Source organism: Eleutherodactylus coqui, chromosome 6 (assembly GCF_035609145.1).
Source record: "Eleutherodactylus coqui strain aEleCoq1 chromosome 6, aEleCoq1.hap1, whole genome shotgun sequence".
Lineage (NCBI taxonomy): Eukaryota > Metazoa > Chordata > Amphibia > Anura > Eleutherodactylidae > Eleutherodactylus > Eleutherodactylus coqui.
The window spans coordinates 66,006,301-66,150,479 of NC_089842.1; the positions used below are offsets into that span (position 1 = coordinate 66,006,301).

A 144,179-nucleotide genomic window follows, 5' to 3' on the forward strand; every position below is an offset into this window, starting at 1 on the left:
GAGGGATGCCTGGGGGATGGGTGGGGTGTCCTTTTATCATGAATCAAACTGCAAATTCAAGAGTGGATCCCTTTTTATGATTTGCAAATACTTATGCAAAATACTGACCAAAACATTGCCAAGTGAAAGAAAAGACTTAAAGGGGACCGATTACCAGGTTTCACCCCTCTAAACCATTCCCAGCATGCTTGCAGTCATGGAAAACCCTTTCAAACTTGTATTTATTATTACCCATTAGCCGTACACACCTTAGTCATAGTAGTTTTTCAAATTCTTGTGTCAATGAAGTCTTAACAGTCCAGTCCCCCGGACTGTGTCACCTGCCCAAAGAATTCTTCGTAACCTAGCCCCTTCTGCCTTTCAGTGATGTGGATGATGTTCCCTACATCATCTGTACCCTCAGCAGCCTCCTCTGTACATGTGCAGGTCCCAGGAATATATATCATTATAATCACACCGACCATCATAAAAAAAAGTTATCATGTCATTTACACCACATGGTGAATGCCGTAAAAAAGTCAATGGCAGAATTGATGTGGGTTTTTTCACCCTGTCCTAATTGTGCATTATACGTACCCAAAAATGGTAGAAATAAATGACAGAATGACAGAACGATGATCACTCAAAAGTCGCTAGAGCGACATCTTTTGAGCGATTATCGTTGTGTCTAAATGGGCCTTTAGTCATAGTGATAAGTCAAAGGTTTTGATCAGTTGGATCCAGGTGCTGAGACCCCCACCAATCACTAAAATCATAGACCTCCTATTGAGTTCATACACTGCTTCTAATAGTAATGATGAGCGAACTTTTCCCCACCGATTCCAGCAGTGCAATTCTAGTCCCCAATAGTTTGATCCCCGAAATGACTGCAGTTGTTACATGCCATGGATCGCTCAACTAATGTCTGGCCTCAACAATCAATATTCATGCACAGATAGTCTTTGAGGCCAGTGATTGATTGAGTGACATGTGAGCAAAGAACAGCATGGGACTGATGCAGTTGCTCACAGAATTTGACTAGCGGGATCGGAGTGGTGGAGCTGGACTGGGGGTGGATTGGAAAGGTGAGTGTGGCTCACTTATTTATTTTACGACTTCTCTGACCCTTGTAATTTTTTTTCAAATCTTCAATACCCCCGTAGCTTCAACTCTGCAATGCAAGGTGATATTTACCTTAAAGGTAAAAGAATCATATACTATACATTTGTACATATATACAGCACAGCTAGTGGTGGCACTGAAAAAAAACTATGACCAATAAGTAAAAGGCAAAGGCTTGTCTATGAATTTCCTAACAGACGTTTTGGTTTAGAAATTGTATACATGTAGCAAATGTTAACTAGACAGTGAACACTTCATGATAAATTCTAGTCAAATCAATAGTTCATCGCTGGTGACCCACTGCTTTAGGAGCATAACTGTAGGGGGTGCAGAGGATGCACCCGGGCCCAGGAGACTTAGGAGGCCCATAAGGCCTCTCTTCTCCATATAGGGAGCCCAGGACTATGAATAAAGCATTATAGGTGGAGGCCCTGTTACAGATTTGGCATTGGGGCCCAGAAGCTTCAAGTTCTGCCTTTGCTTGAGATCCCAGGCAATCTTCTGATCATCCAGCCCGCTGTCAGTGTAGAGGGGCCAGATGTCGTCTGGAAGTATCACAGATGGCTTCACTCCCATTGAAATAAATGGAAGTGTTGCCTCTTGTTACACTTCCACATCCGACCCTGGTGTCAGCGCTAGAAGCGTAATAGGAGGCTTCAGCTCTAATTAATTTCAATAGGAGTGAAGTCCTCCATGACGCTTTTGCCTCCAACCCCAATGATGATAATTGACCCCACTCCACTTACAGAAGGCAGGACAATCAGCTGATCGCACAGGATCTCGGGTGGTGAGTCTCTGGCAATCAATTACTGAAGACCTATCCAGAAAATAGGTCATCAGTAGTATTTGACCAGAAAATCCCTTTAACTACGATGTACTCTATTGCTGGACATCAAGTTATCACGATGCACTAGTCATGTTAACAAATACTACATCTGTACAATAATTGTATCTGCTCCAGTATAAGAAAATACATATAGAATATAACAAGAAAAACAGCTGCAAATATAAACCTTCTACCACTGAAAATGAAAGAGGGAGAGAAGTCGTTAGTAGCAACTATAGCAATAGTAAAAGCCTTAACCAAGTCACCACCAAGAGGAAGAGCATATTCAAATCAGACCCTTAAGAAACTGAAGGATCTGCCATGCCTCCGTATTAATGTGTCATTCCCTATTAACTATTGAAGTGTACTGTGTTAATGGTGCATATACTGTTGATTTAAAAGAGTTTTAGGGGCTGTCCACATCATGGTTTAGCTATTCATTAAATGTATATATTTTCATACATATTACAAGATATTGCTTGACATACCCATAGACTATAATTGATCAGACAAACTTTCGACTACGTTTGACCTCCCTGATGTTTGTGTATGTTTTTGTCGGATGGAAAACCATAGCGTGCCACGCTTTTCTGTCCCACAAAAAAAAAAATGCTTGGTGTAGCAGTCAATAGGGAAAGTATGGAAACGTAAAGCTGTACATTTCCATACACGTAACCTATATGTTCTTGCTTTAACACCTTAAAAAAAGTATTTAACTGAAAAGCTATATTGAAAAGGAAGACTTCACAGTGAAAAACGTATACTTTTAGTGGAAAAATGGACAGAAATATATGAAAAAGTAATACTATATGTTTAAAGCATATGCTAAGAAAAATTCACGTATGCTTATAATTGCATACATTTGTATGTTTTCTTAATATATATGATGTGAACGGCTCTCAAGAATAAAAATCTAAATGTAACTTCTAGGTTCAGTTACAAGAGATCTGCCAACCTTTGCATACGAAATCACATTGTGACTTCAGCTGCCACAATTCTGTAGATAAAAAATACACTAAAATGAAAAAAAGACTATTGCTGACAATGTGGTTTTCATTGAATGTAATATTATATAACATAAAATGTATCATAAATATAATATATAAACAAAACATGGTATGTACAGACGTAGCAAGGTTTGACATAAATATGATAACTTGTTGCAACAACATATCTGAACACAACAAATGCCATTGAAAAGCTATAGAAAGGGCAAACTACCTATGCACAGAACTTTTAGGTTACACTTTGCTGCATCTGCGATAACATCTTAATAGAGAATACAAATGATATACAATAAAAAACAATGTATCATAAATACATTCAAACTAACACTGGCATAAAAGTAAGTCTGACCCGGACTATCTGTCTAATTCTGGATGGGGGTGACGCTGTTACTTTATTGTGTGTGACACTTACGTGTGTTTAGGTGCTGGGTTCTTGGCACAGTTTTTAGAGAAAAGTAAATGCCCCCTTTAAAACCTGTTCTCGTCATGACTTCCATGAACTGAAATCAAGCAGGTGCTTGCTGTCAGTAGAGGAACTTTATATTCTGTTCTGCATCTATTTTTTGACAGACATACGACAAGACTTGATGAACTCGGGAATGAAACAGGTTACAGATTCCTACCTCATTCTGGTGTCTCTGAGGGTCTTAAATTCACAATCCCCTATGAAAAGTGCCCGTTACAGTGGCAGCAGGAAGGATCATTTAGAAGCAGTGAGGGTCCCGGACCCCATACATGGCTGATGGACGTGCTGCTGGGTAAATGTGTAGCCTTGTCACTGAAGCTCCAATCCCCTTCGGAAGGAGGTCACTCAGTAATCTGTCTCAATGTCAGGCAGAATTACCGCCAGATGATTTAATCAGTGGACAAGCAACCAGAAGCCTTTGGGTACTGGAGGGTTAATCTCACTTTTGGCTTTGTGTTCAGCCATCAATTTTAATATGATGCCAGGGAATGGGTAAAAGTAGCTAATTCTCCTCTGCTGTATAGTACAATGTACCCATCATTCTCCGTACCTCTGATAATATGTAGTACGACTATCCCGCAAAAGCTTATAAAGGCATATTGTTATATAAATGGTGAAATAACTGATTTGTGTCCAAAGATTTGGGGAGTTTTTGGCTATGTTTGAGTATTGCATCAGATGAAAAAGTTCTATTCTGGCCAATATACGATGGTTATCAGGGACATTTACAAATCTTTGAACCCCTGTTTTTACACCAGAAACTGGCATAAATAATACTATAAATGTATGCCAAGCCGGACCTGATGTACATGTCTGTCTAGATCCATAGAGGGACTGAGATATGCCTAAATACATGAATGGGCGTGCACCCCTTCGTGCATTAAACACATTGTGCGTCGGCAGAAATTATATTATGACCAGCTTTTAAAATGTTGGTCTTAATATATTTCCGCATATATTCATCTAAGGGCCACCTCCGGGATTATATGGGGTCTTGGGGAACTATGTCACAGAAGGCCCCTTTATTATGGCTCTTCACAAAGCATTTTCTCTGTGGTCCCCTCCACAATATACTTATGCCTTCCCCACAAAATAACTGTGGCTCCCTCTACAAAATAATTGTGGTTCCCCCGTGACTCCCTTCCAAATTAAGGCCTCCCTGCAAAGTAACTGGGCTGCCTTTCTATCCACTCATAGTGTAATTGCAGCTCTTCTGTTGGCCCCCAGTGTGCAAATCTTAAGCCTGGGTTCACACAGGGCGGATTTGCCGCGGTTTTGCCGCAGCAGATCCGCCCGCGGCAAAACCGCCCGTGGCCGCTAATCTCGGGATTAGCCAGCCATGTGGATGAGATTTCTCAGAAATCTCGTCCACACAGGACGACTAATCCGTGACGGTAAATCCAGTTGAAACCGGGGCTGCGGCCGCCACAGCTGCGGTTTCAAAAGAAGCAGCATGTCTGTTTACTTTCGTTTTTTTGTTTATTTATGTTACGGCCACGCTTTCCTCTATGGGAGCGCCAGCTGCAACGGAAAAGCATGCAGCCGGGCCGCTTCAAAGCCGCCGCGGCTTAAACCGCGGCGGTTCTCCCGGCGGAAATCTCGAGGTTTTTGCTGCGGCCAAACCGCGAGATTTCCGACGGGAATATGCTCCGTGTGAACCCAGCCTAAGACATCTCCTTTAAGGCCAATTTACATGCACCGATTGTTTTTTGAATGAGCAAATTAACGTTTTGCTTTCAAATGCTGAATGTTTACACATACAGATAATCGTTTGACATCCTTTCCATTAGCTATGTAAATGCTGTATACATTGTTTGCTCAGGCGGGCATGTGTTTATGCGAGGAATCTCTGGCTGGGAGGTTTTTAATTAGTGTGAAGAAAAGCCATTGTGTCAGGGATCGTACCTGGGACCTCCTGTGCTCCACTACTGAACTATCTAGCCTGTGGACAGTTCCCTTGCATGACTCTCAGCCGTGTTTCCTGATCCCAGTTACCTAGTTCCTGCCTCCTGGTCCTGACCCGCCTCTATCTTGTTTGCACTTCCTATAAAACCCGGCCCTGCCACTCCCTCAGTGCATGTTTATTCTGCTCCACAGCGCCATTTGATCATGCACCGCTTGCCTGCTCCTCCGCTATTCCTACGAGACCTCCTGAAATTCTGGGTTTCTTTACGATGACTATTTTAATGCCGCCTGAAACTTAGTGATAAACGTCAAGTGAATGAATAGTGCATGATAGCTGCGTGTTTACACGTAACAATTATCGCTCACTTTCGCTCGTTCTGAGCGATAATTATTGCATGTAAATGGGCCTTTATAAGCAGACCTGCAGTAGGGGGAACAGGTTTATTGCCAACAGTGTTTGTTTAATGGGCAGTAGTAGGTGTATAATGCTGATGATGTGAGGCCGCAGTAATTCCACCTAACGTACTGAGAGAAAATGGGACTTAGTTGAAGATAGACCTGTGATAAAGTAGTGTTGTGGTCTTAGACGTCTACAACATCGCCATGTTTCGGCAGGAGGGTTATAACTCCTACAGGGAGAAAAGATCTAAGCTACATGTGACTGAGTTGATTACGACCATTCGCTATTGAAGCTAGCAGGCGAATTGCTGCGAGCCGGGTCGAATCGGGGCTAATTTTTCAAACAGATTTAATTTTGTTAAGTTGGGTATATCATGAGATAGCACCAATATAATGCTCTAAGGAAACTGCTGATACCATTCTCCTGATCAGCAACATTTAAGTATCATATACACTCCAATAGAGTGAAAAACCCCACTTCCATTATTGTAAAGTTCGTTTTGCAAAAATGTCTACCGCCTCTGCCTTCGTCTGTCACCGCCATGTCAAATCCCCATCAACCACCCTGCATGTTACACTTACATTAAACAGTGATACACTGTACCCCACTTACGTATTTATGACATACAATATTCTGTGGATACGTTATAAATAATGGGTATGGGAAGAGCCATGTACAGAATTATTTTCATACCATATGAGGACTCTTCTAATACATATATACGTGCTGTAGAATACAGTAGATCATTGTGTGGATTGATACTTCTTCCTAATTACAATTCCAGTAGTTCTACATGTAATGGCCTTTAGGTTGTGTGAATTAGAGACCCATTTTAGATTAGTGCAACCCCTTCTTTTGAGAAAAAAAAAATCAATAACCAGTAAATAACTAAGTGAACTTGCAGATGGGAATACAATAAAGTGCTAGTCTCCGGGATAATACCTGCGCTCTCTATATGGTATATGATTGGCACTGCCCCTTCAACGTTATCTCCAAAAACTACCGTCTCCACTTCCTTCCATACATGAGGTGTGCGGCGCAGAATACTAATAGATTTATAACTGGAAATGTTTCCTGCATGTTTAATATCCCCCTGGCTAACAATGAGGATGGATGAGTGGAGGCTTACAGCTTTAATCCCCTATAAAGATGAATTTCCGAGAGCTCCTATTTATGCCGCCTTTGTGTTTCTGAGCAGACAGATGGGAAATCTGCCACACAAAGCGTTCGAGCACAAGCAGCGGCGAGATCCTTCTCATCATACAAAGGGACAAGTCACAATTTAAAGTGAAAGGATTAAGAATAGAGATGAGCGAACACCAAAATGTTCGGGTGTTCGTTATTCGTAACGAACTTCCCGTGATGCTCGAGGGTTCGTTTCGAACAACGAACCCCATTGAAGTCAATGGGCGACCAGAACATTTTTGTATTTCGCCGATGCTCGCTAAGGTTTTCATGTGTGAAAATCTGGGCAATTCAGGAAAGTGATGGGAATGACACAGTGACGGATAGGGCAGGCGAGGGGCTACATGTTGGGCTGCATCTCAAGTTCCCAGGTCCCACTATTAAGCCACAATACCGGCAAGAGTGGCCCCCCCCCCTCCCAACAACTTTTACTTCTGAAAAGCGCTCATTAGCATGGCATACCTTTGCTAAGCACCACACTACCTCCAACAAAGCACAATCACTGCCTGCATGACACTCCACTGACACTTCTCCTGGGTTACATGCTGCCCAACCGCCCCCCCTCCCCCCCACAGCGCACACCAAAGTGTCCCTGCGCAGCCTTCAGCTGCCCTCATGCCACACCACGCTCATGTCTATTTAGAATTGCGTCTGCCATGACGAGGGACCGCAGGCACACACTGCAGAGGTTGGCACGGCTAGGCAGCGACCCTCTTTAAAAGTGGCGGAGCGATAGCCCACAATGCTGTACAGAAGCAATGAGAAATAGAATCCTGTGCCACCGCCATCAGGAGCTGCACACGTGGGCATAGCAATGGGGAACCTATGTGCCACACACTATTCATTCTGTCAAGGTGTCTGCATGCCCCAGTCAGACCGGGCTTTTTAATTCATAGACACAGGCAGGTACAACTCCCTATTGTGAAGTCCCTGTCGACCCACAGCATGGGTGGCTCCCTGGAACCCACTGGCGGTACACAGAAATATCCCATTGCATTGCCCAACACAGCTGAGGTAGTAATGTCGTGCTTAATGCAGGTGGGCTTCGGCCCACACTGCATGCCCCAGTCTGACTGGGGTTCTTTATAAGTGTACAGATGTAGTAAAAACTCCGTGTGCACCTACAGCATGGGTGGGTGCCAGGAAGCCACCGGCGGTACATAGAAATATCCCATTGCATTGCCCAACACAGCTGAGGTAGTAATGTTGTGCTTAACCCTTTCCAATCCAATTTGTATATGGTTTTCCTAGGGGGCTTACTCTTTTTCTGCTGTTATACAACGGCGCTATATGCTGGCTAAAGCCAGTACTGCATGAGCTGACACGTAGGATAGGCTCCGACAGCAGAGAGGCTGGCAATATACAGTAAGAGAACCCCGACGGACGTCTACCAACAACGGAGCTGTACAGCCTTAAACCCTAATGTCTTCACAGGTCACACAGTGGACTGGAAAGGGTTAATGCAGGTGGGCTTCGGCCCACACTGCATGCCCCAGTCAGACTGGGGTTCTTTACAAGTGGACACATGTAGGTTTAACTCCCTGTGGACCCACTGCCTGGGTGGGTGCCAGGAAGCCACCGGCGGTACATAGAAATATCCCATTGCATTGCCCAACACAGCTGAGGTAGTAATGTCGTGCGTAATACAGGTGGGCTTCGGCCCACACTGCATGCCCCAGTCAGACGGGTTCTTTAGAAGTGTACAGAAGTATTAAAAACTCAGTGTGCACCTACAGCATGGGTGGCTCCCTGGAACCCACCGGCGGTACACAAAAATATCCCATTGCATTGCCCAACACAGCTGAGGTAGTAATGTCGTGCGTAATGCAGGTGGGCTTCGGCCCACACTGCATGCCCCAGTCAGACTGGGGTTCTTTACAAGTGGACACATGTAGGTTTAACTCCCTGTGGACCCACTGCCTGGGTGGGTGCCAGGAAGCCACCGGCGGTACATAGAAATATCCCATTGCATTGCCCAACACAGCTGAGGTAGTAATGTCGTGCGTAATACAGGTGGGCTTCGGCCCACACTGCATGCCCCAGTCAGACGGGTTCTTTAGAAGTGTACAGAAGTATTAAAAACTCAGTGTGCACCTACAGCATGGGTGGCTCCCTGGAACCCACCGGCGGTACACAAAAATATCCCATTGCATTGCCCAACACAGCTGAGGTAACGTCAGCTGTAATGCAGGTGGGCTAAAAATTAATTTGATTACACTGTAGGCGAGGGCCCACAAAAATTGCTGTATCAACAGTACTAATGTACATCCCAAAAATTGGCCATGGCCAGCCAAGAGGGCAGGTGAAACCCATTAATCGCTTTGGTTAATGTGGCTTAAGTGGTAACTAGGCCTGGAGGCAGCCCAGTGTAACGAAAAATTGGTTCAAGTTAAAGTTCCAACGCTTTTAATCGCATTGAAACTTATAAAAATTGTTCTGAAAAATTATTTGAGTGAGCCTTGTGGCCCTAAGAAAAATTGCCCGTTCAGCGTGATTACGTGAGGTTTCAGGAGGAGGAGCAGGAGGAGGAGGAGGAGGAATATTAGACACAGATTGATGAAGCAGAAATGTCCCCGTTTTGGATGGTGAGAGAGAACGTAGCTTCCATCCGCGGGTGCAGCCTACGTATTGCTTACGTATCGCTGCTGTCCGCTGGTGGAGAACAGAAGTCTGGCGAAATCCAGCCTTTGTTCATCTTGATGAGTGTTAGCCTGTCGGCACTGTCGGTTGACAAGCGGCTACGCTTATCTGTGATGATTCCCCCAGCCGCACTAAACACCCTCTCCGACAACACGCTAGCCGCAGGACAAGCAAGCACCTCAAGGGCATACAGGGCTAGTTCAGGCCACGTGTCCAGCTTCGACACCCAGTAGTTGTAGGGGGCAGAGGCGTCACCAAGGATGGTCGTGCGATCCGCTACGTACTCCCTCACCATCCTTTTGCAGTGCTCCCGCCGACTCAGCCGTGACTGGGGAGCGGTGACACAGTCTTGGTGGGGAGCCATAAAGCTGGCCAGGCCCTTAAAGACTGTTGCACTGCCTGGGATGTACATGCTGCTCGATCTACGCACATCCCCTGCAACATGGCCCTCGGAACTGCGCCTTCTGCCACTAGCGCTGTCGGCTGGGAATTTTACCATCAGCTTGTCCGCAAGGGTCCTGTGGTATAGCAACACTCTCGAACCCCTTTCCTCTTCGGGAATCAGAGTGGGCAGGTTCTCCTTATACCGTGGATCGAGCAGTGTGTACACCCAGTAATCCGTAGTGGCCAGAATGCGTGCAACGCGAGGGTCACGAGAAAGGCATCCTAACATGAAGTCAGCCATGTGTGCCAGGGTACCTGTACGCAACACATGGCTGTCTTCACTAGGAAGATCACTTTCAGGATCCTCCTCCTCCTCCTCCTCCTCAGGCCATACACGCTGAAAGGATGACAGGCAATCAGCCGGTGTACCGTCAGCAGCGGGCCAAGCTGTCTCTTCCCCCTCCTCCTCATCCTCCTCATGCTCCTCCTCCTCCTCCTGTACGCGCTGAGAAATAGACAGGAGGGTGCCCTGACTATCCAGCGGCATACTGTCTTCCCCCGCCCCCGTTTCCGAGCGCAAAGCAGCTGCCTTTATGGTTTGCAGGGAATTTCTCAAGATGCATAGCAGAGGAATGGTGACGCTAATGATTGTAGCATCGCCGCTCACCACCTGGGTAGACTCCTCAAAATTACCAAGGACATGGCAGATGTCTGCCAACCAGGCCCACTCTTCTGAAAGGAATTGAGGAGGCTGACTCCCACTGCGCCGCCCATGTTGGAGTTGGTATTCGACTATAGCTCTACGCTGTTCATAGAGCCTGGCCAACATGTGGAGCGTAGAGTTCCACCGTGTGGGCACGTCGCACAGCAGTCGGTGCACTGGCAGCTTAAAGTGATGTTGCAGGGTGCGCAGGGTGGCAGCGTCCGTGTGGGACTTGCGGAAATGTGCGCAGAGCCGGCGCGCCTTTACGAGCAGGTCTGACAAGCGTGGGTAGCTTTTCAGAAAGCGCTGAACCACCAAATTAAAGACGTGGGCCAGGCATGGCACGTGCGTGAGGCTGCCGAGCTGCAGAGCCGCCACCAGGTTACGGCCGTTGTCACACACGACCATGCCCGGTTGGAGGCTCAGCGGCGCAAGCCAGCGGTCGGTCTGCTGTGTCAGACCCTGCAGCAGTTCGTGGGCCGTGTGCCTCTTATCGCCTAAGCTGAGTAGTTTCAGCACGGCCTGCTGACGCTTGCCCACCGCTGTGCTGCCACACCGCGCGACACCGACTGCTGGCGACATGCTGCTGCTAACACATCTTGATTGTGAGACAGAGGAGGAGGAGGAGGAGGAGGGTGCTTTAGTGGAGGAAGCATACACCTCCGCAGATACCAGCACCGAGCTGGGGCCCGCAATTCTGGGGGTGGGTAGGACGTGAGCGGTCCCAGGCTCTGACTCTGTCCCAGCCTCCACTAAATTCACCCAATGTGCCGTCAGGGAGATGTAGTGGCCCTGCCCGCCTGTGCTTGTCCACGTGTCCGTAGTTAAGTGGACCGTGGCAGTAACCGCGTTGGTGAGGGCGCGCACAATGTTGCGGGAGACGTGGTCGTGCAGGGCTGGGACGGCACATCGGGAAAAATAGTGGCGACTGGGAACTGAGTAGCGCGGGGCCGCCGCCTCCATGATACTTTTGAAGGACTCCGTTTCCACAACCCTATACGGCAGCATCTCAAGGCTGATGAATTTTGCGATGCGGACGGTTAACGTTTGAGCGTGCGGGTGCGTGGCGGCGTACTTGCGCTTGCGCTCGAACACTTGCGCAAGCGACGGCTGAACGGTGCGCTGAACTACACTGCTGGATGGGGCCGAGGACAGCGGAGATGAGGGTGTGGGTGCAGGCCATGAGGCGGTAGTGCCTGTGTCCTGAGAGGGGGGTTGCATCTCAGTGGCAGGTTGGGGCACAGGGGGAGAGGCAGGGGTGCAAACCGGAGGCGGTGAACGGCCTTTGTCCCACCTTGCGGGGTGCTTGGCCATCATATGTCTGCGCATGGTGGTGGTGGTGAGGCTGTTGGTGTTGGCTCCCCGGCTGAGCTTTGCGCGACAAAGGTTGCACACCACTGTTCGTCGGTCGTCAGGCGTCTCTGTGAAAAACTGCCAGACCTTAGAGCACCTCGGCCTCCGCAGGGTGGCATGGCGCGAGGGGGCGCTTTGGGAAACACTTGGTGGATTATTCGGTCTGGCCCTGCCTCTACCCCTGGCCACTGCACTGCCTCTTGCAACCTGCCCTGCTGATGCCCTTGACTCCCCCTCTGAAGACCTGTCCTCCTGAGTAAGCGTTGCACACCAGGTGGGGTCAGTCACCTCATCGTCCTGCTGCTCTTCCTCCGAATCCTCTGTGCGCTGCTCCCTGGGACTTACTGCCCTTACTACTACCTCACTGCAAGACAACTGTGTCTGATCGTCATCGTCCTCCTCACCCACAGAAAGTTGTTGAGACAGTTGGCGGAAGTCCCCAGCCTCTTCCCCCGGACCCCGGGAACTTTCGAATGGTTGGGCATCAGTGACGATAAACTCCTCTGGTGGGAGAGGAACCGCTGCTGCCCAATCTAAGCAGGGGCCCGAGAACAGTTCCTGGGAGTGTTCCCGCTCCTGAGCAGGTGTCATTGTAGTGGAGTGAGGAGGCTGGGAGGAAGGAGGAGCAGCAGACAGAGGATTCGGATTGGCAGCAGTGGACGGCGCAGAACTGCGGGTAGACGATAGGTTGCTCGAAGCACTTTCTGCCATCCAGGACAGGACCTGCTCACACTGCTCATTTTCTAATAACCGTCTCCCGCGTGGACCCATTAATTGGGCGATGAATGTGGGGACGCCAGAAACGTGCCTCTCTCCTAATCGCGCAGCAGTCGGCTGCGACACACCTGGATCAGGAGCTTGGCCTGTGCCCACACCCTGACTTGGCCCTCCGCGTCCTCGGCCGCGTCCACGTCCTCTAGGCCTACCCCTACCCCTCAGCATGCTGTATTACCAGTGATTTGATTTCACAGGCAGGAAATAAATTGGCGCAAGACTGCAGGCCAAATATAATTTTTGCCCTTTTTGGAAAACGAAAGGCCCCACTGCCTCTAGTGAATGAATTATCTAAGTTTAATAACTGTGCTGTGTCCCTGCTTATGTGTCACAGAACGTGAGGGTAGCAGAGTTATTATAACTCTTGGAGAGCAGGTATTTTTTTTCCCAATTAAGGAAAGCAAATGGCGAACCCAGCAGTAAAGCGTAGCTGGGTGCGTATGATTTAGCAATGTTTTTCACGCAGCTCACACGTCTCCACAGGCGTAAGGACGGACAGAGGCTGGACAAATAGATTTGTTTTCAGTTTTTTCCCACCAACAGGCAGCACTGCGTATATTCAATGAACCTGAGAAGTTTAATAACTGTGCTGTGTCCCTGCTTATGTGTCACAGAACGTGAGGGTAGCAGAGTTATTAACTGTGGCAGAGCAGGTATTTTTTTTCCCAATTAAGGAAAGCAAATGGCGAACCCAGCAGTAAAGCGTAGCTGGCTGCGTATGATTTAGCAATGTTTTTCACGCAGCTCACACGTGTCCACCGCCCGTAAGGACGGACAGAGGCTGGACAAATAGATTTGTTTTCAGTTTTTTCCCACCAACAGGCAGCACTGCGTATATTCTATGAATAATAACTGTGTTGTGGCCCTGCCTATACAATTCTTTCCCTGCAGTATCAATGGAGGGTGCAATGCTCTGCAGAGGCGATTTTGAGAAGCCCAAAAAAAATGCAGCACAGCTAACAGCAGCCTGGACAGTACTGCACACGGATAAATATGGCCCTAGAAAGGACCGTTGAGGTTCTTGAAGGCTACACTCACTCCTAACACTCTCCCTGCCTATGCAGCACTTCTGTCCCTAATGCCAGGTGCAACGCTCTGCAGAGCCGATTTTGAGAAGAAAAAAAAATCCCACTGCTAACAGCAGCCAACACACAGCTATCAGTGGCCCTAATAAGGACCTTTGGGGGTCTTGAAGCCTACACTAACTACCAATTCTTTCCCTACAGCAGCTCCGGTACAAACAGCACTGTCCCTCATCTAACTCACACCGCATCTGAGGCGAGCCGCGGGAGGGGCCGACTTTTATATTAGGCGAACACCTGATCTCGCCAGCCACTCACAGCAGGGGGGTGGTATAGGGCTTAAACGTTGCAGGGGGAAGTTGTAATGCCTTCCCTGTCTTTCAATTGGCCAGAAAAGCGCGCTAACGTCTCAGGGAAGGAAGTGAAAGTAACCAGAACACCGCATGGTGTTCGTCACGAATAACGAACATCCCGAACACCCTAATATTCGCACGAATATCAAGCTCGGACGAACGCGTTCGCTCATCTCTAATTAAGAAGTGCGAGTAACTTTTGGCAGTTCGGGAACTACATTTCCCATGATGCCAGGCTGAACAGTCGTAATACTATGCTGTTTTTTGTAATATAATGTTTCTTTATTTTGAAAGGGATTTTGTAGTTTCACTGTACACTCATTGTCAAAAAAGAAATAAATAAAATCAAGCACTTAGATAAAGTTGTTTAAAACTAGTGAAACTTTCTCCGTGTGATTGTAACATTGATAAAAGTAAGTGATTACAGTATCAGAGCAAAAGGATAACTTATTGCGGAAAAATTAACACTTGAAGGGAGGATCTAGTACCCTGTTGTACCGCCTCTTGCTTGGATACAAGATGCAATAAAGTTGGGCATGGAGGTTCTAGTACCTTGTTGTACTGCCTCTTGCTTGGATACAAGATGTGATACAGTTAGGCATGGAGGCTCTAGTACCCTGTTGTACCGCTTATAGCCTGGATACAAGATGTGATACAGTTAGGCACGGAGGTTCTGGTACCCTATTGTACCTCCTTTAGCTTGGATACAAGATGTGATACAGGTGGGCATGGAGGCTGTAGTACCCTGTTGTACTGCCTCTAGCTTGGATACAAGATGTGATATGTGTGGATATGGAGGCATACAGGTTTCATATAGTATCCTGCTGCATATCAGTCTACATTTCCTGTAACTGAACCTCTAGATGCAAACTTGTAGGCTGCCGAAGTTGGCATCCCAGATGGTCCCATATATGTTCTATTGGCGCCCGGGCAGGCCACGGAAGTGTGACAATTTTGTGGAGACATTCCTGTGATCTCCTTGTGTGTGCGGCAGATCATTATCCCGCTGGAAAATGCCACTTGGAAGCCACCATGAGAGGAGCACATGTGGCTGCAGGATGTCCTGAACATATCGCTGAGCTGTCATTGTCCCTCATAGCACTACTAGGGGTGACCGATTGTCATATGTGATGGCCCCCAGAACATCACACCAGCGGTGGGGGCAGTATACTGCTGCGTAACAAAGGCAGGACTGAAGCACTCACCCCTAGGTCTCCAGAAATGAACACGGCCATTGTCAGAGCTCAAACATAACCTGGATTCATCGCTGAAGACAGGCCAGTTCCACTCCATAGCAGTGCAGTTTCGTTATTCATGACAATACTGCAAACAGAGGAGATGGTAGGTGTCAAAGGCAGTACACGTAATGGGCGCCATGAGACCAAATGTTCTTCATCAAAGCACCTGGGAATGGTTTCAACAGACACTGGAGCATATAGATGGTGCCGCTAGGCGCTGGATGGTGGACGATGGAAAACTTAAAGCTGCTCGTGCTTGTAAGATGATCCTGTATACTGGTGGTCTGTTTAGATCATTCTGAGCCCACTTGCCTTGTGTGTGTGCACTAACGCATCTATTGGTCCCAACACCTCCTGGTCAGAACGGCCCAGGTGGCAGGCAATTCGTAGATATCAGTTTATCGCATGCCAATAATGTGCCTCCTGTCAAACTCTGTTAACTGGGCAAAACGTCTTTAAGTTCATCGTAGAGACATGTCTAGTGGTCAACAAGTTCTACACAACTGAAAAAAGAGGTCCATTACACAAATGTAGCCTCTGACCTATTTGTAGGCCAAGGGTAAAACCACTTTTAGAACCTAAGATGGCAAGACCGTTCATGTAATCACACTACAACTCTCTTTATTTGTATATCTGCCTGAGATGTAACTGCAGGCCGAGATTTGCAGTAAAACAACAACTGCTTCTGAGGGTGTAGTGGCTCAGAGTTGGTAGGGCCCCTCAATAATGTTATATGTCTGTCTCGTGTCAATGTCTTGTCAGTGTCTTGTTTGTAGTATGCATCAGATTTATGTGTATTGCATGGCTGAAGGCTTGAAAGTGTTAATGTCTGGTATGTGCTGTCCTGTCTGAGAAATGTATCGTTTTGTGTGTGTCAATTGTAGTCTCATGATGTTGTTTGATATAGGTCTTAGCTAAAAGCAAGTGAGGAGAGACAAGTAGAGAAGGTCAGCAGAAGAGAGCCTGAGAGGAGGAAATCAGTGAGTTGGTCTGTGTGTGGGACATGGAGGAGGCTGAGTGACTTCCCCATGCTCAGCCTGGGCCTGTTCGACCCAGTAGGCCTCGGAGCTTCTGCTGAATGCTGAAAGAAAGACCAACCGCTAGACTGCAAGAAGAGAGAGTGAGTGTTTGCCGGTAGAGAGACAGAGTGTTTGTTGGGAAAGGAAGTTCGCAGATAACTTAGACTGTAAATGATCAGAATATGCTGAGAATCCTCCCTGCTACCCCACTATAATTTATTGCGGTGAAAAAGACTGTTTAATTGGTTCCGAGTTCAGAAGTGTTCAGTAAACGAACAGAATCGACCGTTCCCGGTTCTTGTTCAGAAAGTTACCCTGTGTGTGGACTACTTTATTACATCTGGAGATCCGCCGCAGAGGATGGAACGGTGGGGTCACGAGTGACAATTGAATTCAAGGTAATCCCCAGTTACAACCCCCTTCATCTCCCACAGCTGTAACGTGGTCAGGTCCTCTAGGTGAACAAGGACTCATATGTAGTCCGAAACGCATTCTCCAAGTTCATGCACTGATTGTATGGCATGTGTTTTGTAATAAAGCAGCACACAATATCCCTTGATTTCCGCAAATGGATTTATTTTCCTTTTGAATGTGTTGGGATTTTTTTGACAGAATGTTTTCGAAACAAAAAAAGAAGCAAAACTACAAATAGTCAAAAAAAGTCCTACTATTTTGTGTATACGGCTTAGACCAAGGGCCGTCCTTTGGGTCTAAAACCCATATGCATCCTGTTTAATGTTTCTGCTATATGTGGAATAAAGTTTATAGGTTTATGAAGAGGAGATAAGTGCTGGACATAACTGCAGTTCGCAGGCTGCACAGTTCCTAAGCACCATGTCTCCACGGTTACAGACTACAAACAAATCTTGTGTAGTCTGATCCTTCAGTCATATGTTACTCAACTCCATCAGCCCCTTGTCTCTACAGACAGTAGATTAGAAAAGAAGGGGCATCTGCTCCGCTATACATGAGTATTGGAAGAATTATGTTAGATGATGAGCAGAATCTATAGATCATCACTGAACTGATTCAGTGTTTCACAGTTTGTCAATGATTCAAGAATTGTCTGTTTATTCTTCAGTGCTTTCAAAAGTTAAATTAATGATAGATACATAGCCAAAAGTATAACAAAGACTCAGAAACTTCTGAGTACATAAGTGTAATAAAGGTGGTTTCACATATCTGGATTGGCATGGTCTCAGTAGTGATATCCCCATCAATCACCAAGTTTTCCTTTATCCTGTGGGTAGGGAATAACTTGTGATCTTGATACAACCCCTTTAATTATCCCTTTACTTGGACATCGTCAGGTGTATGATGTCTATGCTACTGTATATCATCATGTGCAGTCTTCCTGTACTGTGACATCACTGCATACATTATCCCTGTACTGTGACATCACTGCATACATTATCCCTGTACTGTGACATCACCGTGTGTATTTTTCCCTCTACTGTGACATCACTGCACATGATTCCTGAGCTGTTACCTTATTAATAATACCTTTCCAGTGAGAATTGTATCTCTGCTGGGATAACATTCAGGTCCCACCCCAAATGCCTCCTCACTGTCCTCGGCCTCCTTAGGTTTAGGGTTCATTCACACTTGTGCTTGCTTCTGTTTTTGTTTCTACGGGACAAAGTAACGCGGTCTGCAACACTATTCATTCAATTAAAAACCCGACAATTTGTTTTCATTTTAATTCTGTTCCTCTGCTCCAAAAACAGGATAGAGAGAGAAGGAACGATGACGATAAGACATGACACAGTTATGAACCCATCCTTAAGCCTGTGTCATACGAGCATACCCATGCAACATGCAGTGAATAGAACCCATTTCAATGGGTTCAATCACATAAGCGTATTTTGCGTGCACATTTCGTTCGCGCAAAAAATACACAGCATGCTCCATTTTCCTGCGCATTTGCACATGAAAATAGCACACATTGAATTAAGTTAATTGTCTATCTCAATGAATGGGAGCATGGTTGGTTTTTTCGCATGCAATTGTGCATAGTCTGTGTCTGCTAAAACTACAGTAAAACACACACCTGCGCACAAATACACAACGCCAATCATGCAAATATGCGGTGCAAATGCACGCATTACGCCCACGTGACACTTGCCTTACTAAGGCTTTACCTCATGCTTTAGGGCACCTTCATATAATCTCTGCAGCATTTACGGCACAAGCCATATGGAGGGGATTTCAAAAACCTCCTTTACCCAAAGTGGAAATTTTCCACAAGAAGTCTCCAGCATTTTTGAAAAATGCTACAAATTTTAAATCTGCAACGTCTATTTATGCTGCGGTTTTATGTTGTGGATTTTAACCCTGGAAACACAAGGGGTTAAATCATGTAGCAGATCCGCAAATAAAACCACAGCCAAACCCGCACCATTTGGTTGTGGATCTGGTCACTTTGGTTTACGGTATAATTGCTGTTGTCCTACTGCTGCACCAAACCACCAGCTCTTCTGCCTTTCAATCTGAATTGTTGCATAAAGTTAGAGAACTTCTTTCTTCAGATCAGGACTGTAGGATTATTTCAGAATGACTTTAATGTGAGCTGCAGTTACAAGCGCCGGCCACTACACAGAGGTCAGAGCAGCAGCTTCAACTGTGTGTAGCAGCGCTGACAGCGGGTGCCCAATCAGCTCATTGGCTGATTCCTTAGCGGCAGGCCTCAACCAATCAACTATTCATGACCTACCCTAAGGAGTCCTTCCCTAGAAAACCCATTAAAATCTCTACCTACTATGAGCAGCCATAGATTTGAAACAAAATTTGTACTCTTTCCTGCCTTTAGTATTAATAAGGGCGGCTTCACACGGATATATTTGCATCCACAATAGGCAGAGAATAGAACCCATTAAAGTCAATGGGGTTGTTCACATTTCTGTGTTTTGTTGCACATAATATATTCGCACAAAAAAAAACAGAACATGTTCTATTTTTCTGTGCATTTGTTAACCAAAGGTCCCCATAGAAGTCAATGAGGGATGCGCCAAAAAGCCTCGTTCAGTGCATAAAAAAGGTGCACTGAGGGCGCACAAAAATACAAACATATTCAATCTGTCAACAAAGTAGCAAACCCACCCACTTTTGCCAACAACTTCAAGAAGAATTATAATTTGTGACTCCTTTAACTCCTTAAGGAGCAGATTGTTTTGGACCTAAAGGGCCAGACACTTTTTAGGGATTTTACCCATGTGGTGGTTTTACTGTCCTATCGTTTTCGAGTGCTATGTACCTGGGAAAGGAGAATACAGAAGCCATTAAAAACCACATTCTTTTCTCCTCTGGGTTCTCAGCTGTAACTAACAGCTGAGAACCCAACCTGCTTCTGCTTGATTGCAGGAGCAGAGGCTTTAATCCCGCGCTGCATTTTTTCTAGCGGCCAGGATTAAAACCCAGGACCAAGCATCGTAAATTTACCACGCTTGGTCCTTAAGCGGTTAAAAACGTGTGCAAACCTATTGATAAATTCTTGCTATTACCCCTAAGGGACTAGCGTAAGTATTCTGCCAGGACGCACTGCAAGACACGGAGCTATGGAGTGCTGCACCTAAATCCACAGACTTTGATGTGGAATTGCTGGCAGATTTAAGCCAATTTTTAGTTCTGCAGCAAAATCCACAGGAAGCCTGACGATTGCGGTGCGAAATTTACTGCAGCTTGCGGTGCGTCTTGTGGGCTAATTCTGTCCATGTGAAAGGTCCCTATGGGTGAATAAATTTGCACTTAGAGGCACCATATGGCAGTATATAAAGAACCTATGGGTCCAAATACAGATCTGTGGGGATGCCATATACCAAGTAAAGAGTTCATACACACTTCTCTGTTGTGTTTATGAGCCGCTAGTTTAAAGGGAACCTGTCAGCAGGTTGATGCTGCCTGAACTACGGGCAGCATGAACCCAGAACAGATCTGCAGAGTGACCTCACATAAGGGTTATTCTGAAATATACAAATACACACCAAGATAGGCTGTCATGTATTTTTTCACACGATTGCACATCACGTGAGAATATAGGCTCATGTGAATGTACCCACTGGAAACAATGGGCTCTATTAATTGCGAATTAGGTACGCAAAGTTTGTCCGTGTAATGCACTGCAGAAATATGCTTGTGTGAACGAGCCCTAAGGGTATGTACACACATAGCGTAAGTTTCTGCATTTACAGTCGTAGCCAAAAGCTTTGAGGCTAGCACAAATTTTGACAGAAAAACACCTTGCATTGGCCAGAAAACGCACGTTGGCAAGCGCAATATCTCACTCACCTGTATGCAGGTAGCCTTAGGCCGGCTGCACACGGGTGTGATGGGCGAAGCCCGTCACAGCCCCCCCCCCCAGAGACCCCATACTTACCAGCGGATCCGGCGTCCTGGGGCCCGCATGACACTTCAGCGTGACGCGCCGCAGCGTCATGTGACACGCCGGCCATGTCACAAGACACGCCCACAGCATCACATAATGCGGCCAGCCGTGTCATATGACGCGCCGGCCGCGTCATATGACGCGGCGGCGGTAGGCGGAGAGGCGATTTTACGCTATCTTCCGCTGTGCTACAGCGGAAGATAGCGTGAACGGACGGCTTCCATTGACTGCAATGGAAGCTGGCCGCGCATACACCCGCGGCAAATAGAGCATGCCGCGGGTGAGGACGGAAGATTTCACGGTGCGGAATTCCGCAATGGAATTCTGCACCGTGAGCATTGAGCTATTAGGTTCAATAGAACCTAATAGCTGTGGGCAATGCAGCGGATTTTATTACGCGGCGGAAATCCGTCCGTGGGAAGGAAGCCTTACAGTCAGATGTTTCTATAGCTTTTAAACGTTTATTGACAAATACATCAAGTTTAGGCAAGAACTCAATATTTACAGTGTTGACCCTTAGGCCTCAAGTCCACGGCATAAATCAATTTACAAAATCTGCGCGGGTCTCCCACGCATGCGATCCGCACCCATAGGGAATAATTGGGCACCCACACTGCGTCCATGCCGCGGACCACGGGAAAGCAGGAGATTTGTTGGCACGCAGTAGGGCGGCTGGAGGAGATTTCTCTCCTTGCTCTCCCCCGCCCCTCTCCATTCACTTAACACAGCAGCCATTCAGTACTGAAGGGCTGCTGTTTATACTAAACGATCATCATTCAGGATTTTATGCAGCTTAAACAATGAAAGAAGATCGTTAGTTGTAAACAGCAGTCGTTCAGTACTGAACGGCCGCTATGTTAAGTGAATGGAGAGGGACAGGGGAGGGTGAGGAGTGAAATCTCAACCAGCCGCCCGGCGCACTGCTGGCTATGTGCAGGGATGAGTGTCGGGCATCGTTTGCCCGATATTCATCCCGTGTAAATGGGGCTTAAGATCACTGAAATGATGTTAGCAGGTCATTTTGTGGCAGGGCTGGAATTCAGTGGAAATTGGGTTTTTTGTGATTAAGTTAATATTTATGGCAAGGAATGACTGCAATTTCTTATAATTCAAGTGCTCACTCTTCATGACAATCTAAAGTTACTGCAAATTGCTGCTATAAAAACGGTAGCAGAAAACTTTGTGAAAACCAAAATTTCTGTCAGTCTCCTAACTTTTGGCCATGACTATAAATCTGCCCAACTCCATTGTGAATTTTAGTGAGGATTTTCACTGTTAATTTCACTCAATGTATTCCAATAAATGAAATATGTGGTGAAATTGCGCCACTTTTCTGCAACAGGTAGAGCACGCTATAGATCCGAGAATGTGCAACATGACTAGATTCTGCTGGGAATTTCTCCTGATGGGAGTGAATACGGTCCGTTAAACCCAACTTACCGTATATACTAGAGTATTAGCCGACCCGAGTATAAGCCGAGTCAATAAGTTTTACCACAAAAAACTGGGAAAACTTATTGACTCGAGTATAAGCCGAGCTATACTCCAGTATATACTAGGTAAAAAAAAAACCTCCATACTCACCTCCCAGCCGGCATCTGTGTCCCCGGCGGTGCGGCAAGCTGCTTGAGACTTCTCCCCGCTGTCATCTCTCTGCTCGGCTTTGAATTCACCCGCCGTCAGTGCTGTGTAAGTAAGCGCTTTAATTGGATCGAGCGCCAGCCAATCACAGCAATTCAATGATGTCATTCACTGAAAGGCTGTGAATAATTGAGCACCAGCTGTGATTGGCTGGCGCTCGATCCAATCACAGCGCTTACTTACACAGCGCTGACGGCAGGGGAATTCAAAGGCGAGCAGGGAAATGGCAGCGGGGAGAAGTCTCAAGCAGCTTGCCGCACTGCCTGGGAGACCATCGCGCCGGGGACACAGACGCTGGCTGGGAGGTGAGTATTGTGGGGTGTTTTCTTATTTTTTTTGGGGGGGGGGTTACCTCACTCGAGTATACGCTGAGGGGACTGAAAAACTCGGCTTATACTCAAGTATATACGGTACATTGTTCTGTACCATCTTAAGCAGAATTTTGGTGAATATTCGCCAACAATTCTGCAGTGTGTGATCACACCCTTACATGCTTTACACTGCAGCTCTGCTTATCATAAATTCTGTATAACAGACTCTGTTTGCCATAAATACTGCTGATCTCTGAAGATTATAATCAATATTATTACTTTATCTCACCAGGCCGCCTGCACATGAGCGTTCCGGATTCCGCTAGCGGATTTTCACGCGCGTATGGTATCTAAATGTGCTTGCGGATAGGTGCGGATGCGTGAAAAATCACGCGCGGATATACGCAGATGTGTTGCGGAAAAAAACGCGCAGAAAAACCAGCAGCCGCCCCTTATTGTAAACCCAACCCCTAGAGAACTGCTCATTCCTTGGAAAACAGCTTAAAAACCAACACCCAGACTCCGTTTTGTCCCTCTTGCTTGTGCGAGCACCGTTAAATTATTCTGGCAACATGTTTTCACCCGGTGAGCAGATGTCTTTGTGGGCATGGTTGATCCATGTAATTTTTTTCGGGCGCTTCTCCAGCGTGACTTTATTTCAGTCACTGCAAAAAAATTCACAAGAGGAATTCATTACTACAGATTTTGCGTTCTTACATCCTGCATTGGCAAGAAATACTACCTATCTCCCTCTACACATTGCGGGTGTCTGCTGAACAAGGCTATTAACCCAATAATAGCACCAGTGGAAAATACAACTGTTCCCGCAAAAAACAAACAGGGAGGGCTTAGTAACTTGGGCGCATCCTGGCGGCTGATGCACCCGTCTTCCTGCACAAGACGGCCGCAATGCAGGATGGACGTCTTTCCACAGAGCTGGAGGAAAGAACACAAGTCCGGCAATGGAGCCGGTCATATGCTCTTTTCTGCCAGCGTTGCGGAGAGTCGTCCGTCCTGCAGTGTGACCGTTTTGGTATCGCTGCATCCGTAAAAGTCTGATCTATCAAAGTAATGTATGATTTACCCTGCACGGTGAATGTGGTAAAAAAAAATAAAGAATATACGCCCGAAATGCACTTTTTCGGTCACCCTATTTCCGAGAAAAAATGTAATAAAAGGCGATCAAAAAGTCAACTGTATGCGAAAATGGTACCAACAGAAACGTCAGGACATACCGCACAAAATGAGCCCTCACACAACTATGTCGCCAAAGAAATAAAAAAGTTATTGCACGCAGAAAATGGACACAGAAAATAATTTTAAAAAATTAAATATCTTAAGAAAAAAAATACAAGTACTACAGCAAAAAAAAATCCTATATAAGTTTGGTAACGTAGTAATCGTACTGACCCATAGAATAAAAATATCAGGTCGTTTTTGTTGCACTTTGCGCGCTGCAGAAACAGGACGCACCGAAAGATGGTGGAAATTCTTTTTTTTCCTCTCCGATTACAATTTTTAAAAGGTTTTTCAGTAAATTATATGGTACAATATATAGTGACATTGCAAAATACAACTCGTCCCGCAAAAAAAACAAGCCCTTATACAGCGACGTCGATGGATAAATAAAGGAACTACGATTTTTTTTAGCGAGTAGGGGGAAAAAAAGGGAAAAAGCAAAAAAGCTCCGTCACTAAGGGGTTAAAAGTGGGGATGGAAAAAGCACAAAAAAACAAAAGTAAAACTGCTTGGCCACTAAGGGGTTAAAATGAAAAAAAAAAGGGACATTTGACGCAATAGCGAATAATACTCACGCAAGTTCTTCTTTTCCGCTTCTATTGCGTTCGTCCAGGCATCCCCATAAACCTGAGCAGAGAGTTGAAGCCAGGATTGTTCCTTTTGATTCTTGTCTAGGTACTCTGGGGAGTTACTGTCCCATATGCTAGGGAAGTCCTGCATCATTGCGACAAGTTTGCCCATGTCGATCATTATTCGTTACGCCTGGTGGCTTGTGGCTGCAGGCTGGTGGCTGATGACTGGTGGCTGCAGGCTTGTGGCTTGTGGCTGCAGGCTGGTGGCTTGTGGCAGGCTGGTGGCTTGTGGCTGCAGGCTGGTGGCTGCTGGTTGCTGTCTGGTGGGTGAGGTGACTGGAAGGGCAGTGCTGCTGCTGAAATTTGCCTGTGAAGCTCTGTGCTGTGTGTTGGGACGCCTCCTACCATGCCTACTTCCTGTGGTCATAGCAACCAGTGACTCCATCCGCAGCTGCACTGCGGATGTACTGCGTGAAAAAACGCACCCATTCACTTGTAGGCCGCCTGCAGACGAGCGGGTCGGATCCGGCAGCGAGAATTCTCGCCACGGAACCCGACCCGAGAGCCTGCAGGGACGAGCGCGTACTCACCCGCGCCTGGCGGCCCCGGCTCTTTCATGTGCCGGCTGCCGCGCAGCCAGCGCATGCGCAGACCGGAGCCGGCGGCCGGGTGAGTGCGTGCCCCGCACAAAAATAGGACATGCCGCGGTTTGTTTGCTGTGCAAGATTTCGCACGGCCAAACCGCGGCCGTCTGCATAGGAGTGCGTATTGTAATGCACTCCTATGCAAACTTTCAGTGGCGGAAATCCCGCGGGAAATCCCACCGCGGGATTTCCGCCCATGTGCAGGCGGCCGTATTGGAAGCTTCACGCGCAGAATCCGACCCAAATTAGAACAGGTCGCAGATTTTTTCAAGCGCATGAAAAAACGCGATACAAATCCGTCCGTCTGGGGACAACTGCGGATCCTCATAGGAGTATATTGGCTGCGGTCTGGGGCGGACAATGTGCCTAAAATAACGCGCTAGAAATTCCGTTCGTGTGCAGGCACCCTTAGGCCGCCTGCAGACGAGCGGGTCGGATCTGGCAGCGAGAATTCTCGCCGCGGGACCTGACCCGAGAGCCTGCAGGGACGAGCGCGTACTCACCCGCGCCTGGCGGCCCCGGCTCTTTCATGTGCCGGCTGCTGCGCAGCCGGCGCATGCGCGGACCGGAGCCGGCGGCCGGGTGAGTGCGTGCCCCGCACAAAAATAGGACATGCTGCGGTTTGTTTGCCGCGCAAGCTTTCGCGCGGCCAAACCGCGGCCGTCTGCATAGGAGTGCGTATTGTAATGCACTCCTATGCAAACTTTCAGTGGCGGAAATCCCGCGGGAAATCCTGCCGCGGGATTTCCGCCCGTGTGCAGGCGGCCTTAGAGACATAAAGAATTGTCTTACTTATTACTAAAATAAATAAATACATGAATAAATAAAACAAATTGTACTTCAAAAATAGTAATGTCCAATACCAGAGCCAGGCTTTTCACACTTTGGCCACTTGGTGGCAGTATTCTATCAGTTTCTATACATCATCAAGCAAAAATTCATGGAGACCAATCTACTGAAAACATTCTTTATGATAGAATATCAAACAGTTCTTGGTAAATCAGTCATTCAGAGAACAATTTTCAGTTTTCTGTCTCAGGTAGTCGGTTCTTTGAAGCAGAATTCCCCCTCATCCGGATTTTTGCATCAATGCGTACAGTATACAAAAAAATGTTAAGTGTCTATTTACATGATATATTTTTGTTAGATATGTAGAAGACTTACACTGTAAAAATGAAGCTCAATAAGAACCAACAGCCAGTTAGTAGTGTTTAAAAGTTTGTGAACCTTTCAGAATTTTCCATATTTCTGCTTATATTTAACCTATATTTACATCAGATTTAAAAAACTGATAAAAAGAACCAAATCAAACAAATGAGTCAAAAATATTAGACTTGGTCATTTACTTATTGAGGAAAATGATCTAATATCATATTTCTGGGAGTGGCAAAAGTAAGTGAACCTCTGCTATCAGTGTCCAACTTGTGCAGCAATAACTGCATGTAAACATTCCCAATCATTGTTAATTAGTCCTGCACATTGGCTTGGATGAATTTTAGCCCATTCCTCCATCCAAAACAGCTTCATCTCTGTTATGTTGGTGGGTTGCCTCCCATGATCTGCTGGCTTCAGGTCCTTCCACAGCATTTCTATAGGATTAGGGTCAGGACATTGACTTTCATATTCCAAAACTTTAACTTCATCCTTCTTTAACCATTTGTTTGCAGAAGAACTTGTGTGCTTTGGGTTGTTGCCTTGATGTATTTTGAGATTTAGCTCACAGGCAGATGTTTTGACATTTCCTTTAGAATTTGCTGTTAAAATTCAGAATTCATTGTTCCATCAATGATGGCAAGTTGTCCTAGATGGCCGAGATGCAGCAAAACTGCCACAAACCAAGATACTACCACCACTGTGTTCACACGGTATTAGGTTTTTATGCTTTGTTTATATCTCCAAACATAACACTTCTCATTTAAGCCAAAAAGCTCTCTTTTAGTCTCATCCATCCACAAAACATGGTTCCAATAGCCTTCTGGCTTGTCCAGGTGATCTCTACCAAACTGCAGATGGGCAGCAATGTTCTTTTTGGAGAGCAGTGGCTTTCTTCTTGCAGTCTGGCCATGCGCACCATTGTTGTTCGGAGTCCTCCTGATGGTGAACTCATGAAAATTAACATTGGCTAATGTGAAAAACGCCTTGCTTAGAGGTTACCTTGGGTTCATTTGTGACCTCACAGGCTATTATATACCTTGCTCTTGGCATGATCTTAATTGTTTGACCATTCCTGGGGAGCGTAATAATGGTCTTAAATTTCTGTCATTTTATACAATCTGGTGGAGTCCAAACTCTTTAGAGATGGTTTTGTAACCTTTCCCAGTCTGATAAGCATCTACAAATTTTGATTTTCTTCAATAAATAAATGATCAAGTATAACATTTTGGACTTGTTTCATTTGGGTCTCTTTATCTACTTTTAGAAACTGTATGAAAATCCGATGTTATTTTAGGTCAAATATAAGCTAAAATATAGTAAATTCAGAAGGGTTCCCAAACTTTCAAGCACCACTGTAATGATAGTGAAATCCAGACATGCCAACTCTCCTAGAATGTCTGGGATGCTCCTGAAAAAAGAAGCGACCTCCTGGATTCCTGTCCGAATTATTGAGTTTACTGCACAATGTGTCCTGCTAAAGTACTCACGCCTCATTGTTCTTGCAGTCCTCTTGACTATAAGCTGCCACCGACCACTCCTGGATAGAAGGATATTGTTTTCAGGAACCGCCAAGAATGAAGAGGATTAGTTCTGGGTTTGATGAAGTGTGTCATGTGCCCTACCTATGGTTCAAGTGCCTTAACTTGGTGGCGCGCCCTTTATAAATGAGGGGGCATAGGTTAAAAAAATGTTAATATACCGCTTTATTAATTCTCTCGAATGTCACTTCTGAAACACTGGCAAGTATAGGAAGATAACAAAGTAATATTTAAGAATCTTTCTTGGCTCAGAATCAATATAATTAAAGATGGATGGTTGAACAATCATTCACAGGATGTGACTGCTATGCTAATTATGGATTTACAACTATATTTACAGATTTTCATTGTATTTATCTGGAAGAGTAATTGTCATCCAGAAACATGGAGACGCCTAATTGGTTATTAAAGGGATTTCCACCTAAATACACTGATCAAAAAAATGAAGGGAATACTTAGGCTGCTAATACACGAGTGCCATTAAAGCTCATGTAATAGCGCTAATTGCTGGGGTGCACCTGCAAATGCCAGGGAAACACAAGCGCCAGATAGGCGCTACTGCTCATGGAATACAACCTAAAGCATCAAAATATAACCCCAAGTTAACCTAATCTGTTCGATTAGAAATAAAGCGATTGTGAATCAGTTTTATGAGGTTTTTTTTGGAGTAAATGTATCTGACAACAAGGAAACAGCAAGACACCCCCAAAAAGGGAATGGTTTGGCAGGTGCTGACTGCAGATGGTTACTCACCTCCCGAGTCTTCTCTAGTTTGGCATTTTGCTAGTGTCCTTATCACTAGCGATACCTGCAACCCAATCACAGGTAGTCCTACCCCTCCAGGGTGGTACATCCATATGTGCCATCGCAGGAAAGTTTGCTGTGTCTTCAAGCATAATCTCAAGAGCATGGAGCCCATAGCAGGCCATTGGCCGTTACACACCCTGTCCACCTCTCCTCGTGTAAGGGTTAATGACCTACTATCTGGCATCATCCCAGAATCAGGACCGCTACCTGCCCCATAGTGCGAGGAGGAACTGGAGGAGCAGTGCCAGAACCCTACTGAATGACCTCCAGTGGGCAACTGGTTTGCGGGTTTCTGACCAAACTGTTAGAAACAGATTCCATGAGGGTTGCATGATGCCCAACAGCCCACAGTGGGACTGGTGATGCCAGCCCAGCATTGTGTGGCTCAATTAGCATTCTCCAGAATTGGCAGGTCCACAATTGGATTACAAATACTGACGAGGATACTACCTGGTGAAAGCAATGACATCTATGGGGGGACATGCTGGGATTTTCTTCTATTGGATTCCTCATAAATTAGGTCCTGTTCATAGTTTTGTTCCGTTTACTTGTAGTGTATGCTCCACATCTGTAGGGAGAACGCAGGCTACAATGGCATTGATTAAATGTATAAGTCATTCGTTTTTCAAGACAAATCCGTTAAACAGATCCCATTATAGCCCATAGGTGATGTATACCACTGGTAAGCACCGCTCACCAATAGGTTATACTGGGATGCATTTAGCAGATACGTCATGAAAAGCTTATAATGTACAGTACTGTGTAAAAGGTTTAGGCAGCTGTGGAAAAAACGCTGCAAAATAAGAATTCTTTGCAAAAACAGAAGCCATCTGACTCCAAATCTATTCTGCAGCCGGACAACGACTCAAACACACAGCCAATGTCATTAACAACTATCTCCACTGTAAAGAAGAACAAGGGGTCCTGGAAGTGATGATATGCCCCCCACAGAGCCCTGATCTTAACATTATTGAGTGTCTGGGATTACATGGAGAGATAGAAGGATTTGAGCAAGTCAACATCCACAGAAGATCTGTGGTTAGCTGCCCAAGAAGTTTGGAACAACCTCTCTACTGGGCTCCTTCGAAAACTGTGTGCAAGAAGAATTGATGTTGTTTTGAAGACAAAGGGCAGTCATACCAAATACTGATTTGATTCCCATCCCTCTTTTGTTCATTCACTTTGCATTTTGTTAAGTGACAAAAAAAACCAAACAACAAAACACTTCTATTTTTGAAAGCATGCTTGCTTTGCGGCATTTGTTCTACAGCTGCCTAAAACGTTTGTACAGTACTGTATATGGGTAACGGGTGCCAGTGACGAATTATATACAGCGGCATCTGTCACTCATAGGCTTGTGTCAAAAAATGTATTACTGCTCGGTCTACGATTTTTTCCATCACTTCACAGGATGGAATAGCATTTTTTTTTTTTTGCGATATACTGATATACACTCTTCTAGCCTCCTTCTACTAGACCCCTATAGACATGTTTAGCTCATTTATAGGATGCTTTCATGACGTACTGTACATACGACAAGGAACTATTATCATTTGGATTCCTGCAATCCAGCGAGAATCTGAATGATATAGTTCAGTGTAAATGCATGCATCAAAGTCATTGATTTCTCGTTCATCGTTCAGCTTCTGCATACAGGGATCGGCCACTGTAAACAGGCAGTTGTTCACTTATGGATGACTGCCTGTTTACTGTAATCAGAAGCAGGTGCTCCAGAACGATCCCGACCCGCCACCTCCATTCAGTCAATGATGCTCGTTCTTGCTACATTCACATGGGCAAGCCTGATATTGGGCTGAGAAACCCGACTCAATATCACGCTTGTCAACATGTGTTTTACCCACTGATGGGAAGCGGTTTTCATTTAAAAAAAAGTCTCACATTACTTAAGTGAAATTGCAATCCTCCAGGGCTTGTTCCACGCACGTCAGAGGATCGCAAGTGTTTCCCATTGATTTCAATGGGAAACATTACATCACACTCTCGTGCACATCCCACGGTCTGCAAGGTGTTTGACTGTCCCATTGAAAACAATGCATTCTGAGGAAACATGAAAAAATAGGACATGCAGCAATTATTTTTTTTTACTTCACAGCATAGGATGTAGCTCGTGTGAATATAGCTGAAGGCAGTGTTTTTCAACAGATTCTGCCAGGTTTTAGCAGCACGCATTATGCCAGCGTGACTGATAAGGAAAAAAGAATCATACTCTCCTAGCTAGTGAAGTCGCTGTCCCCGATGCCGCTGTTGGGACCATGTGAAACCGGCTGATTGCTCTGAATGGCTAGGCACCGCTGAGTGACAGCCAGCTGAGCCAATCAGAGCCAGCATTTGATGCATTCAATCACAACCATTCAATGAATGAATGGCTGTGATTGGGCGCATCCAGCGCTGGCTGTGATTGGCTGAGCGGACTGTCACTCAGCGGTGCTCAGCCAATCAGAGCAATCTCTCAGTTCCCCTGCTGGCTGACAAGGCCAGAGAGCGCCGCCGACGAGGATGTTGCATTTTCAGCCTTGTGTGAGCAGGCCCATTGAAATGAATGGGAGCGCTGTACAGTGTTTAGTGCTGTGCTGAAAAAGCAGCGCTAAACACTGTACAAAAATGCCTGTGTGAGGGAGGCCTAAGACAATGTTCATGCAATCGATTTCTCATGAGATAAACTCCAGTGTGCATTTTCCTTAGGATGTGCAGCAGAAACCCGAGGCGGACCCGTGGATCTGTAGTTTAACATGCCACTGACCCACATGTGGATTTGCCCTACTCAGTGCAGTTTTAATCTGGAATCCACCTCATTAAATGATAGGGTACTTTTTTCCCTACAGCACAGATTTTTATTGAAATCAATCGAGGTAAAGTATAGCGTGGATTCTGCATGAGATATAATTCATGTGAACATAGACTGGTTACGTTGGAAGGTACCTCCAGGATCATCGGGTCCAACCCCCTGCTCAGTGCAGGATTCACTAAATCATCCCAGATAGATATTTGTCCAGCCTCTGTTTGAAGACTTCCATTGAAGGAGAAATCACCACCTTCCATGGCAACCTGTTCCACTCATTAATCACCCTCACTGTCTACTATGTAATCTGTCTCCTCCCTTTCAATTTTATCCTAAGCATAAACAAAAAAAAGTGACCATAAATTGACATGTTGCATAAATAAAATCTGCCCATTTACACAATGAAGGGATAAGATTTAAATCTCATCTCCTCTGGCTAATATACGCAAAAAAGGCTGAATGCATACGGGTGGAAATTCTGCAGTGAGATTTCACGTGGAATTTCTGCCATTGCACATTGCCATAGGATTGCTTTGGTTTATGCAATCCTATGCAGACAGCCGCGATTTTGATCGCAGATAACAAAATCTCGGCGTGACCAAGTTCAGTGTGAGCCTCCCACTGCCGCATCATCGCTGATGCGCCGGCTCTGCACTGCGCATATGCGGCTGTGTGAAGACGCTGGACAGGTAAGCCGGGGTCACAGCAGGAGCACAAGGTTGTATCCCGCTGTGAGAATCTCGCAGTCGGAATTGGACCCGGACGTCTGCATTCACCCTAAGGAAGATGGAACAATACCTCTACAGCGCCACCTCTTGGATGGCAGCATTCCTGCAAATCAATATCTGACCCTTTATATAGGTCTAGGCAAAAAAATGATTGGGAATTGAAAACCAAGCCAGATTCCATACACGGACAGCTGTTTCGGGGTGTTTGCCCCTCATCAGCGTTCAGTAGGATTCTGGTTTGGCTAGCGAGAGGCCTGTGATGCGGGTCGGGAGGGGTAGTCATACACAGGCCGCTGTAGAATAGGACCGCTGCCCCATCTTCCCACTATTTGTAGGATATCCGTTGAATTGTATCAAGGCAAAGAATTCCATTTAAAAAAAAATTGAAACTGTATTAGCGGCAACTTGTTTAGTAAACTGGGAACGTGATGCGAGCAGACATCGCCTCCTCACACATACACACAATTTCATTTCAAATAACAGCAAAATAAATCTCCGAGCATTGTTTCAATTTGCATACGTTAACAGGCTGGGCTTTAATAGCGCATTTTGCTTTTTTTATAGCTGAATTTGGCTTTCTTTTATTCCCTCGGGGTTCTTTACTCATAAGGTGCTTGATAACTAAAAAGCTATTATTATTTTTATAATATACTGCTGTCACGAGTGATTTAACTCTGCAGAGAGACATAAACATTCCCATTAAACATGTTGTTTTCTGACTGGCAGGATTGGTTAATTCCTTCTGGCGGTGACTTGTTAGAAGTAGAGAATGCTGGGACTCGGAGCCACTACTTGTATGACTAGATATTAAAAGGCACTTTATGACTGCAGTCTTTGTAGGCAATGGCTTGTAAAAGGGAGACAACTGCCTGACATCACACCGCACTGGTGTGCTAAATCCGTTAGTGTCACCGAGGACGGAATCAAACTAATTTATCATAAATGATGCAAAAACAGAGGAATCAGTCGTATGAAAGTTGTCTAAAAGGAAATCTGGATTTATTGCCCACCTTGTATTATACTGTCATATATATATCTCCATCATCAGGATCAGTTGGTGTCGGCTATGCGGGATACCCGCCGATCAGCTGATTGAAGTGACAGCGGTCAATCAGCACAGCCCTTTCAGGAGGCGGGGATTTTTAAATCCCTTCCTGCTAAAAAGTGCTGGACAGCAGTGCAGGGGAGCCAGCCAGGGGATGCGCTTGAGCGGCAGAGAGGGATGATTTTTCAGGGAAGGGCTTCTATTTCAAGCCCCTCCCTGAAAATAATGCTGCGGGGGATTGCCACAAACCTACTGCTTTCAATGGGGCCAGCAGCAGCGCCGACCCCATTGAAAGCAATATGTGATAGCATCCTGGACTTCTGCCACAGCTGTGGCAGAGGATTCCTTCATCCCCCACGGTCCCCGCAGGGATGAAGGAAACTCTTACCACAGCTGTCATGGCTGTGGCAGAAGTCGGCAATATACTCCTATGTTTTCAATGGGGCTAGCGCTGCTGCTGCTGGCCCCATTGAAAACACTGGTGATACTGCAGCGTTTTTATTGCGCTCTGAGACGAGTGTTTTCACTCGCTCTCGCAGTGCAGGAAAAAGAAACTGCCAGTGGGTGTGAGCCCTAAAGTGATTTAGAAAAAGCCTTCTTATGGTGGGAGCATATTGGGCTGTGTTAAAGACATATTTATTTTCTTTAAAGTGGTTGCGCTCTGAAAAATACATATTTCAAATTACATCCAGCTCAAAATTTTAACAATTTTTTATATTTGCAGATATTCTAGGACTGAGGTTAGATTAGCACCACCTGCTGTTTCTATTCTATGTCCACCTCAGCACTTTGTTCCTTCTGCTGCGTCTTGTTCATCTCCCTGCTCCATGGCATAGAAGCAAGCCTGAGCAGATGTGGTGAGCATCTTGGAACATTTACTTAGGGAGACCGGACAGATGCAGAAATTCTCTTCCACATAATCAGCAGGTGGCGCTGTATGCATTATAAGGATTAGGCCTTAGGCTGTGTTCACATCTCCGCCGGTAGTCCCATGCACAGAGCCTTCGCTGCGGATCCACCTCTCCGGCGGTAGCCCCATGCACAGAGCCTTTGCTACAGATCCACCTCTCTGCCGGTAGCCCCGTGCACAGAGCCTTCGCTGCGGATCCACCTCTCCGCCGGTAGCCCCATGCACAGAGCCTTTGCTACAGATCCACCTCTCTGCCGGTAGCCCCATGCACAGGGCCTTCGCTGCAGATCCACCTCTCCGCTGGTAGCCCTGTGCACAGAGCCTTCGCTGCAGATCCACCTCTCTGCCGGTAGCCCCATGCACAGGGCGTCCGCTGCAGATCCAGCATACAATTGTTTTGTCCTAGCATTGCTTAGCAGTGGATCAATGAAGAACAGCATGCAAACAGATATTCTCCATGTGCGCTTTTTCTTTTGCGCATGCATGGACTTGTATAGGTGTCTGTCATCCAAGCAGCGGGACCAGAATACAACATGCAAGTTATTTTTAGAATCAGTTAAAAAAAAAAAAAATTTCATCTGTATAGCCTCATAGCCCATAATGGGCCAATGTGCTGTCCGTGCAGTCAGGCGCACATGTATGTCGTCAGCCCATGTGAATAAGCCCTAAGGTCAGTAAGAGTCATGGGCTCCATCTAGACTGCTAGAGAAACCACGGCACGGTTTATTTCAGGTAAACCGATGGACACCATGACAGAAAGCAGACGGAACCCCATTATAGTCTACAATCTGTTTTCAATAGGACCGCTCACACCGGCACAGACATCCGCTCTATCGCAGCGTTTTTTGAACGGTGCATATTCTATTTTTGGCCATTTCAGGGTTTTTTAACGCTGCACGTCGCCCATTGAAATCAATGGGCAGTTTTCAGCACTGCTGAAAACGCGGCAGAACTTGGTGCCGCGTTTTTGACAACACTAAATACCCTAGCTGTAATACCTGGAGAAAAAAAAGTAATACTGCCCTCGCGGACGTCATCCGGGTCCCTGCTGCTGCTTTCCGCCATTCCTGCAGGCTTGCTTGCAGTTGTCAGCGCTGACGGAGTATCTCCTGCTAGTAACAGGGATTGAAAACCCAGTCTTCAGCAAGAGATTGCTGATTTGGATGAGCCAGCACTTAATGCACCAATCACAGGCATTCCATGAATGCTGAAACCGCAGTAAACGCAGCGTTAAAAAATGCTGCATTTTTGTAAACGCCTGTGAGAGGGAGGCCCTAGTCTGCTGCCATAGTCATGACCTGATTATAACAGTCTAGTAGTAAAGGAGTATTCTGGCGAACCACAGTGGAAGTTATATTCTTCAGGATGATACTATGTACATTTACATTATGTTAAAACCTATTTTACAAGGCTGCAGCGATATTGCTTTATCTGCAGTCTCTCCCGCTTAGTTCTCCATTGGTATCCAACGGTTATGTCCTGTATGCTCCGCTGTTTACTGGTCGAGCATGCTCAGTGCCGACACATTCTGTATAGTCAGGAATGTACACTCAGTAATTGTGAGTGGGGCATTGTGGGAGATGTAGTTTTTACACTCTCCAGTAGCCATTTTTAAACAGCAAGGTGGTAATGTGAAGGAGCCTGGAAAGCAGCGGAGACGCCGGTCAGCAAAAAAAAAAGTTACTGGAGTTCAGTTGGCAGATTTAGTTGGATATTTTGAAAAATGGCAATTAGTGGGAACATTAGGGAAAGTTTTAAAATGTTGCCCAGTCTCCAGCATTCCCCTTTAAGCCCACAACTGGAAACAATGGGAGAGACTAATGAACCTGTTTAAAAGGAAAACTGTCTGTTGCCCACAGCAACCAATCTTGGCGCACCTTTGAAAATGAAAGCTGTGATGGGTTGCTTTGGGCAACAGTTTTTCATATAGCCAGTTTTTACATTTGTACAGGGAGATTCTCTCACTAGAAAACCCAAACATTCCTCCATGACTTTGTAATTTGGCCGAATCCCTGTGAAAATTGACGGACAAATGAAGATTATGGAGCAGATTTATGAAAACTGTAAAAGAAAATGGTCTTTGTTACCCACAGCAACCAATCACAGAGCAGCTTCCATTGTTCAAAACCACTATGATGAATAAAAGCTGTGCTGTGATTGGTTGCCATAAGCAACAGTTTACCTTTTAGATATTTTCATAAACCTCCCCCTATGGCTATCGACACCCCTTAATGCAGTGGACGTACCGGTGATGGCGAGATGCTTGTTGGTGGCTTTGTACCGCACTTGTCTCGTATTTTTATATCTTGTGCGTTTGGCGAAAAGAAAACTGCAGCATTGCTCTAGATTTGGGATCGTAGTAGATCTATATCTACATATTTTTTTTTTTTTTTTTTTAGAGAATTCCATGGAAAATTGCTTGGGGGAAAAAAAAACAAAAACACACCAAAATATAGAGCATAGTAAGATTTGCAAAAAAACATCAAAAACACAAAACATATCAGAAGTATGTAGGGATGCAAAAATTAGACACAATTTGTACTCCATTTCGTAATTTCCTATTGACCTCCATCTAAGCATCTGAACGTAGCTTTTTTTTTTGATGCAAAAAGCCAGCAAAAAAAAAAAAAAAAGGCTTTTTTTCCCCCAGATGGACTATTTATTAACCCTTTTCCCCTTTGAGCCAAAGTCAGAACTAGCTTCAAGAGTTCTGAGAAGTATAAAGACCGACCTTACACTTCTCCTTCCCGCAGGATCCACTTCTGGCTTCAGCTTCAAAAAACTGCAGTGGATTTTTCCCCCAAAAAAATGCTATGTGTAAAACCAGCAGGATTATGAAAAAAACCAAAAACATTGCTCATCCCCAGCTCAGCTCCATTTGTCACCACTAGGTGGTATTAGAAGATCACTCACAATACCTGGGATTTCAATGGGAGAGTAAAATATGTGGTTTATAGCAATTACCAGAACATTCTGTTTGATTTAAAGTGCCGCCTGTCATCGGTGTACATAACGCGGCGCGAGGAGGAACCCGCGTAATAAAGAAAAAAAAAAGGACTGCTAATTTTTAGTATGTCAGTTTATTACTCTTGGAGTTAAAAGCCAACTCTACCCTAATGCATCATTTTACTATTAGTTAGCGGTGTAACACGGACTTACCCGCCGATCATAAGATCCATTCCACTTCTCCCGGCACGGGAGTGTATTAAGTAATTACCGCCTTGATCCTATTAGTAGCAGGATTCTAATTAAAGCGCACATTCTGTTTTACGACTCTTCGAACGGAGAACGACATACTGTACACCATATTATCCTCCTCATCTCCACGGACCCGGAGAATGACTGACTGCATAGAGATTGCTGCAAACCTACAGAGCAGCAAATACATCCGTCAGCGGTCGTCCGCACAGAAGCATTGCGTCTACTTCTGGATGCACCTGTCGGTAATGAAGGCAGCAGATGAGGAAACTACGGAGCACCTTAAGGGCTTCTTCGCCTGGCCAACATATGCTGCCCCCCTGATGCATTGGCTTACAATGCATCAGTGCACAGGGGTGTATTTCCGTGGCATAAAAGCGCCCAACCGGGCGCTTTCACGCCGGTGGCGGCAGCTGCATAGATTCCTATGGGAGCCTACGCTAGCTGCCGAAGAAGGGAGGTGGAAGGGAGCTTAGCAGTGTGACTGCTAAACTTCCTTCTCTTCTCCGCGCCTTGCTGCTGCTTGCAACGGAGAGGGCAGGGGCTTAGGTCCACCCCTGTCCCGCCTCCTCCTAGTGTTAACGGCTGGAGGTGAGGAGAGAGGAGGTGAGCCGGCGAGGGGGGGGGGGGAGGAAAAGGGGAATGTCTCCCCAGGCCACGCAGCATTGTTTGCTGTTCAGTTTTTACGGCACCAACGGGCGCACATAAAATGCCTACAGCTGTGTAAATGGGCCCTCAGGGTGTATTTACATAGGTGATTTTCACGTGCGATTTCTGTATGCTGCGAGATGCACAGAAATAGCGCGTGAAGAGAACCCATTATTGTAAATGGGTGTATTTGTGTATATGGGTGAAATTGCAGCCCGTCCTATGATTGTATGATTCTACTCAGGAATAGTTGATTATTTCCTATGGAAGGCAAAAGAAAAAAAAAATGCATTGCATTCCCATGTAAATGTGATTTTCATGTAAGTAGGAGTTTCTATTTTTACTATTGAAACAACATGGCATTTCTACAGGTGTGGGGGAAAAAAAAACAACGCACGTGCAGCGATACTATGTGTTGTTCTCGCAAAAAGCAGCACACTCACAAGAAAAAACTGCATGTTTAAGAGTGCGTTATCAGTCCGAGCTTCTTGGGGCGATATCGCACTCGCCTGTGTAACTAGTCTTAAAAGGAGCATTCACACCACAATATTTTTATGCCCAGTATTGAAGGCAGAGCGAGACGGCGGCCGTCCAGCCGGGGCGCAAGAGGCAGAGCGAGACGGCGGCCGTCCAGCCGGGGCGCAAGAGGCAGAGCGAGACGGCGGCCGTCCAGCCGGGGCGCAAGAGGCAGAGCGAGACGGCGGCCGTCCAGCCGGGGCGCAAGAGGCAGAGCGAGACGGCGGCCGTCCAGCCGGGGCGCAAAAGGCCGAGCGAGACGACGGCGGTCCAGCCGGGGCGCAAGAGGCAGAGCGAGACGGCGGCCGTCCAGCCGGGGCGCAAAAGGCCGAGCGAGACGGCGGCGGTCCAGCCGGGGCGCAAAAGGCCGAGCGAGACGGCGGCGGTCCAGCCGGGGCGCAAAAGGCCGAGCGAGACGGCGGCGGTCCAGCCGGGGCGCAAAAGGCCGAGCGAGACGGCGGCCGTCAGTTGGGGCGCAACAGGCAGAGCGAGACCGAGGCAGTCAGCCGCTGCAAAAAAGAGAGATATGTCTACAGCTAGTGCAACAGAGGGAGCGAGACAGAGAGGCTGACAGCTAATGCAAGAGAGAGACAGAGAGGCTGACCACAGGTAGTGCAAGAGACAGAGAAGCCAACAGCCAGACACAGAGGCCCACAATGAAAAAAAAAAAACACTAAAATAAAAAGATAAATATTTTATTGCACATAAAAAACACAATTAATGAACGGCACTTCTTGTCAGTGGTAAAAATGTCACACAAAAGTCAAGAGAAAACGTCCCCCGTATGCAGAGCAGCAGAGGAAGAGTTGTATGCCGCTCACACGTGCGCTCGACAATGGGTTTTGGCACAGCTGGTGTCAACATTGGCAATAATACATGTGCTTTCTTTTTTTTAGGCACATCAATACTGGTTTACATATTTCATGGAAAAGGAACCCGCGTCTCTAAAAACAGAAATGGAAGGAGCAATTAAAAGCAAAGAAAAAAGTCCCGGTTTTATTTTTTGCCCCCGGTAATGGGTGAACATTGTTCAGATGCCAGGTTGAAATTTCCCTGATATTCTCTTGTTCTTCAGCTTCCAGAATAAGAGAGCCAAGAGCCCGTAGTTGCCAGATCCCAATGGGGTTTGGCTTCTTACACTAGTCTTTCCTTCCACCCGCTGAAATGGAATTGTGCAGCTGCTTGTGTGATTGTTGAGAAAAACCCACACCCACAGGCTAAAAATTCTCTATTACCCAGTCAGCTTCTGTCAGCTACTTGGCAAGAGATATGGAAGTTGGATGTATTTAAAGCAAAGCAATCTGAAAGGTGCACTCGCCTGTGTGCTCTTCTTTATCTGCGAGACGCCAGGACTCCTCCGCTTTGCCCTCCAGTGTTGCTATGCCTTGGCTACATCAAGTCATGTCCATATATCAAGTCCACGGGACACAAAAAGTGAGCACACTTGATAGTAGAAACCGGGGGCTCTTTACATCTCCATACATATACGAGACCACCTACACAGGCACATAGCATAAATAACATCCCCCCCCCCCCCCCCCCCCAACCCTGAGTTTATGGACATGCCTTGATGGACAATATAGGATGGCAAATGCAAAAAGGGACGATTGCAGAAAAAGAAATACAAGAAAGTGCAGAATGGCGTCCAATTTCTGGTGCCGTACGTACGCCCAGCAGACTATGTGAACACTAACCCCTACAAGTCCAGTGTGGCACTAAGCCGGTTTATTTCGGCATACACTCGCTTCTTCCAGGCAGCTGTGATCATACATACAAGTCTCTAGTCCAGTGTTAGATCACAGCTCTTCCTCTGCCGCCGCCGATGAGTAACCTGCATAAGGCATCAGTGGCTTCTCCCCATGGCGGCTCTGGGTTTGACACGTTTGTGACCTTGTGCGGCTGTTTGTAGTGGTTTTCGGTCTGATTATTTTATCGTTCCTAAGTCACCTTAACCGTGGACGATCCGTGTAAGGACTCCATGATGGCAGTAAAGCGATTGCACAGGTCATACGGGGAGTGAGGGCGTATCTTAGGTGGCTCCTTTAGGACGATGGCGTCGCTGGAACAGTCCAGAAGCCGCGGGAGAAACTGTCCAAGTTTCTGCTGTAGATTATCTGCCACAACAAGAAAGTAACCAGTCATGTAGTTATAGACATCCTTTAATAAGGCTTATTTTATGGCACATATGTGCTTTTAATATGGCGCATCAATCACTGGAAGGAGCCAACATGTGATCCCTTCTCAGTGCATACCATTGGCCAACAGGGCTAAAGTGCCCAAAGATAACAGGAATTTTCAGCTCAGCACTCAGAGGCCCAAGTAGTGGGTGCAGCTGTATCCACGAAATCATCTTTGTGTGGCTATTTCATAGAGACCCTGTCTAGTCCAGTGACAAATATACTAGGATGTGGAGACGCAGTTGAGTAAGGGTGGTTTCACTTCTGCGTAGGGGGTTCCGCTTTCCAGCTCCATTCGGGGAGCAGGAAAGGGGAATCCTCGTGGCTGAACAGCTCTGTCTTTGGACGAAACCGAACAGTGCTGGGCGGATTCCATTAACTATAATGGGGTTCATTCAGTTCCCGCCCAGCTGCCCGGTTCTTGGACAGAAGAAATATAGTGCTGCATGTAGCGCTTTTTTCCCAGCAATTGAGCCGGGATCCTCCGACCCGACGTTCCAACACAGATGTGAAACCAGCCTTCGTGCACATCCAGTAAATTAAAAAACAAAAAAACAAAAAAACCAACTACATACATTATATATATTACACACACACACACACACACACACACACACACACACACACACACACACACACACACACACAACGGTGCTCTTAGATCCTCATGTACAGAACCTTTGTGAAGTCTTTCCCTTCAAAGCTCATCCCACTTCTGCTGCAGAACTCTCCTCCTTCCCAACTCACTAACTAAAAATTGATACAATTATCTATGTTCCAAATACTACATAATGGAGCTGAAGTCTGATACCAGTCACTAAAATCGTGCTCCCAGAGAGAGCCTGCCTTAGTGAATCAGCGCCGATGCTGCTGTGATCACAGGAATTGGTTTGTAGAAAGAACTTTTATACTGACAGACTGACTAAAATAAATACATTTAAAAAAAAAAAGCCTGATTGCACTTTCACAGGCAGGGTAACTGTGCGCACACTTTTCAGATGGCCATTACAGAGTCCCATGAGTGGTGAAGGTTGCGACATCTGCCGCAGATGGCGGGAGCTGTGATCACCAGGGGTGGGAGGTAAGAGTCAGTGACAGCTGCCCAACAATGACATTACGTTAGAAGAGCTATTTACATTCTCTATTTTCCCAATTCTGGACACAAACAGCTCGTTATTCCTGGTTTGGGTTAAAAAAAAAAAAAAAAGTGATTGAGGATATCTCTCTCACACTCAGCAAGTATGAAGTAAATCACCCCCTCCTACGCTGCCAAGTGAATGAATTTAATAAACTACTACTTATTTTTAATTCTACATTAAGGCAACTGAATTTATACACAGAGGTGCAAATTCTAAGAGGTCTTTAATTGGATCACCGGAGGTGCGGTTTAAAAAATACAAAGAAAATTATTCAGGAGAAAACACTTGAATAATCATCGCACTTTGAGGCAGTTTGTATTAATAGGATAAACTAGAAAAAGTGCAAATCACTTCATTTATTGAAAAGATTTTCATTCTGAAAAATCCCTCTAAGTGCTGCCCACTAGAGGTCGGCTTTCCTTCTAATTTGCTGTCCACTTTTGCTGTCAAGTGAAATCCGCCTCTACTAACAGAGATTAACAAGATAGAACACAAGAAGTGGAGGAGTGTGATAACTTGTGCTACTCTGTGAAGTTTATAGACAGCAGAGGGGAGGGGGGAGAACGACTCATAAAGATGTGCTGCTATACAGAACTAAAAATTATAGATGCAGCCTGCAGAAAGAACGATGCAAGCTACTAGTCATATAATGACCTGGAGTAGTGCTACTTCTCATGAACACACAGCAGCAGCTTATTCTGAAAAGACACCTGAAAGTGCATGTACGCTTTAAGGACTCATTGCTACACTAATGGGACTACTGGGCTTATTTCACCCTGCAAATGATCTCAAACCCTGGGTTGCTCAATGACCACAGTAAAGCAAGCAGTCCAACTGTATGAAACGTGCAAGAACATTTCTCCTCAACGGTCAAGTATCCAGACTAGAGCACCGCTGACTGTTCAGAATGACATTCTATAGAGGCTCAATTTGAACTTGAAGATGTACCTACAGAAATGACCAATTTTTGCCTGTAATTGGAGTCAACCAGAAGAGATGTTTTTGAGATGCTGCTTGTTCTAAAATAACATATTTCTACTTAAAAGATTAAAAGTGATTTAGCTGCGGTGATGGGCCATAAACATGCAGGTGTACCTGGGTGGATTGCGTAGGGGCGCTGTGAACGTGGCTGGCATAGTACAACAATAAAATAATACATATGAATTCTTCACTGTCTAATAAGTACTGCTCAGTGCTAATTTGTATCCTACCCAGCGTGCCTGAGACTCTTATGTCTGGAATTCATTGCCGGCAGAGACAGATTTCTGACAGCCCATTAATCTCGCTTCGCACGGGCTTGGAGGGACAATGTGTATTCTAATGTGCCATAAACTGAAATCGTTATGCTTTAATCTTCCTTAGGAAGAGAGGAGTGGGGGCCGTCAGTCAATAAATATGCAGGGATGTTAAAAGTGACACGGGTTATTACTGCGTCAACCGCTCGTGCAGCTTAAAAAGGGGGTGATGGTGGAGAGGAATGAAGCTGCGTGAAAGTCAAATAAGCAAAGGTCAAAGTTTTGTCTCCGCTAGCTCGTTATTCCGAGGCTGGTGTCTTGGATTTGAAACAGAACAGGCAAACTATAGATCGTATACGGTACCTTCTATTACCTGGTAAGCCCTGAACCGACTGTCCCTTCCACACTCTGGTACACTTCTAGACGAGGGTGGCATGGGAAGAAAACTAACGAAATAATCTACTGCACCTCTATTTAGGATTAAGGGGGTTATCCTAAAAGCAACACCAGGATAGGTGAAAAATGTCTGATTGTTGGGAGCCTAGTCGTTGATCACAAGAGAAGGGGGTCCCGTGTCTCTCCTTTGAATTAAGTGGTGGTCCATGAGGCTGACTGAGATAGTAGAGTACATGGCTACTGCCTTCAGCTGCCTTTCTCAGTCCCATCAATTTTGAACGGAGCAGCAGAGTCCATGCTTGACATCCATTTCATTCAAGCAGGGGACACAGGACCCTAATCTTATGATTTGTGTAGACCCCATACTTAGCACACTATACTGGTTTTCAGTAGGAGGTTGCCTTCATGAACTTTAATTAGGGCTATGAGCTCCTGACAAAGGTCATATATACACAGCAGGTATGCTTAGTGTAGGGATTAAAGGGATAATCTGGGCTCTTTTGATTTGATGCCCTATCCTCTAAGTAGTGCAGCGGGTCAGACATTGTCATCCACAGGCAGAGGAGGAAGTGGCAGCGCCATGCGGTTATTCGACTTCCTGCTCTTGATACTGGCACAATTTCCTGGGCAGGAAGTGGAACAGTATGGCGCTCCCACTTCCCCCTCTGCTGATGACGATGTCCTGCCCGCTGCACTGGGCAGCAGGCAGGCGATCAGTTGATGGATGGAGGTCAAGAGCGGCAGTCCCCGTTCATCAACTACTGATTGCCTGTCCATAGGATTGGTCATCAGTTGAAAAGAGCCCAGACTACCCCATTAAGGGGCAATGCATGACCTGGGGATATGACCTTCTGTCATATAGTACCTTCTGTCCCAGCTCGATGTATACGGCTACCTACATGGGAAGCGCAATAATGGGATGAGAAACTCAGCTTGATATCACGCTTGCCAGTGTGCAAAATCCATAATCCCTCACTTTAGTAAAGTAGCGATCCTCCGGCGCGGCTTTCAACTGCGTCGGAGGATCGGCAAGTGTTTCCCATTGTTTTAATGGGAAGCCTCGCATCGCACTCACATGCACATCGCCTGCCGTGTTTACCGTCCCATTGAAAACAATGGGCAACACGTTCCGAGGAATGCTAAAAAGGTAAGACATGCAGTGTTTTTCTTTTTTCCTGCACCGCGATGCGGGCAAACATTGCTCATGTATAGTACTCCATTCAAAGGAATGGGGTTCACACTCATGCGAGGTCTGTGCGTCTAGCAGCGTACAAGTTTCTCGGCCGTGTGAAACTTCATTCTTAATATTCCAAATTCAGCGCCATCATAGGATCCCACTGAGAATTAGCACTCATGACGAGATCCATACTAACTACGCTAACGATTATGTATTTTGGACTGACACGGTATGGCGATTTGCTAGGACAAGAATTAAATTAGCCATCATCCTATTTTGGGCAATAGGGAAGGAATGGCGGTGACAATCCTTGATTACCAAGATATATTCTTAAAAGGTTACAAATTCCATTTTTGAGTGAACTGAAAAAAGTATATAAAAAAAGAATTGCAAGCAGCACATGGAAAAAGAAGCAGAAAACAGCACATTAGGATATGATGAATCCACTGTCTCTGCGGCACACGACTATCTCATGACTATGCAGCAATAAATGTGCTCGTAGGTCTGAATGACTGATGGTGTTCCTGCCTTCCGCTGCGTCGCTCACATACTGGTTCTTGGATCAGTCAATCTAAACCTTAAGTGACCTCAGAGCTGTGAGAGAATACTAATGAGAAGGAAGTGACAGCATGTGACGAGGACCTGTTCAGAAATGGGAGCCTGGGGCGAGAGTGACAGGCAATTTAAAGGGAGGAGAAACCTGAACAAAACCAAGCTGCCAACTGGTAAGGGGTCGGGCATTTCTATGCAACTTGTGCTTCACCGAGTTACCTTACAGGACAGCAACCTGCTGGGGATTTGCCTCGATTCTGCCATAACCATTCATGCCCAGGTTGTCCCAGCATGCACGTCTATCTCAGAAAAGGGGCAACCATATCAATTTAGAGGAAATCAGATCTATGTAAACATTAAAGGGGTTGTCTCGCGAAAGCAAGTGGGGTTCAGCACTTCTGTATGGCCATATTAATGCACTTTGTAATGTACATCGTGCATTAAATATGAGCCATACAGAACTTACCTTCCCTGCGCTGGCGTCCCCGTCTCCATGGCTCCGTCTAACTTCAGCGTCTAATCGCCCGATTAGACGCGCTTGCGCAGAAGGGTCTTCTGCCTTCGGCTCGGTCTGGCACAAGCGGCGTTCTGGCTCCGCCCCCTTCCATGCGTCATCGCGTAGCTCCGCCTCGTCACGTGTGCCGATTCCAGCCTCCTGATTGGCTGGAATCGGCACACGTGACGGGGCGGAGCTACACGATGACGCGTACAAGGGGGCGGAGCCAGAACACCGCTGCTGCCGGACAGACCTGAAGGCAGAAGACCCTTCTGCGCAAGCGCGTCTAATCGGGAGATTAGACGCTGAAGTTAGACGGAGCCATGGAGACGGGGACGCCAGCGCAGGGAAGGTAAGTTCTGTATGGCTCATATTTAATGCACGATGTATATTACAAAGTGCATTAATATGGCCATACAGAAGTGTATAACCCCACTTGCTTTCGCGAGACAACCCCTTTAACAAAGAAAATAAATATCCTAGCACTTCCTCCCTTTATCTCCTGCTTTCCTGTAACCCTTTACACTCCAATTTGTATTCACGTTTTCCTAGGGGGCTTACTCTCTTTCTGCTGTTATACAACGGCACTATATGCTGGCTAAAGCCAGTACTGCACGAGGTGACACATTGGATAGGCTCAGACAGCAGAGAGGCTGGCAATATACAGTAAGAGAACCCTGATGGACGTCTTCCAACATCGGGGCTGTACAGCCTTAAACCATAATGTCTTTAGATGTCAGACAGTGGATTGGGGAGGGTTAATCCTATTTTACATCACATTACAATTAAAACTGAGAAATATATAAAGGAATCTCCTGTATGCGATTAGGGAGCTCAGCCATGCCCCTCCTCCTCCCTCCCAGTGAGACAACCGGCTGCAGCAGGATCCTCGATCCTCCGCCCCAGTGAGACAGCCGGCTGCAGCAGGATCCTCGATCTTCTGCCCCAGCGAGACAGCCGGCTGCAGCAGGATCCTGCCCCCTCCACCCTGTCTGCATCGTTAAAATAAGCAAAAAAGTGAACGAATCGTTCAGTCTAAACGCCGACCAAAAATCCTGCACTTTTCTTTCACCGTTCAGTTTCTGTAGAACTAACATCGTTGGCTCATTCACTTGTTGCTCCATAGAAAACCCTCCCTGCTCAGTGTTGTACATAGGAGTGTGAAACGCTGAACGAGAAGTCAATGATGATCCGCCTGCCTAAACAGGCTGCACACTTGTGAACGAGTTAGCGGTGACGTCACTCGCTTGAATATACCGCCCCCTTCAGACTTGTGCAGTACATGCATGCAGAACACCAAGCTAAATGTGTATATCATTTCACAGCTTTTAGTCATTAGGAGAATGACCGCTACAGATGAGAACTAGGGAATTCACCATCTATATCTTGGCCAAGGTATGAGCACCAGCGACTCCGCATTTCCTCAATAGCAGCTAGGTCTTCCTCGGAGATCTTGTTGAAGATGAGATGCATACAAGGGATGATCAGATCATTCATTATGGTGATTCCTTCGGAGATCTGCTCCTCTACACGACTCTCAAACATCTTGGCAGCCATTTCATTTAAGTCCTTTCAGAGAGGAAGGAAAAAACAGCAGTAAAACTTTAGTCCTAGCCCCTGTTCACCAACCTCTTCCTGCCGCAGCCCTTTTTTGGTTTTCAGTTCCCACTTTCAAAAACTCCATAATTTTGTTGTGAAAATTTCCAGCGACCTAAATCTCCACGAGGGCATGGTTTCTGCAGAAAAGGTATTTATATGGTACATTAAGCAGTACCACTCAAAGTACTGGAAAACAATTGAGGTGAAATGGTAAAAAAATGGTAAAATGCCATGATTTGGGGTGTGGTGGTGGTGGGTTTGTTTTACGTGTGGTAATAATGACATGTTTTCTGTATTCTGTGAGTCAGTATAATTAGGACTATACCAAATCAGGTTTTCTTTAGTACGACATTAACAAAACAAAAAAAAAAAGTATAAAAAAATAAATAAAAAAATTGTTTTGTAGACATGTTTTAACCCTTTGCCCAACAAAATTTTTTTTGACCTCTTGAACAAGAGTGGAGGTGGTAGTGGTGGAGATGTTTATGGAGGTGGTGGAGGCCCAGTGATTAGCACTGCTGACCAGCAGTGTGGGGGTCCCAGGTTCAAATCCCCAGCAAGGTCAGAATCAAACCTAGTCAGCCATTTGGCAGGTCAGGGTCGTCCTGCACTGAGACTATTTCTACAGGAAGCAGACCGTTATGTTGCCACTGCAGTGGTAAGGTTTGGTATTACATGCAAAGTCTCCATTTACTTCAGTGTCTGCAAAACAAGGCCTGGCCACCGCACTGAGAACAGAGCTGTTTACTTCCTGCAGAAATCAGCCCCGTGCATGAGTGTAGATGATCACTGAACCACACTCCTCAACTAATGATGGCTCTTGCTGCAAATACACCACGAATGGTTTACAACTAGACAACCCCTCTAAGCTCTACAATATGCAGGGCTTAATGGGAGACAATCCATGGCAGGCACTGGGGCCTTCACAAGGTCCCAGGCTGCCAAGGTAAATGAATGGCAGCCCATGATTTCATCATGAATAGGCCATTCGTGTGACAGAGGGAGTCCCCTTCCTTTGTTGGGTCATTTAAATGCAACTGTCAGTAGTAACAGCAGCATCTAGAGGGTTAAACATTGATTGTTGGGATCAATATGGATATCAGAGGAGAAAAACCCACTCATGGCTCTTGTAGGAGCTAGAACAGAGAAACCACTATGTACTACGCAACCAGATATATTTATCTGGAAGACGCTGCTTCTGATAGGATAACACCCCCTTTTAAAAGGAGCTGTCCAAGCGGATTATTTTTTTTACATTATTTTGAGCCTTTTAGAAAAAAATAAATAAAGTAATGCACCCCACTGATCATCTGCCGCTCCTTCCCAGGTCCTCCCAGCAGTCATCAAAAAGCACTAGGAAGTAGAGACTGGCGAGGGACTTGAAAAACGTCCGAATGGGAGAGATAGGGGGAGCGGTAAGGTAAGTACGGTGGATCATTCTTCACTATTTTGGCTGGATCTTCCCTTTTAAGGATCGTGGCGAAACAAGACACAAACAACAAGACAAAGTTGTGTAATACATACCAGCAAGCACTTCCGTCTGTACAGCTCTAGCAGCTTCTCTTCCACCCCACGATTGGTTCCTATGCTCAGAAGGGCGCTGTTGCTTTGATAAGCATACACCAAGTACGTGAGGGCTTCCTGACATCTGACATGAAGAGGAGATCTGGTTATTGCTGCTGTGATAGTAGATTTCCAGCTACTGCGACTTCTAACCAGGAGTCTATGTGGGAGCATGCAGCCTTGGACACTGTTTAACCCTTCGGTGCAGTCTTACAAACTTTAAACAGCTCCCTTCACAGGACTTAAATTTAGTAATTGACCCCCCTTTCCCCCATTTCCACATGAAGAAGAGTGGGAGGCCCCTATATCCAAGTCTTTTATATACAGCGATTTACTCACCCCAGCCACTGATTATTACGATTCTGCCTCGGAGTCGAGGCGCCCTGGAGAAGTGTTATTGTGCAATGTGGCGTGCAAAGCAACTAGAAGCAATAGGAGATTAGTGGCGGCCATCCAGACAGCACCGGAATAACAGCGTACTTAGGGCTGCGTATGCGAACACTTTTTAGGCAGCAGAGCTTTGGGGATTAGACAGCCGTCTGAACTGCTGGAGGAAACGACCTTTCACTAATCACCTGAACGAACGTTCGCAAGAATGTTCTTTCTGGAGTATTTCCCAGTGTAAACGAGGCAACAAACGTGTAAATGGGATGTGCTGCCGACCATGCGCCTTAACAACTGTATTATCCGTCGCTAGTCCTGCGAGCCCCGCTACAGTACTATGAGATGTCAGACATCTACAATTACTGAGGAAATACAGAAGAAAGATCATAAATGCACCGAGCTCTCCGGAGCGGCTGCGGCACTCAGCTGACTTCTCAAAAGATAAAAGCACATCAAAAAGCAACACCTAAAAGTCAGGAAGCAAACAGGAACCCTATAGTTTAAGATAGGAACAAACAGGGTCCCAATAGCACAAATCAGCAGGATATAACTAGCAAAGTGTTCCGGCCATTGAATCGTGACATCTGATAGAACCGGTGACGGGGAGCGAGCGCACCAGGGCTTCCTGCAGACCAGCTCTTTTTGGCGTTGAGAAAAAAAAAAAAGTGGGGGGAAAAAAAAGCAAGAAAAATTGCAAGCATTTTTAATTCATGAGGCTTGTGTTTTTTTTCTTGGTCTCACAGGTTTTTAGTCTATATTATATCCTATGGGGAAAGCCAAAGAAAAGCCAGACTTGTGGCATTTATTTTTTGTCACTTTTGGCGCATTGGGTAAAATGACTTCTTGTTATTTCAAAATTGTAGCATGCAAAAAAAATATAAAAATCATCAAGTCACTCACTTTCCGTTCTGGTACAACTCCAGCCCGGTCAGCAGGTAAACAGACACCTTACGAAACTGACCGTAATCATCATGCCACTTCTGTATCAGGAGGGAGGAGAAAAAAAATAAATCTAAAAATGACATTTTAGATAGTGTGGAAACATTCAAAACCGTAAGGGATGTAAGCCGACCCTACTGTCATGTTTAACCCCTTAAAGAGCAGCTGTACTTTCAACTAACTTTTGACGTCAAAAGTATTGATCAGTGTGGGTGCAGCTGATCGCTAGAACGATGGGGGCTACAGCGCTCAGCCAAGCATTGTGTGCCCCCTCGACAGTCTTTGCTGCTTTTTGGGCAGCTGGAGACAGTAGCTTTCCATGGCCTCCATGCGAGCTGTCCTCAGCTGTGAGGAGCCATAAAAAGCAGTAGAGACAGCCGAGGGGGCACAGCACTCGAGTGAGCGCTGAAGGCCCCTCATTTCTAGCGATCAGCAGGGGTCTCGGTAGCAGGACCCCCCCTCATCAATAACTTTTAACACGTCTCTATGACACGTCAAACGCTAGTTAAATGTTCAGCTTCTCTTTAACCCACTAATGACGCCAATATGTTTTTACTAATCTCACTAATGGACTTTAAACCTGTAAATAGATCTTTTTAAAAGGTAATGGTTTGGCTGACTGACAGCCAGGCTCTGGCTCTAACTTGCCAGGAGCAGAGAAACCTCAGTGTCTGGCAGTTTAACCCCCAACATGCCACAGTCAAGAGCAACTGCAGCATGTAAGCAGATGACAAGGGAGGGGGCTTCTTCCTTCATCCACTGGCACCCTGCATTGTGACTGCAAAGTACCAATAGGTTACCATAGCAGCGGGAAGCCTGAGAAAGGCCTTCATGTCTGCCATGTAACTCAGCCTATTAGACCCCGCCTCTGGCAGATTCGAATAAGCTGCTTTCATTTGCTTAGTAGAATGCACTACATAAGTAATGCAGTTTACTATCCTAGCGATCAAATCATCGCATCTTCAGGTCTCCTTGGGGGACTAAAACATAAAGTTCAATAAAAGTTTAAAAAAACAAAAAAAATCCAGTTAAACAAAAAAAAAAAAAACAAAAAACAATTTTCCTACAAAAACCCTCTAAAAAGAAAAAAAAACAAAAAAAACCTTCCCATATCTGTAATAGAGAAAATAAAAACAATGCTCTATATGGAGGCCATGTTCAGCTGCCGAAAAAAGCAGAAAATAGCTGATGGAGCAAGAGCACTCCAAAGTACAGGTACTCGTTAAATGAGAATCTACAAAACACAACAGTATTTTAAGAAACCTAACCTCATAATCTTTCATATCCATGTCATTTGGCCCGATGTCCTTTAGTTTCGCTCGAGCCACCTTCATAATACTTATCGATCTGGAAAAGCAAAACAAAATAGTGACACCGATGCTGAATGTGTAATTGCAGCCGGTCTATGGCTTTATAATACGAGGCCCTAAAAAGGAAATCTGGGCCATTTCATGTATCGCTGACCCCAAAGGTTGGGCATCAGTAATGTAACATTAACTCTTGTGACAACTTCCATTTGGATAGGGGATAAATAACAACCCTTGTTCCTCACCGCTCATCATAGCTGAGATTTCTATCGGCAAACTGCTCCAACAAGGTCCTTTCTATCACACGTTCGGGGGCTTTGTTCTGGAAGAAGTAGACCAAGACGTGCTGCAGACGAGGGTCGTTGGACTGAGACGGCTGCTCCTTGGAAAGCTGGTAGAGTCGGGAGTACTCCTCTCGGAAGGCCTACAGAGATGTTAGAAGGTGGTTCATTATAGGAACTGGAATAGCGCCTAAGTATTAATATTTGTTGGTTTTAGGTAAGGGGGGGGGGGGGGGTGTTGGAGAAAATCACATTTGTAAACCCATAAACATGAGTGACACCCTTTACATAGAGCTACCAAAAAGATGGTCAGAGTCTTCCTAAACGTTGTAATTACAAACCCGCACACACACTGTACCATCTCACCCCGGGCTTTCCAGTATTTCTAGGCCGACTAGTCATTTAAGTCTCTACAGAGAAGTTGCCAATGGTACTGCAGCCCCGGGTCTGACACACTGCCTCCAAGGATACACTATACAATGGTTTCGATAGGTTGCCAACAATGGGTGCCAACAAGGTTCAGATCTGGGTACAATGGCCACTGAACTTGGGGATCCAGCTCACAAGAGATGCTGATTAAAATCCACATCTTAATTGGAACAAATTAGGCGACCCACATACACAACGCGTTTCAGATACAATAATATGCGTCCCCAATCACCGCATAGGTTTTTAATGGCTTTCAATAAAGATATGACTTTTAAACCCCCATCTCTTGTGAGCTGGATCACCAAATCCATTTTGGTGTGCATTTTAGTACATACTTGCACGTTTCTGTCCCTCTGTTGCTCCTCCTGGAAAATTATAAATAATTTGAAATCTGGGTGTTCTCATTTACCTCGTCCATAGGTGGTCAGTAGGTTGGCACCAAGACTGTGTAGGGACACGCCTCAATGACACCCCATGTCGATTGATTCATCATTTTCCAGGAGAAATTCTACTTCTCTACCCCATTAATTTCCATCATTTCTACAGTCCTATTCATTACAATCTGTCTGTCCCCTGCCGTAACGACCTGCTGTGGCCAAACTAACAAAAAGAAGCTACTTTTTTTTTAACAAGTGAACGGAGAAATATAATTGATGGTCTTCTATTCAGCGTTTCTCTTCATTCTAGTGCATTAATATGGATTACACACAATGGCGCACTCCGGGCGGACGCTATCTAGTAAAACGTCTCATGAACAATACCAGTAACTAACCAGCTTCTAATCCCACAATGGATTTCATCAAGTCCTCTTCCCCACTGTCCACAAACGAGTGGCGTGACGCATTAATAGAAGAGGTGCAGCGGGCGGCACGTGATCCCAGGACTGCGCACTTCAGTGTCTTTAGCTTCGAGGTGTAGCTACTTAATTACCAGGAGCCGGGAATGAATATGTCTGTTTGAAAACGGATTTTGAACCTCAAAGTGAAAGCTTCTTTGAAAAAAAAAATAAAAAAAAGACGCTACAGACATCATCTGCTACCTTTTCAGCACTGAAAACCAATTTACGTCAAGCGCAGGATGATTCTGCATGGTACAGCCTAAAATTATCTTGTTGGAACCCAAGCGGCTCTCTGCATATGCATGTGGTGACAAAAATAGATGTTCCACAAGCTCCAAAACAAATTTGCATGTTTTTGCAGATGGAACAATAGTGGCGCTGACAGAGCTGTTCACAGAACAAGAGCAGCTAAAAATTCCAAGCAAATGTAATCGCTTAAAGGTGGCATGAAGCCCACACATGTGCCAGTCTCCAAAGCCCCACTCTCTACCACCCTCCGCAAGCTGAAAACTTACAAAGTGCCCCCCTTCCTCCGCACATCTCGGCAGTTTCTGGGGTCGGGCTGCTCTGTACAACCACTGCTGGACTAAACGTCTCCCTAATTGCCATTCCTGCTCCATCCCATCCTTCCCATCTTAAAAAGGTTTTTTTTTGTCTTCTGATCCGATCTTCTTCTTGCTACAAATCATACAGCGCTCATACTTATTACAGTCATCTGAATGCAGCTCAAAAGCAAAAACAGATCTAGTTAACCCTTTAAGGACCACACACTGTAAATTTACAGCACTTGGTCCGGGGCTTTAATCCTGTCTGATGGCAAAAATATGGAGGATTAAAGCTCCTGCAATGTAGCAGGTTGGGTCCTCGGCTGTACGTGATAGCCGAGGACCCAAAGAAGGCAGGAGGAGTTTTTTCACCGCTTCTGCACCCTCTTTTGCAGAATACACTCCATGAGCGTTATTTAGTTAAATAGAGAAAGCGGAAGTGTCATTTCCGCTATTTGACCAGGTGATCACGTGATCGGCGGGTGCCCCCTGCTACGGCAGGGCTGCAGGGTCCTGCCAGACCCAGATAAACTCTATTAGTGCCTACTGCTACCATAGGAAAGAAGAATGTTTTCCCGTGTAACTGTAGCTCCTATGGATGGCCCAGCTACAATAGAAAAGTGTCAAGTTAAAAAAAATAAGAAGATAGCATGAATGCTGTCGTGGAGGACATAGATATAAAAAAAGTCACAAAAATAAGATTATCAATCTTGATGTTCGCCATCCAGAGACAGGTGGGACCAATGCTGCAGGCCCCTCTGTCTCAACTGTTTTACTTGGCTGAAGAACATTTGGTCTCAAGAGACCCATTAAGTTTACTGCCTTTGACACCCACCGACCATCGCCGCAGTTTGCAGTGGTTTTGTGGACAACGAAAGTGGACTATGGAGTGGAACAGGGTTGTCTTCAGCAACAAATCCAGGTTTAATTTGCGCTCTGGGATTAGCGAGCTCTACCTTTTTAATGTTGGTCAGGGCAGGTCCTCAGTCTACAGTGGTGTTTCCCATCCTCTAGTCCTCCAACAGGTCATGATTTGAGGATATCCTATATAGGAGGGCACCTGTAGCATTGTCTGAAGCATCTGTGCAATACTAAGGAAATCCTGAAAACATGTCATGTTGGGGAGGAGGGAGGCGAAAGTAAGGACTGGAGCTTGGGAAATACTCATCGATAGCCATGTCCTTAGTAAGAGAAGGAGCGCACATTTAAATTGGAGACTAATAGCTCTTGTCTTTAGAGCGGTTTCCTGCTCTACGGCTGGAGTCCGAGGAACCTCCAATGCCAGCTGCTTAACCTTGTACCATGACTGCAGTATGATCAAGAGGGGACTCGCCCCTTTGATTGGGTCACTGGATTCTCTGGTGACCCATCACTGACAGGAGAACCACTGTGCATTCAGCTATGGGGACATAGATGTAAGAAAACAACCCATTGCTAAAAGCAACTAGAACCGTGGTCACATGGGCCCTGTAATCAGAGACTAGACAAATTATATATCAAAACGTCAGAAGCAGAATGAGGAACCCATTCCTGTACTTCGCTTTTTCAATTGGCATATTTACACTAAAATAAACACCAAATGATTTTTAAGCATTTTACCCCCAGTAAAACTAAAAACGGGGGGGGGGGGGGAACCTGGTGAAAAAGAATGAATATATATTTTATAATTATCATAATATATATAAAAAAATTACACACACACACACACACACACACACACACACACACACACACACACACACACACACACACACACACGCCCTGTGTGTCACAGAAAAAAAGAAAAAAAAGGCAGCAAAAAAATTTTGGCTGCTGAAGAAAATAAGATAGGGCCACATAGATAAAGTCCCTAAAAAGCATCTGGTCCTTTTGGAACAAAACACCCTGGCCATTAAGGGGTTAAGGCAGTTTTCCTGAAGGATTAATTTTGCACATCGCTTATATATAAAGAGTTAATGAAATTAAACTTCCCCAGCTCAGCCTCTGGATGGTGTTCTGCTGCTGCAAATGAGATGAAATTCAGACAGCGGCCACTTCAGATGATACACTCGCCATTTAGGGAAAAAAATGTAGTTAAGTCACCGATAGGTGGCGCTGTAGCAGACCAAGTCTATTGTGACAGATCTGCATCAGTGTCAGATCTGAAAGGCAGCAAAACTGACTCGCAGAAGCGGTTTTGGAGAGCATTGTTGAAAACCAAGGGGGACTTAGTGAAAACGTGCAATGCGATTTGCATAATTACAGCGTAACTTATTGTCAACTTTTTAACAAATTTTTTTTTCCCCCAAAAAGGGCGAGCGCATCGTGGCTGTTGTCAGAATTTCATCTAATTTGGAGCAGCAGAGCGTTCTCCAGAGGCCTCTGAGCTGGATAAGTTTAATTTCATTAACCCTGTACTTACCCTTTTTAGGTCTGTCCCGCAATCCACAGTAGCTCGTTGGCTACTGTCAATGTCATACCTAATAGTTCATGCTGCCGGATTCTGCTTTATAGATGGGCATGTAGATCCATACTCGTCAACCCGTAGAACCTCATTTCGGATTGAGCTTTGCTAAAAGTTCGGTTCAGTAAAAACCTAAACTGAGCTTTTAGCCAAGTTCTACTGGTTCGGTTCGCTCATCACTAGTCCTGAAAGCAGAGTGTTACCCTGTGGTTTTATGGCTCTCACACAGTGTTATACACCAGTTTTAGGGTTTTGGTGATCTTCTGGTTCGGTTCAAACTAATTCAGACTTGAATCTCACCAATTCCGGACATTATTCCGTGGTCTGCAGGACCACCACTAAGCACCCATTTTGAAACAATATTTATATATGCCCCGCCTCTTTACGGTCTACTTTGTGCGATTATCCCACCATCATCAGCACTGTTGATATGCAGGTACATGACGATTATTCCCATCCAATTCAGGGTACTGTTCAGTAACGGTTCCAGCACCTGCTGAGATACATCTAATAGGTTCTCTAACGTAAAGGGGTTTGCACAAGTCACATATTTCCTTTAACAAGGGCCACTCAAGGGAAAATTTCCATCATTTCCCCAGGGTGCAATTATGATACAGCGCCTAGTAGGGGAGATAATGTACTTACCAACTGCCACGTTCATGAGATATCGGCTCTACTCTGGTCCCCCCATGTCCTATGTGACCCGCGCTAAATCCCACAGCAGACCGGAAGTTGCCATTTATTCCTGTGAGACTCACATTGCGGCTCTTGTATGAATAGAGAAAGTGACTACCGGTCACTCAGCCATGGCCGTCGGATTTAACTAGTCCCAGTGAAGGCCATGTAGGATGGCGGGGGGGCAGGAGCGGAGCAGATATTTTACCAGTACAACATCTGCCCTAGTATGCACTGTATGGCAATTACACCCCATCTAAACAATTCAAGGGGTATTCTGATTACACAAAGTTGCTGTCAAATGAACACTAATCAAATATTTTGCAATGTGGGTCTGAATGTGCATGCTGTCTCCAGTAGAGATGAATGGGAGAACACATGCGCCAACTTCACCGGGACACATCGCAGGAAAGGGGCAGCCGGCGAGTACGAAACACAGCTCCCCGTTCCCTCACCTTAGAACCCCGTAAGGTAGTCTATGGGGCTCAAAAGCTGATGACCGGTTTCCTTTACGATTCAAATACTGTTTGTTGAAATATGTCCTCTATAAAATGGGCCAAAGGACAGACATTTCCCCACAGCGCTGTGCATCTTCTTGCTTTGGTCTTCTGCACTGAAGCCGCGATGCAGCGCCAGATCCGTCAGGTATAATGGGGCCCCACATGCTGTACTATTCCTCCCAACATATGTGGCAAAACTGCCAACGGAGGCTCCAAGCACGTCTTTGGGGGTACTATGTTCAAACGTCTCGTCATATTTGGTTGAGAGGGTTGAGAGATACTGATATAGCTTTTTTTTTTTTCCCATCTAAATAAAACCAGATATTGGTACATATTTTTTTGTGCATTTCTAATCTATTTTTATTGACGATTAATTATTGTGGGACATTGGAAAAACATCAGCAAAACATTTTAAAAATATGCTTAATATAAAAACTTGATTAAAATTTTTTTTTTAAAAAAAAAAGGTTAATTTGTTTTCATAAATCTTCCCTTTAACCCCTTGAGTGGCAGGTTTCCTACCACCCTGTCGTGCCCACCAGGGCAGGTTTTTTAAAATGGTCTAATCATTGAATTTCAACTAATTTTGCAGTTGCGTCTCAAGAGCCATAACTTTTTCATTTTTCCATTGACATGGCCATATAAGGGCTTGTTTTTTGCGGGACAAGTTGTGATTTTTTTTAAACAAGGGGGAGGAAAAAAAGAAATGGGGAAAAAAGAAAAGGGGCCATGTCATTAAGGGGTTAAATAATGTATTAACTTCCTTCTCTGGGTCATTACGACGCATGGATACCACATGTGTGATTGTATTTTTGATTTTTTTACAAAGTAAAGGGAGAAAAGTGTTTTTATTTTTTTTATAATTTTTTTTTTTGTTCCTTTAGGGGACTTCCACAGGGACCCATCAGGACCCCCTGATCACATTCCAGGGGTCCGATGGTGACAGCCCTTTACATGCTGCAGTGACAGCCATTTACATGCTGCAGTCACAGACTGCAGCATGTAAAGGGTTAACACAGCAGAGATTGGAGGTTTTCTCTGATCTCTGCTGTAAGAGCTAGTACCTAGCTGTCCTCTGACAGCCAAGCACCAAGCTCTCCCTGCCACAGAGACCATCGGCTTGCTTCTGACAAGCCGATGGTCTCTATGGCAACCTATAAACAAAGCAGGAGGTTGCCAGCATATCGGCAATATCTTCTGCTGGTTTTTCAAAGCCCTTGCTTTGTTCTCTGTGGGTCTGTGCAGGCAGAGCACAATGTAACAGCTTGTGGCACTGTGCTCTGCAGCTCCCATAGTGATACATAGCCCGGAAATCTTCCCGGCTCTGTCGCTATGAGCAGTGGAGCTCGTCCTGGAAAATTTCCGGGCGTGCCACTCAAGGGGTTAATCTTCAATCCTGTTTACCAGGCCTTCAACGCAGAATGTGGACCAACAAAAAGGATCCAACGTGACCGACTTTTCAGGTAAACTGTTGAGTATCAGACGATGCAAATTGAGCGTTTATGCGAAAACCATGCCCAGAAGTGAAGTTCGGGCAGCTTTACCTCCTACAATCAAACACTATGGGGGGAAAACCGTGCCACTTTTTATAGTAAGAGACCTGCTGACTATGAGCAAGTGGTTCTAATAATGCAATAAGTAATGAAGACTGCCCGCATAGCCTACACCCCCGAAACCCGAAATCTGCAGGGTCTCAATGTTAGTCACCATTAGCTTATCATTTTGGCCAGTCGCTATTTTCTGCTTTTGTAATTCCTCCTGTTTAATCTGCTCTTTCATTGTTCAGTTGGCACATCCACAATATGACTGGCCAAGTATGCAAATGTAATGAAGGCAATGTCCTGGAGCCCGGAAAGAAGATGACTGGTGCTACCACTGCGTTATGGAGAATGGGAACAACCTTCCTGTCTTACACACAGCCAACACATTGTTCCTCGCCAACACAATCCTCGCTTTATGTGCGAATGCCTGGTGTTTGCTTCATACAGATCAATAATCTAAAGCATCCAAGTACGTCCACCGAACCGTACCTGACACCAGCCGTAACACATCAGGGCTGTTTCCCCGACTCCCAAAAGTTTAGACTCCATCAAATCAGCAATATGAGGATACGTACAGTGCAAGTACATGAATTAGACCCGTGACCCAAGAGTGCAGCATAAAACCACGTAAGCACGTTTTCCGTGGATCAGTTGCACTGTGAATCTACATTTTAATTAGGAAATTGAGCAATTTGAATGACTTCCAACGAGCCATGGTCATCGGGGGAAGACTGGCCGGGGCCAGGATTTAATACATTGCCAACTTTTCTTGGGTTCTCTTGTACAATGGTCTGGAGAGAATACAGAGAATAGTCTGATCAAGAAAAAACATCCAGCGAAAGGGGATCAAATGGATGGAAACAACTCGTCATCGAAAGGGGGCAGATGATGTCAAGTATTGTTTTGACAAAATAGGTGGTGAAGAGTCAAGTAAACTGCAGCCAAATACAACGCTGGGGATCCAACACCACACGCCTGAATGCCCAGATACAATGCTGGGGATCCAACACCACACGCCTGAATGCCCAGATACAACGCTGGGGATCCAACACCACACGCCTGAATGCCCAGATACAACGCTGGGGATCCAACACCACACGCCTGAATGCCCAGATACAACGCTGGGGATCCAACACCACACGCCTGAATGCCCAGATACAACGCTGGGGATCCAACACCACACGCCTGAATGCCCAGATACAACGCTGGGGATCCAACACCACACGCCTGAATGCCCAGATACAACGCTGGGGATCCAACACCACACGCCTGAATGCCCAGATACAACGCTGGGGATCCAACACCACACGCCTGAATGCCCAGATACAACGCTGGGGATCCAACACCACACGCCTGAATGCCCAGATACAAAGCTGGGGATCCAACACCACACGCCTGAATGCCCAGATACAAAGCTGGGGATCCAACACCACACGCCTGAATGCCCAGATACAACGCTGGGGATCCAACACCACACGCCTGAATGCCCAGATACAAAGCTGGGGATCCAACACCACACGCCTGAATGCCCAGATACAAAGCTGGGGATCCAAGCAACACGCCTGAATGCCCAGATACAAAGCTGGGGATCCAACGCAACACGCCTGAATGCCCAGATACAACGCTGGGGATCCAACGCAACACGCCTGAATGCCCAGATACAACGCTGGGGATCCAAGCAACACGCCTGAATGCCCAGATACAACGCTGGGGATCCAACGCAACACGCCTGAATGCCCAGATACAACGCTGGGGATCCAAGCAACACGCCTGAATGCCCAGATACAACGCTGGGGATCCAAGCAACACGCCTGAATGCCCAGATACAACGCTGGGGATCCAAGCAACACGCCTGAATGCCCAGATACAACGCTGGGGATCCAGGCAACACGCCTGAATGCCCAGATACAACGCTGGGGATCCAAGCAACACGCCTGAATGCCCAGATACAACGCTGGGGATCCAAGCAACACGCCTGAATGCCCAGATACAACGCTGGGGATCCAAGCAACACGCCTGAATGCCCAGATACAACGCTGGGGATCCAAGCAACACGCCTGAATGCCCAGATACAACGCTGGGGATCCAAGCAACACGCCTGAATGCCCAGATACAACGCTGGGGATCCAAGCAACACGCCTGAATGCCCAGATACAACGCTGGGGATCCAAGCAACACGTCTGAATGCCCAGATACAACGCTGGGGATCCAACCAACACGTCTGAATGCCCAAATGCAACGCTGGGGATCCAACCAACATGTCTGAATGCCCAACTCGCCGTTCCTTAGCATAGATAGACTATAGCAGCAGATGACCAGTACCAGATCTATTACTGTCTAAGGAAAACAGAAAGGTGAGACCCCAGTGGGCAAGAGCGCGCAAAAATTGTATCACTGAGTAATGAAAAACCATCGGCTGGTCAGATGACTTCAGATTTCTGTTGCAGCATCCTGATGGGAGGTCAGAATTTGGCGCGTGAATGTATGAATTCTGTCGGCTGTTCCGAGTACGTCAGCACCTCCATCTGATCTGTGACAACTACAAGAAGCTTCCCTGTCCGCAAGGGCCAATATTCCTACATAGTGCAATCTATGCCGCAATGAGTTTCTGCAGCTCTGAAGGCCAAAGGAGGTCCAACTTTCTGCTAAATGGGGGTCCCATTAAAAAAAAAAGCAAAAAAAAAAAAAAGCCATACAGTATAGATTAGATATTAATTGGGCTTGACAAACTAGGCAAGATTTATCAAAACTAATGTAGGAGATAAACTGACGTGCTATTAGCAACCCACCATATCTCACCCTTCAGAATGCTTACCCAGAGGAAACTACTCCATTATTTCCCCATTCAATAATTGTGATAAATCTTCCCCTAGAACTAGTCACAGCACTAATAAAAAGATAGCTGTCCAATCCAAGATTCAATGTTGTTAGTATTCACAGCAATGTCCAAAATGTGAGCGTCCAGGTTGTTAGTACACAGCAAAACCTTAAGATACCTTAACAAGCCCTGCTTCAGGTCCGTCACGCTCAAAGACCTGGCGGGCCTTCAGTATGGCCAGGATGACACCTTGCATCGCAGGGCACAGCATGGTCTATCACAGCAGGCGGACGAATGGAGGGAGAAAATAAAATACATGAGAAGGAAAAGAAAAAGCAGCGAGACCCCCATCTGAGAGCGCAAGGAAAGTTCCCGCAGTGCTACTATCCCAAACCAGCAGCGTCTGCTGCCGAACTAACAATGTATTATGTTCTCAGGCAAGACTGCGCCAAAGACAAGGCTTGTAATTGAAATAAGTATCATCATTACCCATTACAGAATGTATGTGCCAAGCATTCATGTGTTAAAGAGCTGACCCTACTGTGTGACAAATGAATGGAGTTGGAGCTCTCCTGCTCTGTACCTCCTCATTATAGCCATCAGCATCCGATCTAACAAGTATCTTTCCCACAGTGGGGATCTCTACTTCGGAAAGCTGGGAGCTGGGCTGCTTCTCCCCTGTCTGATTAGAGAGGACGGGTTCGGGCTGACTGGGCTCCTCTGGCTCGGGATTGGTCGGCTGCGACAGCGGAAAAGAAAAAGTATAAAACAGACAGGTTGGAAAGAGTTAAAAAGTTAGAAGACTAGCACAGAGATATACAATAAGAGAACAGATGACGGGGGAAGGTGATCGGTTATCCACCAGCGGTTTGTAGCGTTGGCTGCAATATCTCCATTATACAATGACCTCAGGCAAACATATAATATATACTAACCAATACAAACAGTCCACAATGCTGATCTCAATTAACAACCCCTAAAAGGGAGTCTGTCAGCTGGAACATACTGTCCAAACTGCAGGCAGATGTTATAGAGCGGGAGGAGCTGAGCAGATTGTATATATAGTTTTATGGGGACAGATTCAGTAGAACTTGTGTTTTATTCATTTATATCTCTGCACATTCAGAGCTTAAAGCGGTTTCCCAGGAAACCCTATTGATGACCCATCCTGAGGATAGGCCCTCAATAGTTGATGGGCTGGTGTCAGTCACTCGGGACGCGGACCGATCAGCTGAGCGCACACATGGTGTCAGCGCCGCAAATACACAGTGGTCGGAGCGGAAGCCTCCGCGACGACTTTTGCGTAGTGACCGGTGCGTCTCTCATTGAAGGCACAAAAACAAAACAGGGAAAAGTGCGCAAAAACTAGATTTTGTAAGAACTTACCGTAAAATCTCTCTCGTCTTGTTCATTGGGGGACACAGCAAAGAGCTTGGGTATAGCTTCTGCCACTAGGAGGCGACACTAAGCATAAAAGTGTTAACTCCTCCCACTAGCTATACCCCCCTGCAAGCAGCATGCTAACTCAGTTTGTATGCAAGCAGTAGGAGCAGCCAGTAGGATATAATAGATAATAAATAACAATACTCACAAAGTGTAACACATGCGACTGCACTGAAGACCCTCCAGGCAAGAGGAGTATACGTTACAGTCCTAATACCAGACTGGGTGGGTGCTGTGTCCCCCAATGAACAAGACGAGGAAGATTTTACGGTAAGTTCTTACAAAATCTAGTTTTCTCGTCTGTATCACTGGGGGACACAGCAAGACCATGGGACGTTATAGAGCAGTACCCAATAGGGCGGGAAAATACAAGAAGCCGCATGTGTAAGGAAGCAATCCCTTTCCTTAACTGCAACTAACCTTAATGGATGCCTAGGCATCCAGTATGCTCAGAGATGGAGCCTAAAGGGGCCCAAGTAACCGCCCCATGCATCCTCCAGGGGAAAACCTCCTGATAAGGATCTTCCAACGAGGCCCCGCCGTCCAAGTACTATGAGCCGTAAACGGCCTGAGAATATAACTGCCTGGCACTGTAACCTTGAACTGCCACGAAGCAGAGCCCGTGCAATGAGTCTCGGATTTGCCGAGATTACCAGCAGCGCGACTGAAGACTGCTACCTGAGAGAGTTCCCTTTGCGAAGTCAGACCGAGTCCATTTGCCACCAGAGCGTTCCTTGCAACGGGGCACTGCGAGAAAGGTGCCCACCGGATACTTCATTGAAGTGGATCCTGACACCAGCGGCAGAATATACACCAGGTCAATAACGACCTTCTCCTGATGACAGCCTTGGCACAAAGTCAGCATCCAAAACACTGTGAAGCCATCAGCGTCGAATCTTCAGGGAGTTGTATGCCTTCCAACATTCGACCTAGTTGTACATCAGCTTCCATATAACTCCAGGTTATCAATATCACTTTTCCAGTCCCGCTGCGAGGATGGGAGCAGGCGCATCCGGACGCCAATGAAGAAGACACTCTTTGTGCTCCATAACCGCTTCTGGTCAAGGACCCGTGTTGCTCATCGCTGAAAGAACTTGCGACAAAAGGTTCCTGGTTACCTTGGAGGAGTCATCCTTGCAGCTGACCAACACTAAAATGTGGGTGACCCAATACCCCAAGTCTGAACTCTGGTCCCAGGCCGCCTACCTGAAGCGTAGCCTGGCTCTAATGCTGTGTACCCGTACGGCCCCATCCATGCCGTTGACTACTTGGTTAGCTGTAGAGCGAAAAGGATCCTTGAACCCCATAATCTTGTGTCAATGCCCACAGCATGCACCCTTGCATTGAGTCTTGGGTTTCCAACGAAGTCTAGCCTTGTAGAGGGACTGACGGGTTAGCTAACTCGGGTTGGCCCTGTACCAACCTATCGGAGCAATCGCATGAACCACTTAGCACAAGAAATTGGCACTGCGGCAAGGACCCACCAATACGGGAATCTCGCTGGTCCTCTTCGAGGTAACCTCAGTAGTAGAAAGGGACGACCCCCAAGGATTGCCTACAGTACAAGCATAGCATGTCTCACAGACCCCTACAAGCATAATGCAGGCTGCACGCAGGAGGGTTACAGCGTGTTCCTGGATCCATCCAACTTAACTCCGTTGTACGTGTTAACTTCCTTATGCGATCCGTCACAAATGCTAAAGTAGCTAAAGTATGGGGGAAAGTGGGTTGTTCTACACCCATCAGGGGCAGCAGGGCACTCTGTCTCAACCAGTATCATGCCTGTAGACTATCCACGTCCGAGCGTACGCGGCTGATAGAACTAGCCGTCTAGATTCCTAGAAAAAAAAATCCAAGGTGACTTGCAATTCAGAGACCGCCCGAAAGGGAGCGTCTCACAGCTGATCAGCATGTCATAGATCTGACCGAAGGGGAGCTCTCCAGATGTATCTATAGTCCCCCCAGCTCGCTGACGGAGTCGGGACCCAGAATCGCCACTGGGTCCCGCGGCCGGCACAAAAGGGGCTGCAGGCTGCCCACCGAGGGCCGCGGACGGTCCTGCGAAAGAAGCTGCAGTCGGCCACACAGAGCCGCGGGCAGCACACAAGAACAGCGGGGCCGGGGGCGGCAATGGAATCGCTCCAGGGTCCGCACAGGCAGCCGGAACCGCAGGGGGGCCCGCAGGAGCTGCGGGCGGCACAAGGCGTCGAACACAAAAAGAAAAAAAAAAAGAAAGGCATTAAGCCACAAGCGGCCGGCACACCAAAAACAGCAGGGACCAAACAGGAGCTGCAGGCTGCACCAGGCGCGCAGCCCATACCAAGAGCAGGCAACGCACAACAAGCAGCAGTATACACTGGCCCCTAGTCACGGGCGAAGCTAAAAACTCACCTGGTGGCACCCATTACGGTCCGCACGGCGGCATGCTAACAAAATAAAACCGCGTACTTACCTCTTGACCGAGGTAGGGTGGTCTCCTGGCTCCAGCAGAGCTTTTCCCAACCATTGCCTGCCTTTGATGGGGCAGGGGATGCTCGACCATAAGAAAGGGGGGGGGGCTCTATGGCTGGCGGGTCACTCCGTTTGGGGGCAGAGTGTGCCTCCTTGTCTTCTGAGGGGACCAGGCAGACAAAGGGTTGGGTTCACCTCTGTTCGCCCTCCTCGGTGGGTTAACAGGATGAGTCCTGCCTCCCCGTTATTCCCTGGTCTTCCGGAGAAAAAAAAAAAAAAAAAGATTAAAAAAATAGTCTCAATAGGAGCGATGGTCCTGCCTCCTAGACACTAAGCAAAAAACTGAGCTAGCATGCTGCTTGCAGGGGGGGGGGGGGGGGGGGGGTTATAGCTAGTGGGAGGAGTTAACACTTATGCTTAATGTCGCCTCCTAGTGGCAGAAGCTATACCCAAGGTCTTTGCTGTGTCCCCCAATGATAACAGACGAGAAAACGTTTTTTTTCTTTTATTATAAAAAATATAATTATATTTTTTAATGTCCCTTTAGAAAACCTGAACTTGTGATCTTCTGATCCCTCAGGTAAAACATTGTGGTAGTTCTGTATTATCACTATTGTTGCCTAGATAAGCAGACCTGGACGCCACTAACTGGCATCCTGTTGCCATGGCACCCTATGGCCCCTCGTAATTTTACGGCAGAGGGCTGAAGACATTGAGGAAGCGATATCTGTCCGTAAAACGTCATACGTGCCGCAGTCAACATTGATCGCAACATGTTCTCACCGATCCCTGCCATTACTATCGGTCTCAACCAGACCGCACAGGCTCAGCTACGTCGTTTTGCCCTAACTTCCCCTTCCCATGATGTATGTTTACGTCACGGGGGGCAAGGGGGTGAAAACCATCAGCAGCATTGTGTAGGAGAAGCTAAATGTGGAAACATACCTTTGTCATCATTGATACAGGTCCAATTGCTGACTTAAGTTGTTTTTGTTTTTAATCACCTATGCACATGAGCTTGCCAATGTTCAAGATCTTATTGGTAAATCCTGACCCACGCCTTTGCATTGGTGTTCACGGACAGCTCAAGCATTGTTTTACATCACTCTGTTCGCCATTGAAATCTGGTACATGGGATCCCAAGATGGCGCATGCGCAGTACTGCAAGTCACTGAGGCTCCTGCCACTGCAGGGAGGGCGCTGTGCATCTACAAGTGTCAAAGAGTGATGTAGGGCAATGCTGGAGCCGTGAATTAACACCAAGCGGGAGGAACAGAGCAGGGTTTACTAAGGAGAGCCGAAGCACTTGCCTGCTCTGGGCCATCCACTAGGCGCTTATCAGCTCACTTGCACATGTGAGAAAGGTTTGTTTTCTAGGCAATTAGTCCTCTATTAATGGAGACAAAAAGAAGTAACGAATCTATTTAAGGCTCCTTTTACACAGAGTGATTTATTGTGCGCATGAGCGAACTCTTGTCATCCTCCTGCCTGTATATATACAGACAAATTGTTCACTTGTAAGTTGTTCAGTCATTCACTGTACCAGTGAATGTGAAAGACTAAACGATCGATGTTCACATACAACGGCGTGTAAACGAGCGATCATTTTTATGCCTCATAAGTAGTAAACAAATTCTCGTTAAGTCGTTCAATCATTAGCAGTGTTTACACTGGACGATTATTGTTCTAATTCGCGTGATCCAAAAGAGTTTTTGAACGACACTTGTTATGTGTAAAAGGGCTTAAAGTCCCTACTGGGTGCCGTTAGAGGTCTTAGGAGAAGAAACATCTGACAAACCCCCTTTAAATAGGCTACAGCCATTTAAATTTCCAGTACATTGCATTCACTCAACATTTCACAAGGGTAGGGGTATAACTACCAATCGCTCTGTAAATAAAGACTAGAGATGAGCGAGCGTACTCGGAAAAGCACTACTCGCTCGAGTAATGTGCTTTATCCGAGTATCTCCCCGCTCGTCCCTGAAGATTCGGGTGCCGGCACGGAGCGGGAAGCTGCGGGGGAGAGCGGGAAGGAACGGAGGGGAGATCTTTCTCTCCCGCCCGCTCTCCCCTGCTCCCCGCTGCGACTCACCTGTCAGCCGCACCCGAATCTTCAGACCCGAGCACAGCGATACTCGGATAAAGCACATTACTCGAGCGAGTAGTGCTTTTCCGAGTACGCTCGCTCATCTCTAATAAAGACCAATCAGGACAATATAGGTGCTACTACTGTCAGGGGTCCGGGCAGATAAGGTGCCCAAGCTGACCTTTGTGCTGCCACCGGACAGTTTCTACACGGGATCTATGAAGTATTACTTAGCAAATGATTGGGCCCTATATAACAGATGTGTGAATTGGAAAGAACTGGAAAAACATGTCTGTAGGGGCAGTGGGCACACCAGGCAAGAAGACATTGGTAGGTGTTAAAATCTGGATCACTTCTAATCGACTGGGATTTCTACAAAGTCCAATATTTACCTCTTCTAGCGCGGCCTCCACTCCGTTTTTCTCATAGGACTCAGCAGTTTTGGTAATGGCGAGAGCTGTCTGTTCTTTGGTGATCATGGCATGTTCTGATGACAAGGATCTATTGAAGTCCCCACTACACAGAGCTGTGCCTACAAACAGACTATAGTCTAAGATAAGACAGACAAAACGGAGGCGACTGAAGCATCAGGGAGCTAAAGATGTACAGAGAGTATAGGGAGGATCTGAAGGACAGGTCTATACCATCTATACCCGCCATTCACACCATGCTACGGTGTAGTCCCGTTCTCCTAGGCTCTACAATATAAAAATCAGACTGGTAATAAGTCCGTAACATTATATATGGAGTTTTAATCACTAATAGGTTTACAAAATGACATACAAATGAAGTTACCGGCCAACCTTCATCAATAAGGTCTCAGTCTACTGCCATTATACAAGGAGAGTCCAAGAAGTGCAATGATTTACCATCAGACAAGATCTCCTCTTCTGAAGTGGGCACGGGCTCCATTTGTGGGATCTTGCAGGAATGAGCTTCCTGCCATCCTTCCACGTCATGTTCAAAGCTTTGGTTGTCCTCTCTAATACAGTGTGCAAAGCCTGGTGGCAGACTGCTGATTTTATCTTCCAGTTGTCCCGTTTCCTGGTCTGTAGAATGGATGAAAAAAATAATGGAATTAAAACAATTCTACAAGTCAAGCTGCCCACACAATACATCAAGTTGGATGAACCTGCAGATTTTGGAGAGATCGGTGGTTATCTAATGCATGGCATGGCTTCTCAGACTGCAAATGCCGAGGGGAATAAATAGGATTGTTCTCAGTAAGAGAAACAAAATGTCGATATGATACCTTTTAATGGATAACAAAAACAAATGACATTACAGCAAGCTTTCGAGGCCAATTGGGCCTCTTTCTAGCTTGATGACGCCTTGAAAGCTAGCTGTAACCCGACGAAGAGGGCTCAGTAGCCTTGAAGGCTTGCTGAAATAGGATTTTGTTTTTGTTAGCCATTACAAGCAATATGCTTGAGTCCATGGCCCCGTCTAGACACACACAGAAGTGCCCTATAGATGCATTATTATAGCAGCTAACACCTCTGATGAAGCCATTCCGGGTGATACGCATGGGGTTCATGACCCCCTCTGGACACACAGAAGTGCCTTATGGATGCATTATTATAGCAATATAGATATATTCCAGGAAGAGGTAGTAGACTCCTCAACATTGGTCTAGGTATGTTCCTATTGGGTAATCCTAAATAGGTGTGACTGCACCCTTCAGCTTGGATAGCACTTTACAACTGAGATTGTCTAATCTTGTACATTTACTGTGAGTTATAAGAGGGCACAAAGGTTGCCATTTTGTACTATTTATACATTTTGAACTATTTTGCCTTTTTTGAACTGTGCCCATTACACTTGTGAAAGAAAAAAACCCAGAACCCCCCCAGCATGTCCTAGTTTGTCACATAATACGAACCAATACGGACTACCTTATGGCGATTGTGCCTGTGGCGAATGAACCTGCTCTGCAGCCTTTCAAGTATTGTATATTTTTGGCTGAAATAGCGTAGGTCCTGACGGACATGTGGTGGCCTTGACGTGGCTCGTCGCCTATGCGTTTTGGCCAAAATGCAGAACTAACACCCGCATTTATTAGTATGTATCAGTATTTTTTGTATTTAGTTTGCCTGAGATTTGGGAAACCCCAATATGTCAGCCAGTGTGGCCCACTTTGGAGACACAGGGCAGCCCACTGCTTGTCAGTGAGAGTTGCTATCCTGTATGGTGGGGCACACCCATCTTGGGCATCGTTCACATGTGCGGGCCATGGTAGTTTGCAGTCGCTCCTTTCCACTCTGGGCTGGGTTGAGTGAGTGACTGCATAATAGTCTGCACTCTATGAGGGTATACGGCTATTGCGCCTGCCCTGTGGCGTACGTGCCTGCTCTGCAGCCTTTCAGGTATTGCATGTTTTTGGCTTTTTCAGTGAAGGTCTTTGTTTTTCTCTCGCCTCTGTGATTTTAATACTGGATATGGAGATTTAACATACACATGCGTATTTTCTGTGCACTGCATATTTTACAAGGGTGAAAATATGCACATAATACGTGGGACATACACGCCCGTGTGAGCACCAAGATGTCTGGCAGTAGTTCCTTTTCCTCTCCCTATTGGAATCTATACATGCAAGCTCAGACAACCTGGATGGAACAACCAGGCAGAAAACCCGGACACAGTGTCCCACGGTACCTACCATTTAGAATTTTAGGAATTTGCAATAAAAGAAGATTAAGAAGTGTTTTTAAGGAGCAGCTTTTCTCCTTTTGTTGTTGCTATTCAAGCGGTTTGACTCACGGTCAGCTGGAGCACCTGAAAACCTTCAAGCCAAACCGGTGTAAATGCTACCTACTAACCAGATGAAGAGAACGTTGTGTTATGCGTTTTGACACTTGGAAGGAGTTGTCTAAATTGTACATTTAGGAGCCAAAAGAACCAACATACATCATTTAGAATGAATTTAAAGAGGTTTACACAGACTAAAACGTTGATGACCTATCACTCCAGGATTGGTTATCAATATCAGATTGCTGGGCATCAAATCCTAGCATGCCCACCAATCAGTAGTTTGAAGGAACTGCAGTGCTTGGGCGAGCACCATGGCCTCTGAGGCTGGTAACGTCACGTCTACTGGTCACATGACTTTTGTGCAGCTCGGTCCTCGTCAAGTGAACAGGGCTGAGTTGCAATAGTAGGCACAGCCGCAATGAACAAAGTGTACGGCATTGTACCTAGTATATAGTAAAGAACGATAACCTGAAAAAAGCAGCCTCTTCAAACAGCTTAAGGCGGACCTCCATTCATCTGATACGGATGACCCATCCTGAAGATATGGCATCAACATTTTAGTTTCGAAGCTTTTTTAAAACAATGCATGCATACAAAAAACAAAAAAAAGCCATTCAACGTTACTTACCCTCGATAAGATAAGGCAGTTTATCATTTATGTACATGAGGCAGTAAGCGCTGGCATTCCTCGCACCTCCATAGGAGTCTCTCTCCAGCTCTTCCCAAGTGGCTTCTGTCACAGATATATCATTGTACTTCAACCAGCACTGTCTAGTGTGGCTGTATATGTAAGCCCAGTAGTGCCCAGCAATAGCCTGGCCTTCGTGAACCAGGACCGCATGAAGCCTATATGGAACCTAAAAAAGCATTAATATAATAATGCATTATCTCGGCATGGAAGGAAAACCACTTACAGATGCAGACAAGTTATGTAACTTTCTACGCCGTAGTTTGCCATTTCAATATATTTTCAATGGATTGCATAGAGATGCTTTTCAATTACTTAAAAGAACTTGCCGCAGAAATTCATCACAGTCAATGTAAACTTTACTACATCCGTATATATTGCCTACAAAGTGGGCATAACCAGAGTACAAGTGGGATTAAAGCAGGTGCTTTCCCCATAGTTTGGTGGATCCAAGAAATGCCATGGTGGGAGGGGGGCATTTCATGTCTGGGTCTTAACGCTTTCCAGTCCAATTACCCGCATACTCCTCAGCTCTTATTTATTTTGGGTGGGAAAGCACATTGTGAATTCCTTGGAATTACTCAACAAAAACACATAAAAATGACCTGTAAATACACGTATATAAGTATTACACACATTTATATAAGTCTATGCATTTCTAATTTCTCTAATGAGGTCTCTCTCTATAACAGAGTGCCATACAGAGGCATCCTATAACCGCATACAGTGAGTGTAGCATATGTTTCTAACACTATGCAGGACAGCTCTCTGATGTCAGAGCTCTCCTCTGCATAGTCTTAGAAACATGTATCAGACTTCGCCCGACATGGGAGCTATGCAGGGAAATCTCAATGTTCAACGAGGTCCGATACTGGATTGGAAAGGGTTAATCTGAAACCCATTGGAGGAACATACACCGAACATACTGCAAGCTAGTGCATCTTGAACCATCCGTGCACCACAATCCGAAAAGTACAATAGCTATGAGTGAATGCAGCCTTCTGCTACAATTTACACGAGTTTATGGAGTAAGGGCGCCTTCACACTAGTGTTTTCACGCAAAAGTAAATAGGACTTTCTAAATGTTAAAAATGCATTGCGTATTTCGATGCAGTGCGTTTTTAACATTAGAAAGCCTTATTGACTTTCACGTTTAAAAAAAAAAGCAGCAAAATTGAGTTAAAAAAAAAAAACACACAAGAAAAAAACCCACCGGTGTGAAAGCAGCCTAAGTGATAAGAAATGACAAGAAATCCAAATTGACGCAGGTAACCCCATTCCTAAAATACAGCCACAATTTAGAAGTGATGAGATGGGCACAAAAACAAGACAAAGAAAAAAAAGACGCTGCAAGGTTTCTCAAGACAAGTGCATGAAAACATCTCCCCCTAAAATAGACAAGATAGTGAGAAATGCATACAGAATTGCACTATATGTCCCCGGTGGTCATTCATTTACCCTGCCTCCTAGTCACAAACCTCAGACCAGACCTTTATATGGCTGTAGCTTGTACCCTCCCTAATATACCTCTATTAGCCGTAAATGTACGGCAGGCGGTATATGGTAAGTGTTGCTGCTTGTTTCTGAAAGCCAACACCCACTTGCAATGGCCGCCATCGGAGGTAGCTTTGATCGCAGCTGTTAACTGCTTAGATGCTGCTGTCAAAATGACAAAAAAAAAAAAAAAAATAACACAATTGGTACTGCCACATCCATAAAAGTATGAACTACTGAAATAAAATCATTTACCCTACATGCCTGAACTGTGTTTTTTGGGCTCTCCGCTTCATAAAACAAAAGGAGTAAAAAAAAAAGCGATCAAAAAAAGTTGCATGTACCCCAAAATCAATGAAACCTGCAAAAGCCAGGCTTTCCAACAACCCCATCAATGGAGAAATAAAACAAGTTACGGGTTTTTAGAATATGATGACAGGAGCAATTAGAAGATTATCTTCTGTAAGTAGTACATTAAAAAAAAAAAAAAAAAAAAACAATGGCGCAATTTTTTCCCCCATTTCACCCCTTTTCATGTTTAAAAGTTTTTCTATGCGTTTAATGGTACATTAAAAAGTACTATAAAAAAAAATACAGGACGCAAAAAAACAAGCCATAAACACGGCTACGTTGACAGGAAAATAAAGTTATGGCTCTTGAAAAGTGGGAATGAGAAGGAGAATCTGAGAAAGCAGTCCTTTCATAACTAGAAGAGGGACGGAGCAAGGAAATAGGTTGTCAGCAGACACGTGCCGTCGGCCTTGGCTATGAAGAACTGACATAGAGAACAGAGCGAGAGATGCGATAGGATATTATTTCGGGACGGAGAGGATCTGAATGACAGGTGATGACGTTGGTGACACAGCGGGGTAAGATAATGTCATGTAATTAGAAGCCTTCCCATCACAGGGCCCAGTAATTGTTAGTCCTGCATCGGCGCTGTGTATGCAGTATGCCTGCTCATGCCCATTATATATATAGCTGCAGAAGCTCACTTTAGCAGGATGATGACTGCCGTGCCTCAAATTTAGCCATCGCCAAGACATCCCGGGCTTACGCAGACAGGATTCTCAGCTGTTGACAGCGGGCTAGACTTCATTCATGTTTTCCTACAGCTGACACCACCTTCCTCATCGCTGCGCCTGCTGGACCATGATACAGGGCATTCAGTCCCGATGACGGGGTAAGGCGGCTCTCGTACTGCACACTCAGGCTCTGCTATATTAGGAAATCATACACTGCAAACCTGGAAGGAAACTCCTGTACAAGGCGCACGGTCTCACTTATTGTTTGTATAGTTTTATAATGCAGAACCGACTATAGGATCAATTAGATCACCGGCAGTGGGCTCCATGCAAGAGTGTATGGGACCCTCACTACCGAAAACAGAGCGCAGCTCCTCATCTTTTGCCTTCAAGAATCCAATAGTGATTGATAGCTATAAAGTTCATTAACCTCTCTCATACATGCTTTGTAATAGACCATAGGGAGCAGTTGATAAGGGGGGACAGCGGACGCTCTACAACTACATAGGTTGTACAAATGGGTAACAAATATAATAGAACGCTCCCTGCGCCGGCCGCACCGCAGCCTCCTGGCCCCCGCTCCCCGCGCCGGCCGCACCGCAGCCTCCTGGCCCCCGCGCCGGCCGCACCGCAGCCTCCTGGCCCCCGCGCCGGCCGCACCGCAGCCTCCTGGCCCCCGCGCCGGCCGCACCGCAGCCTCCTGGCCCCCGCGCCGGCCGCACCGCAGCCTCCTGGCCCCCGCGCCGGCCGCACCGCAGCCTCCTGGCCCCCGCGCCGGCCGCACCGCAGCCTCCTGGCCCCCGCGCCGGCCGCACCGCAGCCTCCTGGCCCCCGCGCCGGCCGCACCGCAGCCTCCTGGCCCCCGCGCCGGCCGCACCGCAGCCTCCTGGCCCCCGCGCCGGCCGCACCGCAGCCTCCTGGCCCCCGCTCCCTGCGCCGGCCGCACCGCAGCCTCCTGGCCCCCGCTCCCTGCGCCGGCCGCACCGCAGCCTCCTGGCCCCGCCCCCGCTCCCTGCGCCGGCCGCACCGCAGCCTCCTGGCCCCCGCTCCCTGCGCCGGCCGCACCGCAGCCTCCTGGCCCCCGCTCCCTGCGCCGGCCGCACCGCAGCCTCCTGGCCCCCGCTCCCTGCGCCGGCCGCACCGCAGCCTCCTGGCCCCCGCTCCCTGCTCCGGCCGCACCGCAGCCTCCTGGCCCCCGCTCCCTGCGCCGGCCGCACCGCAGCCTCCTGGCCCCCGCTCCCTGCGCCGGCCGCACCGCAGCCTCCTGGCCCCCGCTCCCTGCGCCGGCCGCACCGCAGCCTCCTGGCCCCCGCTCCCTGCGCCGGCCGCACCGCAGCCTCCTGGCCCCCGCTCCCTGCTCCGGCCGCACCGCAGCCTCCTGGCCCCCGCTCCCTGCGCCGGCCGCACCGCAGCCTCCTGGCCCCCGCTCCCTGCGCCGGCCGCACCGCAGCCTCCTGGCCCCCGCTCCCTGCGCCGGCCGCACCGCAGCCTCCTGGCCCCCGCTCCCTGCTCCGGCCGCACCGCAGCCTCCTGGCCCCCGCTCCCTGCGCCGGCCGCACCGCAGCCTCCTGGCCCCCGCTCCCTGCGCCGGCCGCACCGCAGCCTCCTGGCCCCCGCTCCCTGCGCCGGCCGCACCGCAGCCTCCTGGCCCCCGCTCCCTGCGCCGGCCGCACCGCAGCCTCCTGGCCCCCGCTCCCTGCGCTGGCCGCACCGCAGTTTTCTGGCCTACATCTTTAAGGCACCTAAGAAGCACATATTAAGTACCCTTTCATACTTCATTATGGGAAAGTGGACATTCCCTACTATTTTACTGCACTTGTTGCCTTGAATACCTATTGTACCCATTAATTATCATTCGTTTCAGTGCTATAACACGTTGATAATTCCTATAGTGATTAGCCTTAGACACTTGGCAGCTGAACGCCAGCATGACTGACAGATCTCGGTCTTAAACTCTCCATACAGATGCACACTGGACTTGGCCAAGCCAGCATGTGTTTTGAATGAGTACAGTAAAGCCACCTACCTTCTCTACCCCAACATTTAACGTTAGGGGAGACTCTGAAGCCCTGAGATAGTTGGATGACCTTACAGAGATCAGCGGGTTCAGTTGACACTAATGTACTCTGTATGGTCAGGTTTGATGTTCATTTTTGTACATTTAGGCTGTGTTAGAAGAAGGCTGGTCAACGTTTTGCTTAGGCTTTTCTTAAGAGTAAAGAGTCCAAAATGAAGTTGAAAAAAAGAAAAAAAACCAAAAAACACCTTTACCTGCAGCAGATGAGGATCATTATAAACCTCTCCAATTGTTTTTCTGATGTGGGCTACTGAATTTTTCAAGTCTGATGGAACAAGAAAGCAAAAATTAATACAATTTTACAAGCAGCTTTAAAGGGGTTGTCCCGCGGCAGCAAGTGGGGGTATACACTTCTGTATGGCCATATTAATGCACTTTGTAATGTACATTGTGCATTAATTATGAGCCATACAGAAGTTATAAAAAGTTTTTCACTTACCTGTTCCGCTGCTGGCGTCCTCGTCTCCATGGAGCCCGCCTAATTTTCGCCGTCTAAAATGGTCGAATGGCCAAATTAGACGCGCTTGCGCAGTCCGGGTCTTCTGCTTTCTTCAATGGGGCTCCGTGTAGCTCCGCCCCGTCACGTGCCGATTCCAGCCAATCAGGAGGCTGGAATCGGCAATGGACCGCACAGAAGAGCTGCGGTCCACGGAGGAAGAGGATCCCGGCGGCCATCTTCAGCCGGTAAGTATAGAAGTCACCGGAGCGCGGGGATTAAGGTAAGCGCTGAGCGGTTTTTTTTTTTACGTCCCTGCATCGGGAAAAAAGAAACAACCTTTCCTGCTTTTTATTTCTTTCCTGCTTTCTACCTTTGCTGCCCTGGGTCACAACTATGACTAGCAGAGTACAGAAAGGCCACTCGGCTGGGTGAACAGTCCCTGGCAGGTTAGGTGAAGCCCCACCTCACCTTGAATGTCCTGTTCCACCTCGGCTCTCCACCTCTGTAAGCAGGCCTCCACAGACTGGAGCTCTTCCTCGGTGACGGTCCGGGGAGCTGGGCCGTCCGTAACCATTAAGTGGCTTTGTTCAGAAAGTGATGAGGAGGCACTTTCTAGGGATGGGCTGCAAACTGATGATCCGTCACCGTCCAAATGTTCATTGCATCCATTGGCTAGACTACTGGACAAAACCGAACTAAAATCATCAGGTTGTTATGAAGCAACCAACAAGTTATCTACAGAGAATAAGTCGGAAAATCTGAAATCGCCAGAACAGTCCGAGAATCAGAAGTTCTGTGTCAGACTTTTCAATGTAATATAACTGAGCAGCCATTGCCCACCAGACTCCGCACCGGCCAGCAAGTACGCTCCTCAGTAATCAGGCACGAGACTTTGCCAGATAGTTAACTACTTCACAACCGCATAAAGTAACTTCACATAGTGCAGTCATGCAGAGTGGGCTCCATACTCCGAGGCCTTCAGCTATTTGTCACAGCTGGCAGCCGCCGTCAACTGCCAAGATCTGATTGTGTCAGTTAACTGTTTAGAAGCTGCAGACAGCTGGAAGGATTTCTTTATTTTACTAGGTTGACTTGATGTTGGCTACGCGAACATAACAGGTTTGGAGAAATGGTTGTAAAAGGTCTTAAGAACTGTCAAGCTGAGAATTCAGCTTGAAGTGTTCGCCGTGGATCGTCTTCCACGTTTTGGGGACATGGCGACAGGCGAATTGGTAAACACTTGATATGAACATCGCTCAGCATGGCTTGACTCTCCTCTAACGGCGCTATTGGCTGAAGCACGACCACGTAGCTAGGACTTAACGTAGGAACTTTCACCTGGCCTGACACGTCGCTCAATGTATCAAACTTCATGATTTTACGGCAGCGGTGAGGATGTAGCAAATCTAATCATATCAAAATCCTCTACCAAGGGTAACGCACAGGGGTCAAAGTGAGATGCAAGAAAAAGCCTGCAGACTTTTTTTTTATATTAGAGCTAATTCTTTCTTTTTCGCTATGTACTAAAAGTGAGACTTCCACTACGGGAGCCCGGGGAAGGGGGGGGGGGGGGGGGGGGTCACGTGATTGACAGGAATTCCCTGCTATAGCAGAGCTGCAGGGTCAGCTCTGTCAATGAGTAATGTCCCTACAGTACATGTTTTCCCCTGTAACTGAGGTTCCTATGGATCCCATAGAACAGATATAATTTTTATTGCATCATGAATGCCCTAAAAACTAAAACCCTCGGCAAGTATTTGCCACTGTTTTCAATGGGGAACCTCGCATCGCACGCCAATGTGTTTTATTGTACCATTGAAAACAAATGGCGATGCGTTCCGAGGAACGCAAAAAGATAGGAAAGGACACACAGCGATTTTCCCCTGCACTGCATATGTATATGACTCCATTCAAAAGACTGTGGTTCATATTCGAGCGAGTTTTGTGAGTCTTGCTACGCACACATTTTGTGCGCAACCGTCCTTAGAAGGCAAATCGAAAAAAAATAAAACAAAACAAAATGTCTGGACTTGATGGGGTTATGGTTCCTGGACCATCAGATGCCAGATTAAGGGGATTTTACCGCGCTTCTTTTAAGGTAACACAATATATTTATAAAAGCAGACGCAGTGAACGTAGACGCACTCATCACACACGGCGCATCTGCTCAATTAAATTTTTTGCCTTTTTGATGAAAAGTCTAACACCCGATAATACAAGAGCAAAGTGTGTTTTACTGTTGGAGAAACATTACAAACAATGTAACTCACATCTTGGCCTATTAAAGAAACAAAAAAGCAAGGCATAAAACAAAAATAAAGAACAAATGAGGATAAGGCTTTGTAATCCGCATCAAATAGCACAAAGCAAATTGCTTTTGGCTGTGCAGCACTTCATTTACAAGGTTAGCTAGAACATCTATTTTATAGGTTTGCATTTTACCATAAATGAAATTACCCATTTTCCTGTGGTTGAGTACCGGAGGAACCGGAGTCATCTGCTGAAAGCACCGAGGGATCTGTCACAGCCACAGCATGGCTTCCTGCCGCAGACTTGGTGTTCGCAAACTCCAGCACATACTGAAGCAAATCTGGAAGGGGACATCGGTTGGCGCCAGAACCATATTTTAGGTACCTGGTCAACAGTGGGATGTGCTGAATATTAGTGAACATGACTGAAGTTCAAAGCAAGCAGTTCTACATTTACTGATGATCATTTTCCATAAAGTCCCCTGTAGAGTGGTGGTGGTGGTGGGGGGGGGGGGGGGGGGGGGGAACAAAAAAACCCGCAGCATGCTGTTTTGCGGAATTCGCACAGACGGCCTCCATTGACGTCAATGTAGGCCATCCGACCCATAGCCCATGTACAATTAAAAGTACATATGGGCAGCTGGTACCTGCGTCAATTGCTAAGTGACAACACGGGAAATACAAGTTTAAAAAAAAAAAAAAACAAACTGTACTGCATATGACCGCCTGCGAGCCCTCGCAGTCATCCGCTGGACAGTTAATGGAGGTTAATGGAGCCCGGCCCAAGAAGAAGTTTTATGAAAGTGCAGCGATTCTTTAAATATGACACTCAATCAAAAAGTTTAGGGCAGGAAATGGTTATTGACCTTAGTTTACCTTTCCAGCTTCTGATGAAGGAAGTCAATGTCTTTATTCAGTTTCTTAACCTCCTCCCGTTTCTTCTTAAGAAATTCTTTATTTCTGTATAGAAACCTGAAACAGATTCAGAAGTCAATCACCAAACTTCACCAGCGTGAACAGGAAACTGAAAAAAGAGAAGTTGGATTTACGCATCCAATTAGATGAGCGGATTCTCGTTTGAGCGAGCGAGTGATGTCATCGCTAGTTCGTTCATACAGGCAGATACATGGTCTCCTCGTTCAAATGAGAAATCGTTCAGTCGTTCACATTCGCTCTATAAGAATGAGGGGGGATTGAACGAGAGCTGTTTAAGCCGAACAATAAGCAAACGAGCCGAGCATGGCTTCTATGCCTGCATCGAGGAAAAGCAAACGATTCTCGTTAGTCAATGGTTTGCATTTAGACTGAATAATTATTGTTCACTATGAACGATAATTGTTCCTTTATTTCATTACAGCGCATGACATGTTGGCAGTGGGCGATGATGCAGCAATATCCCGTGATACTTTCACTGTGCTCGCAGCGAAAGTATCGCATGACGGATGGCTTCCATCGACTACAAAGGAAGCCGGCTGCGCGTTTTCCTGTTGCATTTAGAACATGCCGCAATTTTTTTTCACACTGCGGAATTTTGCGGTGGAATTCTGCAGAATGAACATTGAGCTATTCGGTTCAATAGATCGTAAATGTAAAACGCTGCGGGAGAGGGGTGGCGGTCACGCAGTGTTTTACAGCTCTGGAGCTGGCGGTGACCCAATGTACCGCCGTGTATGGCGACAAAGTTGTACTGCGCATGACAGCGCATTTCAAGCACGATGTCATGTGCAGTATACCTGTTTTTTTTCTTTTTATATTTCCCCCATAGCGACGGCGCATATACATGCCACCCAAAAGCAATGTAATTGCGTATGGGTGTATGTAAATATGAGCCCATGGAAAACAATGGGCGCTATCTCATGTATACACATGTCAAAATAGAACATGTTTTTTTTCCCCTCTCTTTCAGGGTGTGCGGTCACGTATCGCTCAATTCCGGCACGCTAATGTGATCGGAACGGCATAAGATAATGTTGTTGATTGCCTGTGAGTAACGACGTATTACACAGGCATACAGTGCCCGCATAATACATGCTAATCATATGCCCGTGTGGGGGCCTCCCTAACTGCGCTAGATACAACAAAAGATAATTTAAGTAACAGTCAACATGTCAACTTTGAATGTGAACACTACATGTGTAGGAACATACCGCCACATCATCACACACAAACCCATTCGCATGCATGTACCTGTCCATATAAATAATCTCCGGGAAGTCGAGCTTATTGTGAATCTTTTCTGGCAGTCCCAGCGATTGATTATATTCAAACCGTGACAGTTCAAAGGTTAACACCGGAGGTAGTTTTGTAAACCAGCGCTGCAAAAGAAGAGACACGAAGTAATGAGAAGACACTAAAATGGTTAAATCACACTGATGGCAGCTAGCCAAACGCAGCGTTCATCTGGGCTTCACGTCTGCTTCATTTTAACGTGGCGTATTCTTAAAACAGAATACCAAAAAGGGATGTTCTACTATAACCCGGAATAGCAGACGCGGCGTCCGCAGGGCTGTGCCGTGACCGGCCGCTGTGAACACGTCGGGTCTCAAGTTCATTTTGCCCATTTATTGCAGGGGGAAAATATCAGTCAAAAATGAAAAAAATATTAAGATGTAACTACTTGTCAGTCAGTTCTGAAATAACTAGAAGACACCAGCAGAAGACACCGACAGGGAAGCTGCTAATACTAAACGATGAAGGTAAAGCACAGAGACACAACCACCTACTAACCTCTTGCCGGTACCGCATGGTTTTGCCGCTGTGGATGTGCTCAATCTCCCCCTCTGACATCGCTCCTTCCAGGCACTGATTTAAGTTGTTGAATCCATTTACTTGAAGGGGGTATTGCCCAAAGGTTTCAACATTGGAGAAGGTTTTATCTGTTGCGATACAAACGTCACAATTAAATGACGCATTTAACGGGCCCACGTACCGGAGGTTGGAGGGCTTCACAGCAGGAAGAGCAAGAAAAAAAAGGTTGAAAGTTATAGAAACACATGTACCGAAAAAATCTGTTGCCGATTTCTATGTAAATTGCACTGCAAATCCAGGTTTTAGACAGAAGAGTGTTCAGCTGACACTATTACTGGCCATTATAGGACTTGTATCCTAACCAGTATTCCTATCTGCAGGCTGTAGCTCTAATTTTCAGTTTTCTCTGGCAGCAAGTCAGTGTGAGTCATTCTCCCCTCCTCTCTCTGGACTTCAATGAGCAGAACATGTTATCACACCCTCCTCTATTACAGGTGGACAAAAAAATAAAATAAAATAATGGCAGCAAATTAGGCGTAAGAGACCCCTAGTGGCCTGCAATTTAGAGGGATTTTTCTGCACAAAAATGTAATTTTAGGTAAATAACTTGTGAAAGTGCAGATCCATTTATCACATTGGCCTTAAAACTCCCACTTTCCAGTTGTCAGTCTTCCTTGAGCCAATGCAGACTAGTTGCTATGAGGTCTCCCTAAGGGCGCATTCAGACGACCGTATATCGTCCACCGGCCGATATACTGCGTCTCTCTGCAGGGGGTGGAGGCTGGAAGAGGCGGGAGCAGTGCTCTGAGCTCCCGCCCCTCTCTGCCTCCTCTCTACCCCCCTGCACTATTTTCAATGAGGAGAGGCAGGGCGAGGGCGGGGCTAATTCCCAAAGCTTAGCCCGGCCCGCCTCCTCATTGCAAATAGTGCAGGGGGGCGGGAGCTCAGATCACTGCTCCCGACTCTTCCAGCCTCCACCCCCTGCAGAGAGAGCCGCCGTATATCGAGCGGTGGCCGATATACGGTCGTCTGAATGCGCCCTTACACAGCACACAAAGGAGGAGAGCAGGATATTGTTTTTACATAGAAAGACTAATCATTCAGTGTAATTGCATGCATCGTCTGAATGACGAGCAAGAAGTCGTTCGCTTCTTGTTCAGTTTCTGGTTGCAGAAAACTGAATGGTGGATCGTTCCATGTAGACAGGCAGTCGCTCACTTATGAACTGCCTGCTTACTGCGAATTGAGGGGGCTGAGCATGATCCCCTGCCTGCTCCACCTCCATTTCACACAGTGATGCTTGTTCCTGTGTAAAAAGCAGAGGAACGATTATCACTGGATCCACCTGCTGGGTATTGGTTGTCTGACAGATAGTCCTGTGTAAAAGTATCCTTCCTCTCGGTAGCACACCCTCCTAAGTGACATCATCATGTTACTGTGATGGGATTTGATTAGCTGCAACCGTCTGTGTGAATCTCCCTCTTCCTCTCCATAGGCTTCTATGGGCAGCACGAGTCATTACCCTCATTTACTTCCTGCTATTAGTCTTGGTGTCTCCGTTATTAGAGACGGACTTCACCTGACAACAGGCAGTGGACAGCAAATTAGAGGAAGGGGAGATCTCTAGTGGCCAGCACTTTAGAGGGATTTTTCAGTAGAAGAAAGTCATTTTAGGTAAATTAAGGGATTTGCACTTTTGCCAACTATCACATAAGCACTAGTTTGCTGAAAAGTAAGTGACCATTTAGGCCGCTTGCGCATGAACAGATCTGCATTGCGGAATCCGCAGCAAATGCCGTTCATAGCATGCTATGGTAAATCAATTATTACTGCAACTACGCTGCAATTTCCGCGAGCAGAGAAAAAAATTAAAATCACAGCATGCTCTATTTTCATGCGGATTCCGCACAGACGGCTTTCATTGAAGTCAATGGAAGCAGTCCAATCCGCGGTCTGTCCGCAATTAACATTGCAGACAGATCACAGTTGATAGACAATCAAGGTATAAGTGAGTAAGAACATACCTTCTAGGTAGCCCTCATTTAGGAAGGTACCATAAAACAGCTGCACCATGGGATTTTCAGTCTTGTCTCTTGGACTTCTACACATAAAGATAATGAGAATAAATACAGGATCTTCTACTCAAACAGCATTCTCTATCCCACATGTGTCAAACACAAGGCCCGCGGGCCGAATCCGGCCCGCTGCCTCGTGTTATGCGGCCCACGGCGTGCCGACGCTGCTCACCACTGCAGCGATTACCAGCTGGGGTGCCGCAGCGCCTCACTGGTAATCGCGCTGTTACAGCTAATCCCGGCGAACACTGACGTCAGTGTGCAGCCAGAATCCTCCTTCCCGAGTCCCCTGCTCTTCAGTTCTGCAGGAGAGGACTCTGGGAGGAAGCATGCCGGGCGCACACACTGATGTCAGTGTGCATCCGGGCTCAGCGCAAGCAGAGGGGGAGCGGCGCTGACAGCAAGGAGGTAAGTATATGGGTTGGGGGGGGGGGGTGTCTTCTTATTAGGGGTGGGGGCTGGGTCTTCTTATTAGAGGGCAAGGGCTCATCCCTACTGAGAGGGGGGCAGCTCATCCCTACTAAAGGGGGGAGGGGGCTTATTACTGAGGGGGGGGGGGGTAATGTTGCTTTGGGTTTAGTACTACTGAGGGGGTTAATTTTACTAATTGGACCACTGTGGGGGTCGTTATTTTTACTGGGGCCACTGTCAGGGTCACTTTTAGGGCTCGTTCACACGGGTCTAATTGTATTTCGGTCGTGCAAATACACTGCGTATTTGCGCAATCGAAAATCGCTTATGCCTGTATATCTGCATACGCAAAAAGGAATGCAGATGGGCACATTGAAATGGTGCGCAAATATTCAGTGAATACATAGGTTTCCTGCGCATTCTCCACGTATTTGCGCATTCCATTCACTTCAATGGCCTATGGGGGTGCGTAGTATGCAACAAAATAGGTCCTGCTGTGTGAAAATATACACTATGTGAATGACCTCATTGAAATCAATGGCTTCTATTCACTGCATATTATGTACACAAATAGTATAGTAAAGGCCTTTTGACACAAGCCTGACTTAGGCCCCCTGCACACGGATTTCCCACAGAATTTCTGCCCATGGAAGCGGCCATAGGATTGTGTTAGAAAACACAATCCTAGGCAGACGGTCGCGATTTGTACACACAAAATCTCGCGCGGAAAACAAATTGCGGCATGCTCCATTTCTGTGTGGGTCTCGCAGAGCCCCGCACAGAAATGTCACCCCCCGGCCACTGGCTTCACTCTGCGCATGGCCCGGCTGCCTGGCAGCCGGCACATCACAGAGCCGGAGCCGCGGGAGCAGGTGAGTGACACGCTGGTTCCTGCAGGAGCTCGGATCAGGTCCCGCTGCGAGAATTCTCGCAGCAGGATCTGACCTGGCCGTCTGCAGGTGGCCTTACAATCGGCCCTTTGAAGGTCACCATAAGCCTGATGTGGCCCTCGGTGAAAATGAGTTTGACACCCCTGCTCTATCCTATACTTAACAAGTTAGAGGGTTATTCCCACCTTGGACATTTATGATATATCCATAGGTTAGATTACACTCCAAGACCCGCATCTACCTGTAGAACAGGAGTCCCTCAGCCCCACCTGGTGAGGCGCTCAAATAGATTTATCTTACCTGTGGGGGCATCACAGTTGGGGGAACTAATTAAGAGACGGCCTTGTTGAACTCTTCATTCACTTCTATGGGAGTTACGGAAAGAGCGCAAAACACACAGTTTGGCTGTTTCCGTAATCCTGGTGGCCGTGATATATATACGGGTATTTTCGGCTTAGTGATGATTAGCTGAGGTGGGAATACCACTTTAAAGGTGAAATTAAAGAAGTCTCATGATGTTAGAAAAATGGCAGCTTCTTTTATCTCATTTACGTGACCAGTGCTGAATTGCAGTACCGAACACGGCCAAAAGCACAAGTGTGGCATTGTTTCTGGAAATCAGCAAGGTCATCAATGACCATGCTATTTAGGTCCATTTATTTCCATCCTCTTGAATACTTATTATGGCTGTGTGCAAAAAAAAACACAAAATGAAATAGGAATAACTTACTCGCTGTTAACGGCCAGTTGGAAAGCATCTTCTAGCCAGTCCAGTAACTTGTGGGAAAACTCGCTGACATCTTGCTAGCAAGTAGAAACACATCATTAGTTAATGACATGTAAAACAAACTTGTGCGCCAAATATTAGCTGCTTTCTGAGAGGTGTGCAGGTCTTTCTATTAAATTGCTCTGCACACATGACCAATGACAGCAGATCTGTACATGTGTTCGGCCATATTAACATAGTTGATAAAGAGTCGCACTCTTCATTCTCAGGCATAACTCACATCGCACAAAACATGGACGCCGCCTTCAAGTTGGGTGTGATGTGTGGGGCCCCACATATTTGCATCTACTACTCTCAAGCGAGACTTGCATAAAAATAGAACACGCTTCAATTTCTTGCTGCGCGAGAAAGGTCACTCATGTAAGTAGGCCCACTGCAAACAACGGGGTCTAGTTTCACGCGACTTTTGTGTGGCTCCCAGCGCACAAAACTTGTATGAGAATATCAGCCGTGGAAATAAGGCCTCCGTCCGCAAACTTCCCGAGCATGCGTGAGAGTTCATGGAGCTCTATGGAAGCCGTGGGACACCAACACAGAGCTAGGCGGGTTTATGCTAAAAACTCTGGCCAGAAGTAATAGTCCAAACCCACCGACCAAGCCAAAGACACTGGCATGTGGCGCAGGACATTTAAAAGGGGTTTTCTGCAGGTATGTTCTCATATGGAAAGATAATGTATAAAGAGCTGCAATTCCGTAGTCTGCTGCTCTAGTCCGTTTAGTAAGGCTGAAAGCGACATTTCCCTTTATTATAGATAGAAAATTATAAGCCCCTACTGCCACGCAGGGCCGGCCGTAGGGGTGTGCAAGCTGTGCGACTGCACAGGGTGCCTCACTGCTCCATTATAATGGGGGAACCAAGTGCAGTCACACCAGTAGCGACCTTCTTCGACAGCTGTGGCAGTCAAAGCAGACTAAAAATGCCAACTTGGCATTAACCCCTTGATGGTGGCTCTTTTTTTCCCTATTCTTGGATTCTCCTCCAACTTAGGACAGACAACGTTTTGATCACTTTAATTTTCTTCTTGGAGAAGAGGGGAATTAAAAAAAAAAAAAAGTGCAGTTCTTAACTATGCAGGATAAATAATGCGTTATTTTGATATATTAAATTTCTATGAACACAGGAATACCAAATATGTTTTAGAGTTTTTTGTTCTGATTCACTTAATTTTTTTTTAAATTGTAAATATGGGAAAAGGTTTTTTTAAACATCCTTTAGGGTTCATGCCCACGATTGCAGATTTACACCGCGGGAGTACCACAGTGGTAAACAAAAGGTCCCCACTGGTGATCGAGGAAAAACGTGTGGTTTTCTTGGGGTCTCCATTAGTACTATATTAATGGAGACCTCCGCAGCGGAAAAATGCGGTGAAATAGAACATGCCACGATTTTTTTCCTGCAGCAGAAATCTGCTGTGGGCATAAGCCCTTAGTAAAAAAAATTTTTTGTAGTATAATGTGTGTGTGTGTGTATATATACACACAATCGCTCGATTGCTTATACCATACAGTATTCTGCAGGTATTCTATCAGGACAGACCACAGGTCTTGAGATCCCCACCGATCACCTGACTGAAGGGACAGTCACGTTCCAGTAAGCATCATTTACAATTCAGTCCATGCCAGAGACAGCGCCATACATTTCATAGCGGCTGTGCCTGCTATAGCAGCTGGCTCCACTCACCTGTATGGGATTGGTTGTGTGACAACGTCACCACTTACTGCTACTTACTTCTCTTCACCTCCAAGCTGTGCTGCGTTAGGTTCCTAAAACACTTAATGGGAGCTTTTAGATGTCAGGCTGCATGAGGAACTAGTGCAGCGGTGCCTAAAGGTGGTGAGGGCCCAGCGAGAAGCAGTAAGTAAATGGTGTTTAGCAGCAGACGAAATGGTCTTCTCATGGGGTGCAAAAAAAATTCTGCACAGGGCGCCATTTATGCCAAGACTGTCCCTGTTTATGTGTTAAGGTCTGTTACTATTGGTCCTCATCAGCACAGTAGTGGCACATAAACTAGTTACTGACCTTAAACCTAATACCAGAGCAGAGCGCTTCCTTACCTGCTGGGCTTCCTCGGACATGAACGCATCTTTCAGCAGCTCCAGGGCAGCAGTAGGATCTACAAATTTCCTGTTGGATCCAACCATTTGGGCGAAGAGATACTGAAGTTCTTGCATGAATGCAATGTTTCTCTTTTCCTGAAACAAGACATCACTTGGAATAATCCCCTGTAACCAGCTTCCAGCATATGACGGGCATCTACAGCAGGCATATGACGGGCAGCTACAACTGAACCAGCTGTAAAGATCTAGCCATGAAATACCACAACAAGTGTTTGTAGTTGAAAGCGTTGTCCACGACCCAAAACTAAAACCAAAAGTAAACCAGTGACGGTGTCACCTCCACAGCCACTCACCGACTCACTTTGACCAGTCATTAGGTTGCAGTGGTCACATGTCCCATTGTCAGAAGGTCATCACTACTTCAGCCAGAAGTGAAGACCAGCAAAACGGGAGCAACAGGGAAAAGTATGGTTTATGGCCCTTTTACACGGGTCGACGGTCATTTAGACAACTGTACAAGCGCCGAAGTCACCGCTAGGGTAGTTAGCGCTCGTGCAGAGTGTTTACACTGAAAGCCTTATCACTGGATCAGGGGCTTCCTGCTCAGCGCTTCATTTTTATGTAAAGCGCTGAGCATTTACACGTAACGAAAGCCAGCGATAGTTTTTCCGCTGACTGATAACGACAAGTAAAGAAAGGTGAGCGATTTTTTTTTTTGCATTTACACTTTAATGATTATTGATCAAATTCATTTGAATGAATTTTGAGTGATAATCGTTACGTGTAAATGGGCCATTATTATATATCGGCACACCGCCAATCCCTTCAACTTAAAAATAAGTATAAGAAGTCAAGTTAAATGGCATCTTGAAATCTATTTTTTTTTTCAGATACTTACACTGCGACTCCGACACCTCTCGACCATGCTTTGGGAAATACTGTAGTTGTGGACTAGTCTTCGAAATTCAGGCAGGTGGAAGAGCGACTGTTAAAATAAATATCAATAATCAACAAATGAAGAGACAAGCAGTTACTACAATCACAACAACCGGGAAGAAATTCAGAGAGTCCCTTTAACCATTGCCGCACCTGAAGCGGTAGAATCCCGCATGTAACGGCCCAGACCTTTCTTGTCGCTCAGGCTTTAAGTAAACCTCACCATTTTAAATACAGAATACAAGCGTTGGCTTTAATTGGTAGTTTAGGTTTCCACATTATTGCAGCTCTGAACGGAGCTCTGTGGAATACTCAGCTGGGAACCAATCAAACTGAAGGGGTTATTTCTATCTTTGAGTCACGCTAATAAACAGCAAGAAACCAATCAAGTTGCAGACCGTATTTCTAACTACGGCTTATTCTCATCACACGCACCCGGGAAACCTAGTAAAATGCTTGTTTTTAATTGAGCACCACTAACGCCAACCAACCAGTTTAACACAGTCTTTCAATTTAAGAAGCAAACTGGAGAGCGCAGTGCCAATCCCCAGTCACTCAGCACCCCCACGCCGCGGCGCTCCCTCGCTTTTCTGTTTAGCAATCAAATAGTGTAAACACAACAATTGAACAGCCAGTGTTAGGAATTCAATCTCGGAGGAATTAGAAAAATAGCGCTGAACCTAAACTTTAAATGTTCACTGCCTTCCTTCGGTTAATGTCCCACTCCGACTAAGTAACGTAATTAGCAATTAGGAGAGTCGTACGTTTTAAGGGATCTTTAATAGTCACACAACTGTAGACACTGAGCTGATCTCTCAACAATAAAAAGGGAAATATAAGAAAATACTCGGTTCCACTTGCAAGGATTGAAGCAATGAACACTAAAATACAGCCCATTGGTCCAGCAGCCGATGGTTCCCAATCACCAGAAGCCAGCAGACCGGATAGCAAAATCCAGAATTATAATCCAGGACGCCTTCAAGAGCTCAGAAAATATTGGAACGCAAGTGTGCAGACTTCCAATAGTCTGGTAAGCCCAAATGGCGCTAACAGTCTCCTGGATTATCAGAAAGCTGCCGCGATCTACACTGTCCTACCAACTGTAATTGGACGTCCGAGCAAGAACAGTAGTATTCCCATATATTAAATACTTAGTGGGGCTCCTTTGGCCCTAATGACATTGGATACTCTCTCTGTGGCATACGGTCTACTAACGTCTGATACACTTCAGCTGCTATTTCCTCCATTCATCCTACAAACATCCGACTGAAAGAAGGACACTGTTCATACAGCATTTCCTGACCCAACGTTCTAGCTCATCCCAAAGATGTTCAATGGCTTCAGGTCAGAACAAAAGGGTCCAATTGCGGAATATTCATATCCTCAAACCAACATAAAATATTGGATTTGTAACGAGATGCGTTGTCTAGTTGAAGTATGGCTGACGATTCCCAGAGTATTACCACATTATAGTCTAGAATGTCAGGGTACACCTCCACATTCATGGCTCTTGGCACTACAACTAACAGACCAAGAACATGCCATGTAACACATTCCCAGACCATAATGGGAATTGTTGGCACAACACACTGGCAAAATGGGTTCCCCAAGCATCCTCCACACCAAGAAACGTCCATCTGATGTGAAGATGGAGTGATAGCATTCATCACTCCAAGGAACGTTCTTCCATTGCTCAACTGTCCAATGACAACGCTCCTCGCACCATTGTAGATGATCCGATGCATTGCACTTCGGGACAGACTGCTTGTATGCAGCGGCAAACTAGGTCACAAACTATGGCTTACATCTCCAAGGGCCTGCATCTCATGTAGCATGGTTTAGATCATATTACATGCCAACAAGACATGATCCACTCTACTGATAGGGGAGTCCAAATACTTTTGATAGGATCTAGTCTATGCTCCATTTGGTCTTCATTTTTGGATGGGTTTGGCCTGTACCCATGAAAATATAAGACCGTGTACATGTGAACAGGTAAAAATCAGATTCTACCCATTGGGCCTCTGCAATTACTACATGATACAATTGCATAAATTATGGGAGGACGACTCAACCGGATATAACTTACAAGGAGCAGGAAGGAGTTCAAGGCATTCCACAAAAACAAGTTACCCCCTATCAACAGGATAGGGAATAACGCAATCAGTGGGGATCTGACAACTAGGACCCTCCACGATTGTGAGAATAGTGGTCTGGAGCGCCTGCAATGAAGATAGCAGTGGTCGTATATTCCCATAGCTGCTCCATAAATTTGGCAAAACTGCTGCAAAAATCTAAGCGCTTGAACTTTTATCTCAGACAGTCCTAACTATGAAGGACATATATGCAGTCACTGCTGCCTTCAATACAGGATGCTCAGGATCAGCTGGAGGACCAATGGTCGGACCACCACCAATCAGCAAGTTATTCTCTATCCTGTGGATAAGGAATAACTATTTCATGGGACAACTCTTTAAATAATGTTCTCTAGTTTCAGCCTTATAGCAGAAAGTGTGGGTCTGAGATCTGCAAACCCTACAGTCCAATAACGGTGATCCCTACAGGTGCCGTTAAGAGAGGATTCCCCAGCACTATGAAAATGGTCACCCCATAATGATACTAACACTACACCGCGCAAAAAAATAAATAAATAAAAAAGCCCCCACACAGCCCCATTAAGGCTGGCTGCACACGGCCATGACGGGCTCCGCCGCGGAGCCCGTCACAGCGCCCCCCAGAGAACCCATACTTACCTACGGATCCGGCGTCCTAGGTCCCGCATGACGCGCCGGCCACGTCACGCGACGGCGGCAGGCGGGGAAGCGGTTTCACGCCATCTTCCGCTATGCTACAGCGGAAGATGGGGTGAACGGACGGCTTCCATTGACCGCAATGGAAGCCGTCCGCGCGTACACCCGCGGCAAATAGAGCATGCCGCGGGTGAGGACGGGTGATTTTACGGTGCAGAATTCCGCGGTGGAATTCCGCACCGTGAGCACTGAGCTATTAGGTTCAATAGAACCTAATAGCTGCGGGCACCGCAGCGGATTTCCGCCGCGTATTACGCGGCGGAAATCCATCCGTGGGAAGGAGCCCTAATACAGAAAATATAAAGGTCATGGGGTCAGAACATGCTGACAGAAAGCAATTTGTTTTTGTATGTTGAAAAAAATAGTAAAACAAAAAAAAAAAAAGGGACAATTTTATTTTTCATTACACCCAACTTCAAGTTTTTCCAATACATTGTACATTAAAGGGTACAATGACATAATACAACTTGCCCCACAAAAAACAAGCCCCCATATGGCTATGTCAATGGACAATAAAAAGTTTTAGTTCTTGGAAGGTGGTGGTGGGTGGAGACAAGGGGACAAAAAAAAAACAAAAAAAAACAACAACTAAAAACAGCTCAAGAGTGAAGGGTTAAACAGCAAATCACTAGTCCTAAACCGCTCTGGGAGCCATCTCATACAAACGACATCTCAAGCGGACAAAGATATAGAAATCAAAACATTAGAGGCAGAAAAGGCATTCATAGATAGCCCCACAGATTCTAACAAAGAAACATGGCTCAGTCTCTCCCGCCTTTATAAACACCAGATCCACGCCAAGGCCAAGCGTAAATTATTCTTCGCGAAACAATACTATTTCGAACTGGGTAACCAATCCAGCCATTTATTAGCTAACCTGATCAAACGTGAGAACCACTCCAACACGATCCTTAAGATAAAAGATCAACATGGCGCGGAATTGACAGATGCCCCAGCCATAACAAACTGCTTCAAAGAATTCTACACTAACCTGTACAGCTCACCTACGAATGTCACTAAGTCAGACATCCTAAACTATTTGAGTGATCTGACTTTCCCAACACTGTCCGAGGAACAGGTGGAGTTCCTGGAGGCCCCAATCACCCTAGATGAAATTCGGCAAACAATCCAAGATATGGCACTTAAAGCCCCGGGCCCGGGTGGCCTCCCAATAGAAGTTTACCGGAAATACGCCGAACAGATGGCCCCGCTATTACTTGAGACTCTACAACAGGCCCAACTACATAAAGCCCTCCCACCCTCGTTCTACGGAGCTTCCATCATAGTTATCTTGAAACCAGATAAAGACCCTACAGACTGCAGTTCCTATCGTCCCATCTCCCTGGTAAATGCCGACTATAAAATCCTAACGAAACTCCTAGCTACTAGACTCAATCAAGTAATCCTATCTATTATACACCCTGACCAGACTGGTTTTATGCCAGGGAAATCCACGACGATTAACTTACGTAGAGTCCAAACAGCGATTCAACTGGGCAAACAGTTCAACATGCCTTGGGCACTGGTCTCACTGGACATGATGAAGGCCTTTGACTCACTGGAGTGGGTTTTCCTGGAGGCCTGTCTGGTCCGATTTGGGTTCGGTCCCCTATTTTTACAATGGGTCAAAACTATCTACAAATCGCCAAGCGCTAATGTAGTAGTGAATGGCATCCCATCTACCGAGTTTCGCCTTGCAAGGGGCACCCGTCAGGGTTGCCCGCTATCCCTGGCTCTATTTGCTATAGCCATTGAAGCTATGGCGATCCGGTTGAGAAGTACCCCTAATATAACTGGCATCAAATGGGCAGGTCCTGAAAGCAAGGTGGGCCTATATGCGGACGACACCATTCTCTTTCTGTCAAACCCTACAACCTCCTTTTCCCATGCTATGTCCCATATAGACGAATTCTCCCACCTATCTGGACTACATGTCAACTGGTCCAAGTCCACAATTCTATATACAAATCTTAACCCAACAAACGATCCCTGCGTCGCCAGATACGGCCTAGCCGTGGTCTCCACATTTAAATATTTAGGGATATCTATGTCCCAAGACCAAAACTACGCCATAAAAGATAATATCGACCCACTAATAAAAAACATCAAAAATAAATTTGGCAGATGGTCTAAGCTACCGCTCTCGGTGGCCGGCCTTATAAACCTTGTTAAGATGGCCATTCAACCTAAATGCCTATACATATTGCAACATATGCAAATATAGGTCCCCAAGCGTATATTTCAATCCCTCAACTCCCACATCACATCTTTCATTTGGAACTCTGCTCGCTCAAAACTTAGCCTGTCGACCCTACAAAGACCCAAAGAGCAAGCTGGAATGGCACTTCCGGACCTACGCCTTTACTACCTGGCCGGACAGTTGCGTAATATCCGTAGCTGGGTCTTGGAACGGGAAATGCCCATAGCAGACCAATTTCTTGCAAAACAAGTGAAAGGGAACAACCTTCTAAACTTCCTCGAGTTCCCAGAACATACCAATCCCTCTGATACACTACCACTTCACAAACTTGCCCTACGGGTGTGGAAAGAGGTTAAAGCTATTTAACAATATAAAGAAGTGATAGCCGAACTTCCCCTATGGAATAACCCCGGCTTCACAGCCTTGCAGTCGGTTCCGGACCCACAATACTGGATATCCCTAGGGGTGAAGTCAGTGGGAGATGTGTGTGCAGATGGGACTCTCCCCACATTTAACCAACTTCGTGAAAAATTACAATCCCCACAACTCCAGCTATTTAGATTTTTCCAGCTGAGACACACTCTGAACTCCCAGTTCCCACCTACCTCTACACGCATATCCAAATTCCCTACAATTGGCATCCTCAGATCCCAAGGACCCAAGGGAATAATCTCGGCACTCTATACGCATCTCCTCTCAGCCAAAACTGACCACAACCCGCTCTCAGCCTACGATAAATGGAAAGTTTACATCCCGTCTTTAACACCCGAAGACTGGATGGTCATTTCTGAATCTCATCTCTTAGTCTCCCCTGCAGTCAACAACAAATTGATCCAGTTATATATAATACATCAAGCATATCTCACTCCTAGTCGACTACATAAAATGGGCAACTCCCCCTCAAATTTATGCCACAGATGCCATCAGCCGGAAGCTAACTTCTGGCACTTGATTTGGGATTGCCCCTTGATAAATAGATTCTGGTCTGGGATAGTTTCCTTCATAAACTCACTATTACCACCTCTTTTCAATATCAGGATGGACCCCAAGTTAATTCTGTTTGGCTTACTGGAGGAGGAGGAGTGGCCATATCACATCCGCATCTTTCTCCAAAAAACATTATTTCTGGCTCGTAAGGCAATAGCCACTCATTGGATGGCTGCGGGAGTCCCCACAATCTCACACTGGGTTCGGACAGTAAATACAGTAATCTCCTACGAGAAACTTATATACCAAAATAGAGGATGTCCAAATAAACATCAAGAGATATGGGGCGTTTGGCTGGACACCAACTCTACTCTATCCACAGACTAAAGTTCTAGGCTCAAGACCTTCTCTATTTTGCTCCCTCCCCCCACCCTATCCTCTTCCCCTTCTCCTACCTTCCTCCCCTTCTTAATAAATAACAAATATGGAACCTCACACCAGAATAATTTGGATAACCGGCATAGACAGTTTATGTTTAACTGTTAAAAGTTTGTTGTTGTATACACGGACAATTCATATGGAAAAAAATGTTAGCACTATAAGTAAGTTACAGCACAGCATGCTATAGATGTAACATCGAACTCATATCTGACGCAATTGATATTATGTACTGTGCAAATTCTTCTTCAATAAAGAAAACAAAGTTAAAAAAAAAAAACCTCTCTGGGAGGTTCTCCACCAACAATGCAAACTTATTCTGATTGAAAAACCTAGATCAACTGCATGCAAACAGTATGAAAGACACAGGCAAAGGGTGGGTACTCTAAGGAAACCCAAATGTGAAGTCATTTCCAGATTCCAAAAGACAGTCGAGAGAAAAAAAAAAAAAAAAAAGCCATTTTTGTCTTGTCATTTTTAGTTCAATAACCGCATAATGGAGGTTACTGCGTAATAAATCAGAGACAGTAAAGTCTGTGGTACCTGTATTACTGCACTGAACCAGCAGGTGTTCCCGATGTTCTTCAGTCCTACAGGCCAATCACCGCTCCTTCTCAGGTCGTTGGGGTTCAGTACGTCTCCCCAGACATCACAGCGCTTCCTCTTAGAACGGATTTTATTTTCTTGAATGTGATGGTGACTGGATCTAAAATGCACAACACATTTTTTATCCCCACTTTGTCCTATTAGAACAATCTCTAGGGCTGGGGTCACACGGGTTTCCTTGCGGTCATTCCCCGAGTTTTCTTCCGGAGAAATGCAACTTCAAAACCCGCGGCCTTTCGCCATGAGCTTTGGAGAGGCTTTGCCTTCGGCATCCTGCTGCAATCATCTATCTCCATAGAGAGGCCGCCGCGGAAACGGGGAAAGAATTCTGCGCCACATGTCAATTTCAGTGTGGTTTGGCCGCAATGGATTCGCCGCAGTGCGTGGATGAGATTTTTGCAAATCTCGTCCACTTTGCTGGCTAATCCCGGGATTAAAAATGTGGGCGGAATTTGTGTGCAGAAAGCCCATATGGACATTCCGCAGCAATTCCACCCTGTGTGAACCCAGCCTTAAGCAGGCCTCCCTTAATGTTAGAGGCTTCAACGTACCACAAAAGTGATCACACATATTACACGGTATGCGCAAGGAATAGACAGACATTTTCCAGAAGACCCATTTTAAGAAGGACCATTTCTCGAGCCTGAGTTTGCAATATTATAATTATTGGACCCATAGCATGAATCCTGATGCCAAATCTACGGGTACCTCTAATGCACTTCACCGGTCACTTCCATACACAGTCCTTGACACCGAGTGCCCAGACGGCAGATTAGTAGTGGTGAAACTAAACATAAACTCTATTAGTAGCATTTACCTACCCAATGTGGATTGGGGCAGAATATTGAAAAGTATTTTGGGGCAAGTTAACTCCTTAGTGAAAGCGGTTTTACTTATGGGGGGGGGGGGGGGGGGGACTTTTAACATTACTATGGATCTTCCTTCTACTGCAAATCCTCAATTTCTGGCACAGCAATCTCTACAGCTTAATCGGATCTGAGGGAATCCCATCTTGTGGATGTTTGATGAATTCTCCATCCTAAAGAAAAAGCCTCTATGTATCTTTTCCCTGCATACAATATGTATAGAAGGCTTGATATGTTCTTCACAGCGCAATAAGCTTTAACATTTTATCCAGTAGCTATGATTGGCACTGCACTGCGGTCCAACCATTCACCAGCGTTTCATCAATTGGTCCTACTGGGGTTGGGGAAGGTGAATGGGCATGTGGGCTCAATGAATCCTTGTTAAAAGACGCGACCTGTAAAGCAGATCTAGAAACTGCAATTTCCTATTTTGTTGTGGACCAGATTTCTCTTCCTCAGCAGTAGGAGGCTTCAAAATGTGTATTTAGAGGCACCTTCATTAAACACGGGGCAAGACTGAAAAGAGAAAAAGTCAATACGCTCAATCGTCTTTTTGTTAAAGCAGAGGAATTAGAGAGGACACACAAGCGTTCCCCGGACCCGGAGATCTTCGTTGAGCTTCCTTTAGTGAGGGAACAGATAAAAGACATAATTGACATAAAAGACAGCAGGAACGGTTTTGTAATTTTCTTTATGAGAACGCTAATAAGTGTGGCAGAGCTTTAGCACGGACGCTTCATCCGAGAAGCATGCAGACACGTCTCTCGTCTTAGAAACTCTCGGGGAGAAGAGGCACATAAACCACGGCAAACGGCAGAGCCATTTAAACCCTACTACAAATCCTTCAAGAAGATCAGAGGGCAACACGCAGGTTTACCCGCGACGGATCTCGATGCTAAGATTAATGAATATATTCAAGAGATGGCCTGGCCAACGATTACTGAGGATCAGAGGACGGCCAGGACACACGCTATACTGACGAGGAGATTGGCAAAGCCATCGCTTCACTGAAAGGGGGAAAAGCCCAAGACCTGATGGCTTCACGGCAACTTTCCTGGAGGTGTTTAAGTTGTGACTCCTCCAAACATTGAGCAGATTATTTAAATGGCCTGAAGGTCCGTGCCCTAAAACAATCATTGGAGGCACATGCGGTGTACCTGCCCAAGCCGAACACAAATCCCACATTATGTGGTCCTTTTGGGCCCATATCATTAATAAATTGTGACATTAAACTGTATTCAAACTTGTTAGCCAATTGCCCAACGCTGCATTTAGACAGAACGATTTTTTGAACGAAAGTGAACAATGATGGTTTAGTTTTACCGCGATCCAACGACCTGAATGATAATTACTCAAGCTGTGCACTTTTCGTTAGTTGTTAAGTATCAGCAGGACTAAAAATCATCGTTGCCATCGCCCACTTCTCGTGGTGTTTAAACACTCCCCGCTAGGAATGTAACACAGAGAATGAGAAGTGAATGGTTCTCAATGATGACCCGGCTGTCTACACAGGCTGCACGAGTGAGTATGAGTTAGCGGTGACGTCACTCGCACGTTCAAACGAGAATGGGCTCACCTAAAAGGGGCATTAGTCAGGTACTCCCTGGGGTGATTCAAAGAGACCAGATGGGATTCATGAAGAGAGGGGAGGGATAATACCCTACGCACCATCTCACGTGCCCAGACAAGGAAGATACTCTTTGGCCCCCTGCCCGTAAATGCCGGAAAGGTCTTCGACAGACTCCACACAATGATTTCTCATGGCTACTGTGAGACAGATTGGTCTCGGCGCACAGTTCATGGATCAGTTGAAGGCTCTACATACATTGCCTTCAGCCAGGATCAAGGTTAACGTGAGCTTGTTGGGCTCCTTCAATGTAGACAATGGTACACATTGGGGTGCCCCCTCTCCTCCGTTCTATATATTCTGACAATAGAACATTTGGCGGTTGCATTGTCCCAATATATCCGGAGTGTGGATTGGGCAGGATCCCCACAAACTAGCGCTGATGTATATCTGCTCTGCTCACATCTCCCCGTCTTCATGAATTTGAGAGATTTAGCTATCTTAGCAAATTTAGCAAACTCTTCAGTCGAAATTTGCATTCAAATGGCAGGAGCAAAGCCCCCCCCTATAGGGATTCGCATTCCTACACAGATGCATTTACTTTTCTTGCTTAATTATCAACCCCAGCAGAGGAAGACCCTTGATGAATTACAGCGGTATAAATGTAAACCCCTTTCTTGGCTTGGTCACATAAACACCATTAAAAGGATATCCTACCCCAATTTCTTCATCTATTTCAGATCATTCCAATCCGTGTACCTGGCGATTATTTTAAGACCCGGCAGAGAGCGGTCACTAAAGATATTTGTCATTCCTCCAGACCTTAGCTGGACAAAAAGACGAACTACGGTTGAAGCGCCGGGGAAGAGGTGGTGGGGGGGGGGGGGGTGTCGGTTTACCCGACATGAAATTATACTATGAAGCTGCTATAGGGGCACAAATATTAGACTGGTTTCATAGTAGCGCTAACAGATTGTGGATCCAGGTGTAATTTCTGGTGTCACCTGTCTTCAGTCAGTTCTCGGGCTCCTCACTGGACAATGGTCTCCTTTTGTGCTTGTGCTCATGCTAGACTGAGCAGAGGATGTCCGCTGACTAACAGATTGACAGTTGGATTTCAACACGTCTTTTTTTTTTTGGCAGAAATGCCCCTCCGATCCTGGACATACAAAGATGACCGCACTGCTTCTCCGACTACCTGATGCCCACAGAGTATTAGTATGTATAGTTAGTCTAAAACACTACACATCGGCAGAGAGCTATGACCCATACGCGTTCTCTAAAATGCATAGCTAAAATCCTCCTACCTGTTTGCCTCCAGCTGATGATTTGTGGCCTCCTGTAAACTGAGAGCGATCGCTGCCTGAAGGTCATCTTTATCATGGCCTCGGTCAATCACGCCTGAAAAATATGAAGTGCAGGAGACTATTCCATTAATATATAAACTCTACAGGTAAGATCAAAAGAACTGCTCCATCTTAAAAAGCCTGCTGCAATAACATATTAAGACGTTGGATGTACAATGGATTCCCTTATTATAGGAGGTCTCCGTGCGCACCTTGGCAGAACCATCTACAGTAAGCAGTCTGCCTATACAGGGCATTCTAAAACATCCCATCATTGCCGATGGCTTTAGTCTACAGTGTGATAAAAAGGCATTCAAATGCCGTAGATCTGCATATTAGAGATCATCAGGCTGCATGCAGCCATGTGGTAGTGACCCTCGTCTACAATAACCAGACGTGAGAGGAGTTCCTACCATTGGTTCCTTGAATAACCGCAGCATTATCTTCACAACTGGACGGCTCAGTAGCGAGCACCTTGGTATCGGGCTCCTTCGCACATTCATCGGTGAGGAGGCTGACAGCTTGTGTAAGGTCGTTATTACTGGCCTACAGAAGGGGCAAAATGGGGTGATTAGTAGGGCAGCAATTGGTCACATGACTATAATATATATTGTGGACACACATTCCTGTCATACAAGTATGTTACGCATTTGCACGTCTGGGAAAAAAAACAAAAACTATTACGCCCGCAGTTTAAGGCTGTTCTGGCAATTTATGCGCGCAAATGATGCCTGACACTCATCCCCGCACATACACACTCTCATGCTGCTGCAAAGGAGCTAGTATCGCTGGCTCACAGCAGGGTGGCTGCAGATTTCTCTCCTCGCTCTCCCCCGCCCCTCCTTATTGACTTAACAGAGGCCATTCAATACTGAACGGCCACTGTTTCCACTGAGCGATCAGCTCATCATCCGTGGTTTGTGGTGCATAAATGATGGACGATGAGCAGATCACTGATCACTCAGTGCAAATAGCAGCCGTTCAGTACTGAACGGCTGCTATGTTATGTCAATGGAGAGGGGCGGGGAGCGAGAGGAGAGAAATCTCCTGCAGCCTCACCACCCCCTTCCCCCTCTGTGAGCAACCCAGCGATACTAGCTCCCATGCAACTGCATGGAAGCGAGGACATACAGGGATGAGTGTTCGGCATCGTTTGCCCAACATTTGTCTTGTGTAAATGGACCCTAATGTATACCATGTGCTGCTATCTGACTCGCCAGCACTGAACCAATCAGAGAGCAGGTGTAGTACTTCAGTACCCCCAATGCACTACATTCATTAGGTAATCAGAATGTTGCCGTGGCCATCTTGGGGCACAGAACGGCAAACTAGAAGGGCAATAGCACAAAAGACTATAGATGAGCGAGTATACTCGCTAAAGGCAATTGCTCGAGCGAGCATCGCCTTTAGCGAGTACCTGCCCGCTCGAGACTGCAGGTTCGGGTGCCGGCAGCGGGCAGGGAGCTGCGGGGGAGAGCGGGGCGGAACGGAGGGGAGATCTCTCTCTCCCCCCCCGCTCCCTCCTGCTGACAGCCGCTACTCACCGCTCCCCAGCGCCGGCACCCGAACCTGCAGTCTCGAGCGGGGGAGATTCTCGCTAAAGGCAAAGCTCGCTCGTGCAATTGCCTTTAGCGAGTATACTCGCTCATCTCTACAAAAGACCAATGACAGGTAATATAATTCCCCCCAGTCTCTGAACAGAATTTTGTCCCAGGACCAGAGGGTTGCTTTAAAAATAAAGCGCCCATTCTTCTCTCCATCCCCTCAATTCACGCCCCAGCTGTACAAATTCCAATGTAGCCAACGACATAAACTGACCATAAGCGCTTCACTCAGAAAGATCCTGTCTTGAATCCCGGTGATCTCCTGCAGTTGGTTAATCAGCAGCTCAGAGTCCTGGAACACGAAAAACAAGGAAAATGAATCAACTAAATGACATGCAGCGGTGTAACGTCTGCAGGGCCGTACGGAGCTCAGCGGCTGCAGGAATATATAAAGGGCCCTTTTACACGGGGGTGACACGTTGGGCGCAGGTGGCCGAGGGGTCACTCCAGCGATGGGCGTTCCTGCTGATCGCTGAGTGAGTGGAGCGGGATTGTTCCAGCCTGCCAACCATTCACGATAAACGGGCACACAGATGAAGGACTGACCGATCATTGCTCCGCTTTTATGTCTGCATGAACTAAACAATGAACCAATGTATCGTTCAGTCGGCACACGCACTTACACCAAACAATAATCAGAGTCACCCTGGATCATGAGAATTTGCCCGTGTAATGGGCCCCTAAGGTTATCCATCTATGTTAGATGGGGACGCAAACGCCGCTGGTGCGCTTATACACACGGACGGTTTTGACCATAGCCACAAAAATAATCCAATAACTGTATACGGCCGATATAGCTGGTCTCACGTTCTCAATGGGATGATCCACACGCTCAGGGCCCGGACCGACTGAGGAGTAAGAACGACCGCTGATTGTTTGCCTTTACAACAGAGCGCTTGTAGTCCATTACAGGGGTTGTGCCAAGTTAAAGAGTTCCACCCCTCACCCCATCCACAGTGTATCAGTAGGGGTCCAACCGTTGGGAGCCCCCAACCAATCCCGAGGTCTCTGCATGATGTAGTCTCACAAGCTCATCGCAGCTGCATTCATTACAATTACAGAACCAGAGATTTCCAAGTCGCCGTACTCAGCAAGTCCTGGTCCTCCGCCTTACATATAAGGCACAAAACCTGTTTGTTTGAGTCCTATATAAATCCACAGTTTTGGTCCGATTTGAGTGAAACTTTGCATGAGCGTTTATCAGCACCAGGTGATGAATACTGGTGGGATTAAAGGGGGGGGGGGGTTGGAATTTATTTATTTAATATATATAAATTGCCGTATATCACCTAGCTTGAAATAAGTGCTTGCAAAACCTTGTCTCCATTCATGCAAGGAGATTTGGGTCCGCTGCTCTCGGGATGGGTGGGGGACCCAACCGTTGCCCCCACAGATCATAAAGTTATGTCTTATCCTGTTAGAGCCAGTTGTTTGAGCGATTCCCCTACAAAGGATATAGCGGCAAATCAGATGGGAAGTCGTTCAAATACGATGACTTTACAGACACCTTTTAATCATCAACCGCTAATTATATTGTTAGAGGAGCTGAAACAGCCAGCGAGCAAACTGTTCCTCACACCGCTGGCGGCCATGTTTACTTGGAGAGACTAGCATTAGCTGGACCAAGCGATACTTGTCCCATAGGACCATTTCCCACCAGCGCTTTCCTCTACTTGTTCCGTCATGGGAGCGGCAAAAAACAAAAAGGTTTGTTTTCCTGCCCCTAGGAATGCATTGAAACTGAAGCCCTTCCGTCTCCGCACCTTTCTGGGTTTTCCATCTACATTCAGCTTTCTTTTTCACTGGAACAGAAGTGCGGACCGCGGCATTTTTGTTTCCAGTTAAAAAAAAGAAACACGTCCTTTTTTCTTACACTGTAGTCAATAGGAGACGGAAAAAACGGAACGCACATCTGTTTTCATCCATTTTGCAGTTTGTTTTTTCTTTAAGTAAAACAGAATACGACGAAAAATACCCTTCCTGCGTGAACTCCGCCTTAGGCCAGGCTCACACAACCGCACGCTAAAATGCTGCGTTAACCCCCGAAACACGGCATTTTCCTGGCGTATATGGTAGCATTTTCTCTGCACATGAACAGCGTATTTCACGCATCGGTCACGCACTGGCTTGGTTTTTCTACCTTTTTCTAACGTTTCTTGCAACGTGTAAAAACCGCCGTACAAAAAGCGGCCATAGAAAGCAGTGGGGCTTTACGCGAGTAGTACGTTATAAAATAGAACACGCTGCGTTCTTTTTTACGCAAGAAATATACACAAGTGTGAATGATCCAATATAATAATCAGCGTCCTTTCATTGACGCTGTTCACCACGTACATTTTGCGCGTAATATGCGATGAAATCCGTCTGGTGTGAGCGCGGCCGCGGGAAGAATAGATGCAGGTAACGTTCGTTCAGTCCTGATAATTATAGACAGACGGTCACACATTCCCTGCTGAGGACTGGATCTGCACTGGTGACGGCACAACTCCGCACCCCTGGTAGACAGGACCTGGATGTCAGCGGCCAGAACCGTCCCGGGTCGTTATGTGCGCGGGGACATATAAGGAGGCGAGGGGATGGAAGGGAGCCCGGTGAGCTATTTTAGGGTCGGTTACACATGCCATTTGTGTTTGTCATTCCTGCTTCACAATAAGGTGCCGGCCTCTCATCACCGAGGCGGCAGCAGTGATATTGGGCAGAGCTCATGCATCTTCCTCTGGATGGGCAGCCACTCATTCATTTCCCCGGCCTGGAAGGATTGCGCCATTGTACAATACGGGAACGAAACAAACAATCCAATTACAAACCCCGTGAACCGGAAAAATCTGATGAACCCGAATGTAAAATCTAAAACATCCTGCTGACAACAAGCCGAAGCGCCCCATCGCGATGTGCAATACACGGTTATACGGCCTCATCCGGCTGCCGATTGCACTACATACTCCGTCAATAAAAACTGCCAGCAGAGGTCATTTGGGAAAAAAATGAAAAAAAATTTTTTTGAATAGTAGTTTTATTTAAAGAGTAAGGGTGGTCCCACATCTACGTTGGAACCTCCGACGCAGATCCGGCACAAAATACCCAAAGAAAAAGCGCAGCACTTTAGATTCAAGCTAAAAGCCAGGCCGCTGAGCGGAAAGCGGACGGACTGCATTATAGTCAAAGGGTTCCGAACGGCTCTTTGGTTCCATCCTGAGCTGTTTGTCCATGGGAATTCCTCTTTTCTGCTCTCTGAATGGAACAGGAAAGTGGAACCCCCGACGCAGGTGTGAAACTACTCTAACGGAACGATTATAAAACTTTTGACAGGTCATGAAAAACACACCAAAATTTGGATCATCCAAAAAAAAGTTTAAAATCAGCTGGGCTCAGTGCTGGCCCTAGGCTGAATCGGACCTCTTATGACAGAGGGGAAGGGGCATCAAAAATTTAAAAAATGATCCATTACAATAATAGGCAGTGAGCTTGTCTTCCAATTGTGCACAAATACAATACCAGAACTAAACAATATAAATACAGCTCATAACCTAAAGGCTAATAATGCCTACGGCCGGATTTCTGCCGTGTTTCTATTGAACCTAATAGCTCAATGTTCATGTTACGGAATTCGACCGCAGAATTCCGCAGCGTGAAATAAACCGCAGCATGCTCTAATTGGTACGGCAAAATGTGCAGCCAGCTTCCATTGCAGTCAATGGAAGCCGGCCGTCGGGCTATACTTCCGCTGTGAGCACAGGGGAAGTATTGCGTGATTACGTGTTACCGCCCACCATGGCATCCCGCACTGCTGGCACGTCACGCGCTATACTGTGCATGTGCGCCGGCTCGGCAGGCGGGATGCGCACGGCGGAGAGGCGAGTATGGGGTCTTTGGGGGGCGCCGTGACAAACTACGCTGCAATATTCCGCTGGTGGAGTCAGTCACGGCCGTGGGCATGAGGCCTTAATCACAGAATGGTAGAGTTGGAAGGGACCTCCAGGGTCATGGAATCCAACCCCCTGCTCAGTGCAGGAACACTAAATCATCCGAGACAGATGTTTGTCCAGCCTTTGTAAAGGCTTCAATTGAAGGAGAAATCACCACCTCCTGTGGCAAATACAATAGCATAACTAAGAAATTGAGTTGCAAGGGTGCCAACGGGCTGGCGGCAGCACCTTCAAGGATCAGGGGGTGAGGAGACAGAGCCAGGAGGAAGAGGATTCATGTAGAGTAACAAGGTGATCAGCTCCCCAGGTAGAACTAAGGGGGACAATGGCCCCTAATCTACATCAGCATGGTGCCCCCCCTCACCACCCAAACCTCCTTTACAAGCTGGCTGGCGTTCTGTGCAAGCGCAAGGGTCGTATGTAGCTAAAGTCAGCCATGCTGGGGTCCAGGTGCCGAGAACCCCACTGATTACCGAAGTGAAGGGGTGGCAGTGCTGTGCCTGGCTGTTTGTTACTCTTCAGCTGTCTGCAGCAGACTAACACAGGCTCATAGAAGTCTATAGATATCAACTATAGACTTCTCCAAGCCCGTCTTCATCTGCCGAGTGCTAAAGACCCTTCATTTCAACAATCAGTGGGGGTCTGAGCGCTCGGAGCCCACCGATCAAGACTTTTGACAAGTCCCTAAGACATGCAGTCTTTAATATGATAAATCCAAATGTTTCTCCTCTCAAACTTACTACGGATATTGCGTGGATACAAGGAGTTTCCCTTTCTCAGGCTGTGTTCACACATTGCGCCTGAAGATCAATTGTTTGGTAAGGGCCCCCTGGTTTTGTGAGCAAACTGTTTACCTGCAATATGTGTGGCCCTTAAATGGATCGTCTCATGAAATGAAGTTATCTCGTGCCACAGAATAGGGGACCACGATCCGATTGGTGGAGGTTTAATCACTGGGATCCCTTGATAATGGGGGTCCCCGGAGGTTCCTAAATACGTTCATGGTCAAAAAAAATTCGCTACCCTAGAAGGAGTAGTCAGAATGGAATTAAACTTTCTCTGTGAAATTGTAACGTTCATATAAGCAAGTGATTACAATACCAGAGCAAAAGGAGAATTTATGGTGGAAAACTGACACTTTGACGGGGGCTCTAGTACCCTGCTGTACCACCTCTAGCTTGGATACAAGATGTAATACGGGCAGCCATGGAGGCTCCAGTACCCTGTTGTACCGCCTCTAGCTTGGATACAAGATGTGATACGGGCAGGCATGAAGGCTCTAGTACCCTGTTGTGCCGCCTCTAGCTTGGATACAAGATGTGATACGGGGGGCATGAAGGCTCTAGTACCCTGTTGTGCCGCCTCTAGCTTGGATACAAGATGTGATACAGGCGGGCATGGAAGCTCTAGTACCCTGTTGTACCACCTCTAGCTTGGATACAAGATGTGATACAGGCGGGCATGGAAGCTCTAGTACCCTGTTGTACCGCCTCTAGCTTGGATAGGAGATGTGATGCGGGCGGGCATGGAGGCTCTAGTACCCTGTTGTACCACCTCTAGCTTGGATACAAGATGTGATACGGGCAGCCATGGAGGCTCTAGTACCCTGTTGTGCCACCTCTAGCTTAGATACAAGATGTGATACAGGCAGCCATGGAGGCTCTAGTGCCCTGTTGTACCGCCTCTAGCTTGGATACAAGATGTGATATGGGTGGGCATGGAGGCTCTAGTACCCTGTTGTACCGCCTCTAGCTTGGATACAAGATGTGATACGGGCAGCCATGGAGGCTCTAGTACCCTGTTGTACCGCCTCTAGCTTAGATACAAGATGTGATATGGGTGGGCATGGAGGCTCTAGTATCCTGTTGTACCGTCTCTAGCTTGGATATGAGATGTGATACGGGCGGGCATGGAGGCTCTAGTACCCTGTTGTGCCGTCTCTAGCTTGGATACAAGATGTGATATGGGCGGGCATGGAGGCTCTAGTACCCTGTTGTGCCGTCTCTAGCTTGGATACAAGATGTGATACGGGCGGGCATGGAGGCTCTAGTACCCTGTTGTACCGCCTCTAGCTTGGATACAAGTTGTGATACGGGTGGGCATGGAGGCTCTAGTACCCTGTTGTGCCGTCTCTAGCTTGGATACAAGATGTGATACGGGCGGGCATGGAGGCTCTAGTACCCTGTTGTGCCGTCTCTAGCTTGGATACAAGTTGTGATACGGGTGGCCATGGAGGCTCTAGTACCCTGTTGTACCGCCTCTAGCTTAGATACAAGTTGTGATATGGGCGGGCATGGAGGCTCTAGTACCCTGTTGTATGGCTGAGCATTATCCTGCATGAAAATGCCTCTTGGAAGCCGCCATGAGAGACAACATTTGTGGATGCAGGATGTCCTGAACATATCGCTGAGCATTGTCCCTCATACCACTACTAGGGGTGACCGGCTGACGTCTGTGGTGACCCCCACACCATCACACCAGCAGTGGGGGCAGTGTGCCACTCTACAGAAAAGGCAGGATTGGGGCTCTCCCCCCCAAGATTTCAAACATGAACACCTTTTCAGTGTCCAAACTGACGCTGGATTAGTTGCTGAGGACAATACAGTTCCACTTTGTAGCAGTCCAGTTTCAGTGTTCACGGTGGGTGTCAAAGACCGTATGCTTAATGGGCCTGGTGAGAACAAATGCTCTTCAGCTAAGCATCTGGAAATGGTTTTGATGGACACAGGGGTGAAACCATGGTAGGTATGACAGACAATGTTAGAGTTGGAGCTGCTCATGCTTGTTGGACGTCGATCTCTACTGGTGGTCTGTCAAGAAGGATGCATGCAACCACTGCTCCCATCACCTTCTAACAGTCTGGTCAGAACGGCCAAGGTGGTGGCAATTCATCAATACGGCCATCCAGCTTCTTGCATTACAATAATGCACCCCCCCCCCCCCCCCCCCATCCCTAACCCCTCAACTGAGCAAAAACTCTCTTTAATTGCGTCATAGAGTCACATCTTGTGGTCAATAAGTTCTACACAAGCAAAAAATAAAATAAGAGGTCACTACACCCAAGGAGCCTCCGAGAGCCTTTTTATAGGCCAAGGGTGGAGCCACTTTTAGGACCTCAGGTGGCAAGACTGTTCATCTAATCACACCAATCTCATCATTAACATATCAACCTGAGATGTAACTGCATGCCGAGTTTTGCAGCAAAACGACAACTTCTTCTAGGGGTGGGATTTAGAGTAAAAAGATGGTCATGTATGTGCACAACAGCGTGCTTGAATGTGGCCATCTTTGGCAGCGCCAAATTAATACAATGGCAATGCATATGCTGACTACATTCATTCAGAGGACTTTTGGGACCCCCATGCTCATGATCACTTGGATCCCCCCTGATAAAATAGTTACGTCATATCCTGTGGATAGATAAGAACTTCATCTTTTGGGAGAACGCCTTTGATGAATAAATCTGTAATGGCAGCAAAGCTTTTCAGGTATATAAGCGTATATAGCGTTCACATCAGCGGTATTCTGGCAGTGGAGAATGGCGGACCATGGACCTCCATAACTCCATTAAAAATGGTTTTCTTAGAAGTTCAATGAATAAAAGTAACTTTCTGCCATTGGTTCCAGTGTGCTGTCCAGCCTCGACACCAGTGCCAATCCCTTTCAAGGCTATAAATGAGGCTCAACAAGACTGAAGACCTCCCACCTTCTCCTACACCCCCCGAGCCCAGCTTTATAACCTTATTAACCACAAAGTCGATGCCGGTCACCAGCGCACACACACTTAAAGCGCAAAACTTAAAATCAGACATTTGCTCAACCCTAAACTCACACTCTGCCTATTCATCTTACCGCTATTGGCTTGTCTCTTCTAGCAGCTCGCCAGGTGGACCAGAGAACAGCGTGCGAAGAGCGGGTCTACCGTACAACATACTCTTTAAAAACAGAGTATGCCTTAAAGGCCCTAAACTGCTTGTCACTGACTATAGCACAGAGATTTGTGTCCGTTTTCTGGTCGCTGTCTGCGCAGGAGCTGCACCTGAACAGACATTAACTGGATCGTGCCGACGTACAGACGCAGGAGCTCCCGTGGCTGCGCATGCACTCGACATCTTCGGTTATAGCACCTGCGCAGGAGAGGACGCCTCCAGGGATACGCGAGAAACCCGTCACATGGGAAGATCGTGTGACCACCACCGTGTTGGGTCCTTCTGATACAGAGATGGTAGTTCTGCAGTGTTACATAGCCAGGGACTTTCTACTGAGCAGCGGGGTAAAGTGGGACCGTTACAGTTATGTGCCACAACCAACAGTTTAGGCCCTTTAGGGCGCTATCACACGGGCGACAAAGTCGCGAGATTTTCTCACGATGTGACAGTGCTACAAATCGCATCTATGTGAAGCCCATGCTTTCATGGTTTTCGTGCGATGCAACTTTTACAGTAGGAAGTCGTATCTTTTACCCTAAAATAACCCCTGGCTGTATTAAAAAAAAAAAAAAAAAAAATAGATAAGATCACCTAAGAGGCCCTGTCCGCTCTCTCCTCTACAGCTCCACCACACTTTTCTATAGTCTTCAGCCAGTGCATCCTGGTCAGAGGTTCAAAAACCCCACCACCAGGCAGTGCTGACTCTGATTGGCTCTCGAGCGTCGCAGCTCAGCCAATCACTGCAGCACTCAATGAACAAATCACAGGCATTCAATACGTTGGCTGCGAGTGGCTCTCGAGCGTCGCAGCTCAGCCAATCAGAGAACCTCTGACCAGGAAGTGTTGCCTGAAAACTACAAGCAAGTGTTCCAGAGCTGCGGAGAAGAAGTGCGCCAGAGCGGACAGCACCTAATAAGTGAAGCTTTTTTTTTAAAGTTTTTAAAAGGTAGACAGGGCTTATTTTCGGGGTAGGGCTTATATTTCAAGACCCCCCTCACCCCCCCCCCCCCCCAAAAAAAAACTCATACAAAAAAGTGCACGACTTTGTAGCAACACAAAATCACGATATTGCCGTGAGAAAATGCTGCGATATCGCACAGGACACAGATGCGATATTGCTGTGTTTTTTTCGCAGCGATATCGCTGTTGCCTGTGTGAAAGAAGCCTTAAGGATATATACCGTATACACTCGAGTATTAGCCGACCTGAGTATAAGCCGAGTCAATAGGTTTAACCATAAAAAACTGGTAAAACTTATTGACGCGAGTATATACTAGGTAAAGAAAAACTGCAATACTCTCCTCCCAGTCGGCGTCTGTGTCCTCGGCGCTATGGCATCCCGGCGGTGCGGCAAGCTGCTTGAGAATTCTCCCCGCTGTCATCTCCCTGCTCCGCTTTGAATTCCCCCGCCATCAGCACTGTGTAGGTAAGTGCTGTGATTGGATCGAGCGCAAGCCAATCACAGCCGGAGCTCGATAAACCAATCACAGCCATTCAGTGGTGTCATCCACTGAATGGCTGTGAATGATGGAGCACCAGCTGTGATTGGCTGGTGCTCGATCTAATCACAGCGCTTACCTACACAGAGTGCTGATGGCGGGGGAATTCAAAGCCGAGCAGGGAAAATTCTCAAGCAGCTTGCCGCACAGTGGAGGCGACCATCACGCAGGGGACACAGACGCAGGCGAGTATTGCAGGTTTTTTTTTTTGTTTTTTTTTTACCTCACTCGAATATAAGCCGAGAGGGGCTTTTTTCAGCATAAAAAAAGATGCTGAAAAACTAGGCTTATACTCGAGTATATATGGTATTTATGAAGTGCTCAACCACCTTTTAGGCCGTGTTCACATGTAGCAGATTTTGGAGCGGAACCAGATAACAATCCACATTTTTTTTGTGTGAAATTACCAGGGAATTGGATTGGAAAGGGTTAATGACTTCTCCTCAGGATAGGTAACCCTGCCAATTAGCTGTTTGAAGAGGCCACGCTGCTCGGGTGAACATGGCCACATATTCTCAGGCCAATGACGTTACATTCATTCATCACATGGCCCTTCAGATGAATGGCATGGAGCTGCTTTAGTAGGCACAGGCGCCCTGATATGTATGGCACTGTGCCTAGTATGCAGTGAAGAGGTCACTAACAGCTGATCAGCAGGGTCCCTGGCAGCGGACGCCCACCTATCTGATGACCTATCCCGAGGATTAGTCAGCAATATTCTAGTCCTGGAAAACCCTTTAGTCCCCAGCAGAACTCCCAGACTCGGCCTTGAGGTTCTGTTGTGGATTTCCATGCGGATCCACGTGTATTTACCCAAGTCCATCGGGCGTAGCTGCACGCTGCTGTCCAACGCAGATTCCTCACGGAAACCATGCCAGGAGTAATTGTTTTTTTTTCTGCCACGCAGATTTCAAAATTAGTGCCCCTTGGCGTGGGTTTTGTTGCGGATTCTAAGCCGAAATCCATGCCATAGTTCATAAGGCGCTGACTATGTTTTTGCATGCAAATCCTCGGCAGAATACTGATGTTCAGCGCTGTATTTCTGGCGTCCATTATAGTGTCTGCGCTGGAAGGATCTGACACTTTAATTACATGTAAACATGCCCTAAAGGCTGCAAAAACTGTGCAGCACTTCCATTGTGTGACCGTACCGACTGGGGCGACCCACGGAGGAAGAAGCACACGGACAAACCAAGGGAAGCAGGAAACCAGAAGACAAGGGGAGACGCTTAAGCAGAGAGAACCAGTGGTCTGAGCTCAGGGGGGCAGCAGTGAGGATCCCTACAGTCTCCCTATGACAACACTGCACAGGTTAGAAGTGTTGTCATAGGGACAGAGACAGTGAGTGCAGGTACAGGGCCACAAACTTTCAACACTAAAAAGAGACTGTCACCTACAAGATAAGCTTCTGGGCTGAGAGTAAATGACCCACTGAGTCCGAAGATGGAAGCGGTATACTCAACTCCCCCGTCGTTAGCGCTGGAAGCCGCTGCTGAATGCATTAAGTAGTGCTGCCAAGTAGGCCGCCTATTATAAAATTTGAGCGTGTGGATTACGGAGGAGCGTCGCTCAATGCACTGCAACAGGGGCTTCCAGCGCCGACACCGGGGGAACGACGGGGAGGCAAGTATAACATTAAAGGTTCTGCTAGACGGAAAGATCATCAGTCAAAAAAAATCGTTCCAATGAGCAAAAGTGAACGCTAATCGTTCGGTCTACACGTGAGCCAACGACTGGACACTAATCGGTCACTTCTCATTCGTCATTTTATTCAGGCATAAATACCATTGTTGGCTCATTCGCTTAGCGTTCGGTTTACACATTTGTTCATTCCCCTTCATTCACTTATACAGGAATGTGAATGACTGAACGATTCTCGTTTGAATGAGCTAATGAGGCTGCACGAGAGCGAATGAGCCCATGTGACGTCACTCACACGTTCACACAATGGCAGGCTCATCTACAAAGGAACCCTTCCATCTCCGACTCCGCGGGTCGCCTCCTCTCAGTCCATAGGCTTACCTTGTAGGGCTACAAGTAGGCGAGGGGTGTCCTTTAAGAACATGGAGAACCTACCGCAGGGTTGACCTTGTAGATATGAGCCGCGCACCATCATCCTAAACATTGGACAGCCAAGTTGTGATTCATTTCTGAGTCTGCAGCCGCCGGCCCCCCACAATAGCTTTGGGATGTGACGGACTCTTTATGTACATGAATGTGTGAACAGTCTCTACATTAGTACAACTGGATATTGTACAGAGACCCCCAATCAGGAACCCCCTCTCTACGAGCAGCCCCCACTAACCAGGGATTACATGGTGGCCCATTGATTGGATAGGAGGCCAAGCATATCCACTTGCAATAAACTTTTACTACCAGACAGACTATGTGGCCGATATCCCTAACATAAGAGTAGGGCAGAGCCTCTCATGAGCGCCCTGAACTCTGAAGCATACTTTCTATTGTCCTGTGCCATCTGTCATACTAATCCTTGGAAGAAACACTTCTATGGGTTATTAACTAGGCCAAAGCATTAGGGCTCAGATGTATGCAGCAAGCCCGTACTGCCGTCTAGTGGGGGGCCGCATGGCCACTGTGCGCGGCTCTACAGGATCCATTAGGTGGGGTATCTACAGAGATATTCTCCAGTAGAAGTCATGGAGGATGCCAAGATTCGTCTATCATGTCAGACTTGTATGGACGGCACCTTCCAGAACTTCACTAGCTGCACAAGGCCAAGCTCCTTCCTAGGTCAGCCGTGAAGTCATCTCATAACCCCTTCCTGACCACCATGGACAGAAGCAAGTCTTATTGCAGATCTTTATACCAAAGCTGGACAAATTCCCGAAGCCTGGAGGCTCAGAAATGTACTACTGGGCCCTCTTAAAGGGCTTTTCAGATAGATGCAGCACTCATTACCGTGACCGTGTAACATGGTATGTAAGGCCGGAAAAAGACGTGTCCATACAGTTCAGCCCCTTAACCCCTGATGTCGGTCCAGAGGAAGGCAAAAAACCCCAATGAGGTAGAAGACAATCTTCCCCATTTAAAGGAAAAACTTTCCTCCTGACTCCAATCTGGCAGCCAGAATAATCCCCGATCACCGACCCATCTGAAGTAATCAGTGATTCTAACATAGTATGGTAACGCAAAAGAAAGGCGTCCCAGGCCCTCTTGTACTCTTATCGAGTTCTCCATCACCACGTCCTCAGTAAAGAACCTCCTTCTCGGTCGGTGTAGAAACCTTCTTTCCTCTAGACCACAGGTATGTGTGTGTGTGTCTGGACGTATATGTGCAGAATGGTGTGCGTGTGTATGCGCAGAATGGTGTGCGTCTGTATGTGCAGAATGGTGTGCGTCACTGGCCACTATGGAGGACCTTATTACCAATCGGGCCACTGTGGTGTTTTTTACTTAACGGTCTTACAATTAGAATCGGCCCTTTGAAGACAACCATAAGGCTGATGTGGCCCTCGGAGAAAATGAGTTTGACATCCCTGCTCTAGACCTAGAGGGCGCCCCCTTGTTACAGTCACAGTCCTGGGCATACATAGATGGGGGAGATCTCTGTTGTCCCCTAATATATTTATAGTTATTTGGTCACTCCTCAGATGTCTTTTCTCTAAACTAAATAACCAACTTTGATAACCTCTCTGGGTATTGTAGTTCGCCCATTCCGTTTATTACTTTAATTGCCCGCCTTTGTGTCCACTCAAGCTCCTTCTTGAGTACCGGTGCCAAAACAGTCCACAATATTTCATGTGTGGTCTGACCCATGACTTGTAAAGAAGAACAATGTCTCTAGAACCTCTTTTGATGCACCTCGTGATGCCTTGGCAGCAGCTGCCTGACACTGGTTACTCCAGTTCAAGGGGTTTTCCATTGAAATACTATTGATGACCTAACCTCAGGAAAGGTCATCAATAGTTGAACAGCTGCGGTCTGTCGCTCGGGATCCCAACTGATCAGCTGTGCGGGCACAAGCTGTCAGCGCTGCAACACCACCGAGGTTGGAGCAGAAGCCGTGCCTGTAGTTAAAAGCGCCGGCACTACATGGGGTTGTCCGCGCATAGACTTCCACTCCAAATACACAGAAGGTTGGAGCAGAAGCCTCCACACCAACCTCCTTCTATTGGCTGTCACTTGTAATTGTTGGCACGGCTCCCATTGATTTCAATGAGAGCTGTGCCTGCAGTTACAAGCGCCAGCCACTACACAGAGGCCTCCGCGACGTCCTGAATGTTATTGTGGCGCTGACAGCTTGTGCCCGCTCAGCTGATCGGTCGGGATCCCGAGCAACGGACCCCAGCTGATCAACTATTGATGATCTATCATCAATAGTATTTCCATGGAAAACCCCTTTAAGCTTACAGTTAACATCCCCAAGGCCTTTGCCATGTCAGTGCCACCCAGTGGGTTCCCATTTACTATGTAATGGCGACATGCATTTCCCTGTCCGTGTGCAGAACCTTACATTCATCAGTGTTAAACCTCATTTGCCAGTTTTGTGCCCCAGTTTATCCAGATCCTCCTGCAATCTCCTTGCACCCCCTCTTAGGCCAGGCCCCCGCTCACACAGGCCAGGCCCCCGCTCACACAGGCCAGGCCCCCGCTCACACAGGCCAGGCCCCCGCTCACACAGGCCAGGCCCCCGCTCACACAGGCCAGGCCCCCGCTCACACAGGTGCTTGTGAACACGCTAGGATTTCTAACGCCGCGTTTAAAGCTGCGTTATCAAGCGTTTTACAGCACAGTCATAAACACAGCCCAGCGAGCCGATAATGCCAGAACTGAAAAACCGCAGCTGAAAACGCGGTAACCCTGTTCGCTTCAATGGGCAAAGCATCGGGTTTAAAAGGCAGAAACCATGAAAACAGAACAGACGGCGCTTGAAAAACGCTACGTTTTAACACTTGTCTGAGAAGCCCCATTGAAATCAATAATAGCGATTGACAGCGTTTAGTACTGCGCTGAAAACGCAGCAAGCAACCGTTTTGTGGGAGCGGCCTAAGGTTCTTTTCCTAGTTTTGTGTCCCCTGCAAATCTTGCCGTTTTCCTGCCCAACCCTTCTGCCGGTCACTAATAAATGTATTATAAAGCGTAGCGCCCGGCGAGGACGACGTGTATTTCACTGTAATGCCTTGTAGTTAGAGGGGTTACCGAAACTGATATTGTTGCCCAATCCTATCTATTTTAGCACAACTATGGCGGATAGAGACCCCCATTAGCTGCGCAATTTTCTCTGTTCCCCTCCTGCTACAGCGGCACCCATCATTTCCATACCAACCTTCTGTTGGGTTACTTCTACCCTGGCTCTAGTCCAGCAACGCCCAGCCCCGCCCCTTGGCGCATGCTACCAGTCTCCGCGAACACGGGTATACAAGGCGCATCCGGCTGTGACCCATGCACCCGGTTAGTGACAAAGGCCGGCTCCAACCCCTCATTCCCTCAAGGCGACATCGCCACTGGCGTCACATCCTCACGGTCGGCGGCAGTAAACGGGAGCGGACCGCAAGTCAGTGGAGAAAAAAATACAGTCCAGGTCGGTCCGCAAGCAGATTAGATGTATTAAATGGGGTGATCCAGGCAGAGACCCCAAGGGGATTGTTTCCACGTCACCGATGGTCCTTTCACACGGGCTGATTACCGGACGCTCATTGGCCCAATAATCAGCGCCGTGAATACATCAGCTGGTCTATGCGCCATCGGCACGCGTCCTTCTGGCAGGCTACGGGCAAGCGCCATATCAGGCCGAGAGACCCGGCGCAGCTTCACACTTACAAACTTACGATTTCAGAAAAACAAAGCGCGTCGCTTCTGTGAAAATATCAGTCAGCACACGGACAGAAGACACGCCTGTGCGAACGCTGTCAAAAGACCTTTTCTGCGGGACGGAATATTCGGCAGAAGCGTACTGGAACTGCAAACCGACAACCGCCGATTTCGGATGCCAAACGTTGTATGCTGACGTTTTCAGGCCTGTACCAGCAGCGCGGATATCTGGGGCCGAATATCCCGCAGTCAGCGTATCGCACAACGCCGTAGCGGGATATGTTTGCAAGGTCCCCAGGGTGCGCCACACACAGGTAGGGGGCTTCCCCAGCTACACTCGGGGTTCCACATCTGAGAAAGGGGAATCCCCTAAATCCAAACGGCTCCGGACAGCGCTGGACGGACCCCAGTGACTAGAACGGGGTCCGCCCGCGTTCCACCCAGATGGCTGGTTTTTGGAGGAAAGAAAAAGTATTTTTTCTTGGGGTATTTTCAGGCCCATCTATGGAGGACCCCCCGACCGGAGGACCCCCCGACCGGAGGACCCGCCGCAGATCACGCCACTTAGATGAAACGTCTGACCGCGCCAATGAATACAAAGACATACTCGCTGCAACTAACGGTCCATCTCCACGTGTGACCCTTCTGCAGCTCGCCCTATGGTGGGGTGATCCTGCCCCAGAACCGTCCGTTATTCCTGACCGGATACAATTATCATTATTTCCACTATTAGATTAACAGGATTATAAACATCCGGCACGCACTGGAAAAAAAGCCGCACATCGCAAGACGTATTCCTGACAAGACGCATCGCAGCCAAACTCGTATATGTCCGCAAGCGCCATACTGCTCCGTATTCCTCTGGCCGACCGCGCTCGCCCGTATGTATGGCCTTTTACGGATAGGAAATCGGATGAAATAGGTTTTCGGAGTGAATCCCCCTGCTGCCCCACCAGAGCCTCCCCCTCGCCCCCAGCACAGCGTCACACAGGAAATAGCTGCTCACACTTTGGGGGCTAAACTTTAGAGAACTTTCCAGAAGAAGCGGCACAGACATGACAGTCCGCCGGTCAGCCGCTATTAATAGCGCGCAGGCAGTGCATGCTGGGAGATGTAGTCCGCAGCGGCATACATAGGCCGCCGGGCACAGCGGCTCCCTCCCCCTCATTCCCTCACCGTGCAGCGGGCAGAGCGGCTCCCTCCGGCCGTCTCCGCTTCCTCCTCGTCTCCTTCCTCTTCCTCCTCCTGTTCGTCGGGCTGCCGCTCGGTAGTCATGTTATTCCCGGTCATTACTGCTGCGGTCAGACCGCGTGTCCCCGTCCTCACTGACATCTCCGAGCGCCAGGAGCCCCGCCCACCTCCGCTGTGGCCCCGCCCCCCCTAGTAGACCTCTATGGCGGGAGCCTTCCTCAGGTCGCGGCGTGACGTCACGAGGTCCGGCTGTCCGCAGAGCTAACGGGTAGTTCTGCCATCTGTCATGGCTGCGGTGAGGCAGGAAGAGGGGCTGATAACGCCTGTAGGAGGTGGACAGCACTGAGTTATGGGGGCACATACTTCTGACGTCACAGTAAACTCACACAGGACAGGGATGGCTTAGAGCAGGGTTCCCCAACTCCAGTCCTCAAGGACCCCCAACAGGTCATGTTTTCAGGATTTCCTCAGTATTGCACAGGTGATGTCATTATTGTCAGCGCCTCAGACATTCCACAGGTGTTCTTACCATAGGATATCCTGAAAACATGACCTGTTGGGGTCCCTGAGGACTGGAGTTGGGGACCCCTGCTTTAGAGAAATCCCTGAGGTAGCAACACTGTAACCAAATGCGGTTTTACTAATCCTTTAGGCTGCGTTCACACGGCGCAGGAATGCTGTGCAATGTTCTCCGCTGAAAATCCTGCAGCATATCCACTGAGGATATTCACAGCGCCGCTGTTACTTCCACATCACCTGACCAGCACTGCAGCTACTTCCACATCACCTGACCAGCACTGCAGCTACTTCCACATCACCTGACCAGCACTGCAGCTACTTCCACATCACCTGACCAGCACTGCTGCTACTTCCACATCACCTGACCAGCGCTGCTGCTACTTCCACATCACCTGACCAGCGCTGCAGCTACTTCCACATCACCTGACCAGCACTGCAGCTACTTCCACATCACCTGACCAGCACTGCAGCTACTTCCACATCACCTGACCCGCTGCTACTTCCACATCACCTGACCAGCACTGCAGCTACTTCCACATCACCTGATCAGCACTGCAGCTACTTCCACATCACGTGACCCGCTGCTACTTCCACATCACCTGACCAGCACTGCAGCTACTTCCACATCACGTGACCCGCTGCTACTTCCACATCACCTGACCAGCGCTGCTGCTACTTCCACATTACCTGACCCGCTGCTACTTCCACATCACCTGACCAGCACTGCAGCTACTTCCACATCACCTGACCAGCACTGCAGCTACTTCCACATCACCTGACCAGCACTGCTGCTACTTCCCAATCACCTGACCAGCGCTGCTGCTACTTCCCAATCACCTGACCAGCTTCGCTGCTACTTCCACATCACGTGACCTGCTGCTACTTCCCCATCACCTGACCAGTGTCACTGCTACCTCAACATCACCTGATCAGCGCCGCTGCTACTTCCACATCATCTGACCAGTGCCGCTGCTACTTCCACATCACCTGACCAGTGCCACTGCTACTTCCATATCACCTGACCAGTGCCACTGCTACTTCCACATCACCTGACCAGTGCCACTGCTACTTCCACATCACCTGACCAGCGCCGCTGCTACTTCCATACCACCTGACCAGTGCCGCTGCTACTTCCACATCACCTGACCAGCGCCGCTGCTACTTCCACACCACCTGACCAGCGCTGCTGCTACTTCCACATCACCTGACCAGCACCGCTGCTACTTCCACATCACCTGACCAGCGCCGCTGCTACTTCCACATAACCTGACCAGCACCGCTGCTACTTCCACATCACCTGACCAGCGCCGCTGCTACTTCCACATCACCTGACCAGCGCCGCTGCTACTTCCACATCACCTGACCAGCGCCGCTGCTACTTCCACATAACCTGACCAGCGCCGCTGCTACTTCCACATAACCTGACCAGCGCCGCTGCTACTTCCACATCACCTGACCAGCACCGCTGCTACTTCCACATAACCTGACCAGCGCCGCTGCTACTTCCACATAACCTGACCAGCGCCGCTGCTACTTCCACATAACCTGACCAGCGCCGCTGCTACCTCCACATCACCTGACCAGCACCGCTGCTACTTCCACATAACCTGACTAGCGCCGCTGCTACTTCCACATAACCTGACCAGCGCCGCTGCTACTTCCACATCACCTGACCAGCACCACTGCTACTTCCACATCACCTGACCAGCACCACTGCTACTTCCACATAACCTGACCAGCGCCGCTGCTACTTCCACATAACCTGACCAGCGCCGCTGCTACTTCCACATCACCTGACCAGCACCGCTGCTACTTCCACATCACCTGACCAGCGCCGCTGCTACTTCCACATCACCTGATTAACACCGCTGCTACTTCCACATAACCTGACCAGCGCCGCTGCTACTTCCACATAACCTGACCAGCACCGCTGCTACTTCCACATCACCTGACCAGCGCCGCTGCTACTTCCACATCACCTGACCAGCGCCGCTGCTACTTCCACATCACCTGACCAGCGCCGCTGCTACTTCCACATCACCTGACCAGCGCCGCTGCTACTTCCACATCACCTGACCAGCACTGCTGCTACTTCCACATCACCTGACCAGCGCCGCTGCTACTTCCACATCACCTGACCAGCGCCGCTGCTACTTCCACACTGAACGATTATCGCTCAAATCTGTCCATTTGAATGAATTTTGAGCAATAATTGTTACGTGTAAATGGGCCTTTACTAAAGACCCCAGACAGTCCAGCCAGCACCCGCCAGAGGAAGGGCACGTCCTGAAATCGCACAGAAAAGCTCATCGTCAATTGCCAAATCTGCCCTGCTGGTGTGACATTATGGAACATTCAAAATTCGGAATCCCCAGAGATCTTTTACCCCCACACATAGCACTGCGCTCCGGAAGAGCTGCTATATGTTCCTTCGCAATCACACATTTGTGTAGCACTGTTTACGGGCACTCTTGTGTTTTTCTCTTCTTCTCTTGTTGTATACCAGACATAACCAATGACCGGCGTTGCATGGACAAGCTGCCTCCATGATGACAGCCCTCTACAGCTTTAACTGCAGAAGACTCTACCTAAATACTCTTCTTTTATTCACTTCTAAACATAGTGATTATGGTAGTATTGTTAACCCTTTCCAATCCACATCTTAAGACATCATGATTTAAGGCTATACAGCTCCGATGTTGGAAGACGTCCTTCAGGGTTCTCTTACTGTATATTGCCAGCCTCTCTGCTGTCGGAGCCTATCCAACGTGTCACCTCATGCAGTACTGGCTTTAGCCAGCATATAGCGCCATTGTATAATGGCAGAAAAAGAGTAAGCCCCCTAGGAAAACCAGGATGCAAATTGGATTGGAAAGTGGCTCAATGGTTAAATGTGGTTAAATGTTAAGTGGCTCAATGGCCCCCAAAAATGTGCATTTACGTGGGAAAATGTTAAAAAAGTTATCTCTGGATATGGTTTATGCAGAAGAAACACATATAGCATCAAAGGATTCCGTCCGCATAAAACATCCTAGATAACCCACAATCTTTCAATCTTACTTTGCTTCTAAATCAAGAGGAGTTCTAATTACGATAAACATTTCTGTTGCATTTCAGCAGATGTTATAATAGCCTATTCTATAAACAATATAGTATATGCATTAGCTTCAATGTACACTCTGTAGCAAGGGGGGTACTCTTGCCTCGGGATCGCTGTCTCTGGCCCTCTACAGGCCCTTCTGCGTACTGCACTACTACAACTCCAAATAAAAAACAAAGATGTTTTATACATATTATCCTACATAATCCTTCAAAATGGAAGCAAGGCAAATTACTTATCTACAGTGATTTCAGTGCAGCCTCAGATAGACACCACCTCCGACTTGCACAATCAGGCCCAATTCTGAAGTGACATAGGAAGCACTTTTCTATGTTTGGCGTACAATGCACAACTCGGAGAGGGATTACTCCTTCTACTCGAATGTTCATAATAGTTATTTAAGGATTTCTTTGTGTATATTAGATAGAAATTTACTATTGCTTTCTCAAGAATCGACAATTGAGACGATCACCTGGTCTGATCATCCTTGACTAACAGAACAATACAACCAACTACTAACATATATCTGGTGAAGTAATGGTTTTCTATTATCACAGGTGGAACATAGGAATAATTTGGAGAGGGATTTGAAGGAATACTTTACTCATAATGCATCCCCTGGTGTAAACCCTCATGTCTTATGGAACGCCCACAGAATATACATAAGAGGCTCTTTTATTAGAATAGGCCACCATGTGAAAAAAAAAAAAGACTAAAACCTTAAATGAATCACTTGACAAAATAAAGGGTCTCGGAACGCAAAATATAAAGAGGCAGACAACTCAATAGGCGGGAGAGCTCTTTCAATGTAGACACAAACTTCAGACCTACTTCAAGATTATGAGAGGAAATTAAAAAAGATCAAGGCCCAATATTAGTCGCAAAATAATAAAACTGGGTAATTTTTGGCTTCTCTTCTCAGAGCCCAACATCTTAAATCGCGGATGCGTTATTTAATGGGCCAAAATAACAATGGAAAACACACAAACCCTCTAGATATACCAAAAAGCTTTCAGGGCTATTTAGCCTAAAATATGACCCTTTTACATTTTCAAACGCAACACAACAGATTAAAAATGTATACAAAATAATAATCTACCTACTTGGTCTGAAACCCAAAGCGAAGCTCTGGACTCAATAATGGTAATGGAAGTGCTCAAACATACCAACTCACTACCAATTGTTAAGTTATCAGGCCTAGAAGGTCTTACGAATGTCTGTTACAAAACATTTCAAGATCCCTTATCCCCACACTTGTGCAAGGCCTTTCAGCTAGCAGTTACAAAGGGTTCCTCTCCTAAAGAAAACCAAGAAGCCTTAACAGTAGAGATGAGTGAGCGTACTCGGAAAAGCACTACTCGCTCGAGTAATTTGCTTTATCCGAGTATCGCTGTGCTCGGGTCTGAAGATTTGGGTGCCGGCACGGAGCGGGGAGCTGCAGGGGAGAGCGGGGAGGAACGGAGGTAAGATCTTTCTCTCCCTCTCTCCCGCCCGCTCTCCCCTGCTCCCCGCTGTGACTCACCTGTCAGCTGCAGCGGCACCCGAATCTTCAGACCCGAGCACAGCGATACTCGGATAAAGCAAATTACTCGAGCGAGTAGTGCTTTTCCGAGTACGCTCGCTCATCTCTACTTAACAGTCATCCTTCCTAAACCGGAAAGCAACCAGACGGCTCCCATAGTTTTCGACCTATATCATTATTAAACACTAACATGAAAATTTATGCTAAATCCTAGCCTCCAGGTTGGCACCTTTCTTACCACCTTTAATTACGGAAAATCAAGTTGGATTTGTGAAAGGTCGACCAGCATCACATAACACTATCAATCATTATATCGAATCTGCAAAATATTGTATTGTGTAAATTGGTTGTATGCTTTCGCAGCTCTACATAAAAGGGGAATTGGGGTCTTTTTCTCAGAGCTATATGGTTCACTGTATTTAAACCCTTCGGCGCAAGTATTTACAAAAGGAGTTATATCGGATGATTTTAAAATCACAAATGGCACCAGGCAGGGCTTCACTGTGTACTCGCTGCCCCTGGAATCGTTAGCGCAAGCTCTTAGAGAAGATACCTTAATTAAAGGAACACAAATCAGAGACCGTCCTCATCTGATATCGTTATGTGCCGATGATATCATTTTAATGTAAACGGATCCCATACTGTCTCTTGAAAATGCACTGGAAGTCATAAAAAAGATAGATATCTTACTACAAAATAAACGCACAGAAATCCCAAATCTTGTCTATTAATATCTCTAATAACTTTTTACATTATCTACAAAATAAACATCATTTTGACTGGCAAAAAAAGGTATAACATATCTGGGTGTAACAATAATCGTTTTACATAAAAAACTCTATCAATACAATTTGAATCCTATGTTAAAAGTATTTTAGGAAGATGCCCAAAGATTATATAACTTTGAGATATGGATGGGAAGAATTGCCACCTTTAAAATGCTTTGATTGCCAGAATTGCTTTACCAATTTCATACTCCCTTATTAAACTACCACAACGTTTGCTTGTTTTTTTAAGACATGAACAGGACCCTATCTCAATTTGTCCGGGCATAACATAAATCTTGGGTGGTGTTAAGGTTGTGCATCAGGCCTTAGTCACACGGGTGTTTTTTGCCGCGATTTGCGGATCGCATAACGGATGCGCATCCGCAAATCGCGTGACCGGGGCCGAAAAATCGCCCGAAAAAACTGCTCCTAGCCGCATTTCAATAGAAACGGGCCGGAGCTGTCCAGTGCATTGAATTCAATGGAGCCGGCAATACAGCCGGCTCCATTGAAAGCAATGCGCTGCGGGCCATCTCACGATGAATTGTCGGGAAGGGCTTAAATATATAAGCCCTTCCCTGCAATTCATCCAGAAATGTGTAAAAATAAAAAAAATATATATAATCACCTTGTCCCGGCAGACGGAGTTCAGCGCGGCCGGCTGGCAGTTCTCCTGAACTGCTCAGAGAATGAGCTGCCTCTGATTGGTCACAGCCTGACCAATCAGAGGCAGCTCTCACTCACACCCATTCATGAATTTATGAATGGGTGTGAGTGAGAGCTGCCCCTGATTGGTCCCTGCGCTGAGCCAATCAGAGGCAGCACTCACTCACCCATTCATGAATTCATGAATGGGTGTGAGTGAGAGCTGCCTCTGATTGGTCAGGCTGTGACCAATCAGAGACAGCTCATTCTCTGAGCAGTTCAGGAGAACTGCCGGCCGGCCGCGCTGAACTCCGTCTGCCGGGACAAGGTGAGTATATATATATTTTTTATTGTAACACATTTCTGGATGAATTGCAGGGAAGGGCTTATATATTTAAGCCCTTCCTGACAATTCATCCCGCGATCGCCGGCAGCCCATTGCTTTCAATGGAGCCGGCTGTATTGCCGGCTCCATTGAATTCAATGGGCAAACATCATTCTTCTCTGCCACAGCTGTTACAGCTGTGGCAGAGGAGAATGATTTGTCTACTATATGTTCTCAATGGGGTCGGCGCTGCTGCCGCCGGCCCCATTGAGCGCATATAGAGAAGAGAACAGGAATCGCAGATAGGTGCGATATGCGATTTCTGTTCTATAATTTATCGGACGAGCGCATAAAAATCGCTCATGTGTCCGATACCATTGCAAAGCAATGGTTTTATAAAATCGCCGGACGCATGCGCATGCGCAAATCGCGCAAAAAAACGCCCGTCTGACTAAGCCCTCAGGGACCTACAGACTTCCTTGTGCCCACCTTCACAGGTAGGGGTTAATTAAGCTGGCTGGGTGTGTTATTCTCCACCAGTCACTCCCCCTCTGCTGCAGATAAATATCAGCAAAAATCTTGTGAGAGATTGCTGGTCATTTTAGTTCTTCACTGTTAATCCCACTCAGAGCTGGTGGTTGCATGCTTGTCTGTAGTGTCCCCCTCTTCTCCCCTGAAGATGGTCCGGGCAGTTTCTGCCCCTCCCCTCCTTGCGTTCTGGGGTGCGTGCATTGTGTAGTGTGTGTTCCGGTGACCACACAGGTGCAGGTGGCCCGCAGGTTTCTCCCTATCCCTGGGCAGGTGCGGCCTCCAGACGTCTGATGTCCTATGTGTGTGTCAGATGGGTGATGCCTGATACTGTTCCCTATGTCAGCACAGTGGCTGACTCTATTTCCCTGGTGTGAGGACACTTGGTCTGACTATGGCTTACTATCTGTATGCATGTGAGCTCTGGGCGGGGTTACCATTATATGTTGTATGCACAACTATGTGTGTTGGTGTGAACAGTGACGTGTGTGGTATGTCTGCGCAGGTGGCCAGACATGTGCTTTATGTGCAGTCCCGTTCTGTGTTCAATGTGTTGTTTATATTCCCTTCCCCAGCTGACTGGCTGTTCAGTGTGTGTGAACAGTGTCGTGTTATGTGTGTCTAGAGCATCTGCTCCAGGTTCCAGATCAGGGATAGCTAGGTCCCAGAAGAAGACATTGGGGCCGACCTTATCAGGATGATTACCTTGCTTTTAGGCAGGGATTCCCCACTTTCCCTGATTAGTAAGGGACAGGGGTCCTTCCATCTTTTACCTAGAGAGGTGCAATTGGTCCTTGCAATACTATGAGTGAGTGTTTGCAGTTTTAAGAGAACACAATCCCGCATCCGTTCAGAGGCGTGGCGCTTTAGTGCGCTGAGTGGACATAGCAGGTGGCCAGCACCAGACTTACTAAGGATACTTGTGTGGCAATTCTAGGCCTCCCAGATATTCAGGACTATTATCTTGTGTGGGAGTGCAGTACACAGAAGGGCCTGTAGAGGGCCGCAGACAGGACTTCTGGTACTGCAGTAAAAAGGTTAACACCTATGGCAGAAAGCTACAAAAGTCTTGGTTCCTTGCACACTCAGAAGAGAAGAGAGGGGGAAGTTACAGCAAAGTGGATCTGGAAGGGCTGTTAGCCCGGAGGTCCAATGGAGGCTTCGAGTTGGACAGGGAGGATGACCCTAATCTCATACTACAGAGTGAAGGCATTGAGTTTGACAGGGACGACAACCCTGGACTCACACCCAGGTGTGGTGCAAATGGACTTTGCATTGTATGCGGTATACGTTTGATGTGTTGTGAAATAAAGCTGGCAGGCGCCAGATTTAAAGAAAGGCAAGTTTCTGAGTGTTTCTACATGTGTGGTGCCCATTTCCACAGGGGAGTGACCTCCTTTTGCCACACTAGCTAAATTTCTCTCCCAAATAGCTCCATAGTGGAGGTCTGAGCACCAAAAACATCTAACGTCTCCTCCCTTGACCAAATCCCTACTTATAGCTCCTTTATGGCATTTGCCTTTGCCATCTCACCTCTCTTCACTGACTCAAATATCTTTAAAGGAATGGAAAAAATTCCATGATTTGACAAAATGAAACCCCAAAGTTCTCTCCTGAGGGAATACATTGCTTTCGACTTGATTCAGTATGCCATTCAATATTTGAATATTTCAAATTGGAGATCGCAACATATTTTTACATTCGCAGTTATTGATGAATGAATTTCTTGTTCTATTTGAACAACTAAAATCCTATTATCATTTGACCCCAGGGGACCATTACAAATATTTGCAAATACATTTCTTAAATACACATAAATCTCTGTTATTGCGGGACAATTTAAATATATTTTAAATATTTGCTAATAGAATTAGAGGGTTAAAGTCTATACACACATTGCTACATGAAAGTGCTAGTTTCCCAAACGCATATTCACTGAAGCTGGAGAGGGGGGAGTATGGCCAAAAATTTAGCGACAGAGAGGTTTAGGTTCCAGCGCAGCATAGCCCCCTACAGGTGGGGGTTAATTGAGCTGGCTGGGTGTGGATTTCTCCACCCAGTTAATAACCACTAGTCTGCTGCTCATATACGCCAATTCCTCTGTTAGAGGCTGCTGGACTTTCCTCTGTTTGTTCAGTGAGAACAGTCATGTTCCTATGTGTCGATGCATGTGCCGGACGTGTGGTGTAAACAGTCCTGTTCAGGGTGCATGGTGTGCTGTGTTTTATGCAAATCCCTAGCATGTTGGTGTGAGCTATATTCAATCCTGCTGTGTTTTGTTTGTTATCTAAGTCTAGGTAAGTCCCTAGGTTCCAGTGTGTGGCCGTCCCTGTCTGGGCAATCACCCCGCATGAAGGCAGCTTTCATGTGGAAGTTGTTTCATTAGAGTAGGGACCTACAAGACAACGATGAACCTTGAAGTGGGCTTTCAGGCTTAAGTATCTTTGCCAAAATACGAACCAGTACCTCGTATCCGTTTATGCATCAGATATGCTTGGCTGTGTTTTGGGAATTTGTTAGTCTTGATTTATGTCTGTTTCTTAGTTATATCTGCTGTTTCCGAGTTCCACCGGAGTTTGCCAGTTCATGAGTGTGAATGACGTAACAAAGAGTGGAAGCAAGCTTTTTTTCCTACTCATAAAGCACTAAAGTGCATTAATGTTGAAACATTATTGGAAATCACACTAAGAGGATATTATACACCGGTTCGTGTAGCTCAAATATATCCCAATTGTGAGGCTGATTGTTGCAGAATCTTTGTCAACAAGGGATCATTGCTGCAGGTATCACTGGCACATGGGTATGCCCATTCCTCCTCCAGACTGCTCTCCAAGTGGAGGATGACCACCTGAATACCTGTTATGCAGTACAATCGATGCTGGCTGTTATTGACTTTAAACTGATATTCTGAATATATTTCATTTGAAGTTCTTACTGACGTCTAAAGATTTGCCATGCTATACCATTAATGTTCTGACATATATGGTGTGAATACTGCTCAAAGTTTTTTATAACATACCAGTGCTGGGTGTCTTCTTTACAGTTATATTGTCCCTAGCAAACAGTGCTTTTTGGTTTGCATATGCAGCCAAGTTCAACAAATTTTCTGTGCCATTCGTAAATTTACTTGTTATGAGATGGCTATTTTTGGAATCCACGTTGCACTTGAACAACAGGCAAACGTAAGCACAGAGAATTTCTCCTGTGGTGTCGCCATTTTCCTATAAACTGAAGGTAACAAGAAACAGCGCTGCGTTGTGGCAGAAAATTGAACTTACTGGTATGTCATAAAAAACTTTGAACCATCCTCTTTTCAGTGAAGTGTGGATTGTGTCCCTGTCTTCTGTAGTTTTTTTCGTAAATGAATCCCCAAATTTGCTCCTTTTTTAATAACCCTGTATCAGGACTTGAATCCAGGAGCTTCTGTGCTCCAGGCGGCGGCTCTCTCTGCTGAGCTATTCAGAGAGTTAGATAGCTCCCCTGCACGACCTTGTCCATGTTTCCTTGTTCTTGGTCCTGTTACCTGTTTTTGCTCTGCCCTTGTCACATTCGTCCTGGACTGCCAACATGAACAGGATACGGGGGGCAGCCAAGAAAGACATGAAAAAGCGCTGGTACAGGTGGCTAGATGCAGAACAGACAAACAGCACCTCAGCAGGAGAGTAAAGGCCTGTATATCTTGACCGTGCAACGTAAATACAGAATAAACTAAGGGAAATCCTTTCCCTGCAAACCCCTACCCCTAATGAGCGGGCCAATCGCTTCCGACAGGTGCAGATTCACACTCGTACCTAGGCCACTACAAATCCCTACAAGGGGGCCCTGAACACACGAGATACAGAGCATATAAATAAACAGAACAAGTACAGACAAACACTAGACACAAACAGGGAACAAACCAAAGTACTGGAGCCAGACACACAGCAGCTCTGAGCAGGCTGACTGCTCAGGGATCACTGAAAATTAATCGGCCACTCCCAGGCAGCAAGAGCTGGATCTTATAGGGAGGAGGGAGAAACCAATTGGCTGACAGACATGTCAATCATCAGCCACACCTCTCAGACACTAGCAGGACTAATTAACCTAGATTAGAAAGCACAGGAGCTGTTAACCCTGGTTAGTCTGGATAGAACCTACAGAAACTAGGTGTGCTGGCAAATAAACTGTGTGCTGACTGAAACGTGGCAGCCCTGTTCCTGATTGAATGCTTGTATAAAAGCCTGGCCTTTTCACTTCCCCAATGCAAGATTATTAAGCTCCCAAGCAGTAATCAAGCTCCACCACCTGCTTGCTCCTCCACACTATGAACTGATATCCTGTAACCAACCATTGGCTTTCCTCTGACTACACTACCTGCCTGCTCCTTTGTACTGCAATTGATACCTGCCTGTTACTGATCTCTGGCCTTCTTCTGACGAAGCTACTTGAGTGCTCATTCTCTTATTCTTCAGAAGAAGTTCTTGAAGCCAATGTATGATAAAAAGGACATACTTTTCTTTATTCAATCAGTGCCATTACATGTCCACATTAAAATACAGCCATAGGACCGGTTTCAGCCCTTAAACAGAACCTTGATCACCCTTTGCCCCATGTAAGCGTGAGTGTTATCAAAGATAGCTGTTTGCCCTTTGCACCAAGCTTAAGAGACATGAAATGAGATCCTAGTGAGAGTCACCCTAAGGGCGTCTCATTAATTTCCCTAAAGTGGCTACACTGTCACTTGCCCCTTTAGCTCTTCTGATAATCCAGTGAGACTTCATTGATTGGATTAATAAAATATAAAGGTGCCCATACACATTCTGTGGCTGTCAGCCAAATACTCATATGTTTGACAGCTATTTCTCTTGGTGAATCCATATGTTTTTGGATGAGAGTTCATGTGTTTTCCATGGAGAGAGTGTGGCAGCAGTTTATCACCAGGTAGAACAAAAGTATTAGGCACTGAAATTCAACAATTCCAGTACTTACCTGCAACATCATGTCAGGATTTGAACCTGCACCCAGAGCAGTTGCCCTACCTATTGAGTTATTTCAGCATGCTGGATTGCTCCACTGAATCCTAGTCCCAAGTTCCTTGTCCTTCTCTCCTGTTCCATGCTCTCTACTCAGTGTTTCCCTGTCTAGTACCTGTCCCAATTAGTCTCCTTTTATAAACCTGGCCCTGTTCCCTCTTTCCTTGCATGTTTATTGTGCTTTGTGTCTGTAATCACACTTCCTCCCTGCATACCTGCCTCTTTACCAACTAATTGTCCTCCTGCATTACCAGATCTTGGCTACCTTCTGTCTCAACCCAGTGTACTGCTCCGTCATTTTGTGAACCAGACCTCGGCTACCTCTTGACTACTCCTCTGCCTAAACCCATTGTACTGCTCTGCCATCTTGTGAACCAGACCTTGGCTACCTCCTGACTACTCTTCTGCCTGAACCCACTGTACCGCTCCGCCATGTTGTGTACCAGACCTCGGCTACCTCTTGACTACTCCTCTGCCTGAACCCATTGTACTGCTCTGCCATCTAGTGAACCAGACATTGGCTACCTCCTGACTACTCTTCTGCCTGAACCCACTGTACTGCTCCACCATCTTGTGTACCAGACCCAGGCTACTCCTTGACCATGCTATCCTCCAAGAGTGACTACAACAAGAGATTCCAGTCCGGCATCAGACCCGTGACACATCATCTGTGGGGGAAAGTCAGAAGGCCCATTCAGATGTGACAGTTCACTAGTCTCACCAAAACCAGCTTTGAACAACTTCTCATTCGTGTTCAGAGTGTATCAGTTATGCACTACATACACTCAGAAAAACCCAACCGCTCTTACAGTACTGCGGTCTGAACTGCACATATTCTCCAAACTACAGAACATTACAAAGCCAACTTTTCTTATACACTTTAGTGATACATTTGGTTTACTTTTTGAAATGTTGAATTGAAGGGTAAGAATGTGTAAAGAGAGAGAAGATGAATGGTGCACATTTCAATTTAATATCTCGGTGCATGCGATTCTCACACTATTTACATCTCTTGGCTCATGGGGAATATCATTTTTCAGCTGAACAGATTTATTTGCTAACACTTACTGAAATCAGTTTGTGAGTTTATGTAACAAGGAGTGATACAGAACGCATCACCGCATGTACCTGATTATAAAGCCTGCTTTTTCCAACATCCTGTCTTCCACCTAATGGCCATATGTTCATGTTTCCTATCCAAGGACCATATTATAGGAATTATTTATCAGCATCACGTGCATATCTGAAGTATGTACTTATGAAATGAACACCACTGGAGCTTTACTTGTATGCAGAGCTTTAACAGTTGCAGTCAAGCAATATATAGTTTAAACCACATAAAAAGGTACAAAAACTTACTTTTAGTCAGCGCAGAGTAGGTCAGCCAGCTCACCGCACTAGTAGACCTCTGGTGCAACAACAGCAGTAAAGGGGCCATGTTGGTTCCCGTATATCAGTGAGGAAAGAGGATATTGTCCAACACTTGACTCTTCTGGTTAAAATGAATTCTTTGTTGAATAAATCTAAAATGGGCGTTATAGACAGACAGACAAACCACTTACGGGTTTCAGAACATTATGGTCCTTACTCATAGCTATGGTGTGTCTATTAAAACACAGTTTCAAAGCATGTTTGAACTTTCTTTTACCTCTTGGGGTTAAGTATAGATTAATTATTTTACTAAGCTGAACCTGTGTATCTCATGTCATAGATGACCCTTCACATTGATCTCATTAGTGATGAGCAATTATTGGAATAATTGGATTGGGAGTGATCAAAATGATATTTCAAAAATAATCAGGACGCCCAATCCCAATTCCCATGATAATGACGGTAGGGGTGCCAGTGCCTCCTCAATGAATGTGGCTCAGTGGTTTATACTGTTGCTTTGCAGTGCTGGGGTTCAAGGCTCAAATTTCAACATCTGCATGAACTTTGAAAAACTCTATTCAGATGTTACTATTGGTCAGATTTTAAGGTAGAACCCGAGCACTGCAAGGCGGCAGTGGTAACAACTGAGCCACCACACTTGTTCGTTCTTCTCTAGAGAAGGAGAAGAATCAACACTGCAACTTATTTTGTTTATGGATGATACCCGAATAGTTATAGTGCTGCATACCGAAAATAGTACTTGATTGTAATATGCTAAAGAAGTGACTGTGAGATCTGTCTATTACTATATACCATAAGTATCTGGTAATACTCCACAGTAAGTGTTAGCCTCAGAAAATAGTGTTGAAATACATACATTGCAGAAGACTAATGAGCCATACTCATGCCCATAATATTCGGTGAGGCATCTTCTACGTCTCCTAACATTTAGACACCACGACATGAAGCTTTTTTTTGTGGCTTAGAAGTCATTTAAAGCACTTTGTGCCGAAATGGTCGTCATATACATCATCCCAGTAATGCTATTCCTAGTAAATAAAGGATGCTTAATTGGTCTTCAAATATGTTAGATCTCTCCAGTTACAGATTGACAGGCAGCAGAAATAGGATCTTACGGCATTAGTGTAAATTAGCAATGATTTTACTCTGCCCTCTAATGCAGGTAAGTCATCTGTGTGCAGGACTATTCCTGATTTATATTCATACCAGGTGATCATTTTATATGGTATGAGGGGGGCCCAGTGCTATAAAAGTAACACTTATGTTCATTCAGCCCATTTACTGTCGGGAATATCAGTCAAGTGTTACAAACCAATGTGTTTTCCCAGAATGCTAAGTGCATAGCATATGAGAAACTCAAGTCGTATAAAAGTTTAGTGAATATAAAAGCCCATGAAGGTTACAGTATATACACAGCATAATGGGGCTTTTATAATTACACTGATCATGCTTATGTTTTCCTTTTATTTATTTTCACATCTTTTTGCCATTATAGAAGGCTGTAAAGCATTTATTTCTTCCAGAGAGAAGTGATGCCAGGGGTGATTGACAGCTGTACCCCCTACCTTCTCAACAGACACGAGCAGGAATTTTTGGCTGAACTCAAATGGCGTATTAATGGCTTGACTGGGATTGACAGCTGTTGGCCTAATGATGTTTTAGCTGGCAGCTATCTTGTGTTTAAGGACAACAAACTTTTACCTCTGCCGACCACCGATGACATATTTTATAGGAGCTATATGCATTATAAGGGCCAATATATACAGCCATATTTTCAGGCCATGTGCTATATGTATTTCGGCACCCGTCCCATTATAGCTTATTAGACTATTCACATGAACTATTTTTCACACAGACCGATAGTCTGTGTGAAATAAATCCCTGCATATCCTATTCTTCTCCATTTTCACAGACAAGTATAGGACATGTAATGTGCAGTGCCCATGGTTATTGGACACGGGTGTCCGTGCTCTGTCAAATGCAAGCTGCACCCAAGTTCTAAAGCGCAACTTGCATGTGCCCATGTGAATCCACCCTAAGGGCACCTTCACATGGGCGCTGCAATTTTTGGCCACCCACGTCACGGCCGCAGCACGGTTGAAAATCGCATGAACAATTCAGCTGTCGAACTTTACCAGCCAGAGTCTTCATTCCCTCTGACAGCAGCACCAATTATCTCCTCTTTTGCCCTTGGTTAAGGGCATAAAGAGGCGCTCCATTAACCTTCTGTACTCTGGTTAAATGTTGTAAATGTACAGCAAGATGCACTATTGTCCTAAAAACCAAAGTAGCTCATAATTTAGATTTGTAATTACTAATTTTCCGACTTTTTGAAAACTGCAATACGAGCTGTATATGGATAAACGTAATAACAAGCACATACACTATTCTGCCAAAAGTATTTGGACGCCTGAGCAAGCATCAAAAGTAGTATTTATTTACATATGTTAATACTTAGTGGAGCTTAATTTGGCCCTAATGACATTGGATGCTCCCCATTGCATACTTCCTACTAACGTCTGATACACTTCAGCTGGAATTTGCCTTTATTCATCCTGCAAACGCCTTGAAGTTAGAACTCCTTGTTTACCTGCAGAAGTTAAACTAAAGGCTTTTGCAAACGAGCGTAGCGGTTTTTTGTCGGCCGTGTCTCGACCACAGCGCGACCGAAAATCGCATGAACAGGTGCACAAATCTGCTGATTGTGCGCCTATTCAGATGGCCCAGGTCCGGCACATATACGCCGAGCCTGGAATGCCATCGGACAAGGGGAGAAAGTTTAGCGCTGCTAGGCTGCCTCCCCCTTTCTGCCCAGTCGCTGGCTCTCGGCAAGAGAAGGGGGCGGGACAGGGCAGGAGCTAGTGTGCTAAGCTCCTACCTCCCCTCCGCTCCTTGTCGGCTGTCAGCAATGGGAGGGGGTGAAGAGGAGGAGGAAAGAGGATGGGAGTTTAGCAGACACGCTGCTAAACTCCCTCCCACCTCCCTTCTCTAGTAGCTACCATCAGCTCCCATAGGAATCTATGGGAGCCCCCGCCGTATTCCAGCCAGGAAGATAGCTCCTGAACGATCTTTCCTGGCCAGCGTAAAAGTGCCTGACCAGAATGTGCACCGTATGCACTATCTTGGCCGGCCGGGTACTTTTACGCCATGGGAATACACCCATGTGAACGGATGTATTGTAAACCAATGCATCAGATGGGCAGGTTATATCGACTGGGCGTGAAAGCGTGGCTGATATACACTCATATAAATGAAGCCTAAGACCCACATCTAGAGTGGCACTAGGAGTCTACACTACACAAGTGTTAGCATAGTTCCTTTAATATAGCTTACATGGCAATAGGAGTATCCAATGGGGAGGTAACAAACTTGATAGTTTGTGAAAGGGGAGACACGTGACCTATCTTGTCTTGTGGGAGTGTATTGTGCATGTCACATGGTACTTTGCACAATACTAGAATGGATGTCCTCTAAGCCAAATGGTGGCAGAAAGAATTCTAGTCCAAGTCCATTATAATTGGATACCTTCTCCTTCACAGGTTCATTTAACTTTAAAATTGCAGGGTGTTGAATACTTGGAAAACATAATATTAACTGTTGCACACTTCACCCAAATACACAGAAAGAGTAATACTCTTGTAATTGTCTATCAGTCTATTCACTTTATATTGTTAATAGTTTACACCTTGTAGTTGTTTCCAGAACAGCTAGACTCTTTCTCCACTGTTCAGTCTATATTTGGGCTGGATTACTCACTGACTACACTGATCCACCAAGACTCTCAGCGTCCTTTAGTTTCATGGAGCCATCCTACTCGCTCATCTCATGACAACTGCAAATTGGCCTGATGCATTGCATTGTTCACAACAAGCCCCTCTGGCAGTATGTGCAGTCACTACCACAATACACTCCATTTCTTCTATCTAATATGCCCTCCTATTGGTTCCCTTCCATGTAACTGTAGGGTGACTGTGGTCTTACGCAAAGGCTCGGAATACGACAAAAGAGGCACAAAGATACAGTTTGCAGTATTTCTTGTGTAGTGATCAATAGATTCAGAGTAACAAGATTTTGACAGAGTATAACCTGTGCGATTTAATAGGGAGTTAGTAAACCTGATGCTTGCCACAACCAAAATATATTCTAAAGTGAGCACACACTAACCTGTAGTAATTATACCGTAACAACGTAACAGTACACTGCTCGATCAGGATATTATAAGCTCTCCTTGATCAGTCCGTTTATATCAACATTAACAATGTGAAGGAAGCAGAGTCCCCTCAATATTTAGAGTCTAATACTGCATCCTCCCTTATTAGCTCAGGGACCCCGTATGGCTTAGGGAACACTCTCCAGCACACAGCAGGACAAATGAAGGCAGCAGGGATGTAACTATAGAGGATGCAGGGGATGCGGTTGCACCCGGGCCCAGGAGTCTTAGGGGGCCTATAAGGCCTATTTTCTCCATATAGGGAGCCCAGTACTATGAATAAAGCATTATAGATGGGGGCCCCGTTACAGGTTTTGCCTTGGGGCCCAGAAGCTTCAAGTTACGCCTCTGGAAGGCAGTACAGTTCCAAGATCAAAATGACAGTGGCCGACCTCTTGGAAGTTAAAGTTTCGTCTTTGTTGTTTAAGTTCTTAAGTGTGTACACTATAGTCATACCCTAGAAACAGGTCTCCACCCTGCCTATCACATACGACCTCTACCCCTGTCCCTCCTTGCCGTCCCACTCCGTTTGCTTTCTAATAACTGATTTCCACATGAAATCCCCTACTGCCTGTATTACCCATGCCTTGATCCCCCCCCCCCAAATAAAGATTGTTATTATTATTACTTACTGATGTAGTTTAAGCTCAGCCACAGCTCAGTAATCAAAGTCTGTCAGTGTTTCACTTAAAAGTTGCGAAGAGTGCCGTATGGCGTAGTGGCTTCCAGCAACAATAATCTGTCCTCACAGGAGCAACTGATGACCCATTGCTGTGAGCTCCTCTCACTGTTCTTCACGTCTCCGCATTCAGCAACTCTCTCTCAGCCTATGTGGCCGTCTCTTTCTGTTGGGTTGGCTTGGAGGGCCCACTCTCACTCTTTTCTTGCCACAAAACTTCCTGTGTCACCAGTCTAGTCTAAGTATGTACTCTCCATTCTGTCCAGCCCTTGTTCAACTAGGTAACTTGAATACGAATCAGCAAATTGCTCAGGGGAAAGCAATCCAGATGTGATGTTATAGAAATTGGCCACAAGATGCCATTGTAACATCAAGTTTTACGTTAAAGGGTTTGTCCAGTTGTAAATTATTGATGGCCTATCCTGGGGATAGGTTCTCAATGGTAGATCAGCAGGTGGTCCTCCACTAGGGACTCTTGCTGATTAGCTGTTTGCTGGGCCATTAAGCTTGGGCGCTGAGTTGATTTTCACAGGAAGCTGAAAGCGCCATTCTAATTGCCATGGCGAGTTTTGGTATTACAGGCAAAGTTCCCATTCACTTTAAAGTCTGCAATACCAAGGCTGGCCACAGTAAGAACAGAACTGTCTGATTCCTGCAAAAATCAGCTCAGTGCATGAGCACACCAGCCTGGCAAACAGCTGATCGACCTGTGTCCCAGGCGGCAAACCCCACCAATCTACTATCGATGACCTATCCTATAGAGAGGCGATCAATAGTTTACAACTGGGTTACCCCTTTAACCTTATAGGTTTACCAGTTATAAAATATTATTTGTACATTTTCACACGTTCCAGCAGGGTAGCACTCTACACACAACCACCATGGCTAGGCATTTAGCACTGCAACACAACCCATCATCAGTGTCGAGCCTCTGTGAGCCCATGCTACCTCTGGGCTCCTTCACCTCCAGACCAGTAGCCAGGTAACTTTGCTCACAATGGCCTATCAAGCATCAACACAAAAGAGGCAAGAAAATGTACATCACAGAGAGTGACAAATTCAAAAGGGAGAACATAGAATAACTGTAAGGGGGAAATAAGGTTACCACCCCCCCTCCCTTACAAGTTCCTGTAAACTCATGTGTATAGCTATGGAGTCATACTTCATAAATGTATAACTATATTTAGTTTTCGTAATGAGCTGTAGGGTTAGTTGTCCTTCCATGTAAGCTAAAAGTAAGATTCTTTTTCCCCATATACAGTGTTAGCATTGATTGAATGTACTTAGCTCTGTCTTCATTATTTGTTAATCATTGAACCTTACCACGCTGACTTAATTATAACTGTGCTGAGTATATTTTTCAAGGTTAATTCGTATTTATTCCTAGTTATGTTGCATTATGTGTAGTTAAATCATTAGTCCCATAGGGGGTCTCCAATAAAATGAAAGAAAATGTAATCATGAATAATGGCGAATGTTAATCACATACTTATCTCTAATAGATACTAGGTGAGCTCTCCAAGCCAATAATTACATTTGTATATTAAAATTGCATTTATGATTTTAAATTGCTGCCCTCTAATTTGCAACCAGATATCAAAATTGTATTTTATTTCTGGTAAATCATAATGGTGACATACACTGAAGCCTCGCGTGACTGACTTTAAGTCATTTACTGTCTACCATTAGTGCAAAAAAAATGACCCTTTATGTTCAAAAGTGGTAAGACTATGTTCATTGGAGCCTCCATTGCAGATTTATAATAATCTCTATTTATATAGTACCCACATTTTCCATAGCACTTTACAAGTCAAAGGGAACACGGACAAAATAAGACTAGAGATAGAAGTGCTTGTTCTGTACAGAATATATATATATATTGTATATATAGGGTATATATAAATGGGGTATTGTACATAAAATTATATGAGCCGCTCACCAGCTGGTATTGGTGTATATGCTGTTATGAAGAGCATTAGGATGTATGGGGTTGGGGGATACTGTGGGATGAAAGGGGTTGGGTTCTGAGGGGTAATGTAGAAGAAGGGTAAATGGCGAACAGCTAGATTAGGGATAATGGTAGGCCTTCCTAAAAAGATATGTTTTTTAGGCTGCCTGTCCATGGGAGTTGCAGTTTCCCAGGAGATGCTGCCACCCGGGAACAGGAGCCGGCAGACGGATCTCCGCTGTCAGCCTACCTGACAGATAGGCTGACCATGGAGAATCGCGACAATTTGCAGCATGCTGCAAATTGCCGTCCACGAGCGAAAAATCGCAATGATTCTCCGCTCATGGACAGGGGGCCGGCGCTTTCCATAGCAATGCTATGGAAAGCTTCAGACAGCGTGATTCACCAGCAATTTACCGCCGGCGGAATCATGCCCGCGGACAGGAGCCCTAAGGCACGCTTAAAACTGTGGACGTTGGAAATTAATCAGATTATCTGCAGTAAAGCATTCTAGAGAACTGGTGCAACTCGTGAAAAATCTTGGAGACAGGAGTGGGAGGTTCAAATTAAAGAGAAACTTCATCTAAGGTCATTAGCAGAATAGAGAGCATAGGTGGGGTGGTAGACTAAGATGAGGGAGGAGATATAAGGCAGTGCAGCACTGTGAAAAACTTTGTGGATGAGAATAATGAGTATAAATTGTGTTCTATAGTGGATGGCCAAGCAATACAGAGACTAACACTGGGTGGAGGCAACAATTACCAATCACTGATATTTTGGAGTAGCGAGATTGTAGTGTCATGGGAAAAAAGATCATAATTAGGTATCATCAATGTAGAGATGGCACTGTTGATAGTTTGTCAAATAGGAGCTGTGTATCATAGAATCATAGAATGGTAGAGTTGGAAGGAACCTCCAGGGTCTAACCCAACCCCCTGATCAGTGCAGGATTCACTCGATCATCCCAGACAGATATTGTCCAGCCTTTGTTTGAACACTTCCACTGCAGGAGAACTCACCACCTCCCATGGTAACCTGTTCTATTCATTGATTACCCTCACTGTCAGAAAGTTTTTTTCTAATATTTAATTTGTGTCTCCTCCCTTTCAGTTTCATCCCATTGCTTCTAGTCTTGCATTGTGCAAATGAGAATAGGGCTGATCCCTCTGCACTGTGACAGCCCTTCAGATATTTGTAGACAGCTATTAAGTCTCCTCTCAGCCTTCTTTTTTGCAAGCTAAACATTCCCAGATCCTTTAACTGTTCCTCATAGGACATGATTTGCAGACTGCTCACCATCCTGGTAACTCTTCTCTGAACTTGCCCCTGTGCGTCTGTCTTTTTTAAAGTGGGGTGCCCAGAACTGGACACAGTATTCCAGATGAGGTCTGACTAAGGAAGAGTAGAGGGTGATAATTACCTCACGTGATCTAGACTCTATGCTTCTCTTACTACGACCAAGAATTGTGTTTGCCTTCTTGGCTGCTGCATCACATTGTTGACTCATGTTCAGTCTATGCTCTATTAGTATACCCAAGTGTTTTTCACATGCGCTGCTGCTTAGTCAAATTCCTCCCATTCTGTATGTGTTTTTTTCATTTTTCTCCTTGTTAAATACCATTCTGTTAGCTTTTCTGTTCAAGCTTTCCTAGATCTTTTTTAATACTCTCCCTCTCTTCCCTAGTGTTAGTTATCTCTCCTAGCTGTGTGTCGTTTGAAAATTTGATCAATTTCCCTTCAATTTCCTTGTCTTGTGGTACCCACTTGATACATTCTTCCACTTGGATGTGCAGCCATTTATAACCACTCTTTGAGTATGATCACTCAGCCAGTTGTGAATCCACCTAACAGTTGCCTTGTCAGTCCCATATTTGGTCATTTTTTCAATAAGTATGGTATGAGATACTGTTGCGTCCCACTAAGAGTGCAACCTCCAAACAAAGAAAAAGGCACAACTGCGCAAAGGAACATAAAACTAAAGGGAGTTCTCTCCCTATAAACCCCTAACCCAGGAGGGTTCCCTGCCTACTCGGCGGGCCGATCGCTCCGATAGGTGCGAGCCCGCACTCGTGCCTGGGCTACTGACAAGTCCCTACCCGGGAGCCCTAGCACCATAGAAAGGGAAAACCAATAACCAAATATAGCAGAAAAGGACTTAGCTAGAATAGAGGAGCTCCAGCCAGAATGTGTTCCTCCGTCGCTGTCCAGCAGCAAATGAAGCATTGACCAGCACAGGGGTCAATGCTAGCACAGTTTAAATAGGAGCTGAGCTAGTCAGCACCAGGTGCTGACTGACATCACTCCTGCAACTACCACACCCCTCAGCTCCAGGAGAAGCAAGGGCACAGCCAAAACCTGGTCTGGCTTGCAAGCAAGGTGCAGGCCTCAGAACGGCTGCAACAGTACCTCCCCTTCTAGAAGGGGCCCCAGGACCCTTAGGACCAGGACGACAAGGGTTTGATCTGTGAAAATTTTTTACCAGACGATCCACATGAACACCCGCTGCAGGAACCCATGACCTCTCTTCTGGGCCATAACCGCGCCAATGCACCAGGTACTGCAAGGAATTCCTGACTCGACGGGAGTCCAAAATGCGACTTATTACAAACTGCTCCTCCCCATCCACTAGCACAGGGTCGGGGGTGGTGGGTCATTCCCAGAATCGACGAATCTTTTGAGCAGAGATTTGTGGAAAACATTGTTAATCTTCATCGCACTGGGAATTTCTAACCGAAACGCCACCGCGTTAATCTTCTCAATTATTTTAAACGGACCTATAAATCGCGAGCCAAGTTTAGCAGATGGTTGTTTAAGTTTTATAACTCTGATAGACAACCAATCCAAGTGTCCAATGCAGAATCCCGCCCCCTCTGAGCGATGACTGTCTGCAACTCGCTTTCTCCGCCGAACTGCTCATAGTGACTCTCTCTGGACCTCAGCAATAATAGGCCCAGAGGAATCTGGCTGCATTAGTACTGGAGCCGTAGCAACACACATCTTCAATCTCTGAAATGACTGCATTGCTTCTGCCGACCATTTAGTAGGAAAGCACCCCTTCTTTGTCATATCAGTATGAGGTTTCACAATCGCCGAAAAATTCCAAATGAATCTACGGAAGTAGTTGGCAAATCCCAGGAACCTTCGTAGGGCTTTCACATTCTTTGGTAGGACCCAGTCCTGCACCGCTCGAACCCTCTCAGGATCCATCTCAAAACCCTCTTGGGTATAATCTCTGAGCACCAGTCTCTCAGGAGCAGATATGCGGCTCCCGGGGAACTTGTAGTCAGGGAGAAGTTCAATTGCACAATCCCCCTGTCCGCGTGGTGGTAATTTGTCTGCCCCCTTCGGGGAAAACACATCAGAGAGGTCAGCGATGACTTTCAGCAACTCTTCTGCCTGAACAGGAGTTATATCAACAGAAATGCAACCGGACAGACAACCAGGGCTCCATTTGGCAATGTCCCCCTTCTCCCAGTCTACTACCGGGTTGTGTAAACGTAGCCAAGGCAGCCCCAAGACTACTTGCGAAGGGAGGGATTGTATGACATATAATGTTATGGTTTCTATATGGAACAGCCCAATTTTTAAATGGATGTTAGGCACACAAAACCTCTGACTTCTCTGGGATAGTGGAGCAGCATCAATGGCGGATACTGGGATGGGAGACTCCAAAGCCTTCATCTCTAAGCCTAAACGTTTGACCGTCTCCCGATGTATTAAGTTAATACTAGCTCCACAATCCAGAAGGACTCTTATGGGACTGCCCACACTGTCACAAAGGATCTCAGCAGGAAGCACCAGTCTGGAGCGTGATACCCAAGCAATTTGATGGCCTAGAGCGGCCCTCTCACTAATCTCCAGGCCATCAAGTTCTGTCTGGCAACTACGACGGAGACAACACTGAGCCATACGACCAATGCGGTTACAGGAAAAGCATTAACCTTTACACTGTACTTTGTTCCCACTCCTAACCCGGGCAGTCAGTGACCCTAACTGCATGGGCTCCTCCACATCTGCAGATAAGAGGCCAGAATCTATGGAGAGCTCCTGATGCCTCTCCCTGATCCGTCTCCCAGCTTTGATAGCCAGAGACATGGCCTCATCTAGACTGCGGGGTACTGGATAACCTACCAGTACATTCTTGATCTTATTGGACAGACCACAATGGAACTGGCTCTTTAAAGCAGGGTCATTCCACTGAGTTTCTGCTGCCCAACATCGAAACCCAGCACAATAATCCTCGACAGAGGAGTCTCCCTGTCGTAAACGTCTGATATTCCCTTCAGCCACCGATATCTTATCTGGGTCGTCATAGATAAGACCCAATGCAGCAAAAAAGTTATCCACTGAGTCCAAGACCTCAGACGTCGGGGGCAATGAAAAAGCCCATGCCTGTGGTGCCCCCTGCAGTCTGGACATGACAACGCCCACCCTCTGGGCGTTGTCCCCTGAAGACACTGGACACAGTCTAAAATAGAGCTTACAGGCATCCCGAAAGGATCCTAATTTCTGCCTATCACCAGAAAAACGGTCAGGTAGCTCAATTTTTGGTTCCTTGCTGGGAACCTGCAGTGCAAGTTGTCGCTGTTTAATCTCAGCGACCTCGGCAGCCAGCGTGCCCAGCTGGTGCGACAAAACCTCAAGAGGATTCATGTTAACTGCACAGAATCTCCCTGAGTAGGTATGGGCTGGTCAATCTGTTGCATCTCATTAAGAGTGCAACCTCCAAACAAAAAAAAGGCGCAACTGCGCAAAGGAACATAAAACTAAGGGGAGTTCTCTCCCTATAAACCCCTAACCCGGGAGGGGTCCCTGCCTACTCAGCAGGCCGATCGCTCCAATAGGTGCGAGCCCGCAGTCGTGCCTGGGCCACTGACAAGTCCCTAACCGGGAGCCCTAGCACCAAAGAAAGGGAAAACCAATAACCAAATATAGCAGAAAAGGACTTAGCTAGAATAGAGGAGCTCCAGCAAGGATGTGTTCCTCCGCCGCTGTCCAACGGCAACTGAAGCATTGACCAGCACAGGGGTCAATGCTAGCACAGTTTAAATAGGAGCTGAGCTAGTCAGCACCAGGTGCTGACTGACATCACTCCTGCAACTACCACACCCCTCAGCTCCAGGAGAAGCAAGGGCACAGCCAAAACCTGGTCTGGCTTGCAAGCAAGGTGCAGGCCTCAGAATGGCTGCAACAGATTCTTTGTCAAATGCTTTACCAAAGTTAAGATATAGTATATCCACTGCATTTCCCTGATCAACCCAGTCAGTGATTCTGTCATAGAAGGAAATTAGATTTGTCTGGCATGACTTGTTTGTTACAAACCCATGCTGCCTCTGGTTAATTATTCCATTTTTATCCAAGAACTTGCATACATGCTGTTTAATAATTTGTATAAAGATCTTTTCCGGTATAGAAGTCAGGCTCACAGGCCTGTAGTTTCCTGGATCCACCTTCTTCCCTTTTTTGAAGTGTTAACAGAAGATAAGGACAACATTTGCCCTTTTCCAGTCTTCTGGGACTTCTCCTGTTCTTCAGGAATGTTCAAAGATTATGGAGAGTGGTTCAGCAATTACCTCTGCTGCTTCCTTTAGTATCCTAGGATGTAATTCATCTGGACCTTAAGTTAGCTATGTGTTCCCTCACCATCTCTCTGCTTATAGATAGGCTGTATTCTTTTATTCCGCCAATAGCACAGGGAAGATAAGTTGATGTTTCATTTACTTTCTGAGAGAAAACAGATACAAAATAGGAATTTAAAAGTTAAGCCTGCTTAACATCATTCTTAACCAATACATCATTTTCAACCTGTAAGCATCCAATAGCATCTTTGACTTTTCTTTTGCTTTTGACATACCCCCAAATCCTTTTTTATTGCTTTCGCCTCTGTTGCAAGCCTCAATTCATTATTAGCTTTAGCTTTTCTGACACTTGCCCTACAGTTTCTGCAGACTGCATTACATTCTTCTTTAGATATCCCCCCTCTTTCCATTTGATAAACATATTTTTCTTCCTTTTTAACATGTGTGCAATTCTGTGTTCATCCATCCTGGTCTCTTTAAATGCTTCCAATTCTTCCTTCTTTTAGGGATTGTTAATGATCGTGCTTTGCGAATCTCATTTCACAATATTTCCCAACCTTCTTGGACATTTCTGTCCTTAAGAACATCCAGCGATTGGATTCTTCCTACCCTCTTTCTGAGTTCATTAAAATCTGCTTTTCTGAAATCCAACCTTGAGGTCTGAATTTTCTCAGGTCTTCCTCCTCTTTTTATCCAAAATTCAAGGATAGCATGATCACTGCCTCCTAAGATCTCAGCCACCCTTACGTCCTCAACCATTTCCTCCCTGGTGGTAAGAATTAGGTCCAAGAAAGTAGAACCCCTTTGTTTTCTCTTCTACCTTTTGGAATATAAAGTTGTCAGCCTGAGCGTATAAGAATTTGTTGGATCCATTACTTTTACCTGAGAGAGATTCCCAACAAATGTCTAGATGATCACCAATGATCACTGTGTCATACTTTTTGAGAGCTTGGCCATTTGATGTAGAAAGAGCTCATCAATATCTTCTGTTTGTCCAGGCAGCCTATAGGAAATGCTTACAATGGTGTACTTTCTGTTGTTCTCTCCTTGTATTCTTACCCAAACAGTTTCTACAGAACTACCATGCTCTGAAACTTGAATCTCTGTGGAGATGAATGTTT

The 144,179-nt window shown here is 46.4% G+C and overlaps 1 protein-coding gene across 3 annotated transcripts; it reads right to left on the reverse strand.

The window, feature by feature from the left end:
- Positions 1 to 40,049: 40,049 nt before the first annotated feature.
- On the reverse strand, positions 40,050 to 116,993 carry USP28 (ubiquitin specific peptidase 28). 3 transcript variants are annotated; one of them, XM_066606919.1, is made up of 26 exons: positions 116,818 to 116,993; positions 100,730 to 100,807; positions 99,325 to 99,457; positions 98,873 to 98,966; positions 95,070 to 95,232; positions 88,114 to 88,200; positions 87,213 to 87,350; positions 85,101 to 85,174; positions 83,019 to 83,095; positions 80,974 to 81,122; positions 80,434 to 80,561; positions 79,123 to 79,218; positions 78,455 to 78,631; positions 76,466 to 76,674; positions 75,753 to 75,823; positions 70,903 to 71,131; positions 68,393 to 68,572; positions 67,916 to 68,055; positions 62,127 to 62,282; positions 61,722 to 61,817; positions 51,719 to 51,897; positions 51,435 to 51,513; positions 50,128 to 50,207; positions 48,805 to 48,928; positions 47,058 to 47,250; positions 40,050 to 40,623 (listed from the first exon to the last, which is right to left on the reverse strand). In XM_066606919.1, exons 1-26 carry the CDS (start codon positions 116,971 to 116,973, stop codon positions 40,448 to 40,450), a joined length of 3,462 nt encoding a protein of 1,153 aa, XP_066463016.1. In that variant the 5' UTR covers positions 116,974 to 116,993; the 3' UTR covers positions 40,050 to 40,447. The 3 variants fall into 3 exon arrangements, with proteins under 3 accessions (XP_066463016.1, XP_066463015.1, XP_066463017.1); XM_066606918.1 differs by having other exon boundaries at positions 76,466 to 76,677; XM_066606920.1 differs by lacking the exons at positions 61,722 to 61,817; positions 62,127 to 62,282 and having other exon boundaries at positions 76,466 to 76,677.
- Positions 116,994 to 144,179: the final 27,186 nt, after the last annotated feature.

Coding starts and splice junctions, on each gene's coding strand:
- USP28 (XM_066606918.1), bottom strand. CDS start 116,973: ATGTCAGTGAGGACGGGGACACGCGGTCTGACCGCAGCAGTAATGACC. Junction 78,632..79,122: donor CTTCATCAGAAGCTGGAAAG/GTAAACTAAGGT, acceptor ACTGTTGACCAG/GTACCTAAAATATGGTTCTG. Junction 61,818..62,126: donor CTGATGGCTATAATGAGGAG/GTACAGAGCAGG, acceptor CTGCTGTGATAG/ACCATGCTGTGCCCTGCGAT.